The sequence below is a fragment of the Phalacrocorax aristotelis genome, chromosome 1 (assembly GCF_949628215.1).
Source record: "Phalacrocorax aristotelis chromosome 1, bGulAri2.1, whole genome shotgun sequence".
NCBI lineage: Eukaryota > Metazoa > Chordata > Aves > Suliformes > Phalacrocoracidae > Phalacrocorax > Phalacrocorax aristotelis.
In genome coordinates this window covers 12,103,273-12,223,952 of record NC_134276.1, presented here as the reverse complement: position 1 = coordinate 12,223,952, position 120,680 = coordinate 12,103,273, and the positions used below count along the sequence as shown (strand labels likewise).

General features: G+C 41.7%; 5 protein-coding genes and 9 non-coding genes across 28 annotated transcripts; 10 read left to right on the top strand and 4 right to left on the bottom strand.

The window, feature by feature from the left end:
• Nucleotides 1-17,032: 17,032 nt before the first annotated feature.
• On the top strand, nucleotides 17,033-25,138 carry VSTM5 (V-set and transmembrane domain containing 5). Of its 2 annotated transcripts, XM_075081342.1 has the most exons (5): nucleotides 17,816-17,903; nucleotides 19,365-19,533; nucleotides 20,515-20,844; nucleotides 20,944-21,084; nucleotides 22,653-25,138. In XM_075081342.1, the coding sequence occupies exons 2-5, from the start codon at nucleotides 19,521-19,523 to the stop codon at nucleotides 22,694-22,696; spliced, it is 528 nt and encodes a 175-aa protein (XP_074937443.1). In that variant the 5' UTR covers nucleotides 17,816-17,903; nucleotides 19,365-19,520; the 3' UTR covers nucleotides 22,697-25,138. The 2 variants fall into 2 exon arrangements, with proteins under 2 accessions (XP_074937451.1, XP_074937443.1); XM_075081350.1 differs by lacking the exons at nucleotides 17,816-17,903; nucleotides 19,365-19,533 and adding an exon at nucleotides 17,033-17,399.
• A 1,402-nt stretch (nucleotides 25,139-26,540) lies between these two features.
• MED17 (mediator complex subunit 17) lies at nucleotides 26,541-40,449 on the bottom strand. Of its 2 annotated transcripts, none has more exons than XM_075081318.1 (12): nucleotides 40,159-40,448; nucleotides 39,649-39,815; nucleotides 39,089-39,308; nucleotides 37,151-37,287; nucleotides 36,968-37,052; nucleotides 35,068-35,220; nucleotides 34,144-34,274; nucleotides 32,901-33,085; nucleotides 32,219-32,356; nucleotides 31,121-31,238; nucleotides 29,668-29,827; nucleotides 26,541-27,775 (listed from the first exon to the last, which is right to left on the bottom strand). In XM_075081318.1, the coding sequence occupies exons 1-12, from the start codon at nucleotides 40,388-40,390 to the stop codon at nucleotides 27,570-27,572; spliced, it is 1,932 nt and encodes a 643-aa protein (XP_074937419.1). In that variant the 5' UTR covers nucleotides 40,391-40,448; the 3' UTR covers nucleotides 26,541-27,569. The 2 variants fall into 2 exon arrangements, with proteins under 2 accessions (XP_074937419.1, XP_074937428.1); XM_075081327.1 differs by having other exon boundaries at nucleotides 27,040-27,205; nucleotides 40,159-40,449.
• A 1,579-nt stretch (nucleotides 40,450-42,028) lies between these two features.
• C1H11orf54 (chromosome 1 C11orf54 homolog) lies at nucleotides 42,029-54,524 on the bottom strand. Of its 5 annotated transcripts, none has more exons than XM_075081270.1 (10): nucleotides 54,351-54,524; nucleotides 53,305-53,389; nucleotides 51,528-51,651; nucleotides 48,979-49,077; nucleotides 48,105-48,178; nucleotides 47,219-47,320; nucleotides 46,087-46,263; nucleotides 45,202-45,351; nucleotides 44,490-44,606; nucleotides 42,029-42,418 (listed from the first exon to the last, which is right to left on the bottom strand). In XM_075081270.1, exons 3-10 carry the CDS (start codon nucleotides 51,583-51,585, stop codon nucleotides 42,245-42,247), a joined length of 951 nt encoding a protein of 316 aa, XP_074937371.1. In that variant the 5' UTR covers nucleotides 51,586-51,651; nucleotides 53,305-53,389; nucleotides 54,351-54,524; the 3' UTR covers nucleotides 42,029-42,244. The 5 variants fall into 5 exon arrangements, with proteins under 5 accessions (XP_074937371.1, XP_074937390.1, XP_074937381.1 ...); XM_075081289.1 differs by having other exon boundaries at nucleotides 54,355-54,487; XM_075081280.1 differs by having other exon boundaries at nucleotides 54,178-54,352.
• A 41-nt stretch (nucleotides 54,525-54,565) lies between these two features.
• TAF1D (TATA-box binding protein associated factor, RNA polymerase I subunit D) lies at nucleotides 54,566-72,843 on the top strand. Of its 6 annotated transcripts, none has more exons than XM_075081213.1 (16): nucleotides 54,566-54,657; nucleotides 55,068-55,140; nucleotides 58,338-58,582; nucleotides 58,691-59,126; nucleotides 59,406-59,581; nucleotides 61,132-61,189; nucleotides 61,505-61,792; nucleotides 63,460-63,511; nucleotides 64,787-64,922; nucleotides 65,266-65,311; nucleotides 66,182-66,219; nucleotides 68,236-68,309; nucleotides 69,036-69,090; nucleotides 70,094-70,168; nucleotides 70,977-71,050; nucleotides 72,431-72,843. In XM_075081213.1, the coding sequence occupies exons 3-7, from the start codon at nucleotides 58,350-58,352 to the stop codon at nucleotides 61,658-61,660; spliced, it is 1,059 nt and encodes a 352-aa protein (XP_074937314.1). In that variant the 5' UTR covers nucleotides 54,566-54,657; nucleotides 55,068-55,140; nucleotides 58,338-58,349; the 3' UTR covers nucleotides 61,661-61,792; nucleotides 63,460-63,511; nucleotides 64,787-64,922; nucleotides 65,266-65,311; nucleotides 66,182-66,219; nucleotides 68,236-68,309; nucleotides 69,036-69,090; nucleotides 70,094-70,168; nucleotides 70,977-71,050; nucleotides 72,431-72,843. The 6 variants fall into 6 exon arrangements, with proteins under 6 accessions (XP_074937314.1, XP_074937334.1, XP_074937349.1 ...); XM_075081233.1 differs by having other exon boundaries at nucleotides 69,036-69,304; XM_075081248.1 differs by lacking the exon at nucleotides 69,036-69,090.
• On the top strand, nucleotides 63,252-63,323 carry LOC142052208 (small nucleolar RNA SNORD5). Its single transcript, XR_012658777.1, has one exon. It is a non-coding gene; the product is annotated as a small nucleolar RNA SNORD5 (small nucleolar RNA).
• On the top strand, nucleotides 64,540-64,667 carry LOC142052203 (small nucleolar RNA SNORA40). The gene has a single exon (XR_012658772.1). It is a non-coding gene; the product is annotated as a small nucleolar RNA SNORA40 (small nucleolar RNA).
• On the top strand, nucleotides 65,013-65,151 carry LOC142052193 (small nucleolar RNA SNORA8). The gene has a single exon (XR_012658763.1). It is a non-coding gene; the product is annotated as a small nucleolar RNA SNORA8 (small nucleolar RNA).
• LOC142052196 (small nucleolar RNA SNORA1) lies at nucleotides 65,545-65,676 on the top strand. Its single transcript, XR_012658766.1, has one exon. It is a non-coding gene; the product is annotated as a small nucleolar RNA SNORA1 (small nucleolar RNA).
• Nucleotides 66,390-66,458, top strand: LOC142052192 (small nucleolar RNA Z40). Its single transcript, XR_012658762.1, has one exon. It is a non-coding gene; the product is annotated as a small nucleolar RNA Z40 (small nucleolar RNA).
• Nucleotides 68,850-68,981, top strand: LOC142052198 (small nucleolar RNA SNORA18). The gene has a single exon (XR_012658768.1). It is a non-coding gene; the product is annotated as a small nucleolar RNA SNORA18 (small nucleolar RNA).
• On the top strand, nucleotides 69,843-69,981 carry LOC142052194 (small nucleolar RNA SNORA8). The gene has a single exon (XR_012658764.1). It is a non-coding gene; the product is annotated as a small nucleolar RNA SNORA8 (small nucleolar RNA).
• Nucleotides 71,094-71,223, top strand: LOC142052195 (small nucleolar RNA SNORA25). Its single transcript, XR_012658765.1, has one exon. It is a non-coding gene; the product is annotated as a small nucleolar RNA SNORA25 (small nucleolar RNA).
• A 690-nt stretch (nucleotides 72,844-73,533) lies between the features above and the next one.
• On the bottom strand, nucleotides 73,534-119,135 carry CEP295 (centrosomal protein 295). 4 transcript variants are annotated; one of them, XM_075081192.1, is made up of 29 exons: nucleotides 118,963-119,135; nucleotides 117,178-117,308; nucleotides 115,631-115,831; nucleotides 114,337-114,461; nucleotides 113,380-113,473; nucleotides 107,273-107,386; nucleotides 105,721-105,861; nucleotides 104,434-104,614; nucleotides 102,498-102,665; nucleotides 101,363-101,587; nucleotides 99,976-100,082; nucleotides 98,243-98,455; nucleotides 97,277-97,374; nucleotides 96,073-97,150; nucleotides 94,598-94,769; nucleotides 94,332-94,484; nucleotides 92,725-92,946; nucleotides 86,670-86,776; nucleotides 85,018-85,156; nucleotides 83,979-84,212; nucleotides 82,461-82,615; nucleotides 82,043-82,205; nucleotides 79,106-79,743; nucleotides 78,156-78,329; nucleotides 76,954-77,071; nucleotides 75,970-76,173; nucleotides 75,309-75,417; nucleotides 74,683-74,782; nucleotides 73,534-73,940 (listed from the first exon to the last, which is right to left on the bottom strand). In XM_075081192.1, the coding sequence occupies exons 2-29, from the start codon at nucleotides 117,283-117,285 to the stop codon at nucleotides 73,893-73,895; spliced, it is 5,589 nt and encodes a 1,862-aa protein (XP_074937293.1). In that variant the 5' UTR covers nucleotides 117,286-117,308; nucleotides 118,963-119,135; the 3' UTR covers nucleotides 73,534-73,892. The 4 variants fall into 4 exon arrangements, with proteins under 4 accessions (XP_074937293.1, XP_074937274.1, XP_074937303.1 ...); XM_075081173.1 differs by having other exon boundaries at nucleotides 117,178-117,311; nucleotides 118,963-119,091; XM_075081202.1 differs by having other exon boundaries at nucleotides 84,078-84,212; nucleotides 117,178-117,311; nucleotides 118,963-119,091.
• On the bottom strand, nucleotides 85,423-85,506 carry LOC142052202 (small nucleolar RNA U2-19). Its single transcript, XR_012658771.1, has one exon. It is a non-coding gene; the product is annotated as a small nucleolar RNA U2-19 (small nucleolar RNA).
• Nucleotides 119,136-120,680: the final 1,545 nt, after the last annotated feature.

Here is a 120,680-nt window from a genome sequence, read left to right as displayed (position 1 = left end):
GATTGTTAAGATGGGTGCTGAAATAAAGATTCAGAAAGATCCTGCAGTGATGGCTTACAGATAGGTGTCATTTTATACTTCCCTCAGCAGCTGTGCAGTGGCTCACCAGGGGTCAGTTGTAATCCATCCACAACCGCCAGCAGGACCCACGCTCTGGGCAGCCCCTCACCACAAAACCTTTACAAAGTGGCTGTGCAAGCTGCTGTGCATGGAAACACCTGGCACTGTTGGAAGGAAGATATTTACTGACGTATCCAAAATACCCCACAGCAGAGAAACCCTGACAGCCAGCTGAGCTGCTGAGGGTAAAAACAATACGAATTGCTTCCAGCGTGTGCTGAACACCCTGCTGTGCATGCACAAGGTGAGAAACTGCTGGTGCCACAATGCACAGCTGCAGCAAGCTCAGCGAGGAGCCATGTGTCACTCTGAACTGTACCAAGGCAAATGCAGTGGCTTGGGAGAAGAACTGGCAGCCCTAAGCTCTAGATACAGCTTTGATGACTCTACTCCCCAAAGGGAGCATCCACCTCCTTTAAAATATCCATCCTCAGCAAGGTGAAGATTCTGCTCCTCATCAGAACAATATCACACAACTTTACGCTTTGCCCTTGTGTTAGCAAACACCTGGACACACAACTTCTTGTGCACAGCAGTTCTGTTGATCTGCTTTGTAAACCAAGACCAGAAATTCCTTCTTGTATCTCTAGAGACTGTCCTGAAATATTAGTTATAACGTGTCTAGAAAAGGGAAAAAAAATTGTTTAGAAAATTAAAAGCGTTACCATTAGCTATAGCCCTAGGCAGTCACCCACTGAAGTCTTTCACACCCCAGTGACTTAAGTGGGAGCATGTGAGGTTGTGCTTAGCTAAGGGAGACACCAAAGCTATCATTACCATAGCTCCAGAAGAACTGGACTGTTGTTAAATCTCAGTTACTGTATGCTGATCCAAGCATACTCCCCTGGAAGATTTAGGGATGACCTAGTTTGGGGACCTATATGGCCCTCTGTGTGGAGCAGACCAAAGCTGGCTTAGTGCACTTGCAGAAGGGCACAGACATGCTGCATGGCCTGGATAAGAGTGAAACTCCAGTGTCACCGTGTCAGGGTCAGCATCCCACTCACCAGCCATCCCACCTAGTGGCTCTGAAAGGCAAATGACTACATCTAGAGATAGGTTTTCTCCACACCGCTGTGCCCATTTTCTCCTGCCGTTCCCCTGCAGAGTCATGAATTTTGATATTAAAGCCTTTCTGTGCTCACGCACTTGGCCTGGCAGGCACTAGATCCACCGCGTCAAAGGACAGCACTCTGGGGTAGGACGTTGCTGAAGAGCATCACCACCACCATCACACCACCATCCAGAGTCACCACAGAATGACTTCAAATAGGAAAGCTTTAGCACTGTAAGGGGTATCTGGCATACTCAGCAGGGACACTTTGCCCTTACAAAGCTTCTCTGAATTTTATACCACTAAAACACTCTCTGCTTTGCGTGGAGAGATGAAAACGGCAAAGACACAATTACTGTAACTCTCCTGAATGTTTACCATTTTCCATCCTTATATGACTCCCTCCTCAGAACATCCCCCAGCAAGCTTAAAAAGAAAACATTCATCAAGGTCAGGCAAAGTTTTGAAAGCAATTAGCTGCAAGTAAAATAAATATAAAAGCAATTCTGGCCTATACTTAATGACAAAATTCCTAGTTGTTCCAGTCCAGCACACCCAAAGTCCTTGAGGTGTTGCCAGCATGGGGGATAATGACCCAGCTCCCATGAAATCATTCCTCTCACAGGTTACTGCCTCCAGTCCAGTATTCATTTTTTTTTCCTTGCCCCTCTTTATAAAAAATTTGCTTCTGCACTGGAGGGTCTCAGTGTACCCTTCCACTTGTGGATTTACCTCATTTGCCTCCTCAATGTGTCCATGCCAATGACTGTGTACAGTTCCAGTTCTCATTAACTTTTCCCAGCCCAGACAGCTGCTACCTGTTTCTGGCATTTTTGAGGTTAATAATACCCTATCTGTCGTGTCTAGTTAAAGAAAAAAAAAAAGACCTGCAATTTGGGAAGCATTTGGTTTGCAGTGAGTTCTGAGCATCTCATAGGATCCACAGCAGGCATCTTTGGATGTCTCGTTTACGCAGATGAGAAAAATAGGAACATAACATTTCTGAAGGGAAATCTGCATCTCTTCCCCCTCTCACTTATGCTTATTTTTAGGATTTCCTAAATGTCTCCTCACTGGAATAACAGCTGGCATCCAGCAAGAAAGCAAAGAAACACGCTCAGGTTTGCCAGACGTTTCTAGCACTGTCAGGGAGATAGTTCTATGTGAGCAATGAGCTGCATGGGGCCAGGGTGATGCTCTCATCATTTCCACACACATGCCATGCTCGCTGACTTTATCCCACATGCCACACATCGATCTTCCCTCACAGTTCTCAGACTTTACTACAACCTCTGCTGGCAAATACATCAGCTCAGCTAGCAGAGCTTTTCAGTTTTCTAATAACTTTTCCTGCTCTAGATCACCACTGACTTCTGCGCTCCTACAACTAGGGACGAATTCAAAGGCATTCATCTCCCACAACAGGACATTTGTATATCCAGAAAAAAACCAAGCTTGCTTTGCTGATCTTTAAAACTTTGAGGCAATCCATCATCCCCAGGGATGGCAATGCTGCTGATGCAAAGCATGGGTTTCTCTCCGCCCCCCCGCCCAGTAGGGGCCAGGATCATTTTTGTGACTGGGATTTGGGCTGTCCAGAATAATCAAAAAAGGGAAAAATGTGAACTGAAGTAATTCCATTATCAGACTCAAAAGTATTAACATCCCAAACAATGTATAGCTAAAGTTTTTGTTAAGTCTGCTGGGAAATGTCTTTCTTCAGCAGTAAGCCACCTCAGAGGCAGACAGTATTCTGTTTATCTTTGCTTTAGCAAGGCTTTTGACACTGTCTCTAACGAAATCCTCACAAGCAAACTGATGAAGTATAGGTTAGACAAGTGGACAGCGAAGTGGACTGAAAAGTGGCTGAACTGCAAGGCTCAGAGGTCAGTGATCCACAGCACAGGGTCCAGCTGGATGCCAGTCACAAGTGGTATACCCCCCAGGGTTTGATGCTGGGACCATTACTGTTTAACATCTTCATTAATGGCCTTAGTGTTGGGGCACAGTGCACACTCAGACAGTTTGCAAATACAAGACCAGGAGGAGTGGCTGATATAGCAGATGGATGCACTGCCATCCAGAGGGACCTGGACAGGCTGGAGAAATGGGCTGACAGGAACCTCGTGAAGCTCAGAAAAGGGAAATGCAAAGTCCTGCACCTGGGGAGGGATAACCCCAGGCAGCAGGACAGGCTGGGAATCAAAAAGCTTCAGAGCAGCTTTGCAGAAAATGACCTGTGGGTCCTGGTTGCCAGCAAGCTGACCATGAGCCAGCAATGCGCCCTTGTGAAGAAAAATGCCAACAGCCTCCTGGGCTGCATTAAGCAGAGCATTGCCAGTAGGTCGAGGGACATGACCCTTCCCCTCCATGCAGCCCTGGTGAGGCACATCTGGAGTGCTGTGTGCAGTGCTGGGCTGCCCAGTAAAAGTAACAAGAGATAGGACAAGAGGAACTGACCTCAAGTTGTGCCAGGGGAGGTTTAGGTTGGATATTAGGAAAAGTTTCTTCACCAAAAAGGTTGTGAAGCATTGGAACAGGCTGCCCAGGGAAGTATTGAAAAGACATGTAGATGTGGTGCTTAGGGAAATGCTTTAGTGGTGGACTTGGCAGTGATAGGTTATTGGTTGGACTTGATGATCTTAAGGGTCTTTTCCGACCTAAACAATTCTGTGATTCTAAGAGAGACATGGACTTACTGGAAACAGTCCCCTGAAGGACTATGAAGACGATCAAGGGTTTGGAACATCTTTCATATGACAAGAGGCTGAGAAAGCTGGGACTGTTCAGCCTGAAGGAAAAAAGCCTCAGGGATCTTATCAATGCATATAAATACCTGAAGTGGGGGGAAAAAAAGAAGACAGAGCCAAACTCTTCTCAGTGGTGCCCAGTGAGAGGACAAGAGGCAATGGGCACAAACTGAAACACAGGATAATCCATAAGAAAAGTCTTTTTCATTCTGAGTGTGATCAGGCACTGGAACAGGTCACCCATTCCATCCTTGGAGATACCAAAGCCAACTGGAAACAGGTCTGAGCAACCTGCTCTTGCTAACCCTGCTCAGAGCAGGAGGCTGGACTAAACAATTTCCAGAGGTGCCTTCCCACCTCAGCTGCTCTGTGATTTTGTGACCCTGGAAGAGCACAATGCCAGTCTCACAGCAGGATCAAAGGTTCTTCAGCAGCAGAATCCCTTTGGTGGGCTGGACTGGGCTCTTTTCAGATATGTTCTCACTTTAGTCACAGGTAATATCAAAAGCTAAATCCTATCAAGGGGTCATTTGACATTATCATAAAACTATGTGTCGTGGTTTAACCCCAGCTGGCAACTAAGCCCCACACAGCTTCTCGCTCACTCCCTGTTGTGGGATGGGGGAGAGAATTAGAAGAGTAAAAGTGAGAAAATACAGGGGTTGAGATAAAGACAGTTTAATAGGTAAAGCAAAAGCTGCACATGCAAGCAAAGCAAAACAAGGAATTCATTCACTACTTCCCATGGGCAGGCAGGTGTTCAGCCGTCTCCAGGAAAGCAGGGCTCCATCACACGTAACGGTTACTTGGGAAGACAAACACCATCACTCCAAACATCCCCCCCCTTCTTTCTTCTTCTTCCGCCAGCTTTATACACTGAGCATGATGTCATATGGTGTGGAATATCCCTATGGTCAGCTGGGGTCAGCTGTCCTGGCTGTGTCCCCTCCCAACTTCTTGTGCACCCCCAGTCCACTCACTGGTGGGGTGGGGTGAGAGGCAGAAAAGGCCTTGACTCTGTGTAGGCCCTGCTCAGCAGTAACTAAAACATCCCTGTGTTATCAACACTGTTTTCACACAAATCCAAAACACAACCCCATACTAGCTACTCTAAAAACAATTAACTCTACCCAAGTCAAAACCTGCACACTATGCTTTTTTATTGTTGTACTGTGATCTAGACTAAAAATTCTCCAAGATAACCAAGGTCCAGCTTAGCTGGCTGGATGAAAGTGTTTACAAAAACTAACAAAAGCTGGGACAAAAAGGGCAGAACAGCATGGATCATTTAAGTGAATATGGGTTTGATAAAGAGTCTTCAAGGCTCCTGGTACCATTTTGGTTTTTGCATGACAATGAGCAGAACGATTCTTGGAATGGGAAAAAGAGCTTCTAGATGAAAAGAGTGGCTGGACTGGGTTTTAGTCAGATAACTCAGAGGAGACGAAGAGCCTCTTGGACATTGCTTGTGGTGGGTCACTCCGCGGGGCAGGGAGAGGACCCAGTGGACTCAAAGGTACGTCTAGATGACTAAATGCTTCTGCATGCTGGAGCAGTCCTGGGTCCCTAGGCCAAGTTGTAGAACGAATGCAACCAGACTGTGGGGTGCAAAGACTTCCGGAATAGAAGTGGAAGGCTGCAGAAGTTGGAGGAGTCAAATCTAGTTCAATCTCAGACCTTTGGAGTGATCTGGAATGAACCTTCTCCAGAATAGCACCTGAGGTTTGGTTTCAAAGAAACCAGTTGGTTCATTCCAAAAGAGACCCAGGGAATGCACGCAAAGTGGACAGTCAGAGGCCTGGGACCTGGGACTGAGCTGAGAGGATAAAATATTTGCAGTAGACAGACTTAAAGCAGCAAACACCAGCATCTGGGCAGCACTCTACTGTCACCTGGGCTGGCAGGATCCACTGAGATACCCTGAGGCTTCCATTGTCTTGGTTTTCCTTGATGTTTTTAGACTTCATCTCCTGTGGAGCATCTGAGAGGGTATCAGACAGAAGTTTGATTAAAAAACAAGAATACAAAATCAATGCCATGTACATTAGGTGGATTAATAAGTGGCTGACAGGTCTAGAACTGTAATTACAAGTAGAAAATTATCATCAGTATCTGAATCTCTAGTGAGGTTGATTCCTGGCATTATGCTATTGAGCTGCACTTATCAGTGACTGGGTAGGCATTGAGGAGCAGTCCACATCATGTGCACAGCTGGGCGAACAAACAAGATGCCCTTCAGTATGGACTAATGGACAATCTAACACAGATGTCTATAGACAGCTCAAGTTAATCACAGTCTAAAACTGACTATTGCTTATGTTGTCCTACAAGGAAGCTCTGAGTGATGCTATGCACTGTCATGTCAAAATTTAGATGAGATGAATCATCCACTACTTTGATAACGCGTCTTCTCTCACAGGCAGGGCTTATGACAAGATCCAATGTCTGGAAGTCAAAACTAGACAAATTCAGACTGCAAATACAAGGCTCAGCTTTTAAGGACCTTTTAAGGTCTTTTAAATATTAAAACAATTTGCCAAGGATTGAGGAGAATTCTTCATTACTAAAAATGCTACAGTGAAATTGGAAGCTTTTCTGAAAGTTATCCTCTCTTTTAAGGAGGATTTCATTCAGGGAGCCCTCGGGTATGTGACATCCAGCCCACAGTTCAGACTGGCAAACCCCAGTGATGTCTCCTGTTCCGCACTTCTTCCAGCCCTGATCTCAGAGCTGGAGATGGGCAACCAAGTACCATCCAGGTGAACACTACAGCTTTTAGCTTAATGCTGACAAATGCTCAGAGCCTTGCTGTTACCCTTGAGCTCCAAACATGGAGAACAAGACAAGACCACAGTGCAACCTGGGAACTCTTTCTACCAACTGCAAGCTGTGACACTTGCATTGCATTGCAGAAAGGGCACAACAGGATTTTCTTTAATATAAACATCGTATTTATTTTCTCCCAGAGTTCACCTATGTTCGCAATTCAATAATAACAGACCTTGACTCCATTACAGAATTGGAGAGAAATTTTACACTATGGGACTAAAGCAAGCTGAAAAATTTCCACCTTTCCCACATTTTTTACAATTTTGCTGAACTGTGCAATGTTGTGTTGTACATCGTGTAATGCAGCTCTGGACAGGGCTCAGATCACAGTGTGATGAGCACAGTCTGAGGACTGATCTGCAGCAGAACTGAACAGGGCAGTTTGAAATGATCCTTTGCAGAGATTCATTCCTCTGCACATCTCTTAATCATGCTAAGTTTTCAAGCCTAACTATGATAATTAATTGCAAAGACTAACTATCTAATTCATGATTGTCATATTAGAAGGAATTAGGAAGGAACAGGTAGGGAGCCCTGCCAGTTTGAAAGAGTTCATTGGTACAGGCAAGGAAACAAGAGGGAAGAGGAGAAGAGCCACAGACAGGAAAGAGAGAAACACACAGGAAACAAGAATGAGGAGCACAGCACAGGATAGTCATAGATATGGTGCTCAAAGTGAGAATATTCTCTCCTATGGGGAAATATTCCCTCCTGGAGGATGCTTAGAGTGATGATACTATACCAAAAAATGGCCAGAAGCTTAGCAAGTAGTAACATCCACCTTACCCAAACCTGACTTTGACATCAGAAAAAAGTCTATGTTGGATAAATTTACTCCTTTTCCTGTATCATCATTAATTAAAGGAGAACTGGGATGTAGGAGTGGAAATTTTATGGGTGTTAAAAGGGAACTTTCAGTTCTACTTTCCCAAGTAGCAGTATTCTTGGTTAGATACCATATATACCGGACCTTCAATATTAGTTAATATGCAGTTGTCATCATTTCATTGGGTAGTGAAACAGAGATAGGGCTTTTTAAATTTTTTTTGTTTCTTGGCCTCACTACCCAGTTACTAATTGTAAATGCAAGAAGCACTTTATGGATTGGGAGTTATACACTGGACATAAAACAGAGACATATGGTTTCCAGAAATGAGTTATTTTACACATCACTAGTGTGTAGCTTCTTCTTGGATGGATGTGGCTGGTTAGAGACAGGCTTTCATACCACCCCTCTGGACCCAAGCAGAAAGGATATGGGAAGCAATCATCAGGTCTGTAGAGGGAACATAGGCAGGTTGTATTAACTGTGTCCTTTCCGAGGTTCTCAGGCACTGAGAATAACACACTACTCTGAAAGTGAAGTCTTTAATGTCTATGAGCACTGGTGGCTGCCTGAACAGCAAGGCATAAATTAAAAGACAGCCTTTAGCACCACTGCAGTCACCAAAGGCCATGCAGAGGTTGTGTCCTGACATCTCTGAAAGAAATTCATGCCACCTTAGCATGAATTTATGCTAACTTGCATGCACTCTATGAAAGATTACTGCTCAGTCCCATCAGGGTAGGTCTAGACCAACCTCACTGAAGCTGCTTTGGCTATATAATCCCCTCATCAGGAGAAAAGTCACCTTTGCACATATCAGTCTGGGAATAAGACTGAAAAAAGTGGAAATGAGGCTGAAGTCAAACATGCAATTTCTGCCTTAAGGCTCCTTCAGTTCATCCAATTAAAACACAGTTCCTCCACAGGATTACAGTAGGTTTTCCCAAAAGCAGGAATCAAGCTTCAAACATTTAATGAGGACCAGAGATTAATAAAAAGTGAATATAAAACTTTTTTCCCCAGTTGCTGTATTGATGTTTCTACATCAATTCATTAAGAGACCAATTTTCCAAAGCCCTTCCAGGTTCAGAGAACTGTTTAGACATGTGAATAGAAATCTGGGATACAGAAATATACAGGTAAAATTAAATTTGCAGAAAAGACTAGATTCACGGAACTAAAAGGCCTCTTAGAAAAGTAAAAACTACAGAAAAAAATTAAATACTGTTTGAAGTAGACAAAGGCTGGGCAAACCCTTCAAGAGCACTAGATGAACTGCCCCTGCTTGCTGTCCTTAGGACCAAGCACTTCTTCTAATTCAATGTGTAACTTGATTTACGGGAGTACTCCCATTCAATTCATCATGGTGATTCAAATCTGGGAAACACTACACAAACTGAGGTCGTGGTCTTGCATTGGTCTCTCTGCATGTGAGAGTCAGTGTGCACACATGAAGCTTTAGGAAGTCCTGGGGCTTTGGGCAAGGCTCCGTGCTGATCAGCTGCATGTGCTGTTGTGTAGCTCCTTCTTGGAAACGCAAAATGAACCCCACAGGATGGCAAGACCACAGCTGGGGAAGGGTGTAGAAAAGACAGGGGCTACAGCTTGCTATATGGATCATAGGTTTGGCTACATTAGACCTTGCTTTTAACTTTGCAATGGAGATAATATCTGTCAGATGGGCACACTATCATTAAAACCAACAGCAAAACTTAAAACTGGCTAGTTGGATATAAAATTTCTAGCTGTACTTCCACTATGGAGTCCAACATCATCCTACACTGGCCCTGTTGCTATGAAGGACTAAATTCTAGGTCCTACATGTTTTTCATAAAGCAAGCACCATGTCTGAGAGCACTCATCCAAACGCTGTGTACGCCAGGGCTATAAAACACTAAGATGGAAAGGATGCTTACCTTCAAGAGGTGAATATGATACTGGAACTCATGCAGGCTCCAAATTCGTGCAGGCAGATTCAATATGGGAGAAGCCTCACCATGCTCCACTGAAGGTAAACACCACCCTACCCAGCTCTCCTCCCCCTCACAACTTGCAGGGCAATGCAAGTGCCTGGTGCCAATCCTGGTGTGCATGGCAAGAAAGGAGAATGGGGTTTTGTGGGAAGTTGGAAGAAATAGGACCAGCAGGAGAGGTAGGATACAGGCTGTACTCACCGCTTCCCAGTTGTGCTCTTATGAGCAAGAATGAATAAATCATGTTTTGGTCTCAGAATTTTTATTTGGACTGTATCACTCTAGATATCCCTCTGGTGTAAATTTCAGGCAAGGATTTTGTCAGTGGATAAAACTGGAGTGTCTCCTGTTCTTCAAATCAAGTTTTGAGAACATACTAAAAAGGTAAGACAATTTAAGTTTCCTTTTCCTTAAACATAGCAGCCCTGGCATGTCCTGTGAGATGCGACTTATTGGGCAGTGTTGAGTCCACCTGGTCACCATTCTTCACAAAATGTTTTAGGGATAGATATTGCTGAGCTCCCCATCCAGACACCCAAATTGCAGAGACGTTTTAATAATTTACTCTCTAGCACCACCTAAACACAGTCTCAAGTAACACAAACCAGCGCTTCCCTTTCAGAGCATGCCTTTCCCTGAACCCTGAATGTGCATCTCACAGTATCACCAGAAGTGTCCTCACCAGGAGATGCAACCTGCCACTGAGCACCATTGTCTGCCACTTGCCAATCCGATATGCACCTCCCCAAGTGGCTGGTGGCCTTTGGGCCTTGGCGAGGCACCTGCAGCCCATCCTGGGTCACCATGAACCAGGTGCCTCTGTTAAAGTTGTTGGCAGATCTTCTGCTGTCCGTGACGGTGCTGCATGACCTCCTCCATCAGCTACCCACCCACATCGCACTCCTGCAAATCAGAAGCAAAAAATAAAGGAAGATTCCATCTCTGATATGTTTGGAGCATTTCCTAAGTCCTCCCTACACACAGTCTGAGGTGGGGACCTGGGGCCAAGGCTATAATTAATGCTGTGTCATCCATGGTGCGCCAGGAGGAAACCACCCATGAGGCATGTGCAAGGGTCTCGGCTGTGACTGCCCTGAGTTACCTGCACTTTCTTCTGTGGGAGACACCTTAATTACACCACCATTGCACAATCATGGTCTTTATTTGAAAGGCAACATGCCTAAAATGCTCCAGCAGTCTTTCTGCAGGGCCGGATGGGCTTGACTTGATTTGCTTCGGTGCTGCATATTCCCAGCTGCCCGCAGGCACCATGTCCGAACATGGGAGCCAACATGGGCAGTGAGGCTGCCCACAGCAGAGTATCAAGCCTGGCTCTCCAGAGAGACCCGGTGGGCAGCCCCTGCTTGGCCATTCTGCAAACCCAGAAAGCACCTAAATCAGTGGTAGAAAAAGAGGGTTCTGGTTTCAGCAGCTCAGTTAGACCTCATGAGGTCATGGCTGTGCTGAAAGGGCAGGTCAAAGTAAATTCTTTGCACCAAATATACACCAAATGAAATGGCGAGATGCTCAGGTGATCCACATAAAAAGAGCTGTTGAGGTTTAAATGTAGATATTTAAATGGTCCATTTCAACTAAACCAGCTTAATCATGCTTAATTATTACCTTGTTTAATTATTACTCATGCTTAATTCTATTGAAGTTCTCACCTAATCTGTACATATCGCTACTTCTGCATCTTAGAACAGTGACCAAATTGGAGATGGGAGAAAAGCTTGAGTGCCTGGGCATCCCAAGATTTGGCATGACCTAACCTTGTGCTATTCTGGTAACAGTGAGGAGAAAATCAAAACTGACAGGGGAAAAAAGGGAAGACAGAAGAGTTCCTTTGCATATTTTCCCCTTTTTGAGATTGTTTTCATTCTGCACACAGATGTGCCATTTGCTTTGCTGAATTCTGCAGTTGAAATTATTCACACTGCTAATAATCAATAGTGAAAAGTACCATGGATCAGGAAATTAGAACTAGAGTATCTTGGAAAATGATCAGATGTTACATGTGATAAAAGCTCCTTTTATATTTTATTTGTATGGTGTAACACTAACCAGCCCTTTTCTAGACAACAGACAATAACTTCAGACATTGATGCAAGGTGAAGGATTATATGAATGACTGACCTTCTGATGTCTGGGTCAAATTGGAACACAAATATTTTTATTTAATCAGAAACATGTCATTGTTTTACTAGTATTACTTTGTCTTTTTTTTCCTGAAATTAAAGCCTACCTTGTTCTGTGGAGTTAACATTTCAAAGTAAAAGAAATGGGCATCCACTTATTCTCCTCTATCCCGCGTCCCCAACATGTCCACATTTGACCTGGGTCTCCCATTTCTTGGGTGTGAGCTTCTACCGTTCATCTGTTGAATAAAAGGCAAGAAGAGAAAGACAGTAAACCCTGCTTATAGGCTTTTGGATTCTTGCCTGGGAAAAGAACCCTGAAAATATTCATCAAACAGGATTCAAATTCTTTAGCAGCTTTAGATGAAGCAAAACAAGTTTTTGATAATAGATTTACCTACTGGGCAATGCCTTGGATTCTTTAAGCCTCTTTGATTTATAGAGCTGGACTATAAAATCTAAGAAACAAGCCCTTAAGTGACACATATGCAGCTTTCTGGGAAAGCCAGCCTGCCTGTTTCACTAGAGACAGTGTGTACAAAGTCCCTGGACACACGCACCAACTGCGCCAGGCTGGAAATCCCAACCTAGTAGTTGTAGTAAAAGTGAGCGTGGAGGCAACCATTACCTGCCTTCAGTCTCTGGGAAGATCTTGATGGCCAAGCCATACCAGAAAGCATTTGTAGCCAACTCCTACAAGATTTACTTCTAATTTTGCAGGATCTGAGGAAGTTCTCATGGCTGTCACACCTGCCCTGATTGGTGCCATAGCTGCTTCTCTGGGTCAAGCAGTTTTTCTTGGCATGGCTTGTGGCACAAGAATTGCAGCTAGTGTTGATAATCAATGCCCCAGCGTCTTAGGCATCACCTGCAGGCAGGTGCGTTGAGCATGACGAAATGGACAAAGGAGGAGGAGGGAAGACAGAGAAAAACACTAAAGAAGAGCTCAATGAATTGCAGTGGTCATACCGAAGTGCGAGCCTGCAGCCACTGTCCCTGTGCTGACTGTGTCCTGTGCTCTTGCCACACCTTCTGGAAGGGATAAAGGCCACCTCAGAGACCCAAGGAAGCGAGAATCTTTTTTCTCTCTTTTGCCATAAAATTCCTTAAAGAAAAGCAACTTCATGCTTTGGTTTCCTCTTGAAAGAAAATGGGGTTATTGCACTCTCTGGATATTCAGGAGGAGGATGTAACATCTTGGAAGAGTTTTAATGCCACGTAGCGAAACCCTGTTTCATTTCTGACTCTGAACAGTGCCTTGTGGGCAAATGCAACCCCCGGCTATCCCCACTCAAAGGTGCAGTTTGAGTACCTCCCATTTGATACAAGTTGTTTCCAAATGTCTCACTTCTACTAAACATTTGTGCATCATCGGATACACATTTCTGCATCTTTCAAGGTTGAGTTTCACTTAATTTCATTTTTTCCCTCTATTTTCCTAACCCCCAACACCGCAGACCAAAACCACAAGGAGACTCAGGCAGTCTAGAGAGCTTAAAAAGTGGAGGAATGCTGACAGACCAGGGCTGCTCATGGTCTCTCCTCTTCCAGTTATTGATTGGTTTGGGTTAAGAGAAGGCTTTTTGAACTGTGCCTCTGCCAAAAAAAATAAAAGGCAAAAAGAAACGACTGACAAATCAAGCACAGATTTGGCCAGGTTCTACTTCAGATGCTGAAAAATACTTTGTTTCATTTTATATGGATAGAAGGACTGTTTTTACACACTGAGACCTCCCAGTGAATGTCCTTTTCACTTCCAGAAGACCAGAATAAAGTAAGCCTGGGCCACCAACTTCATGTGAAAGAGGAGGGTCCAGCAGGATGTTACCTGGTTTTCTTCTATTCCTGTGCCTGGTGTACATTTCTGTTGCAGGTTCAGAAGCCTGCAGCTCTTTCCTGTTCTCTGCCAGCTGTTTGCCAGCTCATTGCATCCACCAAAAGCATCTCAAGGCAGTGGTGAGCAGCCTCCACAGCCCTCTGACCCTGCAGCTGCAAAGGCCTGCAGTCTCTCTTAACATTTCTTTGCTGAATTCTGAATTCCATGGTTCTTGCAGGATGAAATTACCTCTAAAGTGCTATTGCACATCTGGAACGTCTGTGAATTTTTAACTCTGATGTTTTTTCCTTTTCTTCAGCAAAAGACAAGGTCAAGCATTTTGTTGAGTCCAAAAAGACATCAAACGAAAGGGTGGGAAGGGTGGGGGGGAAGAAAACTCTCTGTATAAAGCATTTCAGAGTACTCCTGCAGCATATTAGAGAGCAAAAGGAGCTTTCTGGCTCCTATCTGGCTGTTGTTGCAATTGTTAATGTGGTTTTGTTCCATTATTAATGACACGAGAAAGAGAAATCAGGCCTTCCAGACAAACTTTAGAGACTCTCAGATGGCATAGAGAATGAAGGGGGAAACCTCCCCCCCCCTCAAAATAATGGAAATTAGCAAAGGGAAGGGGAGGGGAAACTTAATATACTGAGCATGTAGCAATAAAAACCTGCAGGTGTCTATAGCGCTGTAGGGATGGTGAACAAAATCTTTTATAAAGCTTGTAAATCATTCCCAGAGCCTGCTAGTTTAAGGGCACTTTGTAATTAAACCAGGAAAAACTAATTCCTTATGGCCTGTACTATATTGCTTGATACAGTTGTGTTTCCTAGAACTGCTGATTGACAAGCAGAGAAAAACAAAACCAGAAAAGCAACATTAATGGACGAAATGTCTGCAACCCAGAGCAGCGTATCATTTGCCTCATCTGAATGTGGTCAGACAGGATTTTGATAAAAAACTTCGTTAGGAAAATACACCATGAATATGCCAAGGTAAGTAATCTCAGGACCAACACTCCAGTCTGGCTTTCCTGTAAAGTTACTCTGAGTTAGCTACCAAACCAGCATCCCTGCAGAAGAGCCGGGCAGGGCACACCCCTTTGTTCCCACACGGCAGAAACAGCTCCACGGCTGAAGCCTTGCACTGATGCCCAAGCACTGACACCCAGGACCCACCACTGGCTCGTCCACAGCATCCTCTTCAAACCCCATCCCAATAGCAGGAGAGATCTGCTGAAGGCCAACCCCCATTGCATTCACCGTGCTGGGAGGCAGGCAGATGCTGGGAGGACTCAGAGGGGCCAAGGTTAAATTTGGTTAGACTGGCTGTTAATCAATAATACAGCTGACATCGGTACTCCTTGAAGTCAGGTGAATGGTCTGCAGTCACTTGTTGATGGGGCTGCACCTGGTGGTGCCCAACACCAGCCCCTACATTGCTGCTCGCCATGGCCATGCTCCTCTGCAGGCTGCTAGTGGGAAGCCTGCCTCAGAAACACCCCCCACCCGCCACTGCTCCACTGCCCTGCCAGGGGGCTCCCACCCTGCCCGAAGCGCTCACCCATTGCTGCTCTTTCACACCCTGACACATTTCTGCTGAAGAGAAACCTCCTCCTTTGCAGAGGGGATATTTGCAGCACAGCGGGAGAAAGTGTTGCTTGCAATGGGCTCTCAGCGAGAGAGGAACCAACTGGCTTTCAGATAAACAGGGTTTATAAAAATCTGATCAAATGCTTTCTTAATACTGGGTATTTTGTCACGTGTCACTGTATTTCTTGAGGTGCAGTTTATATTAAAAAAACCCAACCTCTAGACATTTAAAAATTTTCCCTTTAAAAAGAAGGAATCTGAAAGCTCTTTGCTGTTAATTATTGATGTTGAAAACAAACACTCATTTCTTTTCCCAGGACTGAACATTTGATCTATGCTGCAAAGCCAAAACTGCCAAGACCTGGATTTCAATTTCATGACTAACACCTGTCTTTCCAATAGAGTGGATTAAATCGATGCAACCAGTGTGATACATTTTAAATTACTCAAAGCTCATTTTATATGAGCATATGCCCCATATGTTGTGCTGCCAAAATAGGTCACTGGGCCAAGAGCTCAAAAATAATTTAAATAAAAGTTTAAAGAAATTAAAAAGGAAAATGTCATAAATTTACATTGCCATGACACCTTTTTTAATGCTTTGAGGCATAAAACTGCCATGAAGCAATGGGGTCAGGAAGAAATTTTGCCACTGGGGATGTCATTTTCAGCAGGGACGCCCAGACGCGATGTTGGCCTGACACAGCAAATGGAATTTGGCAAAGCACAGCAGCAGCTCAGACAGGTGGGGTGGCGGGGAAGCGCTTTGTAGGCTGCCTTCACAGATGAAGTGCAACCGTGCTTTCAGACACCCCCAGAACCACAGCAGGCTGCAAAACCTAAATGACATCAAATATTCAGGCAGTATATCTTCATTGATCTCTCCTCCCCGTCCCTTCATCTGACTCCCATCGCTGAAGCTTCAAGAGATGCACCAGAAGTCAGGGAAGCTGGAGCTTTTATTGCACCCTGAATAGAAGAAGGACCCTGGAGTCCATGAAGCTTGTGCCCTCTCTTGCCAAGACCTGACCAAAGTACTGTGAAGTCCCCCCTGAAGTGTGCAAGTAGGAAACCCTAATGACACATCAAGGCTTTCACCTGGCTGCATGACAGCATCACATTTGTTGGAGAACGCCTGCGGGACCCCCCTGCCCAGGGCTGTGCTTCGGCCATGCTGACCCCCACCGGGCTCACTTGCCATTCTCACAGACAAGCGGTACGTAGGGAAACCCGCACTAGGCCATACAGTGCAGTGGGAGGCATGGCTGGCCGGCGCAGAGGGCTCTGTCAGACCCCGGCTGTCTCCCCTTGTGTGGGGAGCTGCCCTTCCCTCCCACCCAACCTGAAAAGCCTGTGCTGATGAGCGGACTGAGGTGTCTCTCTTCTGTCCACACCCTACTAAAGAAAACTTGAGGAGGGGGAAACATGAGGAAGAGGGGTGCGGAAGACCTGCGAAAGGGCCACCCCGGCATGTAACCATGTAACCCTTTCGCCAGTCAGAGGGACAGCTCTCTGTTTTCTAATCATGTTTCTTTCTAACTCTCACTGTCCCATGCATTCTGAAAGAAGGAAAAGCATTTCCGGGGACCTCCTCTGGAAGACGGTGGAAGGGATAGAGGAGGACCCAGTGCTTGTGCTGGGTACGGTAGGATGGAAACCACTTTCCAGCGCGGCCACCTGAGATGGCCCCAGGGACACGGAGGTGATGTCGTCCAGCCCCGCCACCCCACCTGCACCATCGCCAGGCTCCTGGGGGCAATAAAATTTTTAACACCCCGAAGGGAAATTTCCCTTGCGGGTACGTGTTCCCTTAGCGATCGCACACACACAAAAAATACAAAAGCCTCCACGGCCGCGTCCCCCGACGCCTGGGCTCGGTCCCTCCGCCCCGGCCGGGCCGCGCGGCCCCCCCCGCGGCCCATTAGCGCTCATTTCCTGGCCGGGGCGATGGCAGGCGGCCGGGCAGCGCTTTCCCTTCCTCAGCCAATTGCATCTTCAATCTGTATCGGAGGATCGCGGGGGGTGAGGCGTGGGAGAGCCCGCGGGCCGGTGCGGCGGGCGCCGGCGGGGAGCTGCGGGCAGCCCCGGCGCCGCGGGAGGACGAGGAGGGAGAGGAGCGAGGAAGAGGCCTGGGGCGAGCAGCCCGCGGGGTCCGGCCGCGCTGGCCGGCCCAGCCGCTTAAATGCAACCCCTGGGGCATCGGCTGCTCTCTGATGAGACCGCTCCAGGGCTGCCGGGGACGGGGCGCCGTCGTGGGGACCGTCACCCTCTGCCTGGCCGCCGGGTGGGCTCTGCAGAGTAAGTGTCCCTTTCTCCCCTCCGCCTCCTCCTCGCCGCGCTACCCCCGGCTCAGCCCCAGCGCCCGGTACCGGTGCGGAGAGCGCGGCCGCGCCCCCCCCCGGCCCGGGCCTCGGGCCCGGCCCCCGCCGCGCTGCCGGCGAGCGGCGAGAGCTCCTCCTAACCCGGCCTCCACCGGGAGTGCCCGGAGAGCTGCCGGGGCGGACGGGGACGGGCCTGACGGGGGCTCAGGCAGACGTCGCTGCTCTCTGCAGGCTGGAAGTGTCCCGGGGAGGCTCATCCCCGCCCCTGCCGCTCCCCGGAGGAAGCGGGGGAGCTGAATGCTGCCAGCCCGGGGCGCGGAGCCGCGGCTCGGGGGGGACGAGCCCCACGGCCCGGACAGCAGCCGCCGCTCCCCCCGGCCTTCCCAGCCACGGAGGGGACAAGGCGAGGAGGAGGAAGCAAACCCCCGTTAACCCGCCCGAAGGGCTTCGGGCCGCGCCGGGAAGCGCGGTGGTGAAGAGGGTAGGCGGGTTTCAACCCGGCACCCCACGGGGGGCGAGTGGGGAGTGGGCAGCAGGCGGGGTCGGCCGGGCCTCTCCAGGCGGGGGCTGGAGGAGGCTGCAGCCATCCCCCGTGCCGGAGAGTTGGCGTGGGCAGTGCCGCCGGGGTTTGGTTTGGACACGTCACGCTGCCTCCTTCGTCATCGAGGTGACGCAAAAGCAGGACACGGAACTGTGTCCAGAGTTGCAGAGCTCCGTTTTAGAGCTGCTCCCCCCTCCCCATTTTAGCTCCTGCGTGGAGGCTCCTCGCTGCCAGACCCTTTCCACCTGCTCCCCAGCACGCTGCAGGCCCGGCTGCGTTGCTACAGCCAGGTCTGGCTCATGGAGCCACGCTTCCAGCTTTGACTCTTGGCCAGGCAAATACTTCAGTGGGCAGCAGCAGCATGCGAGGGACAGCAAACTTACCGCATTTCGAGTGGCAGCGGTACCCTGCTCTCCTCGGTGCGTGTTTTTACTGGGTGCGAAGGGTCTGGTTTTGTAACCAGCAGAGTACAGTGGCCTTGCGTAGGGTGCTGCAAGTGGGTGTGATGTTTGCTTTCAAGGCTGATGCAGCTCTCTTTGGATTAGACCGGTTCAGGTGATCTAGGCAGACTGCATATTAAAAATATTTTTGAATGGTTAGATATTACATTGCCTTTTTTGGCCTTGTGTGCTGGATAGGGACAGAAAATGTTTAAAGTAATTTAATGGAAGGATTTTTTTTTTCTAACATTTACCTTGCAATCACATATTCAAAACAAAGCCATGCCCTTATCAAAACATAGAAGAGTCACTGTGGTGAGACGCTGAGCTCCTGTCTGGTCTGGTCAGAGACAGTGCAAAAGGCCTTTAAATAAACACATGGAGCAGAAAACAATTAGAACAATTTGCAGTGATTACCAGAGTTTCCCGTCTGTTCTGTTTCTCTAGCTGGCACAAACCCCCTTTTCACAGCTCTGGTTAGTCTCTCCTGCACGCAGGCTCAACAACAGAGCACAGCTTAGCTGAGGACGTGCTGGGCTACTGGAAAGCATGGTGTCCCTACAAGGGGACAGGGGCGTCACGAGCATGACAAGATGCACACGAAGAGGGAATCCCAAGAGTGTTATATTGGAAAAAGCCTAAATCCTATCTTGTTTAAAAAATATAGAATGGCTGGGCCTTGCTCCTGTGCTGGTCCCCTAGGTGAGGACCTGGAATCACTCGCTCCTTGAGCTTCCCTGACTTGCCTTAACCAGCAGAGTTTCTGAATTCTGCTAGGGATCCCAAACAGAGCAAAGTCAGCTTGTAATGCATTTACCCATCTCTCCCGATTCGTGGTTGCTCTGGGGTTTTGTCCATGGGGGGGGTGGTGCTTACTTTTTTGATAAGATTTTAAAGAAATAATGTCTTCCCCTTGGAGATTTTTTTTCTTTGCCCTTTTTAACCATTCTTTTCCCTGAAGACTCTGCAGAACCTCCAGGAGCATCCCCAGGGGTCTTGCTTTGTGCTCCTTCAGCATAGCTGAGGATCTCGTCCTCCGTCCTTCCTGAGTTACAGACGTTTGCAGCTCAGCATTATTTGTTCAGTTCTGCTCTTGCAGTCGGGCTGTTCCCACGATATGAAGAGAGCAGGTGAGCTGCTCCAAGCCAAACCAGGAAAAGGCATTCAGCTGTGAGGCTTATTCTGTGCTTTATCTGCCTTTTGTCTGGTTTGATTTTTGTGGGTAGATAACAGGATTTCAGTCTCTAGTCTCATACATGCCACTAATTATTAAAAAAATGTATGCCAATTGGAACTGAGATGTTTGCTGTTCATCCAAATCTGCATGCAGAAATACCCACACGCAGGCAGAAATTGTTGCAGTTACACATTAAACTAAATGGTCAGTTCTGTTTCACGGTGTTATGAACATCTCCGTAACCACACCAGTAGGAACCAGGTGAGAATTAAATATTCTTTCATGCACATTTTTGCCTGGAAATCATCAGGAACATGAAGCCCCTGACTTTGCATGAAACAGTGTACCGTTATTACATGTGATTTATCTGCACTGGTGTATAACTAAGCTGCCTTTAAGAAGTTGTTGTCTCAAATGTTGATTATGCGTCCTGAAAACATGATGAAGTCCTTGCTATGTCTTTACATACTTAGGCCTGCTACAGTTCTTGCTTTTGGTGGATGGTAATTAATTAATGTGTTACCTTGGCTGTGGTGATTAAACTTTCCAATCAAATGCAGGATTTTAAAGGAAAGCTAGTTACTGATGAATACAAAAGCATTGCTCAGTTTTCAGAAAATGTTATGCTCCCTTACCCAGAAAGACTCTTCCAATCTCTCCTCTTGGTTATCAAAACACTGGAACACATGCAACTACTTCTGTGTGGTGGAAAAGTTCCTCCTTGCTACCACCAATTCAGAATGTGTATTTAGTCTTTAATTTAAGTATGTGCGTTCCTCTTACAGTCAGCAGAAAGAAAGAGATACTGTAAAGCATCCTTTCTTAAAACAGACCACTGAGATAGGCAGGATGACTCACGCCCCAGAGGTCCCATCCTGCCCTGGGCAGTTGCTGCAGCATCACCTCCACACTCTCACCCTCCTTTGTCTTTCAGCTCCCGGAGGAGTATCATTAGTTGTTCCACAACCCAACATCAACGCAACGGTGGCACAAAACATCTTGCTCTCAGTTGAATACTCTTGCAGAGGCATCGCCACCATTGAATGGAAGCATGTGTCGAGCTGGGGCACCACCAAAATTGTTGAGTGGAAAAGTGGGAATTATGTCAACATATCCACAGTCTACAAGGACAGAGTGACTACTTTTGAAAATGGCTCTATACAGCTTCTCAATGTGGGTATGAGAGATGCTGGCTACTATTTTATCACTGTAACGGAGGAGTATGGAACCAACACCTACGGCACCATCATAGTCAACGTTTACGGTACACACTACATGGGAGTTCTTGGCTTTACCCTGTGTTTAAACATTAATCTGCTTGTAATCAATTTCATAATATTAATTTTTTCTGTCGTTCCTGCAGAGATTATCTATGAAGATTTACATTTTGTAGCAGTTCTCTTTGCATTTCTCGCTGCAGTATCAGCTATTTTGATCTGCTTCATGTGGCTGTGTAATAAATCTCTGCATCTATTTCAGAAGACGACGACACACAAACTAACAGGTACCTCTCTAAGAATGCAGTCAAGGTATAGAGTTTTGAAGTCTGAATTTTGATCCTAAATTTCACTTGCGATTTGAGCCATAAAGGTGCTAAGCAGGGACACTGAGAAACAAGACTGGAAGGGCTCAGTTCAGTTATCCTGTTCACCTCTCTACTAGCTGAGACAACTGAATAATACGTATTTAGTTGCAGAATGATCCACAGGACATCTACATTACACATTTTACATCAGAAACCACAAAACACTTCCTAACATTGCTAACTGCAAAACTTAGGGAGAAAAGGCTAGAGCTGCAGTAACCCCCCCATCAGAGGGCAGGAGACAAAGTCGAGAGTATCAGCAGTGCTCTCAAGGTCTGCACCAGAAGGGTACCTCTGGAGGGAAAACATTCAAAGGGCCCTTGGGAGGGTCTCCCACTTCATGGAGAAGTGCCCCTCTTTTTCTCCTCTCAAACCCCCCTTTCATCTGTCCTCATGTTTGATCCAGTTGCAGACTTCAATGAACACTGACTAATATCAAAAGCAGACTCCCTAACGTGCGCCAAAGACACCAGTCACGAACAGCAGATCAAGGGCTGCACTGAAGGGAACATTCACATATTAGAGAAGAAACTCTGAAGCCTAGGCAGCAAGACAAGGTGCCGCGCTATGGGCCTGGGCTCAAGGTCTGCACACATCCTTGGAACAGGAGGTTTCTTTTACCACTTCAAAAACATTTCAAGCATTTACCTCCCTTTGTAAGTGCAGGTCTTCTAGTGGTTTCTTGCCCTGTAGGTAAAAGGTCTGTATTTCTTCTTTAATAAGCACTGCTTCAGCTGTTACATTACAACAAGCAACCTAAGTATCAGTATTTTACTAGAGCAACACACTCAAGAATCCTAAGCCTCATGGCCTCGACTTTGTGTCAACTCTGCAAAACCTGATACGAGAAGAGATTAATTTGGCTCAAGCTGTCTCTTCCTTTCTGCCACTCACCTACGTCTCTAAGGGCTGCTGCTGTTTCCATGCTGCACACAGTGCTGACAAGCTTCTGTAGCTACTGAAAATTTTCCTATCATGCCAGAATATACAGGCTTTTGTATAGATAAAGTCTTTCCGTCCTCCAGTTAAAGCCAATCTTCCTACAGATACAGTGGTTTACAAGGTCTAAATCAAATCCATTTGTTTGGCAGACTTCAGGAAAACCACAGTTCCGTAGACTTGCTCCATCATCTCCTAGCACATGATCCAAAGCAGGGACCTGACTTCTGCCCCAATTCCACCTTAGAAGAGCCTTCCTTTCAAAAGTCATGAAGAGAGGTATAAGGACCGGCCCTATGGACTTTAGTTTTCACAGTGCCTTTAGTCTTGTATTAGAAGAAACCAGCGTCACTTTAAAGACTGAGAGGGACTCTTTATGCAGTTAAATATTTTGAAAATATGTATTTAAAACCTAATTGTAGATGAGTAAGCTTGAGCTAATATTAAAAAGTTCAAAATGTCTCAGCTATTAACACAGCGTTGTTAATTTTGGAACGCTGGCCTTCCGATCTATTTGCCAATCAATAACAACATCCTTTTATTTGCAGCAAGTACAACTGAAGAGATCGAATTGGAAACCATTGAGTGTTAGCCAAGGACTGCCTCATAACAAAAATAACAATTCTACCTCAGGAGAAAGTATTGGCAAGGAATGTGAGAAGAAACCTAAAAGGTGAAATGTTTGTGACTACTGTAGAAACATCCTGACTTGCAAAGCTAATTAGACATGAAAGCAGCTGTGTCTGATGGAGCTGTTTTGACCTGTTAAGACTTTGGCTCTGCTAGCCAAGGTCAAAGTAAAAACGAGTATGCTTTCATGCTGAGCACCAACACGTTTTTGTGGCTAATTAATAAAATCTACAGCCTCTACCACTCTTAAAAACAACCAACCAAGCCTCTAAAATCAACCCATAAAGGAAATGATCATGGTCTTGAAGGGCACCCACATTTTGGCTACAGCAAATCTCCTATTACAGACAGAGGAGCCATTAGCATCCTTCAATGTAATAAATTTAATGTCTAATTACAGTATTACATTAAAAAATTAATTGCAAGGATTGAATCCTGTTTATTGCGCCTTTGCTGCCACTTTTGGGCATAAGGAATTTCCTGAAGCTCTGAAGACAAACTGTAATTCTTCATGAGACAAAGCAGACTGAAACAACACGGAGCTGGTCAAAGTTCCCCCATTTATGTTTCAAATTGTTTACACTGCCCTAGGATACTAACACACATTTTGTGACATTACCAGGAAACGTTGTTAATCAAGGAACTACACACAGGCACTGAAGAGGACGCTGTCCATAATGACTAGAGGGGTCAGTGAAAATACTGAATATGTTACACCAGTGGGGTGGCAAAATTCTGAACAGTTTCACTGTGAAAGATGTCGAGCCCTTTGCAAACTTACGCCACCAACAAACAGTCTATCTGGGAAGAAAAGTTAAAACTGCATTACTTTGAAATCTATTTACAAATACAGTTCTGAAATTGCACCTGTTGAGAAGCCACCTTTGCTTTCCTATGTTGTAAGAAAACATGAAGTGATCTAACTAGTATTTTCTTGAATCTGCATATCACACATTTTCCACCTGCAGATCTCTGGGTAGAGTAACATCTGCTTTTGTGAGCAAGAAAGCACCAAACTGACCGAGCTTCAAATTATTCTGTTTTGCTTTTGTAAAGAGAAGAATTTTGCAGTGTGAAATAAACTTTGAACATGTAAGAGACCATGGACTAGACTCTCTCTGCAGATTCCCATGCGGCTTTTTGAGCTGAACTGCTGCTACTTGAGTACTCTCTCACACTTCAGCTCGTATAAAAGCCTTATGCAAACACAAGACAGGCTGACAGAGCTTCCCCTCCGGTCAGGGACTGTGATGCTCAGGTGCAGAGGTAGGACAGGTTAGATCTGGAAAACCAAAGAATTTCTCACCAAGTGCGTAACAATACAAACAGGCTTTTCCCAAAGCACCCTGTAAACAATACTTTTTAAAAACCATCCCCGAATTGAACTGGCCATTTATAGTACAAAGGGACTCTCACTCACTTATAAATTTGGGTACCAGGTTCAGCTGGTTGCTCCTTCCTGCATCTAGGGTAAGAGGTCAAAAAAGGTGAGAAACTTAAAAAAAAAATAAATATATATATCCCAGCTACAGCACAGCTTAGCAAACTAAGTTCTAATTCTTCACTTTAAGTATCTATTACCAGTTTTCTGTCTTTGAGCAAATTAACCTTTGACGACACAGAAGTTACAAGTGCGTCTTTTTTAATCACCAAGCTTAAAGCATTTTGCAAAGTATCCATATAGCATATGGAAAACATTAAATTTTTCTTCTGTTTATCTGTTCCAGATTATTTTTTTTCAATCCCTAAATCTTAGAGCGTGAATGTGAAGTTATGCATTAGGCTGAGCTGAGTATATAGCAGGTGCACTGCCAGACTTATTCAGAAAGGACGAAAAGTGCAGTTTACACGAAACACCATTATTATCTGCTAACACTGACCTGAATACTGTAATTGTCAAAGGAAAAGTCAGGAAACGTGTAGAGACATGAATGACCATTTGAATGCATTGTTCTAATTGTAGAGATCACTTACATTTTTAAACTAGAATATCTGAAAGCTGCGATGAAAGTAGGAAATGACCACTTAAAATTCTTAAATTAAAGACGCACTGTATCAGCAGTAAGAAGTTTCCAACTAGCACAGTTGTTCTACCTCCCTCAGCTTGGCTAAAGATACAGCAACTTCAGGCACCCATCCTTGGCTATTGACGCTGGTGCCAACCTCACTTTTAGGTAGCAATAGCCTAGATGAACAACAGGGATTCAAATAATATTCAGTGAGGACTTAAGAGTACAGTTAGCCTAGGTATTGCTTTCCTTATAGACAATTTCTCACCCATGAATTTTACCCAGAATTAAACATGCTTGCTCTACATAGGTAGGGGTCACTTATAAAATACTCACATTTTCTTAAACTGATGTTTGCAATATGTATTATTAATGTCAATAAAATTTGATATACAGAACATGAGGTTAAGCTGACTCTGGCAGTTTCTTGCTACACTGGAGGTGCTTGAAGTATCTAAAATCTTATGGCAGGCTGTTAAAGTAGAAGTTTAGAAACTAATAGTTTTTCTTACTCCAGTTGTAAACTCCATGCAGAATAGCAGCAAATTTAATATTTGGAGCATTCCAAGCGATCAAAGGGATTAAGACATTTTGCATTTAAACTTTAATTAAAGAGATGTCCAGGTTCACAAGATTGTTTTGGCAATCAATTGTAAAGGTCTTAATCATCCACTAATTTCTTAATTTCATGTTCAAAGATGCACTACCAAGAATCTCAAGACTGTCACTCTGCTAGAAGCCTCATCAGTCTGTTATCCATTAAAATTAGGAATGCCTCTGTATTCTAGGTCATCATTTTTTTTTTATTGTAGCTAGGTCTGGAAGTTGTGACAAATGTCTTCACTGATAATGTGCAGTGCTTGCAATTCTGTAACACAAGAGAAGTTCTCTTGCACCCATTGTTTCTTTTCAGAAGGGGCCAAATCCTGCAACGACGAAATCCTAATAGCTCCACAGTGATCCCATTACTTGGTAATGAAGAGCTTATTTAACAAAAAGGCTATCGTTACATGCAGACCTGTCAATTTAGGTTAAGAACAGTGAAGTGTAAAGACATGTTGAAGTTTCGTAAGCTCATCTTCTAATTATTAGTGAGAGAAGATTTGTTGTGTTGCCAGGAGTCAAACAGCCTTATATAATCAGATGCACAAACAGATGCATCAGGCTGTTGGCTGAACTGTTCACCAAGGAACAAAATCCCTCTCTGCCTGTAATCATACAGCATTTGCTAGCCAAGGAATATGGGACCTGGCATCATAGGTGTTCCATAAGATTCACCCATCTTTCAAGATCAAGAAACTATTTTCAACTACTATTTTTTAATTTTGTAAGTTGTCTTGGGTAACTCATCAGAGCCTGAAAGGAAAATCCTTTCTCTTCCATAGTTCAGTTGCACAGAAGCAAGTAGTTCAAGGAACTGAAATAAAATAATGAAATAAAATGTTCTACACTGGCAAACACCAACGTAAGTACAATAGCTGCTTTGGATACACAGAGCAGCAGCTTACCACAAGCAGTTGCTTAACATGTATTTCCTACAACTACTCCTTATTGCTCAAGAATACAGCAACATAACAACTGTCACCATACAGGTATGATGTTCAATTCAAACATGTTCTATGTGCAAGAAGTTCTCATATATATACACACACCCCCCTCATAACATACTATACAGATGTACGCCTGAACCAGGTCACAGAGAGGTTTCAAAAACACCTTTCGCAATTAATCATTGAACAAAAGAAAAGCTTTGTGCAACACTTAGAAGCTTCAAGAAGGCTACAATTAACAACCAAAAAAGAGGAAAACATTACTTTTTTATTTTAAAAGAACTCAAAAGAGGTGATCTTCAGGAAGATATGATTGCTTCCCGGGATGATAATCAGTGACAGTGGGGGGGGGAAATCCCAGCACAAGTGTGGAGAGAGAGAGTCTACTGCATGAGTTACCTGCTTCTATCCAGACATGAATTTACACAAGTCACCCACAAACTCAAATTGTCAGCATTTTGCAAGCAGAGTAACACCTTTTCCTCCACATGCTCACAAAAAACAAGGACAGAAAACACAAAGAAACTGACACCACGCAGGCTCATTTATAGGCATCAGAGAGGACAGACATTTGCCACGAGCTGTGACTTAATGCTCTCAACTTAAACAAATCGCTAAGTAAATATCTCTCTTAAAAAGAAATGGGTCACCCGGAAGACACATCAATATGCAGTTAACACAAAACCAACTCAAGAATGTCACGCAGTGAAGACTGTTCCTTGAATCTTAAGGTTTGTTTAGCCGTAATTCTTGACGAGGGAGCTCTGCCTTTCCTCTGTTGTCTCACTTCTAATCAACATCCATTAGCTTCCACAACAATTGCCATTCCCTGTGGTGTAAGCCACTAAAAGGCTTATCGGTAGCACAATTAAATTCTAATAATTTTCATATTTAAGAAATACTTGCAAAGATCTGTTGAGAAAATACAGGGGCATGAAGGGAAAGGGAATGACTCTGAGCAGACACCTTTCATGCAGCAAAGGAGTACTGCATTCAATTTTATAAAAGAAAAATGAATCAATTGCTCAGCTATATTACTCTACGTAGAGAAATCTGCAACGATACACCTGCAAGGAACTTTTCCAAGAAGTTGTATTTTACATGGCATTGAAAAACATTTTATTACAAACAGGACAATGGATATATCTGTACAGGAAATAATTCAGTTTTGCTTTCTTATATTGCCTCATAGCTTCCATTTCCCTCTGCTGCACGGGCAGTCATAGTTCGCAGCACAGCGATGACTCAAAGGCCCCTCGGAGAGGCTGACAAATTATTAGCATGGAGTCAGGGCAGCCATGAGGAGTTCCATTTTATAGACAAAGTTACGCCCTTCCATTTTATTCCACTGCACTTCCTTGAACGGCCCCCGAAGGTGATTCCACTTGCTGTCTTGCAGTACATCGCCTTTGGGGAGATCCTTGCACTGACTCCGTGGAAACTGAACCATAACTTTGCTGCCACTTTCTGGACCATTACGTACTGTGATGAACAGAGATTTTTATGAGCATTTTTACACTGTAGGAATTCCTCTCATTAGATATCCTTCCTCATGTATACTACACATTACTCCTACTCAATTCCAAACATGCTGAAAGCAAATAAGGGAAGTTACCTTTTTTTTTTTAAGTTTTTGAATTTTCTCTCTCTCATCTCCCACTTCTCTATGATTTTGTTACTTTAGCACTGAATGTTCTTGGTTAGAGCAAATCAGAGAAACATTTGACAAAAAACCCCACACGTACACTTTAAAAATGCATTTCTTTTCCCCTAATGATGACAGGAAAGGCAAAGGGTTCTTTTTCCCCCTCGATTCTTACTTTAGTTATGTTCCCTATTGTTCTGTTGAAAAACATGATCAAAAAGATACTGTTTCTAGTGGATTTATCTCAGACAGGAATGAAGTCACTCATTGATAGCTGCTGCTTTTAATCACAAAAATCTGCAAGATTGGTGGAGGGGTGGTGGTGTTCTGTTGGCTTGGATGGGTTTTTGTGTTTTGATGTTGGGGGGTGGCAGTGGTTTGTTTGTTTGCTTTTTTTAAATAAGCAGACAGATAAGTTATAAATATGCAGAGATAAGTTATCTTTCCCCTCACCTACCAAGCTAGCCTTCTACAAAGAGATGATTATCAGGGCTGACTGAACATAATTTCTTCTTCATAAATCAAGGCTGATTATTCTCCATCACCTTCTCCTTAATGTTTGGAAACTGTTTCCGGGACTGGGTTTTTTTGCCTCATCTTCCCAGTAATTGCAATGAGGCTGACCAGACTGTAGTTCCCCAGATTCTCCTTCTTGAATACAGGATGTGCCATCTGCCTTCTCCCAGTCCTCAGGAACCCTTCCCGATCATCATGACCTTTCAAAGATGACCAAGGGTGGCCTTACAATGACATCAGCCAGCTCCCTCAGCACTCATGGATACATCACACCAGGTCCTGTGAACTTGTGTATGTCCAGTCTGTTCAAAGGTTCTCCTACTCGATCCTCCTCTACTGAGGGTAAGCCTTCTTTGCTCCAATATTTCCCATGGATCTCAGGGTCCTGGGATTCCCTAAGGCCAGTCTAAGCAAAGGCGGCATTGAGTACCTTGGCCTTCTACATGCCCTGTGCCACCAGGTCCTCCCCCCATTTACCAGCAGGCCCACATTTTCCCTATTTTTCCTTTTGCTGCTAACATACCTGTTGAAGCTCTTCTTGTTGCCCTGTACATCCCTCACCACATTCAACTCCAGATGGGCTTTACCTTTCCTATCTCCATCAATACATGCTTGGACAGTCTCTATCCTCCTCCCAGGTCAACTGATCCTGCTTATAATCTTTTGCAGCTTCATTTTTATGTCATGAGTTTAGTCATGAGCTCTGGGTTCATCCACACAGACCTTCTGTCATCTTTGCACAACTTCCTGCACACAGGAATGACCATTCTTGAGCTTGACAGAGGTGATCGTTGAAAAAAAAAATAACCAACCTCTTCTCTCCACCCCGTAGGATTCTTCCAAGAAGATCCCCAAAGAGACCAAACTCTGTTCTCATTAAGTCCAAAGCTGTGATCCTGTTGTTTGCCTTGTTCCCTTCTGCTCAGGATCTTGATGGTTTCTGTAATCTATTTTTTCTATGCTAATTCTAAAAAATATTTTCAGGCTTGTGTAAATTAAATCAGGTTTATATTAACTGGCTTACCAGGCAAAGTATTGATTCTATTTAGGTGTCAATTCCATATACAAAAGAGATAGTTTCTAGACTTTTATAGAATTACGTCAATTTATAGCAAAATATTCTAGAAACAATCTCAGAAAGAGACTTACAAAACCTGCAGTATTCACTTAAGAATGTTAAGATTTTCCACGTGTTTGCAATAGAAAACACTACCTGAAATGGCATAGTCTCCATTTGGTGATGCTACAGTTATTGCTGATGCGTTGCCAATACTCTCCACCGGGCCCAGACCAACATGATTACTGAAACTCAGCACATGCCATCCCATAACTTTTGCAAGCTGCTGAACTGCATGTACTTGGTGCTGTGACATCTGAAAGATAACAACAGGTTTGTCTTCTCTTCAATATTTGCACATCACAGAAAGAATTGCTTACTGGTTTTACCAAGCATTTTTTCTTCTGCTGTACAGTAGTTACTTACAGAAGTGATTTTGTCTTCTAAGTTCTCTAGTTCCAGAGGAACTTTTTTTTTAACATATATGCTGTAAGTGCTAGTAGAGCTTTGTGGTGTTCGAATTTAGACTAGTTCCTTTGCAGACAGAGAATACCATTGTATTAAGCATGCTATGCGGTTAGATGAATTCTTCATCGGTATACAGGCCTATGCACTTAAGTATTGCTTTCAATTTACAAAAACCTTAAATTAGTTCTTGAAATCTAAATAAAGTGAAACAAATTTTGAAATAATACTTTCTTTGAACGGAAATCAGACCTCTGCTGTAAAAATATATAAAATCTGTTAAGAGTATTATCATAGCAAACTCAGGAAAAAGAAAGTTGGCGTTCTCAGATACACGATTATCTCCATTAATACTCAAGTGTAAGCATTGAGCTTTAACAGCTTAGAAGTTTAAATGCTAATATTTTTCTGTATCAAGACTTAACACTTATAACAACAAAGTATCTAGCACTGTTCAGCAGTTCTTTGTGAACAAGTCTGAAAGCCTTGACCAAAGGATATGCTCAGCAGAATCTGTTTCAACTTGTTTTCTGTGTGGTGGAGTTTCATGTAACTGCAACAGGCCAACCACTGTTATTAAAGACCTGCATTTTGGCTATTTATAATGCATAGTAGAGAGACTGTCACTTCTCAATAAAACCAGCAGTTTGTTCTAAGCAATTAAGAAAACACAGTTCATTCAAGTATCAGCTGATTTAGTAATGGCTGATGCAAAGCGAACATTAGCAAGACAATGTTGAAACGGCAGTAATTGTGGGCTCATTAAGAGCTCTACTCTAGACACAACTTGGTTACAGTAAGTTTCATATACTGAATACCTTATTGTCTGCTATGGCTCTCACTGACTTGTTCTAAAGTAAGCAAAAATCTTAGTGCTCCCATAATGAGTAGCATAAAGAAATATATTTTAAATGGGAGGGAAAAAATTGTTACTACTACTGACCTTAGTAAAAACTGGCATTTATTTTAGTAGCAGTTGCTAGTCACCATATACACATACTGAAAAATTCAGACACCCACCTTCCTATTTTCACTAACTTTATTTGAAAGTTCTAACAATTTCTACATAGATTAAGGTGAGATTTTAAGTTCTTTTGTTTCCTAAACCCTACAAGAAAGGGAAGAATTATGTATATGAGTCTACCTGAGATAAAAGGAAATCCTGCAGTTCTTGCTCTTGATGGGACAACGTAATAACTCTTCCATCTCTATGCACAACTCTGATCTGTTCAACTCCGATGTTCAGCTGTAGTTGAATGGATCTTTGAAGACAAGATGCATATTATTCAAAATGCATTACAACACTTAAGAAAACAGGAAACTAAGAACACAGAATCCCTCCCATTCATTGACAAGAAGTCTAAGATGAGGATGGTGCAAAGCCTATGGAACACAACAGCAACTCCAAACAGTTCAGTTTCATCACTCACCACAACAGCTCCCTCTATACTGCAGGGGACACATTCTGTGGGGTGTTCCCAGACCTGGTCCACTGCTTGTTCAGGTCAAGGAACCTCCTGAGGTGCCTCACAGCTCCCAACCTGCCACTGTGCCCAAGTTTCCTTCCAGAGGTGCAGGGGAGAATGGTGTGTACCCAGGATCTGCTCTATCCTACAGCCAAGACTTGGGCAGCGTATGTACTCTGGAACTGAGGCTGCAAATTGCAGCAATGACTGCAGCCTGCTCTGCACTGTGGACACAGCCAGAGAGGACTGCTCAAAATGGTAAAAACAACTGGTTCATCCACAGTCAATGCATCAGTTAATTCACTGCTGGTCAGCATGCAGACATTTATTTCTGGAACATGAAATCTCTTATTTTTATGCCAACGTGCATAAATAATAGCATGAATTACATGAGTTCCCATTTCAGTACCTATGCAACCAAGCTAGGACTAAGCACTGACTAGGGCTCCATGACCAGACTGGAAGTTTAGGGTCCAGCACGTACAAAGATACTTGATATTCAGCTATCTCTATCCAAAGTAAATCCCCCCTTAAACAGCCATTTTCACCTTCAATTCCTTCTTTCAAATGAAACTGTGCTAGTTAATGACTTACTAAGTCTCTTCATTAAAGTGTAAAGTGGGTAAGGAGTTTTCTTAGGGTGGCTGGTCCCCATGTAACTCAAAAACAAACATTCCCACACAAATAATAGGCTCATACTTAAACACAACTTGAATACACTCTGCTATCGCTGCATGCTTCTACAACTAGAAAGATACATGCATTTTCATACTTACTTGCATATCTGTTCGTATCCTTGAGAAGTTATTAGAACTTTAACACTGGATTCATAAACATCATTTATATTGGACCAGTGGGCCTGAATCTGAGGGTCCTCAATACGACTAGCCAGACTGTCAATGGTTCGAGCAGTTCTAGAAGATAAAGATATATTCCACATGCAATAACCTAGACAGTTTATGCTGAAATCTTGTTTAAAGAAAATGAGTAGGTTATTAGTTTGTGGGCGTTCTTTTGTGGCACGCACACACACACACAAAAAAAGGCAAATTTTAACAAAAACATATGGATCAAAGTTCTATTTCAGCACCATTCGGGTGCTAATGAAGCACACTCGTTTACTCAGTAATTTCACAGCAGCATTAAAGCGGTACTGCTCAGCATCAGCTACTGTACAGAAAAGAACACTAAAAAATATTTATGCAGTTTAAGAAAAGCAGGAACAATTATCAGCAGCCCATGTCATAACTGTCACAGAGATCTCAAAGAAATATGATTTTTTTCTTAATAGCTGTGTGTTGTTTGTTCATATTTCTTCGTACGTTATCAGTTCTTAGTACTTAAAGACTATTTTAACAGCGAAGGAAGAAGTAGCTACTTTTAAGAACACTGAAAAAAGATCAATTTTATTCCACATAATGGTACATTTTATTGTAACAAGAATAGCTTGTGACCTACCTGCGTCTCAAAAAGATATGTTTTGCCTGCTTTATTATCTTTTCTAAAAGTCCTTCATTTGACTGTAAAGAACTGATATCGTTTTTATCAAAAGCCTGGGGTCCTGCAAGTCTCATTCTCTTATGGCCAAAAGGCGCACTAGCTGGATGTGGCATCACTGCTGAGCTCAGCGTTTGCTTGTGACACTGCAACAAACAACAGATGTTATAAAAGGAAGTGACCAAATAACATATCTGCAAGAAATAAGTGTCTATACTACAATACGCTCCTTCACATCAGGTTTTTAAAGTGTGTGTACTTTTAAAAAGGGCAACTTTTTTACTCTAAAACTTGACAGCACTTTAAAGCCAGCTTTATAGTCATATTTCGCCTCCCCTGTTTATGCAGGTCTTTCAAATGTTATGGAAAGTGATTTTTAAAAAAGGTACTAGCTAACAAAAATTTGGTAGTATGGCAGTAGCTCCTACTACTAAGTTTGCCCTGTATACATCTTTGGAGACCGACAGAATGGTCAAACAAAAATAAAGGAAGCATTTTAGAAATTTTAAAAAAATTGAGGTACAAGAAGATTTAGCAACCTATTTAAAGTCAAGAAAGGAAGTTCACAACAGAGCTGGGCACTGAGCCAAAGCTCCACGAAACCTAGTTCAGTGTTTAAAACACTGGACTATTCCACATGACTGTGTGACTTGCAGAGCCATGCTCTAAGGAGATGAGCACTCTCTGAAACGTGGTTTCACAACTGCTTAGACTTCTAAAATTGTGCTCCTTTCCTGAACAGACACAACCTCAAACTTCTACCCTAGGTACTTCTGCTAGATTTTATGAGAATATAACACACTGAAGCAGAGAAGTGGAGCTCAAAAGAAGTGAAATTATTATGGTAATTGATTTTCCTGTCTTCATCAGAGGATGGTCTGAACAGATGCTCACTTAAAGTACTTGTTCAAGCATTAATTAGACACAAAGAAAAAAGGGAGACTGATGAGCTGTACTGGAAAAACATTGCTTTCTGAAGTGAGCTGCCAGGCCCGAGGTTAAGTAAAGAACTACTAGCATTCTTTATTTAGTAAAGAACTCCCTAAATATACATATAGACTAAAATTGAACGGTAGATTGCCTTACTCGAATGGCTAGAAAGTGACTGACCTCTAGTGGCACTCTGTTGTTACAGCAGTCCTGCACACTAGAATTCTGAACAAAAGCCCAAAACCTTTTCAATACTTGACCATAAATGCATTACCTCTCTGATAAGTTGATGCAAATTATGTTCCAGAACATAGAGATGATCCTCTGGATTCTGTTTTTCAGAAGCAGACTTTTGTGATTTTTTGTCATTGGAGGAGTGACACAGAGAAATAGACAACTGCAAACCTACACAAAGCAGATTAAAAAATAAATGAGGACAGACAATTTTCAAGCAGGCTATTGAGAACTGCTTTTTTCTTCATGTTTTACGGTCAGTAGTTTTACAGAGAACAATCGAAGAATGATGTTGGACAGCACAACACCAAAGGCAAGTAAAATTTGCTACTCACTGAACTGTTGACAGTCCAACTAATAAATCACTAGGTGCATTTCACGCCAATTTCTATAACTCCATTCTATACAAAAGAAAGAGTTTCCAGAACCCTATTCCTTCCCAAAAGGAGTGATTTACCATCATATACACTTTAAAAAAATCCAGAAACATGTTCTTCATGTGATATAATCAATTGTGTATTCTTTGTAAGAGTCGAGGATTCATCAGCTGACTCAGCCATCTTCATGCCGTTTAATTATCCTAATTGAAAAATATTAGCCTCTGTTCTTCTGAAGACCCATTCACCCAAGTCTTAAGTTTCACCTCCATGCAATCCAGGAGCAATGACGTGCACAGCTCCGAACTGCAATATGCACATCACATTACAGTTGACAGGAGTTACTGACAAAAACCCACAATCACAAAGAAAAATAAATCAAAATCCACACAATAAAATAGGAGTAAATTAGAAACTAAAGTGCATTAGTTGGACTTTCCTAAAATTAGCAAGCAAAATTCAAATTCTGGGAAATTCTGTTTTTTAAAACCTTTGAAAAACAAGGCGATTACTTCCCCCTGCCCAAGAATTTCAGTTCATGTTTAAGCAAATAATCGTAGGTTAGGAAGTCTTAAAAAGTCTCCTACCTGGGAAAGGCTGGGAGATTATCTGATTTTTCACAACAATGTGAGGAATTTGTGATTTAATTTGAACAGCCTCTCGTGACAGCTGGGCAAAAATTTCTTTACACAAAAGAACATTCTGTGCAGTCTCCAACTTCGTCTGCCAGTGTGGAGAACCTGAAAAATATAAGTCAACACTTAGAAAAGGAAAGAGTAAAAAGAAGCTACAAAGGCAGCTTCAGACACCAGATACTGTGCAGTAGCTATGAGTAATTACTAAGATAGGTATTCTGTATCTTCTATCCAAACTGAGTACTTTCAGAATTTTATCTCAGTTAAGCAAGCAGTTTATGATAATACTAGTGCCTTTTACTTTGATTTTACATATACGTATATTGTGAACTGCACCTCCCTTCTGGAACTGCCTATTACATTCCCCGGCGTTTTGTGAACTCTGCTTATGAAGCCCTGCTTAAGTTGCAATTTACTTTCAATATTTCTAGCTTTAATAAATTCACTCTACAACGAACCACCCACTAACACTAAATTCATTTATGTGCTTTGTGCTGGTTTTGTCTGGGATAGAGTTAATTTTCTTCACTGTAGCTGGTATAGTGTGTTTTGGATTTGGTATAAGAATAGCTCTGATGGTACACTGATGTTTTAGTTATTCTTAAGTAGCGGCTAAGTGTCCCTAAGTAGTGCCTATACTAGTCGAGAGCTTCCCATGCTGTGCCAGGTACACAAGACTGGGTGCACAAGAAGCCCGGAGGGGAGAGGAGGTGACACAGCCGGGACAGCTGATCCCAACTGACCAAAGGGATATTCCATACCACATGATGTCATGCTCAGTATAAAAAGCTAGGAGGAGGAGGAAGGGGGGGACCTTTGGAGTGATGGCATTTGTCTTCCCAAGTAATCGCGATGCATGTTGGAGCCCTGCTTTCCTGGAGATGGCTGAACACCTGCCTGCCCATGGGAAGGAGTGAATTCCTTGTTTTGTTTTGGTTGTGCACACAGCTTTTGCTTTTCCTTTTCATTATATTATTATTACTATTACTGTTTTGCTTTACCTATTAAACTGTCTTTATCTCAACCCTCGAATTTTCTCACTTTTACCCTTCTGATTCTCTCCCCCATCCCACCTGGGGGGAGTGAGCGAGAGGCTGTGTGGTGCTTGGTTGCTGACTGGGGCTAAACCACAACAGCTTCACAGGGTTTATAGGCCCAAAATTCTTGGAAGATTCTGGTCTGAGTAAGTACACAAGCTCCATGCTGTACCCTAAATACCATATGAAACACCTACTTAATACAACATCCTGTCTATGTTCAAGACAGCACAAGCGCCTGTGTCACAGATCACTGTGAAATCAAATCCTGCCACTTCCTTTTAATCCTAGAGAGTTATGGATGATTTTTAAATCCCAAAGGTTTACCCCTTCAGATACTGTCACATCTAAAATCAATCAAGCTACTATATGCCAGGAAAGCTGTTGGTAACTAATGCGCATGCTGCCAGCACACTTTCAGATTCAGAGAAAACTTATGAGCAACAGACACAAATGATGCATTTTGGGCAAAGTTAAGAGTGAACGGACATTTAGTCCGGTTGAGCCAATTTCTTGGTTTGCTTTTGGTTTTGTGCTCAAACTCTTAATGACTAACAAAATGTGCTCCGGAATACCTAAAATACAATCCTAGCAGTTTTATTTCAGAAATTGAGTAAATACATATGAAAAACTGACGGAGTACACTTTGAAAGCATCATCTTTCCAAAGCCCGAGCAGCACCTACACAGAAAATTTCAGTTTAAATACGAATATTCTTGTTCGCTCTTCTTTCAGGCTAGAATTTTCAAACAAACATCAGATGCAGACCAATTTCTTGAGAATGTGCTCAGAAAACAACATACAGCTAGCTATACCTGGTTTTGATTTTGGCATGGGTCTTTTAAAAAGATTGACTGTCCCAAGGTCACCAATGTCTGGAGCTTGTTTCTGAATAGAAACCTAGGCAAAAGAGAACATTATTTGATGTTTGTTCTTTGTTGCAAGCATGCGAATAACAACAAAACCCATGCTATATTACCAAAGTTTCTCTGGCAAACCTTTATGTAGGCTGATCCTTCTAAATCACTTGGAATTTGAACATCCAAAGGACAGTAATCCTCAGGTATCTTTTTATCCAAGTCAATGTCAGTGTTCTTGATCACCTCAAATGTGCCATGATGAAGAAAAAGGGAGCCTAAGAAAGGAAAGGCAAAGACACGCATACTATAAAGCATCTTCTGCAAATAACGAAGCTTCCTTTTGGAAGAATACTTATTTCTAGGTTTCCAAACCTCCACAGTTGCACTTGACTCGAATTTCTTAATGAATTCTTAAAAAAAACAGGTAAATTAGAAAGCTCATTTCAGCACAACAGCATCTCAGTCCTTCAGTGTGTGATATGTAATATTTTACAGTAAGTTAGCAAGTAGCATTTCACAGTTATGGGAGAAAGCCAACAGTGTTTCAAAATGGTGTCAGCAGAAGTAGGCAAGGAGAAAAAAGGTATGTGGTTAAAACAAGACAAAAAAAATTATCTGCCCAAGTTTTACAAGCAAGTAGCTTAAGGTGCAACACCCCTACTGATTTACAGGAATGCTGCTGATGTTTGCCTTGCAGTCTTCAAACTATGACAGTGTTCAGTCTGTAAAGACCAGCCATGCAGCCAGTCATTTGGGTGGGACTGATAAAGGCAGATGTCCACATCTTTCCTGGTTGCATTCCTTTTACATCCAGTGCAAGGTTCATCTAGTTTAGGATAAATCATCTAAAAAGAGACATATCCTGGGCTATTGTGCTGGTTTTGGCTGGGATAGAGTTAATTTTCTTCACTGTAGCTGGTATGGGGCTCTGTTTCGGATTTGTGCTGGCAACAGTGGTGATAATGCGAAGATGTTTTAGTTGTTGCTAAGTAGCACTTACACTAGTCAAGGACTTTTCCAGCTCCCCATGCTCCACCAGGGGCACAAGAAACTGGGAGGGGACACAGCCAGGACAGCTGATCCCAACTGACCAAAGGGATATTCCACACCATATGACGTCATGCTCAGTGTATAAAGCTGGGGGAAGAAGGAAGGGGGGGGACGTTTGGAGTGATGGCGTTTGTCTTCCCAAGTAACCGTTACGCGTGATGGAGCCCTGCTTTCCTGGGGATGGCTGAACACCTGCCTGCCCATGGGAAGGAGTGAATTAATTCCTTGTTTTGCTTTGCTTGCGTGTGCAGCTTTTGCTTTACGTATTAAACTGTCTTTATCTCAACCCCTGTGTTTTCTCACTTTTACTCTTCTGATTCTCTCCCCCAGACCATCAGGGGGGAGCGAGCAAGCAGCTGTGTGGGGTTTAGTTGCCGGCTGGGGTTAAACCATGACAGTCACATCTACAAAATTAATAAACCTAAATTTTACAATATTGACAACTGGAGCCCAACATAACCAGTTCAGATGCCTGCTTTGTATCTACATCGTACGTTTGGTGAGATTCCATATTCACTCCTTCACTCCATAACTGGCACTAGAACTCTAGGCTGGTTACCTTGTCTCACTGTGATCCATGAAAAAAATAGATATTCTCAGTATCATTTCTCACAAGCATAGGAATAATAGGTATAATAAATCTGTCTTCACTCAGAGAAAAATACAAGATGATCCTCAATCTTTTAGAAATGCTTTACAGACCAAATGTAGATAAAACCCAAAGATTTACAAGGTCTACCTGACAACTGATCAACTACACTGTCAGTACAGAATTGCTTCTGTAGAGGAATATTTACTATAACCCTACACAGTCAACTTTTAAAACCACTTTTTAAGTTGAGGATGGCAGGATATTTTCCCTGATAATAAAACAAGTTTCCTCTTTTGATAATTGTCTCATAACTATAGTAATATTTTATCTGATATTGTTATTTAAAATATTCCATCTGCCTTTCCAGTTATAAAGAATTTTCTGTAAAATATAAATACCCATTCTTGAGAAGAACAGAAGACCCTACTGTTTACCTGCACTTCTGTAGCTCAGGTCACCAAGAATTTTGTCTCCCACTTTTCTCAGCTTCCAATGTTGTCTCAGTCTTAGCAGTTCAGAGTTGAAGTCTCTTTGTCGCTTATTCTCCTGGTTTTCTGCAACTGATTTGGATAATCTTTCTGCACCTTTCAACAGGATTTGAGCTGCTCCAGCTAATGACTTCTTTTTTGAAATCAGCTGTAGAAACTGAGGATTCTAGTAATAAATAAAGGAAAAAAAACCTTCTGTATCTTCTCAAAAAATTATTATTAGTGGAGCTAATTGATAGCGACTAATAACTTAGTTTTGCTGGATATTCAGTAACTTATTTAGAGTAACTTTCATGACAATATTATATAGCTGCAAGTAGCATTGTGACTTGCAGGTTCAGCACAGAGGCCTTCGAGATCAGCCTTCCCCTGACCCACAAAGCACCGTACCAGCACATCACATGGAATGATTTACTAAATCTTGTATGTATCATACATTAAAAATTCCTGTGAAATAAAATCATTAGTATCAAGCCATAAAACCCACACAACTAGGTACAAGATACCTGTTTTGGAGGAAGGGGATCCTGCACAACTGGATCTAGAGTCATGAACTTCTTATCCTTGACAATACTAAGAACATCATACAACACACACATCTCAGTCAAAGCACTTCTTAAGTTGTTCCTCACTGAATCCCAAGGCCAGAGGGACGGCTGAAACTTCACCAGCCCTAAAATGAAACAAAAGAAGGACAAACAAAGGCTTGTAAACAGGTACGGTGCAAGGCTTATTCTTAAACCACAGACAGGCCACAACGGCACGAAATACAGCATAACGGCGCGACGTCTGTATCTGTCTTTTCCCACTCTAGGGCTGTAACTTGCCAAGATTCGACCACGCACGTCCTGTCCCGACCCGCGGCAACCCCCGGGGAAGCACCCACGCGGGGAGGCACCGGGCACCGCCCCAGTTCGGCAGCCCTCCTCCGCCCGCCGCAGCCCGGCCACAAAGCTCGGGCCCCGGGCCCAGCCGCGGGCAGGCCGGCAGGGAACCGCGGGCCCGCCGCCCCTCACCTTCCTCATCCTCCGCCTCGCCGGGCTCGGCCCAGGCGCGGCCCGCCGAGCCCGGCTCGTCCTCCTCGGAGCCGGAGCCCTGGCTGAAGTCGATGCGCTGCGCCAGGCGCGCCAGGTTCTGGGACATGGAGAGCGGCTGGAGGTAGGTCTCGCTGCCATCCAGCCCCACCTCCTGCACTTGCTTCTCGCACGCCGACTCGATGCTGATGCGCACCACCGGCACGCCCGCCATCTTGCCGCGGCCCCCGGCCGCGCGCACCACCCCCGCGCCGACTACGGGAGCCGAGAAGGGCGGGGCCGGCGCTGGGCGGGGCCGGCTGCCTCGGGAGGGGTGGGGCCACCTCGTCCCGCGAGCGCGGCAGCCGCGAGACGGCGGTCGTGCCTGTGGGGACGGCGGGAAGGGCGGGAAATCGGTGGTGGCTGCGGCCGCTCTCCTTCTCCCTCCCTCATCTCGAGTACTGTGTGCAGTTGTAGACACCACAGTACATTAAGGATATAAAGCTACTAGAAAGCGTCCAGAGAAAGGCCACGAAGTTGTTGAAGGGTTTAGAGGGGAAAAACCGTATGAGGAACGGCTAAAAGTTACGTGGTTTGTTCAGCCTAGAGGAGACTGAGGGGAGACCTCATCGAGGTCTACAGCTTCCTCACAAGGGGAGGAGGAGGGGCAGACACGGATCTCTTCTCTCTGGTGACCAACGACAGGACCCAAGGGAATGGCAGGGAGATGTGCCAGGTGATGTTTAGGTTGGGCATTAGGAAAAGGTTCTTCCCCCAGGGGGTGGTGGAGCACTGGAACAGGGTCCCCAGGGAGGTAGTCATGGCACCAAGCCTAATGCTATTCAAGAAGCACTTGGACATTGCCCTCAGAGACATGGTGTGAATTTGGGGTTGTCCTGTGCAGGGACAGGAACTGAACTTTAAGATGCTTGTGGGTCTCTTCCAACTCAGGACATTCTATGATTCCCATGTCGCAGGCAGGCCCCGGCCTGGTTTGCTCCTCAGAGTTGCCAACGTAGCGCTGAGCTGTTAGTTTTCTTTTACAGCATTATTTTTGACCAGAATCACAGGAAGTTAGAAGTTGAAAGGGACCCCTGGAAATTACCTTGTCCAACCCCCCTGGCTTGAGCAGGCACACCCAGAGCAGGGGGCACAGGAACATGTCCAGGTGGGTTTTGAATGTCTCCAGGGAAGGAGACTCCACAGCCTCCCTGTGCCAGTGCTCTGTCACTCTCCAGGTAAAGAATTTTTTCCTTATATTCAGGTTGAACTTCCTCTGCTCCAACTTGTGCCCGTTGTCCCTTGTCCTGTCATTGGGCACCACTGAAAAAAGTCCAGCCCCAGCCTCTTGACACCCACCCTTTAGATATTTATAAGCATTGATAAGGTCCCCCCTCAGTCTTCTCTTCTCCAGGCTAAACAAACCCAGGTCTCTCAGCCGTTCCTCATAAGAGAGGTGCTCCAGTCCCCTGATCATCTTGGTAGCTGTCCCCTGGACTCTCTCCGGTAGTTTCCTGTCTTTCTTGAACTGGGGGGCCCAGAACTGGACACAGCACTCCAAATGTGGTCTCACTAGGGCAGAGTAGAGGGGGAAGATAACCTCCCTCAACCTGCTGGCCACACTCCTTTTAATGCACCCCAGGATATTGTTGGCTTTCTTAGCCACAAGGGCACAGTGTTGGCTCAGGGTCAACTTGCTGTCCTCCAGCACTCCCAGATCCTTCTCAGCAGAGCTGCTTTCCTCTTTCCTTCCAACTTCCTTTTAGAAGTCGGTCTAATTCCCCATTCTAAACATAAATTCACTTCTGTTTCCCCATCACCTGCTACAGCCACACAGGAAGCTCAACCAAATAGCAAAAAAGCACACAATTAGTAATACTGCAATGAAATTATCATTGGAATTCAGTCATAACAATTTCAATGACATACTCTGAATTTCTTACTGTAACAAAATTAAGAAGTCGGTAGTTTACTGCTCTTGTATATATTCTTGACTCTGGTACATGTGCATAATTAAAAGTGTTACAAAAATCAGCATTTGCATGTTAGAAAGATGTAGTTGCTGCGCCTTGACCAGAGCCTCCCCACCTCAGTCCCTCCCGATGAGGTGGGTCTCCTGGGGCCTGTCGATGCGGAAGAGCAGCTCAGCGGGCAGGAGGTACCCCAGGTACTGCACGCTGTCAGGGCTGGTGTCCTGATGGTAGTGCCCTCCTTCCCCGTGATGGCTGAAACAGTGAGTGTGCTCCACACGCAGATCAAAGCCCTGCCACCAAAGAAAGGCCCGTGAACACGCGTTCATGTCAACTGTGGTTAAAAGTCCTGGGATAGTCTCCTTTACACTGTGTATTTCCATGCATCTCAGAGCCCACTCCAAGCATTAAGCAGTAAAAACTTGCAAGATGCTTGTGTAGTAAGACGAAACAAGAGGAGCTGTGCAAGGGTTTCCCATCAAAGAGAAAAGAATTTGGAAACCCTGACAGCCCCCAACTTTTGGTGCCAATCTCCCAGAGATTTCCTTAGTTCTGGTGGTTTTTTTTTGTTGTGTTTTTTTTTCTTTCCTTCCATTGCGATTAAATAAAGCAGTCACACCAAGGCACCCCTACTGGAAATCAGAATCCCTTTGCACTGAATGCCACAGACTCATACGATAAAGGGACAATCTCTACTCCAAATCTGAGCCAGCTTAGATGAAAATGAGAAGAACAGTGAATAAAATAACAACTGGCATACTAAACCGTGAGATCACCCCCTGCCAGTTTTATATATCACAGACAGTCATAGAATCATGGAACAGTTCAGGTTGGAAGGGACCTTTGAAGGCCATCTAGTTCAACCCCCTTGCCATGGGCAGGGGCATCTCCAACCAGATCAGGCTGCTCAGAGCCCCATCCAGCCTGGCCTTTGCACTTCCAATGATGGGGCATCCGCATCTGCTCTGGGCAACGTCTTCCAGTGTTTCACCACCTTCACTGTAAAAAATTTCTTCCTTATGTCCAATCTAAATCTACTCTCTTTCAGTTTAAAACCATTGCCTCTTGTCCTGTCACTTACAGGCTCTGGTAAAAAGTCTCTCCGTCTTTCTTACAAGCCCCCTTGGAGTATTGAAAGGCCAAAATAAGGTCTCCCTGGAACCTTCTCTTCCCCACGGTGAACAACCTCTTCACAAGAGAGGTGCTCCAGCCCTCTGGCCATTTTCATGGCCCTCCTCTGGACCCGCACCAACAGGTCCATGTCTTTCTTGGAGCCCCAGAGCTGGATGCAGCATTCCAGGTGGAGTCTGACGAGGGGGAGAATCACCTCCCTCGACCTGCTGGCCACACTTCTTTTGATGCAGCCCAGGATACTGCTCGTTTTCTGGGCTGCAAGAGGGTACTGATGAGTAATGCTATGGCATTTGAATGTCATCTTCTACTGCTGTCTCTGTAGTGACACTCAAATATTTCCAGCACCACAGGCGTAGCCGAGTGCTGTTGAGCTTGCAGTGGATAGAGATGGGAGTATCCCATCTGCCTCCCCTACACAAGTTGCATTGGTTCTGAATGGAGCAGCTGTTGATGGCTGTTTACGAAGTACTCATCAGTTGATTCTGGGAAGATGAACGCAATTTAGCTGTAGGCCAAAGGCTGCCACACAATGACACAATAAAGTCACACCCCTGAACATATCCAAGCCTTCAGCATGTCACATTTAACTCTGCAAAAACTCTTTTTTTATATTACTTATGAATGGCGTTGTTATAAAATAGTCATTTTCATCTACCTTTTCCTGGTTACTTTAAAATAAATAGTCTTCTTAATGGTGAACATCGTAATGGCTTTTGAAACCAGGTTGTTTTTTATCCTGAATTGTTTGCTGTTGAATTTAGTGCTTGTGAAAGATGCCAGATAACTATCTACACAAGGTTTTGCAGACTTTAGTTTGCATTGGCAGTTATGAGACACATGCTTCACATATTTCAACACAGCATTAGGAGAGACAGTTCTTACGAAAGCGAACTACATGAACACACAGCTGAACAAGCTTCCACACTCTTGGTGTTTCTCCTGGTGTGGCCAGCAGTGAATGCAAACTATGGGATGCAAACATTGTGCACTTGCAATTGGAACTTAACCATTAAGTTCAATCCACTACGAACAGCCACTAGGTTTCAGAATAGATTGACCTAGCCTCAATTCAAACCAGTGACAGAAATGAGTAGCTGCTATCACATTACACCACCTCTGGAAGAGTTTAACACAATATATACAAACTCCTGTTCTTAAAAGGAAAATCACATCTAAGACAAAATTCATTGCAAGTCTTATTTTACGCTTAGAAATGAGAAGGAGACTCACTGGATCTCTGGAAACTATTACTGGCTGACAAATCAGCGGAGCCTTCATTTCAAAGAATTTGAGCCAGTTATTCACATCCTCATCTGTATTCAGAGGACAGGCAGAAAATTCTGGAGGCTACAGCAAAACAAAAAGCGTTATAAGTGAAAGGAAGACACTTATATCAAGATAATTTTTCTCTAGCAGCTTTCCTTCACTTTTCCCTTCCCTACTACTCTGTTCACATCCCTTCTTGCCTAGAAGAAGCCCACCAGTGCGCACCACTGTGTTTCTGCCAGAAACAGAAGTGACCAGAATATTGCTTCTTCCATTGCACAGGCAGTGAGAGAATGACTGAAGTGAGGATTCTCCTCCTGGTCCATTTTAGAAGCTCAGTTATTTAAAAAAAAAAAAGTCTATTGCTTCTTATAAGCATCATCTCAGTTCATTTATTTCATTTCAATTCATTTTACAATAGTTCTACGGTTCTTCAGCTGCCCACAGATTTCAAAAGAAAAGGTGACAGTATTAAGGCCAAGTAACACAGCATCACTAGTTTTGCAACCTCAGTTTTGTAATGTCAGCTCCTTACTTCAATACACTGCTTATCCTAACAGTTTATGAATACATTTAAAAATACAAAACAAAGCCAAGGCAATAAGATGTTACATCCTGATTTATACTTCTGTTTCCAGAAGGACTAAGAAAGCTATATGAACTGAGAACAACTTACCATAACGTGAATCTTTGCTTTCCCCTTCTGAATGATAAATGTACCACCCATCCCAACTGGCTTTTCTCCATAGTGTTTCTCCAAAATTTGTCTCAGACAAGACACAAAGTTAAGTTCCCCAGTTCTTCCATTGGCTTTCACTTCAATGACCTAGAGAATAGAGATTTGTCACTGCTGTCTCCTGCTGCTGCAGTCTGCAAAGGTCTGCGGAAGCCAGTCTGAAATTCTCCCAAGCTAATAACCCATAATTACTTTTTGAAAATGTGAGTTTCCCTGCAAGTGCTGCTTCACTTGCATCCTTCCAGCACCTGACCAACTCTTTCCTGACCTTCTGTTCAACCCTAGCTTTGCCTGTGAAGGGTGCTGGGCAGCAAGTCATTTCCTCATACATGAGACAATCATGTAAGCAACCCCTTTCTGTCCACCAGCTGGCCTCCACTTTGTTATAAAGAACTCTTGGAAACAGAGAAGACTGCTCAGTTTCCATGCAGCAGTCAGGTTTTTGACTGCTCTGCCAACGCCTCTTTGCACTAGCTGCACTGGTGGAAGCACTTCTACAAACAACTAGACAAGTGTCCAGACCTGATTTACACAAGTCCATTGTACAATGTTTACCTTAAATCACTGCTACTTTGGACTGGGGTTGGATGGATGATTTATGGTGGAACAGTTTTAGTAAACTAATACTTATCCCTCAAAAATTCAAATGCCTCTCTGTCTCCACCAATTTGTCCTCTCGTTCACCGGCATCAGTTCCTTGTGTTTCTTTCATGGAACTACTACTTCACTATTATCACAGAAAACTGACAGGATAACATGGAAGCATGAGTTTCCCTTCAGCCACAAAGCTCTACAAGCAAGGTCACCTTTGATCAAAGTACATACCTTACCAGGTTGGCCCTCACTGGCATAAAGGTTGGCCAACAGCCCAAACTCACAGTCAGTATATTTACTGCTGTACTTCTCAAGCAGGCACCCTTTGTCTGCAGGATTTATCTGAGCAATGTAGCTCCCATTTACAGCAGGCGCTTTTTCACTCTTAGTTTGAATAATAGGGATAAGCTGAGAAAAAGAACATATCAGAGTAAGTCAAGTAGGTCAGTAAGAACATGTAAGAGTCAGTCAAATGAACAGAACTCACATAAGTGCAATTCAAGCTTTGGACCACGATCCCAAGAAATAATGCCCTTTGTCACACAGCTCTGTCTCTCAGGGTGAGGTCTGTACTGGTAAGAAGAATGCACTAATATTGTATGTAATTGAAAACTCCAGAAAACAGTTTTACTTTTTCTGGACAGTTAAATTTAATATTATGTGAAGATGAATGCCACTGTTAAAAAAAAAAAAAGAAAAAAAAGTCTAACTGTTGAGGGCTGAGGCCTGCATGCAAGTATTGGAATTCTAGGTAATACTTTGTCAGCGTAGTTACAGCTACCGTTATAGTGGCCCAAATTTAATGCTGAGATGGACTAGCTCATCTGCCAATAAATACATCAAAAGGTGGCAAGACCAGAGGTTTACGCTTGAGAAGTCTCTGACTAACCAAAGCCTTTACAGGCAGCAGTTTTTGCCTCCCACCTCTCCAGCAGGTGATCACTGTGTATGTAGCATCTTTAAAATTTACGATGGTAAAACAAAGCCATCCAAGAGGGCAAAAGACAGGGAGTATTTCAAAGGCATTTACCAGTAACTTTGACAAACATTTCTAAATCTTGTCATTAAACCCTCTGGTCTGGTCTTTGTCAATCAGTTTCAAAAAAACATGTTTCTTGCACTCTTCAAAGCAATCATATGCTTCCTGGAGAATTACAAGTTAAAAATTAATTTATTATGTCAATGGTATGCACCTCAAGGGAGGGCCCTCATCTCAATTCTTTCCGATATGTTTTACATGCTTTTGGCATGGATGGTGTTTATTTAATGTTTTGCTGTAAATGAGAAATACCCAGCATGATACTGCTCTACTGTTATGAATCTTCCATGAATTCACTGAGAACCATCACACTTATTTACTGACCTCAGCATTTATTCCAAGAATCTTAGATGAAGCAGCTCCAGCTCCAAGAATGAAAGCTCCAGGCAGCTCTATGTCTTTTGCAACTTTATTAAGATCGTAAACCTGCAAAAGAGAAAAAGTCTTTGATTTTGGTGGGGTGCTCTAGTTTGGAATTATCATTCTGTTCACTGTCACCTCTGGATGCATTTAATTCACAAGATCCTTGTTAGTATTTTGGATACTTAGGTTGAACAGTTTCTGAACAACACATTTGGTAGTAACAAGTTGTGTTCATGTGCGTTTGTTACCTGAAAGGTAGAGTTGCCTGTATGTTTCTCTGCCATTTTACCCCCAAACCGAATTATTGTTCTTATTAAAATTTATATTTGTGTAAAATACAAAATAGAAGGGAGTATTATATAGAGACAGATGGGGTGAGGTATCAGAAAGGAGGCATGATATTCCTGGAAAAGCAGAGTAATGTGAATGTAGCGTTTGCCTGAAAATGCAAATACAGCCATTTTTTACAAAGAAGGGTGGCTGCGACTTGAAATCACAGGCATGCAGCAAGCCATACATAAACGTGCAGACAACTCCTTTGTTCAGTGGTTCCTTCCATGGCTCCTGTCACAGATGGTATGTTTCCAAAACTATCTTATATTTGAGGGCAGGAGAAGATGGGCCATCAACTGCAATATCCTATTTTTGCTACGATGTGTAAGATTTCCTGATGTAGTCTATGTTTAACACACGTCAGAACCAATCTCATAAAACACTAAAAAGCAAGTCTCTTTCACAAGTGGAATCTTATCATACCTGTTAGTCCTTAGTTTTGTTTATATTTCAACAAGATATTGCCTTTCTTTGGACAAACATATTAAACCCCACAGCTACAGGAAGAACTCACTTTTTCTTTCTGTACAACAGGTATGAGGTAAGGAACACCTCCCACATCTGCTATTCTAGGCTTTCCGCAGATTCCTGGAAGAAAACAGCCAGGTAGCTTGGTAAAATATTTTTTCCTAGTAATGTTAAATGAGCATGCAGTCCAACCCACTAAAGAACTGGTTCCTCAAACTTCTAAAACCCTTTGAGAACACTGTTTTCCTAGCATGTTTATCTGAAGTGCTGCACTATTACGAAGTTAAAGGACAGTAAGCCCTAAAATGATTCACAACAGTATTTAATGCTAGGCAGCCTGTTGTAAAATTAACATTCTCTAAATGCAAAAAATATTACAGTGGGGAACAACTGCCATTTGCCAGTTCTGCAGTAAGATGCCCTCACCACACAGTGCATACCCCCACAGGGACTCCACTTGAAAAATTTCAGCAACGCTGGATGCCCGAGTCTCAGGACAGTTCATCCCACTTATTGGGACATGTATTATAAGAAGGGATGAATCACCTTCTGGAAGTGTTTCTTTCACCACACTGACAACAGAGGGAACTCATCTGAGTAGCACAGTTGCTTCTCCATCTGGAAGTTAGCAACTGAATTTTAAAACCTTTTCAGTACACTAAGTAAAGCTTATTAAATAATTGAGTATTGCAATCATAAGTTAAGAAAATAATTATGACAAGTACTTGGTAATGACTTGTCCTCATTCATACATCAACTAGGAAGCAAATCCAGGAATAAAATGTAACTTTCCTCTCATGCATATTCTTTACCTGAAAACCAATTTAATCTCTCCCAACATCTTTGGAAGATCAAAACCAGGTAGAATCAGGTAGAAAGAACTGGAGAAGTCTAAGTGGAAGGCAGGAATGCAAAGTTACCTTTAGCAGGAAAGTTGAAGGGTTCCTGAGTCAGATCAGGACAGTCTACAACAGAGACTTGAGCATCAGCAAAGTTTTCTTTAAGCCCTTTCTGCAAAACTATAATAAAGAATAATGGCAAAGTTATTGACAATGAAAAACTACCAAGAGTTTGACAAGTTACTGACGAAAATAAACATATCTGTCTAGGTTTTATTTCAGGAAGATACATTAAAGGACTTATGCTTACCCTATGTAACTCCATTGATTTAAATGTTATGGTCTGTAGGCACTTGTCTCCTGAGTCAATGCTTTGGAGAAGAGCAAAAGCTCATTCAGATAATAGTTAGCTACCACATCAATTAATTTTAAGAATTTTAAAAACCTTTTAATTGAAATACAGTAACTGACTGCTCCTAGTAGCACTAGGAGCAGCACAATGTGAAATAACATGGGTAAACTTAAACCACAGTTGGCAGCGGTTTTGCTTCACAAGAGCAGAAAATTATGATCACAGTCAAATATCATGCCAGAGCAAAGGAGGAAGTTTTAGCTGAAGTGACAATCAGTTCTCTAAATACTTTAACCAGACTGTTTGCTATAGTTTGATTTTAATCTCAAATTGTCTCTGCTGTCTGGAAACTTCTGCTGTCACTGGATATTGCCTGTCACATTTACATTCATGTGGAGATTTTCTGGCAAGTGCCACTGTCAGTACAAGACAGATAGCGAACGGTGCTGATGATAATGAACAGCCCCAAATCTAAACTTTTGGTTTCTCTTTGTATCAATATTTTTAGGCTCAGAACCTGCAAAGTCAAAGAACAGGAAGGATTCTGACTTAGACAAGTGCACTGTTTGGAAACAACTTCAAACCTTAATTGAGTGTGGGATTGCCTTCATGTACACCTCTTCAAATACAGTGTTAAACAGTCCAAGGTCTTTCATGCCTGCGAGTCTGCTTTGACAGATGTCTCAAGCTAAGGAACAGAAAATACAGCCTGTGATCTCAGATCAGGCAGTTCCTTATTTACTCAGGAGACTTTCCCATGCCTTTGTTTCCTCCAGTCAGGATTTCAGCCGTACCTTACTTCTCGGGAGCAGATTTAGCAAGCTGTTGACCACAAGGGTCAGTAGAAGGTACCTGGCAGGTTTCTAAATACATCTCAGGACCTTCCGCTAAGTGGAAAAGGACAGTAAAAGGGCACTCCTCAAATTATACTCAGGAGCTGAACAGCAACAAAATTCACAGCTTTCAGGAGATCCTCAGGACAGACAGGGGGAAAAAGATGAACATTCTGCTTCATGACTCAGTTTTTCTGCTACTGTTTTAAGCTGTTCTACTGCAAGTACATGATGTTCTCTGCAGAGCCCACAGGTCTATAGCAACCCCAGCCTCTTACCCCAGCCTGGCAGCTACTGGGTGAGAAAAGCACTGAGAACCACCCGGTGTACTGCTGGGACCACTTTCTCATGGCATGGAAATATCAGATTGACACAGATCTGGGAGAGCGGCAGACTGAACTGGAGGACCTCTCTGAAAGAAAAACAACCTTTAATATGTCTGCTGCAGGAGACAGACTGCCAGAAGGATAGGACCCCTTGTGACAGGACATGGGGGTAATGGTTTTAAACTAAAAAAGGGTAGATTTAGACTAGCTCTAAGGAAGAAATTTTTTACAACGATGGTGGTGAAACACTGGAACAGGTTGCATGGAGAGGTGGTAGATGCTCCAGCCCTGGAAATATTCAATGTCAAGTTGGACAGGGCTCTGAGCGGCATGATCTAGTTGAAGATGTCCCTACCCATGGCAGAGGGTTTGGACTAGATGACCTTTAAAGGTCCCTTCCAACCCAAACTATTCTATGGTTCTGTGATTCTAAGGAATAATGCCTTTCTACTAGAGCAAGGAAAGAAGTTTATGAGCAGGTGGGTTGGACCAAATGACCTCCAGAGGTCCCTTCCAACCTGAACTATTCTGTTATTCTGAGGACTTTTTGTGAAGGCTTTGGAAAGAAACAAACTAAATAAAATGTTTCCTGCAGGCTGGTTCTAAAGGCAATCACTGAAAGAGGAGCCAAGTAGGTTCAAGCAAGAGGACCTGCCATGCTAAACTGCATCTTGTCAGCTGTGTTTTGAGTAGTCCTGAAAAAGAAAGAAATACTGGAGGGTAGAGAAGAGATGATCCCATATCTGTAAATACAGGATTTTACGTGGGATACTACAGACCAAACGGTCTGTAATTATCAAACTGTGACAACCCATCAACAAATCTCCAAACACGGCAGCCAGTTTTAATGGGTTTGAGAGCCTGTTTGTGTTCTTAAATATCATTAAGGTTTGGGGGAGGCGTCATTGTTTGCTTTAAGGATATAATCGCATGTAGAAAAATAGTGCTTTTCTTTACAGCTCAGTGTGCTAAAAGCAGGAACATTCTGCATGTACTAGCAGTAGAAAGGTTTTGATAAGACCTTTAAGATAAGTTTGAAGGCTTATAGTTTGATAAGATAAGAAGATAACTTTGAAGTGCATTACAAGTTAGTAAAAAGTTACATGCTGCATGACTTACCCCCAGCAAGCTCCTCCAGACTTGGAACATGGAAAGCAAACCTTTCGACTTTGGCCATTTCCTAATTGGTGCTGATTTCTTCAGGTAAGAAGTTACAATATACCCCACTGTAGGCGCGACTGATCTGTCACAAAGGATGACAGTTTAACGATTAAAACAGGCTGTTTTCAATACATTACTTACTTTTCAGTTTCACTCAAGAATACATAGACAATAGTAGAACTGTAGTTCTGCTATAGGAAAGACTAGCAGCTTCAACATTAATGTTAATTTTCTTATGCACTTTGGAAGAAGATGCATTTGTCAGCTCTATAGCTGGCTCAGAGCATTACTTATGCTAGTCCTCAAGCTTAGAACTGGCTGTAGGCAAAACATCCTACGCTGAATCCAGTTCAAGGAACAGGGCAGGAGATTTATCTGTCCTTTGTAAGCCTGGAATCATAATTTGTTTTTGAAAGAAAACTGGGTTTTTCTGAGCATATTAGCTGCCTCCTCAGCTCTTCCCTACCTTACTGTTTACTTTTCCAGCATTGGCTATGGTGGACTTTCAACCTCAGCTGTGACATGATCTCAAATTGATCCTGGGCATATGTTTCCCCTTCCAGAGGGGAACAAGCTAGCAGCAAGACAGAAAACAACAGCAGCAAGTTCTGTAGTATCAGGCAGGCTCTGTATGGATACAGAGCCTGGAACAAAAAGTTTTGTTTGAACATAAGTTTAAGAACCCCTTTACAAATCAACTATATTTCAGTCAGCCTTGCAACAGCAAAGTCAGTTACTAGGGCAAACCACTAGGCTCAGGGCAGAAACAGCTGATTATCCACTAACTATAAATCCACCACAGCAATCATTAACTCCTTGGGCACAAGCTCGCTGCACACAGCAGAAAAAGAAAATGGGTCCAACTTATCCAGACCTCAGGCTTTGGAAGAAAAAGCCAAAAACCTAATTACAACTGCAGACATGACAGAGCTTTTGTTAGGAAGGACTATAAGAGAACTAGCTGTTTATGTATAGTTTTAGCTTATCTTTTTAAAAAAATCCTAGCTTTTATGATTGTCAAAAATCCAAACTGGCCTCATACCATCAGCCTCTCATATCTGCATAAAGGAAAAAAACCTAGCAGAAAAAGGAAATAAAAGAGTTGGGAGATCACAGCAGTCATCTAACTGAAGTCTTTGAGATCAAAGTTCAGCCACCCCAAATTACTGCTCTAGCAAGCAGCAGAGAAAGACAGAAAGACAGCTACCTGTGTACAGTAATTCTCATCTTAGTTGGTCCTACCCATCTCCACAGATGACTGATTCCCTCCCTCCTCTGGCTGTGGAGGAGGAAGTAACAGCCTGATTTAGTGCCTCTGGTAGAAGCCTACTGTCAGATGGAGTGAATCATACCCCAAGACTAAGTATGCACTGAACACAAGAAGGGGAGTAATTAGTCAGAGAAAAAAAGTGAGAAGATGGCTTTGGCAACATTGTTTTAGATGATCCTCATCCTCTCGAGAGTCCAGAAGGAGGCTGTGCCAGCGCTCAAGACACCAGTTGTAAAAGTCCTGAAACAGACTCAGAAGATAGGCTAGAACTGCTGTTGTGCAAAAGGCAGAGGCAAGACTTAGACACAGTTCAAATAAGTAGGCTCAAGTATAACACCTAGTCCATCACCTGCTGTTTAAAGAACAGTAGTCAGCTCCCCACAATCAAGAAAGGAAGGAAAGACTGTGGGAAAAGCTCAATATACCACAGTAAACCTGATCAGATCGCTAGACAGTAGTCCTTACCAGAAAGGACGCAAAAGAGAAGTAGATCTGTGAGCCACCGCAAGGAGAGCATTCACAGGGGAGGTTGGTGTGGGAGAGGAAGAACCTGAAAGGAGACAACAGACAATTAAGGTCCATCATGGAGTGGTAGAGTGACATTGAATTACTACAAGACTTTCAAAGAAAGAACACAAATGCTAAAGGAATGGAAAGATTAGATCTGGGATGGTACACCAAAAAATGAGAAAAGAAGCATCTAAAAAGACTTTAGAAGTGTATCTTTTTGAAGTGGGAAGAAAACATCAGAGTTGACAAGGTCCAGGAGAACACAGATAAAATGGGAACCATGATATTAATGGGGGGGTGATGGGGCTGTCTAGTATCAAAACTTAAATTAAAATTAGTTTGGAGGATAGAAGCCAGAAAGGAGAGCTTATAGGCAGGCTAGAAATGAGTCAAGGTAGGGGGGGTGGTGGGGAAGGAAGTATCAGGGAAAAATTGAAGATGGCAGTCAGCGACAGAAATTTAGTGAAGTTTAGAGGAGCAAAACAACTACTGATGCATCCACAGAAGCTGTATTCCTCAGCTGGGGCGATGCAGGGGGATCGCGCAGGTGGCAGAGGAAGGCTGCAGCACAGCACCGGCATCTGCCTGAGCGGCTGGGGTTTCGGGAAGGGATGGGTCCTGGCAGGGCAAGGGCCGGCGGGCCAGGGGGCCACCGGGAGAGGGTCCGGGCAGTCAAAGGCAAAGCGCTGGAGCGGAGAAACACTGAAGCTGGCACTGCATTTGGCACGGCTGCGAGAGGAAAAGGGATTGTTCAGGCTGGAGCCGCCAGCTCTGGGGAGGCTGGGCGGCAGGGGGAACGAGGCAGGACAGCAGCAACGAGAGGCCGACCGGTGCGAGGAGCAGCTCCTGGGAGTCCCGCACCGGGCGGGGAGCGCGGGAACCGAGGGGAGCCGGGACCCTGCGGGCGCGGCGGACAGCCGGGAGCTGCCCTGCATGCGAAGGTGCCGGCGGCCGATCCCCGGCCCCGCATCCGGCCGCCACCAGCGCCGACCCGCACGTACCTACCCCGCCGTCCGGGCTGCGCGGCAGCACCGCCCGCCCCCGCCAGGGGCCGGCCTCGGGGCCGGGCGGGCGGGCGGACGGACGGACGGACGGACTACCCGCCCTGCCGCCTCTCCCAACATGGCAGCTCAGCACCAACCGCCAGCCTCTCCCTCCCTCCCATCAACCCTCGCGCCTCTCGCGAGCGCCCGGCGCTATTTAAGCTCGCGGCGGCCATTTAACGCCCTTTGCGGCGGCGGCGTGTGGGGGTGGTGGGTGTCGTCAGCATCTGCCGCCATCCGCCGTACTGGGCCGGCGGGAGCGAGGGTGAGGGCCCGGGCGAGTGGGGAAGAGCGGCGGCGGCGGCATCGGGTCGTGCCCGTTCGCCGAGCTCCTCCACCAGGGAGCCGGTCTGCGGGGAAGGGCCGGGGCAGGCTGGCGGCCCGGACTGCCGCGGCGGGTGCTGTCCCCGGGAGTGGGCTGTGTGGCGGCCCTTGGCGGGAGCCTCCTCGGGAGCGGGGCTGGTGGGGCGTCCTTGCTGTGTGGTGGCTTGGTGGGTGCCCACGTACAAAATGACTGCCGTGGCGCTGAGCTCGGCGATGGGGGGGGTGAGCGGTGTGTGCAGCGCCTTCAACGTGAGGTAAATGTTGGCAAAGTAATCGATGGCTCTTCCGGGAGGAGAGGAGTTAGTGTGAAATAATCGGTCGGTCGCATGTTGGCTGTTTTTATTCCCTAAGGGAGCTGTGTGCCGTGCCAGCAGCTAAGAATTGAGCTGTGGTGGAGGCGGTGAATGATGCTGAGCTACTAACTGTAAGTACAGGCCACAACCTGTGTAGTTGGAGCGCTATCGTTGCGACTGTTCCTGGTTTGCTGTTAGGCTGTTCTGTGTCTGGGTGTTGTGTTTGTCAGGCTTTGGGTGAACCGGTGTTCGTCTAGGGCGTAGGTGCAGGTTCCTGTCAAAAATCACCCTTCCTCACAATGAAGGGTGGATTAGGCACCTCTGCTGCTTCTTTAAGTGCCTTGGGGTGCGTTTAAGGTTTAGTGTATTTCTAAGCCTGCGTTTAGTGCAGTTTTGGAATGAAGTATTTTCATTTTGAAAAATGCAGTGGGTTAGGTTCTGCGTTGAACAGTTAGATAATGCAAAAATTCATTTAAATGTAGACTGCTTAAAAATCAATCACTGGTCTATAGCTGCAGCAGATTTGTGTTACATTTATCCTTTGCTGTGAGAATAGTTTCGAGGTCACTATTGCTCTATGGGTTAGAGAAGAAGTGGAACTTAATATTGTGAACTGTCATCACTGTTTATGTTCTATAGCCATTTGTTTTGGCCTCCTATTCTTCTTATTTACTGATAGTCTATGTGTATCTACCATATTTTCAGACTTCTCATTTGGCTGTGCATACCTTTGTCTTCCCATGCTTTTGGGAAGCCACCTTCCTGAATCTGTGCAGTAATCAGTACTCAGAAACCTGAAACTTACCTAGACAATGGCAGGTTATCTGAGGATTCTAGATTAGTTCTGCTATAGTGTCTTCAGATGCTAAATTTTGTGTAGCTACATTTAAAATGTCGATGGGTATGATGATGGGTTTGTGAAACTGTAAAGAGCACAGTAAAATCATAAAGATGCTGATCTACAGGGCTAGTAAATGACTAACAAGCAGGTAAAACAACTCGAGGCTGTTACATAGGAAGGACAGTTTCCTCTGCTGTGTGTTTCAATTCCTTTTACATAGACTCGGACAGCTGAAGTGGTGGATTGGGTTGTCTTGCAGATTCATCTGAAAAACATTTTGTTTGTGGATCTAGTCTCTGTGTTGATTGATAACCAGTGAACAAAGGGTTGCTAGATTGTTAGGGGAGGAGGCTTTGGATATCATATTGAAGCAAGGGCCTGGAGTCCTGATGTCAGCTTTTCACGGCATCATTTTGGTGATCCAGATGGGACATGCTCTGCTCAGCTGCAGGACCCTCTGAGAAGAGGACTCTGTAGGGTACCTCCGGGATTTCCTGGAGGGACTGCTTACCTCACTTAGATCACTGTGGGAGCAGACAAGGACCATCTAAAGGAATAAAGGTGGTATTTAAATCTTTGTGGCTTTCTGTTCTGGAATCTGGGACTGGTCATTTTGAGGGTTCTCGTAAGTCGTAGGAGATGTCCTATGCGGAGCACGATATCCCAGGCTACTAGTGCCTGAGGGATACATCTGGTATTACAGCGCTTACATAATTTATATAAAGTTTTGTACTTCTGGTTTTGTGCACATTTGCTGTGGTGTGCTCTGGTGTTTAGTATGTTGGTACAGGCATGGGTTAAACCTTGTACTTCTGCAATAATGTGCTTTCTGGTAGTGGTACACTTACGTAGCCCACATAAGTTTTGTACTTCTGGTGTTAAGGATTTGCCGATATTGAACTCGGACATTAGCTTATGGGTATTGAATTTGGATATACCTGTCATGCAGTGTAAAACTGGGGAGCTTTCAGTAAACAGCTCCTTACAGGTACTGAGATATGCTCATGGAGGTTTGATTGCTGGAAATTGCCTTGGATTGGTAACTAAGTATGATTGAGGTGATTTAACACTGGTGTGATTGGTGAGTGAGTGACTGGGACGCAGCATGACTGCAAAGTGAGTGTGGGAAACCTGGAAAACTGTATTTCACCATGGAAATGAATGTGAACCACTTTCTATTGTGAATTGTTTTATTTGTAACCAAAATTTACGGATAGTATTTGGATGGGATATTCAATGTGAAAAATTGTGAAATGGGGTCAGAGTAGGAAAAAGAAGGAAGTACAAAATCAATGAGGGGACATCAAAGTGGTGGTATTGTAAAGAAAAGCCCCCTAGGATGTATCCTAGCACATTGAAAAGATATAGGGGGACCACCAGGTGGGAATGTGAACAAGAAAACACTAACTAAATATTGTAACCAGTGGTGGCCCTTGTACAAACTGGAGGATGGTGAAAACTGGCTGGTTAATGGATCATTGAATTATAACACTGTATTGCAGCTGTTCTTTTTAAGGAAAGAAGGAAAGTGGGATGAGGTTATGTATGCAGATACGGTTTTTTTACTCTGAAATAATCTGGACTGGCAGAAGGAGTGCGGTATTAATGTAACACTACAAGACCCTCTAGTTTTATCCCTAGAGAGAGAACAAAGAAATGAGAGAAGGGGACAGGAGGGAAGGAAGAGATGTTGCTCAGCATGTAGTATTGGACAAAGATGTTGCGGGGGTGGGTGGTAACCTATCATAAGTTCCTGGAAAAATAATGAATATGTAAATAATTTCTTGGAAACTTAATGAATATGTGTATATATCTTGTATATAAGCTATGTAACTAACCTTGTTTGGCACGCACATTAGGAGGAGTGATCCCCTGTGCGTCCAGCGCTGCAGTAAAGAATACCTGCTTAATAGTTGTTCAGACTATCGAGTCCTGATTTTGGCTTTTCACGGCATCAATATAGTTAGCAAAAGAACAGAGGGAAGATGGTGTTGCTCCTGATGGTGACGGTGTCCTAGATTAATTTTAAAAAGTTGTAAACCACAGTGAAGTGCATATTTGTGTATGACTTAACACTGCAGTATCTTTAAAGGTATAAAGCGCTGTTGGCTACACGTGTATGTGCCTATTTAAGCGAAAACTTATCCCTAGTAGGGAGAGATGTAAAACATTCAGAACTCATCTCTAAGTTTCTGAACAATCTGATGTAACTGAGGTTATACTTGCTTTGAGCAGAAGTTGGACCAAAAGGGTTGTAGAAATCCCTTCTGACTGAAATTATGCTATGAATATCTTGAGACAAGCAGTTGCAACTTAACTGTTACTCTGAAGGTTAATACATGTGCTCATGGTTCATAGGAAAAAATAGTAAAAGTTTTCTCACAAATTGTTCTTGTAAGTTTATCCTGTTAGGTGGAGTGGTGGAAGGCTTGTTACCTGATTAGCACAGAATTTTCTTTAATTTCTTGGATTCTCATTGATTTTTAGGCGAACTGAAACATGACTGATACAGATGAATCCCAGGCTTCTGGCTCTGATTACCCTGATGCCCAAGCACTGGTGTGCAGTCGGCAGAAAGAACCATATAAGGTACACGCATGTGAAACAAATACACAAATAGAGTGTTCACGTTCAAGGCCAAAGAATGCTGCTCCTGAGGAGTCTTCAGATGAGCATATCAGTATATGTAAATCATCAGCTGAGGTTTTCCTGGACAGAAGTGATTCAGAAACGTGAGTTTTAATTTCTAGTTCATGTACAGAACCTGTGATACATCATACAATGATACATTCTTTTGAAAGTAAATATTGTTTCTTCTTTTGCAATCTCTCTGCTGCTAGTGGCAATGAATACCATCCTGAGCGCTCCACTGTACCTTCAAAGCAAAAAGAGAGTTCTCGGCCTTCAAGGCAACAAGCAGGATCTGTTGCAGGAGCGCCTGACGATGAAAGTTCAGATTCTTCTCTGTCTCCTCGAAGTCCAGTGAAATCATCGGACACTGAAAAGCAGAAGTCAAAATTCAATTTGAAAGCCATTTTCGCCTATCACTTCAGGGGAAAGAAGTTTAAGGCTGCTGCACACCGAAAATACAGGGGTGGCTCAGGGAAGAAAAAGAAAAAGTACGAGAGCACACAGATGCCTACGGGGAGGCCACCACTAACAGCCTCGCTACAGGAGCAGAAGAGGCGGCTTCTAGATAGAGGTTTTCAGTTCCCTTTTGTGGAAAAATATTATGGAAAGAAACACATTCCCTTAAAGATGGTTCTTGGCTATGAGGTGAGTCCTCTGTTTTGTGGAATAAATGTCTTATTTTTGTGTTGGCCTAAAAATACTAAATTTAAACTGGGTATGTTGTGCTTCTACCTGATATGCTACAATGTAACAGATCTGGTTTTATTTTTGTTAGAATGCTTGGTATTGTCTGTTCAATGCCTTTAAGACAGAGATAAAATACATGTGTCAATTTGAAATTACAATTCAGTTGATAATAGAAATGCTTTATTTCTTTGCCTTACAATGATACTTTAAGATCTCACCTGATGCATTTTTCTTTAGCAAGCAGCTGCAAAGGGATATTTCCAGTACATTGAAGTGCTTAAATATGAAGAACATCTCAAAAAGGCTTTACAAGCCCTTCAAGCTAGTGAAGACTTAGAAAGAGAATGTCTGGCAGTACGGAAACACAAATATTTAGATGATGAAGGCCCCATTTCCCCTATCCCGGAGACTAAGTAAGTTCATCTTTATATTTTCAGGTGGTATAAAACTTGCTTTTTTGTTCCTGACTGAACCATGAGCTTGTGTGTATACAGCGAGATGCATGACACCCCACGCCAGCCCCCCAGCTCTTGGTTACCCCCGGCCTGTTCACTGGAGTGGGGAGGCCATCAACACTCCTTTAGTCGCAAATCCAAACCAGCACCATACAGGCTGCTATGAACAAAGCTATCTCCATCCCAGCCAGACCAGTACAAGCTGCTGCTGTTAGAGTTGAATTCAGGAGTTGCTTGTGGTTTTGTGACAGTTGTAGGTATATCATGTTCCGTTCCTATGCTGTCCTTTTAGCCTATATGAAAGTTCTATAATCTTAATGTGAATATCTGCTTATGAAAGCATTCTTTGGGAACAAGACACTCAGCCATATGGGATTCTGTGACTGTAAATGTGACTTGGAACTTCTCATAGAGTGAGAAATATTTAAAGACTGATTACTGATTCAAGTGGTTATTTGTACTGTCATGGTAGAAATGCATAAAAAAACCCAGGGAGATTCCTGTAATTAGTTCCTATGTAGTTATCCCGAAAAAAGTGGGGTGTTCTATGGCAAATACTAAAGGATATTTTTTAACTTCCTTTTTACTTTACGTATTGAAGTATCATCTTAGGTCTTTTTTTATGGTCAAACAGTTAACTTGCAATAAAACGATCAGTAAATCAGCAAGACTACTTTGTGTTGTAAATATACTCAGCACCTTAAAACTAGAAAGACTAAAAGACAGTATAAAGGTACAAAGCTATCTTTCAGCTGCTGTTCACTTCAGTAATAACTTAAACTGCTAATTTATGTGAGTTGAAGTATTGGGGTGAGCCTGTAAAAAGTAGCAATAATCAGTTTCCTCTCTTACAAATGAGCAGGAGAAACAAAGTTCTGTAGAATAAATGCAAGCCCACCTCATTCAGACACAGTTCTTTATATAAAATGAGTACTAGAAGATTTTTCTAGGCTTTGGAACCAGTCCTCCCAGTGCCACTTGTTGAAACCGTAGCACTACAATGACTTCATCTCTGTCTGAGGAGATCTTTCTATCTTGAAAGAAAAACAGGTAGATGATAGTGGAATTGAATTTCATACTTGTGTTTCATGGCAGTATGGAGATAATTTCACTTGTAGTATCAGGAAGACAGGTGTGTTTTCTTGTTAGCTGAGGCCTATCCTCTTATTTTCTTGGTTGTGTTCTGTTTGTTTTCTAACCCGCTGACTTTCTAGCCTGTTTGCCAGCATGATCCTAAATATCTCAATGCTGCTATTGATGTCTACTGCTAAATCTTTGGTCTGCTGTTAAGCATTGCTTCTGTCCTGCCAGTGTTGCTAGTTAAGATGTAATGCTGTCAGCATCTATCGTTTGAGAACAACCTCATATAGAAGTAGTGTTATTTTATACCTACAAGCTGTAGCACTTCCATACGCATTAAGTGAAACCAGAGTTGTGGTAGGAAAAGAGCTTACATGTTTTAGGCTACTGTAAAAATACAGAGCTTGATTTGAATTTTTGTATTTCAGTGATGATGATGACAGCTTGAATTCTGATAATCAAGAAGACTTTGATGCCAGAGTAGTGGTGAGTAAGTAGTCCCTAACTTTAGAAACTCTTTAACCTTGTTTCTCTCCTGAGGTTAAAGAATTCGTAGATAATGTTTTAAGTACTTAATTCTTGACCTTTGAGTGATTTGAGTGATACCTTTGAATCCTGATATGTAATGCAGAAGGAAGTTGGTTTTAGTCTACACTGTCCTCTGGAAATAATGCTGGAATGCATAGGAATTCTGGAATTCTCTGAAGAATTCTTAAATTTTGCAAAGTTACTACCAAAATCTTACCTTTTAGGTATCCTAAAACTAGGCTTGTGAATATTTCTGTCTTCCATTTTTCTTAGGAGAACAGCTCTTTCATTATAAGCAGCAAAATTCCCAGTAAGAAAAAATCAAAGCCAGAAATGAAACGTGCTAAACCAATTGAAGTGATCGAGGTAGAGGAGGAAGAAGACTGTGCTGCTGAGAACTCTGGGCTTCTGCAAGGTTCACCTCAGTGAAAAGAAAACTAACAAATGAGGTGGCAGTGGTCACTCTTGAGATGCCTTTTTTGTGGCCTACTCAGTTTAAAACACTGGTCTGAAGTCAACATTGAGCTATCAGCCAAGCGACCTAGTCACCTTTGGTTTAAGGTGAGTGTTCTGGGCTTGTGTCCGAGGTGGTTACAAAACAAGTATAACCTGTCTAGTTAGTAAGCTTTTAAGTGTCTTCTGTGCTGTCCTGTATCGAGTGTTATAATATTGTTGATTCCATGGCTGATAACCTTGCTGAAATGCTGGCTTCTGTGACTTGACTTCTGTTAGACAATTGATTTTAGAATGTATGTAATTAAAAATAGGACAAGTTCCAAATATCGTAACCTAGCGTCAGCACAGTATAGAAAAGTGTATGCATTTGCCTACGTGCCTATATGTGCTCACGTTACAAAGGGCGATTTGGACCCTTTTTGCTTTCATAGTTTACTTTTTTGTGGGTGATACAAAAAAGTAATCCCTTAAGTATCTTAAGGAAGTGCAGGTTGTGCTTTGAAATACTTTGAGAGCTGAGTAAGGATTGCAGACAGAATTAAAGCTTAACGCAAATCTTTGTGCCAACAGTAAAACTGAAAGTGGTTAGTCAACTTGGACAAAAGTCTGTTGTAAAATATGGTTAATGCATCTGAATGATGATAAAAATCGATGTGCATAATTAAGGCTGTCTATTCCATACGGAATAACTTTTCAGAAGACTAATTCTCTGCTCCTGAATATAATACAATAATCTGAAGTTACAAGTTATCTTAAGAGTAACTGTAGCAGCATAGTGAATCTTAGGTTAAAAGATTCTTTTTCCGCTCTTGCCCTCCTGTGTCTAGAATGGGGCCTGATGTGAACGTGGCTAGCAGATGAAGCTCTTTATAATGACAGTACTTAACAAGCATTGTACCAATTGCAAGAACCTTTCTCAAAGGTGTTTTAGACAGTTGGAAACATGACTAGTGAATGTTTAGAAGTGGTTTGAATGTGGCTAACTCCTAGAGACAAGGCTGTCTTGGTAGCAGTAGAATTAAAAAAATGTTTGAAAAGTTTACCTGTGAATCAACAAGATGTAAATAACCAAAGGGTGATCTGCCTCGCTTGCATGCTCTAATAACCAGATCTCTGTCAGCAACAAGCTAACAGGTGTTCAGCAGGTAGAAGTAGTCTGTGCTGAACAGGGATGTTGCCAGAAAAAGACTTAAGATCTACTGGTTTAATTTCCTTCAAAATGTAACTGACAATCTGAGACGTACAACAGGTGCTATGTATAGTGAGAGCAGGTCAAGTTGCATTCCTTGCATGCTTGAAATAAGGTCCCAAATCTTTGTAAAGGAAGTTTGGGGTTTCCCAAGTGCAACGTGGTAGCTCTAAGGGAGTAAGACTATAAAAATTACTCTTCCATAGTTGAAGATCACATTTAATCTTGGTCCAAAATTAATGGCTGAATGTAACTCTCTTGGGCATCTACCTGAGAAATACTGTATGGCTTGAGACACTCATCCTGGATCTAGGAGTGGGGTTCTGGCTTGGTAAGGTGTAGCGAGGTGGTATGTGGAGTCTCGCTCATTCTGCAGTTCGTGTGATGAATTTTTCTGTTCAACTGCTGAGTGACTCAGAAATGAACTAAATTTCAATTCTGATTAGAACTGAATAAATACACCTTAAAATCAAGCTTATTACAATTGCTAAATTGATTGCTGAAACCTAGCTTTTGTCTTTAGGAATTTTCAGTTATTTGACTGTATCTGATATTTCTAATCACTTCACTTTTTTTCTTCTAGTTTATGTTGCTTTTGGAAGACGAAATACTGCTCAGTTTTCCTGACATGCAAGGTAAGCTGTTGCTTGGTTTGCAGTTCCTGTCTTCAGGTAGTTTTTTTGCTTTGCTTCACAAAATGTTTTGGAAAAACAGTACTCCATAGTTTGTATATCAATATATTATAGTGTTTCACAGCTGTGCAACTTCTGTGTTGAAGCTTCCAAGGTATTGAGTCTGTGCAACATCTTTTATCAGTTTGACCAAAATTAGAGCCTGTAGCCTTTGCCTGAACTAAAACTTTCGAGTTCTTGAATACGTGTGTATTAAAGGCAGTTTTTATTAGAAGCTATATATAGAAATAGTTTGTTTTTACCTGGTATTGAATGCTGCAGGGCAACTTAATCTGTCTGATTTTGTTTGGACACTACCTGGGATTTTCTCTGCTGAAGATGTCAGAGAACTACTGTACACTTAGTCTCCTGGTGGTGCCCCACCCACTTTCCATATTGGGGTGTATGATACAGCTGCAGCTTCTGATTGCTTCCCTATGGTAAAACTTCATCTTAATGCATGTCCCATGCAAGAACAGGAGGCACAGCAGAAAGAAGCTGGTAGTCTTGCATGTATGTATTGCTAAAGCTCTGAAACTTCTTGCTGTAGGGTGTTACCAAGTTTGTGTGGCTTCAGGAGAGTCTAGGAAGTAGCATGGAAGAAAATGCTGTGTAAGATTACTGACAGGAAAACATCTTTAACATGGAAGCCCTGAGTTAAAGCTGGGCAAGTAATGAAATCTTACAAGAATGTACTTAAGTGAGAGGATAGGAACAGGGCATCTTACTTGGCCATCGCTGTAGTAAGGGCACTGGGCTAGCTAACATACTTGTTAGACACAGCACAAGTTGTTCTTGGGACAGCATACCTGATACTGACCTTCTCGGCACAGTTTACCTTAGTCCAAGCTACGCCTGTCTCTAAAAATAGAAAAACGCAGTAGCGGAAGGTGACAGGTATTAATGGTAAGTATATAGTAAACTGAGAATTGGCTTCAAATGCTGTTTCAAAAATAGTGGAAAAGTGAAAGCTGATGCATTTGATCTGTTCCAGCACGTGTTCAGTTTTTGTCTGTTGCTGTAGACAAAAACCTGGAACCTAGTGCTTAGAAAAAACCCCTTCTTTTGCAACCCACAGCTGATGAACGTATTAGTTGTGTTACTTATATGAAGGGACAACATTTGCATGTATTCCAACGGGAATCAATTCAGATACTGGTGAATTCAGGATGTGAGCTTCATGTTCCAGGTCTTCAGAAGTGCAGTTCAGTTATATCGATCTCTCTGTGGACTTTGCAGGTGAACACACCAGCTCTGCAGCAGTAAGCAGTTATAACTTTCTTGGAGCGCTTGAATTCTTACATCTGTTTGCTGGCCTCCTGATGTACTAATCTGTTACCTCGGTGGACTTCCGTGGAATGCGTTAGTGAAAGAGGTAAACTTTGTTTCTGCTGCACTTGAGCATAAGAGTATTAGATTTCTTCAGGCAAGTACTATTTCCACAGCAAGTAATCAGACTGATTTGTGCACTGTATGGTATCTGCACCCAGCAGTATCTTCCTGATGGGATGTTCAAAAAGCAGTGCTACAGTATTTCAGCATCTGGCATCGTTGGTTTTCCTGCAGATGTGCTGGTTAAACTTGGTATTTCTGTTGAAACAAGTAGATTGAAGGTTTCTTCTTGGGAAGCTTGTCAAACACAATTTCAAAGAACTGTTGAACTGTTACATGATAAGTGTAATTAAATCAATGACCTTTTTCCAAAATGTTTCTTCAAGGTACATTCCTGTGATGTCTGGAACACTGGAAAGCCTCTACTTAAGGGTAGGTGTTGAGGAAATAGTTGCTTTTTCCTAGGTGGAGGTAGTTGGATGAGGATTGTAAGAGCTCAAGTCTTAGTTTTTTGGTTGCCTTTTTACAAAGAAGCAGTATTTTGTTTTAAAACACAGATCCAAGTGCCAGAAGGCAGCTAGTGATATGGGGTTTTACTTACAGTGAACTGGCTAGGCTTCAAAACAAGAAGCTGTTGTACAGGCCTTGTGAAGAGATAATTGTTATGCCTCGTTGTTCAGCAAATAGACACGACTCACTGTGTGTCTGAATTGAAAAACGTGGCTAGAAGAGTAACAGGTTGTGCTTTCCTCACTGTAAAGTTAATTGCAGTGGTGACAATGAGACCTGTAACAGGTTTACTTGGTGGGACAATTATGCAAACGTGGTTCAAAATGCAGCTACTGTAAAATCCCAAGGATTGTTTTGACGTTTTTGCATTCTGCATCCTGCCTACTGAAGGAAGCAGAATTAGCAGGGAGAGGAAAATAAATGCAGTGCTGCATTCTTGTAGGTGGTTTATTAGAGCATATTTGTAAGCTGTCTTAAAGTGGTATCTCATATGTGTTTTCTTTTGATCACAGTATGAGCTGGTAGGTGACTCCCTTAGTTTTGTCTTCTGTGCCATAGTCCTCCAATTTCTTAAACCGCAGGTAGATTTTGTTGATAGTTGTGTTACAGACTGGGCCATGACTCTGACTTCTAAAGGAATGCCTTGTTCTGGTGTTAGCATTCAGACCGCATAACAGACTACAGTCTGCCTGCTTCGTATTCAGTATAAAAGTGCTTAAGTCTGCATAAATTACAACAATCCTGAAGAAACTTGGAAATATTGCTTATATGCCACAATTTACTTCTCTTTAGGAAGTCCACGTGGTAGTCCAGCCTGAACTAATGTCTTGGTAAGTTAGTGTGGTTGTTTTTTAACCCTTGCCTGTTGTGGGTTAGCTGACTTTCTTCAACTTGTTGAGCTGGTTATATTGCTGTGTTTTTCTTACTGAGAAGATGCAGTGTTGCTTTAGAAAACATAAGAGCTTATCTTCCCCTGAACTTGAGAATGCTGTGAGAAAACTGTTGTGATGATTGGCAAATGTTCAACTGCTCTGAAGAGAGTGAGTGAGAACAGCCTTTCTGAACTCAATGATTCTTCAAGCCTCTCAATGTTTTTTTTTTTTTCAATGCTCTTGGGAATCTGGAGAGGTCACAGTTGACTGGAAGGTGGCAAACATTGTCCCAGTCTTCAAGAAGGGCAACAGGGATGACCCTGGTAACCACAGGCCTATCAATCTCACTTCTGTGCCCAGTAAAATTATAGAGAAGATTATTCTGGGAGTTATTGAAAAACACCTGAAAGTCAATGCAGTCATTGGTCCCAGACAGCCCAGGTTCACGAGGGGAAAGTCCTGCCTAACAAACTTTATTTCCTTCTATGACAAGGTCACCCACCCAGTTGACCAAGGGAAGCCAGTCAATGTGATCTTGTTAGATTTCAGTAAAGCTTTTGACACTGTCTCTGACAGTATCCTCCTGGACAAAATGCCCAGCACACAGCTGGATAAACACGTAATGCAGTGGGTGAGCAATTGGCTGATGGGTTGGGCTCAAAGGGCTATAGTAAATGGGGTTACATTGGGCTGGTGGCCCGTCACTAGTAGGGATCCATCTTGGGGCAGGTACTCTTTAATCTCTTTGTAAATTACTTGGATATAGGACTTGAAAGAATACTAATTAATTTTGCTGATGACCCAAAATTGGGAGTTGCTGTTGACCCTCTCAAGGGCAGAGAGGCCCTGCAGAGGGGTCTGGACAGACTGGAGAGCTGGGCAACCACCAACCATATTAATTTGAACAGGAGCAAGTGCTGGATTTTGCACCTGGGGCACAGCAACCCCGGCTGTACAGCCAGAGTGGGGAATGAGAGGCTGGAGAGCCACTCTGCAGAGAGGGACCTGGGGGTTTTGGTCGGCAGCAGGTTGAACATGAGCCAACAGTGTGCCCTGGCAGCCAAGAGGGCCAACCGTGCCCTGGGGTGCATCAAGCCCTGCATTGCAGCCGGGCAAGGGAGGGGATTGTCCTGCTCTGCTCTGTGCTGGTGCAGCCTCACTTCAAGTGCTGTGTTGGGCGCCGCCCTACATTGAGGATATAAAGCTACTAGAGAGTGTCCAAAGGCCACAAAGCTGGTGAATGGTTTAGAGGGGAAACTGTATGAGGAATGGCTAAAGTCATTTGGTTTGTTCAGCCTGGAGAAGAGGAGACTGAGGGGAGACCTCATCGAGGTCTACAGCTTCCTCACAAGGGGAGGAGGAGGGGCAGGCACTGATCTCTTCTCTCTGGTGACCAACGACAGGACCCAAGGGAATGGCAGGGAGATGTGCCAGGGGATATATTTAGGTTGGGCATTGGGAAAAGGTTCTTCCCCCAGAGGGTGGTGGAGCACTGGAACAGGCTCCCCAGGGAGGCATCTTGGCACCGAGCCTGACGCTATTCAAGAAGCACTTGGACAACACCCTCAGAGATATGGTGTGAATTTGGGGTGTCCTGTGCAGGGACAGGAGTTGGACTCGATGATCCTTGTGGGTCCCTTCCAACTCAGGGCATTCTATGATCCGAACAAATCTATTACGTGAGTGTCCTTTTCATGTCACTTTATTCTGGGCATCTGAGTATTCAACACAGTGTTCTGTGTCTGTGAGCAAAGATCATGACTGTGACTTTCCTTTAAAAATAAGCTGGAAATTAAGAAGAGCTGTCAAATAGGATAATATTCAGATGTTTTAATACTTTAAGTGTGATTCCAAATAGAGGCTATTGGGAATGCCTGTGGTGGTTAGAACTGCTTAAGCACCAAGTATTGCTGTAGATTCTCCTGGTTTGTATGCTCATACATGTCAGTTTATAACCTTATCTTGCCTTTCTAGGTGGTATTTAATTAGAGAAAATGAGAGAAGAAATGCAGGATGCCATTTCACATAAATCTGAAGCCCCATCTAGGGTTAGTATGACACCTGAGGTTCTGCAATTTCCTTAATGATTGAAGGGCTCTGGTTTTCAGTGGCTGGAGGTCTATCTCAGATCAACCTTACTGACTTTTGGAGGGTTTCAGGGACTTGTTTCAACACTGTGTTACTGTATTTTAATGTAACATTCACTCTAAGTGAATAATTTATTTTGACTTTGATTTGTCCAAAGAACACTCATAGAAATTTCTCAGTCAAAAAGGAGATGATCAGTGTAACTGCTCAAGCTAATCGTTTTACTTCTACAAGTTAACACTGAGCAGGGAAGCTACAGGGAGGATTCTGTTTGAGTACAGCTTTGTAGTTAATTCCCGTTTGCTTTTCAGGTGCCATTTACTTTTAATTTTAAAACTGTTGCTAATAAGGAGTTATCTTCCCCAAATGTTAGTGTTTCATTTACACTCTTCCTTCCCCCAAATGTCTTGAAACAACTGAAAAAGACAGTAGGATCTGTATGAGAGACCCTTCCAGTCTACTTGATTTTTATCTATTGTGTTGACTTATAGTACCAAAACGTTGAGGTCTATCCCGATAGGATCTTCTCTGTAGGTTCATGTCGTTGGAAACGCCTCACAAAATAAACTTGTGGTTTTGCTTTACCCATTGAGCTACCTGTTAGTTCTGTGGGATAAAACTGCAAGACAAATCTCTGCAGATATAGCATCCAAGGACCGGTAAGAATGCATTGTGTTCTCCTTTAGGTACTGACTTATTCTTCTGAACAAATGAAAAAAATTATTGAAGTGGAAAAGCTTGGTAAGAGTCAAAGGGGATGGTGTGTTCTGGGACTCAGGTGTAACTAACATGTTGGATTGCATGGGCTGAACTTGTTTTCAGCCAGGTTTTTGTTTAGGTACTTGATTTCTAACACTATTTCTTGTGGTTTGAGTTTTCTGGATGGCTTGAAGCAATCTAGCCCCTTTCTGATCACAAAGGAGTCATTCTTCATTTCTTGTTTTGGTGGCTACAGGTAAGAAGAGACAGCCCTGGTGTCTGTCTGAACTTGAAGTGACTTCATAAACAGGCTGCATTGTTACTCTGTGTCAAGTAGATGCTTGATAGTTTCACACTGAGCAGCAATATTGGGTTTTATGTCTGTAAATTTCTGAGTGTAAAGAGTTATTCTGGGCAGCTTAGCCAGTTTACTACTACTATATACCACTAAAATTCCTGGCTTCTGTTCTATAGAATATAAAGTAAAACAAGCAAAATATTCTAGAGGAAGTATAGATCCTTCACAGTAGGAATATATAAAAACTTACATATAAAATATATATAACATTTATTTGTAATAGAATTTTTTTATATTATATATTTTTATATAAGAATTCTGAAGCTGCTGTTCCTGTTAGGGGAAATTCAGAGTCTGTTTTCCCTCTTAGTTGCATGGCAGCTTTTGTGAAATGAAGAGCATGTCAGCTTAGCTTATCGCTAGACACTAACTGGTGCATACAGAAAAACTTGAATGTTAAAAGGAGCAGTTGTGGGTGAGGACCTGCTGCAGTGCTGGCACTGTATGGTATCTGCACCCAACAGCATTCTCCTGCTGGGATGTTCAAGAAACAGTGCTACAGGATTTCAGCATTTGGCATCGTTGGTTTTCATCCTGCTGTGTCTGTTAAACCTGGTATTTTTGCTGATACAGTCTTTTTCCTCTTCAGGGATTTGAGTGTGCTTGCTTTCTGTGTTCATGTTCCAGTGATGCTGGCCTCTGGAACCTGGCAAGTGCATTCGGGGCTTTTTGTTTTGTTTTAAACAGGTGCTTTAGGCTACAGAACAACATGACTTTTGCTGTGTCAAAAGGACTGGCTGTGGAAGATAACCTGTTTGGCAGGTAAGCACTGAGTTACTTGTCGGGTCAGATGGTTTCATGCTGCTTTACAGTTTGTGTGTTAACTTGGTGTGACTGTAGAACACTGAAACCTCAGTAAACTGTTGCAGAAGAGTGTAGACATGGCTGTCTAGTAGCAGAGTGCTGGGCAGTGATCACCCCAGATTTTGGCAGGTTGCTTATCTGCAAGTTATTCTTCTACATGTGTATATACTTCAAATGGCTGTCAGAGTTGTGTAGCAGTTTGCAGTCCTGGTTTCTGCAGCAAGGACTGATACTGGTTGTGAGGGATTCCTCTGTACTTAGAGCTTTTAACAGATTTTAGGCTTGTTGGTACACAACTTGGCTTACATATTGGCATGACTGACTAGTCCTTAACAAGAAAGTATGGGCAACTTGAATATTCATTTAAATCCCAGATTGAAGGTGGTTGTAACAGCAGTGAGAGGAGGTTACCTGGTCATGACCAAGGCCACTAGGATGTTGCTGTTTCTGGTGAGTTGTGGACATGACCATAAAGCAAGTCCATCAGACTCCTGAATTGCCACATGATGTGACATGAAGTCTGCTGGGCACAAAGCTTTAGCGTAGGTCAGAGACACAGTGCTTCTGTATTTTTGGGCTCCTCTAATGTTTTAAGCCACAGAGGAAGAAAAGTTCTAGTTAGAACCTTTGTAACTTGGACTCTAGAAGCTGTGATGTTGTGCTCACAGAAGCAAAAACGGGAGACAAAAGGCTGCCCCATATAATTTACATCCAACTTGTTGTAACTCTCATTTACACTAACCAGATCTGACTCTTAACTCTGTAGTGTCTGCTGCCAAGTCACTGCATGTCAGAGGGGTAAGAAGCAGCATGTGAGTGGCCACCACAGTGAGTCTGAAGGTAAGAATTCTCAGCAAAAATGCTGGTACTAAAAAGAAATTCAAGGTCACTTCAAAGAGGGTTTGCATGGCTGAAAAACCAGCAGCTCTTAACGCGGTGACCACATAATGAAATCCTCTGCAGGATGCCGTGGACACTTAGTGTGTGCTATGGTCTATTTATGAGGAGATACACCTGCTGTTGTGAGGCATCTTGGAGTGAAAAATGATGTTTACCTGCTGCCTTCAGGTTTTCTGAGATGCTGATGTAGGGAAAAGGCTTCTGTTTCATTCTGAAACCAGCTGACTTTTGCAGCATATGAAGCTGCAGAAGGGCAGGTTGTTACAGTTGTGGCACGAGCAGTCTTGTAACCTCAGTAATGCTTCCTTTTCCTGTGGAAATATGATATATTCCTAGAGCTGCATGGAAGTCTTAGAGTGGATAAGCCTGGAACAATGAGGTGAGGGAGGAAGGAAGTGCAGGGTGGGCATGCTCTGGGCACAGTGAGTAGTTACAGGAAACATAAAACTATGGTGCGTGGGGAGCTGGCATTAGAAGTGATGCTTGTGCCCCGTAACAGTTTAGTACAGGGTGTGTGCTTGTGTTCTGTGCATTACTGCTTTTATGCCAGCACCATGTCCTGACATGAGATTGCTTCAGACTAGAGAGAAACAAGAGGAAAAGGATCTGGGGGTGTTGGTTGACAGCCGGCTGAACATAGGCCAGCAGTGTGCTCAAGAAGGCCAACACCATCCTGGCTTGTATCAGGAATAGTGTGGCCAGCAGGAGCGGGGCAGTGATTGTGCCCCTGTACTCGGCACTGGTGAGGCCACACCTCGAGTACTGTGTGCATTTTGGGCCCCTCACTACAAGGAGGACATGGAGGTGCTGGAGCATGTCCAGAGAAGAGCAACAAAGTTGATGAAGGGTCTAGAGCATGTGTTTTATGAGGAGCAGCTGAGGGAACTGGGGTTGTTTAGTCTGGAGAAAAGGTCTCCCCTCAGCCTCCCCATCACTCTCTACAACTACCTGAAAGGAGGTTGTAGTGAGGTGGGTGCTGGTCTCTTTTCCCAGGTCACCAGTGATAGGACGAGAGGAAATGGCCTCAAGCTGCACCAGGGGAAGTTTAGGTTGGATATTAGGAAAAACTTCTTCACTGAAAGGGTTGTCAAGTATTGGAACAGGCTGCCCAGGGAGTGTCTATCCTGGGAGATGTAGGGTAGATGTGGTGCTTGAGGATATGGTTTAGTGGTGGACTGGGCAGTGCAGTGATAGGTTAGCAGTTGGACTTGATCTTAAGGGTCTCTTCCAACCTTAGTGATTCTATGAAGAGAATTCTAATGGCTTTTCTTGACTTGATTTCTAGTCAAAGTGCTCAAATGGATGCTTTTCCTCTCTTAGGTCCTGGTGATGTTGCTGTAATGCTGCTGCGAAGAACTACATACCTCTTCCAACTAGAGAACCTTAGCTGGCATGTTCATTGCAGTAATTTAGAATTAAACATTCATTCTAACTTCCCTTACTGCTTTGTAACTTGAAATAGTGCATTCTCTTTGGAAACCAGGTCAGGATAGGGGGGAGGCTTTGCCTTATAACTGAAAGGGTAGATTCGTTCACTTTTCCCTCCTGGGAGACATAGTTCATCTGATGCTACCAAGCTGAGTGTGTCAAGTGGTAATTTGACTGGCAAAGGCTTTATCAGCTGTTCTCCCTCCCTTCCCTGTCACTGTACTCCACTCTACTCAACCTCTAGGGAGGTATTTATTCTGTGCAGAATGTCACAGCATTTAAATAAAACTGATCTCAAAGCTGCAGCCTGGGATTGTTTCCTGTTGCTATGCTGTAAGTGAACACAGGAGTAAGTGATGGTGGCCGGTCACCTGTGCCTTGTGAGTAGCAAAGTGTGGTCCTGGTTGCTTTTCTGACCATGTTGCAAGAAAGGAAAAAGACTCTTCCTGTAGCCCTTGCAGAACCTCTAGGGTGAAGGCGAGAGGTTACACATACTACACCTCAGCATCGCAAAAAGCTTCTACCTCACTTAAAAGTAGCCTGTCATTCTGTGGAGTTGTCTTATGCTCTTCACTTGAGGAGGCAACAGATGGCTTTAGCTACTGCAGTACATGCAACTGTACTGCAGATGGAAAAGCCCAGTGAAAACTGTAGTTAATGCTGATTTTTAATGACCAATTAAGACTTTCCTGCATTTTGAACAGGACCAGATTTAATGAGATGGCCCTGCTATTCCACCTGCTGATACCCAAATTCAACTTTGATAGCACAAGTTGAGCTTTCACTTTGTCCTGATGGTGTAATGACTTAGCTCTGAACTGGGGCTCAGGAAACTTGGGAGAGAAGAACTACATTTGGAAATAGTAATAGTACAAGGCTTTTACTCTCTTCCTTGCTTCAGGTGCTTTAAGATGTCCCTTGTGACTGCAGGAACCCACACTTCCTCAAGTTGAAGTGCAAATAACAGATGAAATTTTCAACTTTACAGTAAGAACTGATGTCTTGCATCCTGAGGATTCAAGTCTTAAAATTTTATTTGCAAACGTTTTATACATGTATATTACAAAAGTTAGTATGATCTCCCTTTGCAACACTAGTGTGCATGAAAGGCTTTTCACAATGACAGTCTATCCAGTCTGAGCCAAACCACATTCAAGGCAGTGAAATCTGCTTCTCGTGACCTCAGTAAAACAGGAGGGTACTACACTGATCTTGTTTACTTAGTTTTCCTACAGCTTCAAGCTGAAGATTCCTAATGGCTCCACAATTAACTTAGTGAAGTCTGGATTACTCAGTGCTCTCTTGGATTGTACCACCACAGTAATGTTCCTTGGTGCTTCAAGTCTTCTGCCAGTCACTGTGCTTTCCAAGCCTTCTTGGCTCGTAGTTTTTCCAGCATTTTCTACAGATAAAACAAACCATGAGACTACAGTAGCACAGCTTAAGTGACTACCCTGAAAACAGCCTGGTTAGGTTGGCACAGCTGAGGTACTGCTGCCAAACATCAGCAGCAGTAATGGATAGGATTAGTGGTTGGACTCACTCTTAAGGGTCTTTTCCAACCTTAACAAATCTATGATTCTATGTCTGGACACAGGGTTCAGTTACTGCTTCTGCTCCAAAAAGCCCACAGATTTCAGGAGATGTACTTATTTCTCTTACAGAAATAAGTAAAACAATAAAAAGAGCAGCAATTTATTCCACCACAACTGCCAAGGGGAGAGGGACAATTCTACATGTTCAGCCCCCTATTCTAGAGCAGCTGCAGGCAAACCCAGACAGGATTCCTGCAACCTTCAGCTCAGGTGTGCTCAGCTAGCCAGAACCTTCAGTTAACCAGGAGTAGCCAAAGCAGCCAGAGTGACTGCCTTAGAATGGAAATGCAGCCAAGGTTGGACTAACAAACACCCTGACATTCTTTTTCCAAATAGCAGCTGGAGTCCCTGACAGCCTTCATGCTTAACCTAAAGTCACTCAAGGTGGAGTCCTTTAGAGAAAACTTCAGCCCTAGGAGTTACTTCATATTAGCAGAGATACAGCATTGACAAGGAAATTCTGAGGTGGGGTGTGCCAACAGCAGCACTTAAAGTCCAGGCTGTTTTGAGGGCCTCTGTTTCAATTAGTGGAATTGTGAGAACTATTACCTTTTGAAACTCTTTAGCCTTTTCTCTGTTTTTAGCATAAGTTTCTTGCCTTGTTTTTTCTTCCTTTCTTATTTTTACTTCTGCAAGTTGATTATAAAGTCTGTCAAAACAGTAGAGAAAAAAATGGTATCTTGTCAGGAAGGGAAGTGGCAAAGCAGAAATAAATTAACAGGCTTAAAGGTTTATATTGTCTCAATTGCTAGAAATTAAAAAAGGAAATTGACTCAGCTGTCTAGTAACCTAGAATCACTTCAAATTCCTCTTTGGCTGCCTTTATCTGCCAACCACCCCATTCAGGGGTTGTACTTGCATGTTACCGTTAATAAGCACCCAAGCACAGTTTTGGACTGTTTCAGGTTCAATCTAATTTCACATACTAGCTGCCACAGCTGCCGTCACCCCGTGAACGGAGCAGACAGCCAGGCATGTTTCTTACTACCAGCCCTGCAGGGCCTTTCCCAGCAGGTCCCAGTATCCAACACACCATCCTCTCCCGCAGAGGTTCAGCATTAAGCAGCCCACCCAGGGCCCAACAGGAAGATGACAAACTGCTCTGACCAGGAGCTTACACAGGAGAACTACTACTGGTTTCTCAATCCAAACTTCTGCTTATGTTCATGCAGTACCTTGAAGTACGCTGGTGCATTTCAGTTTCTCCGGACTTCCTGTCCTCTGGAGAAGACACTTTCACTTCTCCTACTTTCTTCAACTGATTGGCAACTGCACCTTTTTTTTCTTAAACAAACAAACAAAAACCACCATACCATAAATCTCTAGTCCAGCTAACTCAAATGCGTAAGAGTTTTCCAAGATTTTTAAATGATGCTACAAAAAAACCAAACAGGCTAGCAGAAGGGACACAATGGTGATTGATGATGTCTTGTGTTGAGCACAAATCTTCACGGTCTCACTTGTGAGGCTGCTGCCTGTGCTTTAAGCCAGCCACACCTCTCAACAGCCAACTGCTAGCTCCCCGTTAGCAGACATCAGAGGTGCATCAGTTCGCTTAATGTGGCTCCGCTTTGATAAACAACTATTACTTGCAAAGAGCCAGCCTATGACTGTAAACAAGCGGGCAGCTTGTGAAAGAACAAAGAGGCCCCATAAGGGCCTTCACTGCACTGAGGAGGCAGCCAGCCAGCAGCTCCCTGCGTCCCTGAGACAACAAATTAAAGAACATCCCAGTCTGCAACAGCAAAGATGCAACAGGTGTGAAATCTATTCTTTAATATAAAACAGCAGCTAAAAGGATACCTAATGCTACGTCTTGCACTCAGATAAACCTACTGGAAATAAGAAAGGATTCCTTTTGCCTGCTTAACTTCTCAGACTTTCCTCTTTGAAACTGTTTGGCTTCTGGCTTTTCATTTTTTCTCTCTTTATTTTTTATTTCTTCTACTCTCTTCAGAGATTTCTGGATGAAGTTCTTTTTGCTTTTTAAAAAAGATTCTTGCAAATTTCCTGGTGTGGAAGCAAACTCCAGCAGCATCACTGTGAAAGAGAATGAAAAGTCTGAACATTTCTCACTTACAGTAAGTGCTGTTGCTCATTGCCAAGTCATGCATTTCAACGTATTTCTCCTAAAGAGCTTGACTACTTTTGTAAGTTGTACTAGGAGAATGGCGTGAATGATGAGTAATCTTGCAAAGCAAGCAGCAATTCAGACCTATGGAATCGATAACTGAGCAGGTCTGCCATGACAAAAGCTGTGATAAATACTGCATCGAAAGCGTCTTGATGCCTGAAAACATATCAAAGACCTGAGAAGCCCCTAATACAGTTCAGTTCTGTCAATTCCTGTCTTTCATGTTATTGCTCTTTGTCTTGGAAAAAAACATTTCAATGTTACTGATGATCCACAACACTATCATCAGAACGGGAAAAAAGACACTCTTTGGCTACAGATCTTGGGGACTAACAGGAAATAAACAAGTGCAGCTGCATAACTATGTGACAACAAACCACAACACACCACAGAATTTTTCAGAATTAAATAGTTGCAACACAATAAACACAGTGCATTGTAGATATAATGAACTTCCATGAAAGACAGCCTGGCATAGGGAGAGACAAGCCAACACTTCCTTGTCAATACGACATAATAAACCTGGGTCATGTGTACTACAGACCAAGCCCAAACAGCAAGATGCTCTTACCTAAGTAAAAGCAGCTCTATGTTTTCCAAAGGAGAGATGTATTTTATTGATGATTTTAATACTATAAAGACTTTCTCTATCTCAATGTCAGCATATTGAAGCTACACATAATTACCTGCAGTCTGATGTGATGAAAAGTGACTGTTGTTGGGACTCTGGTCTTTGGAAGAATCGTTGGGCCTTGCAAACAATGAATAATCCGCATCTGGAGCTAGTGGTAAAAATTCCTTCTCCTGTTACAGAAGGAATCAGTGATTGGAAACACTTAAAATATGCCACAAAGTTGAGTGAAGTGGTAGTAGTGTACCACTGGCATAGGCCCGATGCAAATAAAAAGACCTACTCTTTTGCCTTTAGAGCAGATGCAAGAAAAACAGGAAATTGATCCTCATCGTATTAAAAAGCTGCTTTCTAAAAACATTTTAGAACTTCAAAAAAATCCATTAAGGACCCTTTGCCCACCAGATTTCAATATCTTGTTCTTAATTCAGGGCTGCATAACTTCATCTCAACTGATCTGTTTTTCTTTCCTCCTGTTCTCTCTAGTCCTCCCCCGTGGCTCTCCTACTGCTGCGTCCCCTTCCTCTGCTCTCAGCTGGACGGGAAGTACAGCCTCCAGCTGCCAGCCTCGCCTCACCCACATTTCAATTACTTTATACAGAGCCATCCTTAGGCACTTCTAGGAACTTTTCTAGATACCTCCCAGAACTGAAAAAGGGTTTAATCTAATCTATTAATCTAAGACATACATTACTTGGTTCTACTTTATTGCTTCAGCACCCAAACTATTCTCTCACTACAAACCAGTCCCTCTATAATTTATGGCCTTGGCTTTACACAGGCAAACAGCAAAAAGCATACTGAAGTTAAGTATGGCAGATGACAAGCTGATCCTATTTTCCCCATAAACTAAGAACTGTGGTGTGGGTCCGGTGTAGCTCCATCCACTAAGTATAGGATCCCCCCCGATTTATGCCGTAGCTTTTGTCCCACCCTCTCCCCTCATTCAAATCTTCAATTTAATGGGATACAATTTGGTCTTGCAGACACTGGCAAGATGGTTCTGTTTCTCAGCAGCAGAAGTCTTCCCAAACTACCTACACTGATATGGCAAAGTAGTGATGTTAAGGAATAGCCCAAATTTGAGTTCTATTAAATCTGTCCAGAATACATCAAAACAAGACAATCCAAGCACTTGCCAAGCTCAGAGAACCCTGTTATCTCTTTCTGCAACAGTGGATTAACTGCTGCAGTGGGGCCTCTCCTTGTTACGATTAAAAGTTAAAATCAGAATTACACTAGATAATAAAGACTCACCTCAGTAAAAACATTAAATTCAGACTGATCCACACATGCTGGGTTATTGATTTTATCCTCCTTAATTTTCTCTTGGTTAGTATATTCACTGTCTGATTCTGCAATACTGATGTCATTTGAGCTTATCAGAGTGAGCTCAGGTTCTTCCATAATACCATGCCCTGACTCGGTCTCCTAGAAAATAAATGATACGAGATACCAGTGTAAAAAATTAAAAAAAAAAAAAAATAAAAAAGGAAATTCGCTATATCCTACAATAGTAACAGCTGTTATCTTGTCAGAAAGAGGAGGCTCACTCAACATGTGTAAGAAAGAAAAATCCACTCCTAAGCAGTAAATGAAATACAGAAAGAGCACTTTGCCTGAGGTTTTGATGAATGCCAACCCTGGACCCCAAGTCCAACGCGAAGTATTTTAACTACCAGTGTTAAAAAAACCCAAACAAGTAACCCAAAAGAACCAAACAGCAACAAAAACTCCACCTCTCCTCAAGTTTAAATTACTTAGTTCTAGGGCAAACTTTTTTTTTTAAGATACATCAAAGCTATTTCCTTAAGTTTGCTTATGTTTTGGTTAATTTATTTAGCTCCTTCAGGCTTCTGAATGGGGATAGGGGCTGTTCAGGTCAGTAACCGTGCCATGCAGTACAGGTGCTTATGCTGTACCACCCGATGCTAAGAGAGGGAGATGCAAGAGAGACGCTATAGCATCTCCAACAATCATTTCAGCTACTGCTAATTATTTCAATTGCTGTGATTTGAAAGAAGTAGTAGGGCAGAAGTCCAGGAAACATGCAAGTCAAACTAGAATTGTAAAATCAACATTTGCCAAGCTATCGGATATTACAGGTCTACAGTGTGTGATTCTGTGAAAATAACTTGGTACAACAACAAAAAACCCAGCAAAAAAGCCTGCACAAATTACTGCTTTTGGAAATCTGTTTTACTCACCCAGAGTGGAATACGACAGCTTCTGGGCACAGAATTAGAATGTTTTTCATGTCTTTCCAGGAAAGAACCATTCTGTTGTACGACAATCTGTAAATGGCTGTTCGAGTCTTCCAAGTCGGTTTCTCTAGGAACCCTCGAAGATTTTTGTACTTCTGGAACGCCTTGATCTGGCTCCTTTATGTTTATATTGCACGGAGAATCCAGTTCCACAGCTTTATTTGCTTCATGTACATGAAGCGATTTTTCAGGAAGCTCCACATACTTCTTACCAAATGCCTCCACAGGCAATTTTTCAGAAGACACAGTCTCTTTTAAGGAGTGTTGAGGGGAAGTTTCATCCCCTGTAACTGGTGTGGTATTTAGCTGATAAAATGATTTTTGCTCTTTCAGTGGATTCAAACTTTCCTTTTGCAGATCTTCCATTGAACACTGAAGATTAATACTTTCCATATTCCTTGCCAGTTCTTCGTATTCTCTAGCAGATGAAACACAGTTCTCATTGCCCCATTTTTTAATTCCAGAGGCTTGTTCAGAAGATCTCTGTAACACAGCATTATGGTCCTCTGGCTGATCAGCATTCTGACAGTGATCGCTCAGAGTAGATTCTAATTGCAGTGGGTGAAAAGATTCTTCAGATCCTATTTAAAGAATTATTAAGAGTCAAAATTCTAGCTAACAACAGAATTGCAACTTTTAAAAGTCCCTCCATAATGAGACTTTTCAGTGATGTATAATAAGAAGTCTAGTAAATAGGAAGAATTATTTTGTTTAAAAAAATCTGCTTAAGTTTCTTCAAACATAATACCATTAACATTACATAAAATGATTCCTTCACTGCTCACAAGACAACTTCAAGAAACCACACTTTTTGTTGCTCCTTAAAATATGTTTAGAGACAGACTTTGTGATGGTGCTGACAGAACTGCACTGAAAGTCCATGGATTTTACAATTTATACCCTATAAATATAAGGCGTTTGATCCCTTTTGGGCCTTCAACAAAGGCTCTAAAACAGGAAGAAAACAATCCAAAACACCACTACTTGGGCAGAAAATTTTCCAAGTAGAATAAAGCATCCAAATTGGAACAGTGGTTGCTCTTTCTACAAGTTACAACACTGCACCCTGAATTAGCTTTCCCTCAGGATCTACACATACCAAGACTTTTTTTTATTTTTCCCCAGAGGAGGCTGGGAAAAGGGAAAGTTCAGGTATCAACATTTTAATTCCCAGGGAGGCATTTTGGCAGTGCCACATATGCCAAACAAACAAGAGGGTTGTTTACAAAAAACCTTTTTTTAAAAAAAAAAAAGCCTCCGATTTTATCTAACTTAGGTCAGCTACATAAAATCCAGCATCATTCTATCAGTAGCTTTTCATACACACAGAAATATATCACATAAACCTTTAAAGATTTCCTTCAAAGATTTTTTTGCATTCTTGGACACATACAAAATACCTAGTTTTACATGCATAAAAATAGTGTCCTGATAAATAGCTGTTAACAGGGAGGGAGGAATTATACTGCAACATCAGCCATTACTAGAAAATTCTCCAGATGAGGGACTTGGACATCACTCTACTTTGAACTGACAACCCAAAATAGTTTTTACTTGCTTAGCTGTTGCTTATATTTTTCCCTGCTTTTAAAGCACAAGAATAATTGGCTTGGGATTATAAAAACCACAAGAGAGGGGGAGATATTGCAGTTACATTCAAAGCATGGGGATTGTTTCTCTAAGCAATTTAGAAGTAGAATGTTTTGAACTTAGAAGGGAGTTTCCTAAATCCTATTTGCTATGACCACAGGTAGGCTCAGAGTGTAAGCCTCTTCTGGCAGTTTTTGTTACCTTTTTTTTTTTTGTACCAGCATCTGCCAGCTAAAGGGAAAGAAAAGTACGATAGACACAGAATAGTTGCTTGCTGCTTTAAAGATAAATAGCGAGTGCTTCCAAAAACTACATGTCTATATCTGCAAATAACAAACATAATTGACCAGGAACATTTAGATTATAAATACATCTATGACTTAAAATATTGTGCTGTTTCCTGTTACTGTTCAGCTTTCTGCTGGAGCACCTTAAAATGCTGAAACACCTGGTTCTTGGTCAATAAGAGCTTCGGAAATATTTAGATTACTTCTAGCTGCATTTGGAATTTCAGATTGGTCCTTTCCTTTAGAATACATGAAATATCAAGTTAAATACTTCTCCTGCTATGAGCTACAGTTAACTGAATACTGCTGTAGAACCTTAAACTTTTAATCTACTAAATTAATGACTGCATTGTAATCTAAAAATTTATTCCTTCCTCTCTCTTCCCCCCCTTTATTTTGTAGATAGATAAAGCAATGCTATAATCAGACCAAATATCACAGTGTGCAGTACATAATGACTACTGGTGTGACGTGACAGTGGAAAAGGGAAATCCAGTGGTTTCTTGAAGGACCAGTTTCTTGAACCAACCAGTAAGAGCAGAGATTTCTAACACATATACCTCAAAAATTTTTAAATCAATTTATGGAACTTCCTTAATTTCCTCAAACTTACAAAATGATGGATATGCATGAACAAGTATTTGGAGAAGTATTTAAACCGACAGTTCCAGCCAGAGTTGATATTTCTTCTCTAACATCATAATTACTGCACAAGCAATAAGTAACATAATATCCAAGGCAGTGATGTGAATAGGCAGGTCTGCTTTTGTATTAAAGTTGTAACTGCTCAGGCAATAAAGAACTTCACAAAATTTAGGATTTCTACACATTAAAGGTGGTGGAGAAGACAGTGCGGGGGAGAGCAGCAGCAGAGTTAAGACATTTCAAAGATGGGCTGGTAAAGCAGTGTAGAGTTCCTTCCCAGTTTCAACACAGCAAATCCACCTTCAGGGTGGGCAGTAGGTTGATTTTGAAAGCATTGATCTGACTATACTGTACATACCTAGAGTAACATTTTCTTTAACAGGCTCTTCTTCTGATGTAAAGTTGTTTGGCCCGTTTGTTTCAAGACTAGAAGGCAGGCTGCTTCTTTGTATATTCAAACTGGAGCTTCCGCCTTCTAGAAACACAGGCATGTCTTGACTTTTTGCTGAAAATTTTGAAGTCTAGTGGCAGGGGAATAAAAATAATCTCTGTTTAAGATTCATTTTCTCAGCAATATGAAAGATAAAAAGTTAAAGGTAATATTTGATTTTTGGATCACATTTCTGCTACAACCAGCAAAACCACTTCCAGTTCTAAGTATATATAAGATTATTACTGTGTTTCTTCTAAACAGAAGACAGTATAGGGATTATACATTTACACCTTACAGAAATCTTAAGCCAAAGTATTCCTCCATCAGAGTGTTTCTGTAGTACCTTGCTAAATTCTCTACTATCTTGTGAAATTCTGTACTGAGAACAGGACGATGAAGTATCAGAGTCAAGACTTGGTTCCAAAGGCTGAAAGAGCTGGTGATGGAAGTTTGGAAGATGTCTTTCCATTTCAGGAAAATCAAGTTCAGCTTCTAGAGCTATAAGAAAAGAGGTTATTTTAAAAGCAAACAAACAAAAATGCCAAAAACAGCCTCCCCTCAAAAAAAAAAAAACCCACAATGGACATATCACACCTTGCTTCTATATGCAGTAAATAAAGCATATAGACTTCTGCAGGTATAGAAATACTATCTTGTTAAAAGCAAACAAAAAACCCCTTTACAACATCCAGTTCTTTCACTCTGATACAATGCAGGTACAAAAAGCAGCAAGAAAGTACTCCACTGAAGCTGTTGGGTTTTTTAAATGAAAAGCTGAAGTCCTTAACATAAGCTCTCTTCAGCGCTGTGAGACAGCATCAGAAGCAGCGTGAGACTCCCAGCACAAAACACACACACAGTGGAGCAAGTCCAGTGAAGAGCCAGGGATGATTAAAGGAAGGATGAAGCACATGATGTTCAAAGAGAAGCTAAAAACCTGAGTTTGTTTAATCTTAAGAAAAGGCTTGGGGATGTGAGGGAAAGGAGCACAACATCTCTGCTGTCTACTGTACCCTAAGAGACAGTATAGAGAAGGTACAGTCAGCCTCCTTGGACATGCTCAGTAAAAGAAAAAGAGGTAATGGACACAAGACGGAACACAGGAAATTCTGGTTGGATATAGTTTTTTAAAAAAGAGAGAGAGAAGAAAAGAAAGTTGTTAAAAAGTTGCCCACAGGGGTGTGGGATCTCTGTCCTTGGAGATACTCCTATAACTTGCCTGGACAAGGCCTTAAGCAACCTGGTCTAAGAGGGCTCTGCTGTGAGCAGGAAGGAGAATTTGGATTACATAACTAGAAGTCCTTCCTGGTCTGATCTATGACTTTAGGTTTTCAAACATTCCAGGAGGAAGTGGTTTAAAATAAAATACCACATTATCTTAATGATAGCTAATAAAGATGTTCTTATTTTCATGAATCATTACGTTCTTCTAGAGAGCACAGAACTCCACCCAGTCTGTTAATCAGTGTTTCATCAACTACGTGACCCTACACGAATAATAAAGTGTTATATGTTATTGTCTCTACCTTCCTGAAGAGAAAGCTGTGCATGAACAAGCGATAAATTTGCACACATAAACAGTCTAGCCATGGCAGTAGGAAGCTGTGCAGAACTACACTATGATCAGATATATCAGATCAGACTATCTTCTTTTTCTTTTTTGCACTACACTGTGCTTTGTGGACACGTACATAAAGCAAAGCATGAAGAACAAAGCATCAAAGTCCTCGCATGTAGAATCCGTACTGACTTTAAAATGCAACCTGAATATTAATAATACAGACTAACACATCACATTGAGTAAACTCCTCATTCTGTACAATGAGAGCGCAGCACAAAAATGTTTTAAAATGGCAAATACCTTGGAAACATGTATTGTCCTCCAAGTAAGCATTCAAGTCTCCAGTACATTTCCCCAAGATCTGCTTTATCTGACTTCCTTTATAAAGGTAGATCTCACCTTCAGGCAACTGAGTTTCAGACGCTACAGACAAATTCTCTTGCCTCTGCTGCAAGGTTAAGGGCAGCAAGGAGTTCCAAGGGCGGCTTGCTGTTTTTCTCAAAATTCGATCTTCTGCACTATCAGAAGACAAACCTGAAATAGTAAGCTATATGTTCACAGTTTTGCATATAAACCACTTTTGTAAGTCATCTGAAAAGACACTGCTTAACATTCTGAAATATTTGCCAAGAGCTCTGGGGTTTTGTTTCTTTAATTGTCTCCAGTCAATGCTCCCACAAACCTTACCACAAATTTCCACAAATTCAAGTTGATAATACCTAATTAGGTAGTAGTCAGTACAGCTTAGCACTTTTTAGAGTATGTAGGCTTAGGAAATACTGAAATAACAAAATCAGAAAAGAATTAATACTGTTACTTTATGCTAGCTAGCATATTTTTACTTCCAATTGCCCATGTGTCAATGCTTTAATACGATCTTGAGTATCTTTATGACATCAACAATAGTTTTATTTATGCTTAAATAGAAATTGCCTTATACCAACACCAGAAATTTGACGGAATCAAGGAGACCAAAATAGTGTTCCTAAGTTAGCACACCAACCCCTCTGTCTATACACTTACAGAAGAATTGCACAAAGCTATCAGAAAAGGTCATTATAAGACACAGCTAGACTTACAGTTGCTTAATATCCTTTGCCAAAGATGCTGTCGTACAAGGTTAAATTATTATAAAAGTAAAAAACATCATGAGCACGTAACAAAATATTCTAGTTACACACAACTTTGTAAGACGTATTAATTATTCTTAAGTGATGTTTCCCATTACCCTATTGCAGAAGAATTTATGCCCAGTAAGTTAGACCTATTCTGTCATAAAATAAAAAAAGAATATACAATTTTCCTTTTACAAGAACAATAACAAAACCCAAACACTTACCAGTGTCGACAGGGCTTACATCCAATGTTTCACTAGTCAAAAAGCTTCCAGTGGAAATCGTTGAAGATAAGTCACAGGGTATTCCTTGCATGAAAGCCTCTGAACTGAAGTTTGTTGGTATTACTTTAGAAAGTACTTCCTAGAATGAAATAACACACCTTTTACCATGTATTGGGATGCCCATAATTAAAGCTTTAAAACCACACATCTTATTCTGAGCTCAGTTCAAGTGTAGAAGCCTTCATGTTTTGCACAGTCAGGCAAATACAGATTCATCATCGCTCAGTACAAAACATTCACCCCCAACATCCCAGACACAGCACTCCCCAACAGCCCCCTCCCGCAACACATGCGCACATGCACACGCACGCACACACACACACACACACACACTAATATAAAGCCTCTCAGAACACCATACAAATCATGACACCTGGAAGATTATTTTATCTTCTGGTCATCAGATTTGGCTATTTCTCATCACAGATCCACTTCAGTAGAATTGTAGATCTCAGAGGAACATATATGCAGTACATGAAAAACTCAGGAGTTTTACACGTACTTGCAAGACTAAGCCTTTTGCATACAGGAGACTGACTTAAAAATTTAATTCTATAATTAAATGAAAAATACACAACGTATCCTAAAACACTATCTTCCTTAATTCTGAAGTAAGCTCTACCAAGTCACAAAACAGGGAATGAAGGTTGTTGTACTTCTAATTTTTGAAGAATTAGATGTGAACATTTCTTTCCAAACTCTGAATTAAAATGTGCGCTAAAAGACAAAAATCTAAGAAACCCTTTCTCTACATTTTTCATTATATACATTATACAAACACATTTAGCATACACGTATTTAAAACTAATGTAATACCCACACATACACACATTATACCTAGCATTTTTAAAATACTGTTTTCATCTCCTGACAGAACTATGGGATCTTTGGGTGCGGGAAAAGCAGTGGCTGTCATTGGGGTTGATTTTGGCAAGGCTTTTGACACTGCCTCTCAACATTCTTGTACCCCAGTTTGGATGTCACAAACTGGATAGATGGATGACGAGATGGATAAAAAAAACGGCTGGATAATGAGCCTCAGAGGACAGTGCTTAAAGGTTTACACTCCACCTGGAGCGGGGGGAACAAGCGGAGTATGACAGAGCTCTGTCCTTGGACCTGTCCTCTTTAACACCTTTGGCAATGACCCAGAGGAGATGAAACCATACTTTTGTCACGTTTTCAGATAACACAAAGTTGGGAGGACGATCCGATACACTAAATGGCAGGGCTGACATCCAGAAGGACCTCATGAGGCTGGCCCTACAGGAACGTTATGCAACTCAAAGTCCAGTGCCTGGGAAGGAAGAACCCCAAACATCAGTCCAAGCTGGAGCCTGCCTGGGGAGCAGCCCTGTGAAAAAGGAGCCAGGAGTCTTAGCAGACAGCAAGCTGAGTGCAAGCCCACAGCGTGCCCTGGCAGTGAAGAGGGGCAACAGCATCCTGTGTGATTACCTCTCTTTATTTGGTGCTTGTTATACTGCTGCGTCTAGAATACCGCACCCAGTCTCAGCCTCCCAATATGAGATAGAAGGATTTCATCACAAAATAAAGAGTAAGTTATGTTATATGGTTATTTTGATAGGACTAACCGTATTATCAAGTCTGAATGATCGTCCAGAATGCGTTGTAACTCCCTCTCCAATTTCAGCAGCAAGAACTGGCAAATCTTCAGCCACTTGGGAATCCTGGGACTGGGCTGAACACAAATGTAATAGAAGCAATAAGGAAAAGAAAGCAACTTTGAGCTCATAGTTTGCTTTTTTTGTTGTTGGATTTTTTTCAGGTTTTTTTGGTTTTTTTTTAAACACCAGATGGCAGTAATGCTCTGCTGCTGCCGCCCACACTATCAGGGCACTGATTTTACCCATTCCTTACCACTTTCTTCTCACCTACAACATACTTTCTGCTCCACTGTACGCCCAATTTAATTGGCGGGCAGTGGTTCTCCTTGACCAGCCTTCTTAAGATGTCTAACTAGCATACCTGTTCTCTGAAGAGCATGCAGGAGGAGCTAGAAATCCGTGCTTTGGCTTTACAGACTGAAACATGGCTTTGCTAGTGTTACTGCAATCATTAAATTGGGGTGCGGGGAATCTCTTGCCCTCTACGGTTACAATGACTACAAAGAAAAGCAGACCTTTTAAACAGAGCAGAGAAAACAGAAACACCGAATTACTTATCTGTACCATTACTTCTACCACAGAACTGAATCACCTTTGCCATAATGCTCTTACACATAAAGATCAGTATCTGTGCAAACGAAGTACTACAGCAGCACCAGAAAAATGCAATTCCCATATTCAGCGCTGACAAGCACCTTCAAAATTTGACAACTCGTAGGATTGCAAATTAATTGCCACAAATAACTAGAAAATTATTACTGGAAATAAGAATACTTCAAGAAAGATGTGCTGAATATCAAACTGAAATTAAACAGTACAACTGAAGTAGGTGTGTTTTCTCCCAACTTGACAAGGGCTGCTAGACACATTTCAAATCCCAAGTATTTGCAAGGCTCTGTACTTTGGCAGATCTTTTAACAGTTTGTACCTTGTATAAACTGAAACCCAGTTTGTTCCTGGAACGTTGAGTACAGTTGTTCCATTTTTCCTACTATACAAAAACAGGGGGGAGAGGTTTCCTCTGTGAGGCAACAACAGTGTATTATCTACATGATGGCATATTTGTGTATCTCAATCAATATGAAGCCTTTTGAAACCCATTTCAGGGAGAAGGGGGGGAAAAATAAATCTAAGGTTTCCTATAGCCTCTATCATCCAGTACTCCAAGGAGGAAGTACAAGACATGAAATGAAATTCACCTAAAATGTAATTATTTGTATTAAAAGATAAGTTAATATAGTAAATGAATTAAGAATAGGTTATTACATTAGATGCTAACTGAGTGATCTCAAAATAAAGGGTAAATAAATTCTCAAATAGCTTCTTTTCCTCTGACACTCACAAATTCTCCAGAAACTTCTACCAGGCTTGATCCTGATCATTTATGACATTTTGATCAGTAACGAAACAGAGCTGTTGGCAGTAGAGCTTGCAAACATGAAGAGTGGAAGAATGGTAAAGACATGTAGTAGCATGGTAAAAATTACCTCAACCTCCTGCAAAGCTGGGTCTGTTAAACAACACTGTTCTGACATAGATAAAATTAATAAATCTAAAAGCACAGAACACTGACTTCTGATCCCTTTTCTACAAATACGTGACAAAGTTCTTCAGATTCACAGGAAAGATAACTTTCAAGGTTTGAGTAGAACAAGGTGCCAACAAGCTCCTTGGTTGGATGTGGCAGTTGTGTGACTGAGTCTAGATACACTGCAGAATTCTGCACTTCTTTGGAGCAGAACACAGGAGACAGAGGATCCTGAAAATGAACAAGGCCTTGAAAAAGATTCCTTTAATCAGCGTGAAAACTGCAATCATCTCATCTCTCAGTATTTAAATATCTCCACAGGAGAAACAACGCTCAGTACAAAAGATTTCTAAACTCAAAGAAAGTAATAACAAGAAGCAGTGGCTACAAAGGGCTGTCAGACATTCAGAAACTGGAAAGAGACCATTTATTTTATAATTTGATCAAAAAATGCTAGAACAACTACCAAAGAATTCCCTATTACCTGACACCTTTACATCAAGATTAGATATTTTTCTGAAAGAAATTATTTTATTTTCTACAGGATGTCAGCATGACAAATAGTAATTTAGGATACATGAGATGAGATTCAAGCAGTTAATACTCTCTTGTATTTAAATTGTATGGAAAGCTGTGTTACAAGTGTTTCATTACTATACTGTAATAACCTGCATTGTTCTTGTGATATTAATGTAGGAGCAGAACAGTAGCAATTTCATGCTATAAACCAAATTATTTAATTAAAAATACAACATGCTCATATCTCATGATAGTATATTAATATCCTTAAAATAAAAAAACCCCAACCTTTATTTGGTGACTCAAAGGAGAGCTTTTTATTCTCTCCTCCCTGCAAAATAATAGTGCCGGGTTCTTGTTCCTCACAGCTGCCTGACATCAACATGGGACTTTCATGTTTTAACCTCCTAGCCACCACACTGTGACAAACTCTGTATATAAAAATTGAAGCTGTAATATCCAGAACGCATTCCCCCCCCCCCAACAGAAATTGCAGTAAAATAGCAGCAATTATTTTAGGGTGAAATTTGAAAACAAAAGACTGAACGACAAACTACTCAGTGAAGGCAATATAAAAACAAGGATTAGTCCAATCCAACTATGTAGACAAACAAAAAAAAAAGTTGTACTCCATGCTAGTTTGGCTAAGTTGGTGATGGACAGGACAATCTGTCACGATAGTGAATTATGGACAATATTTGGTATTACTAAAAATAAACTGAAATCTTAGATTAGCTTGGATCACACAAAAATAATCATACTTGGAATAACATCTCTGTATAAGGTAGAAATACATGAAGATAATCACTCCTGGAACACTGCTCAAGGGCACCATTAAAGATGAAGATGAATGAAGAGAGACAAGTCTGTATATATAATGAAGGAAAACTGTGGAAGAGATGTATGTATCAAGTCTAGTCACTACTTTCAGACCGACTTCCTAGGGAAATTAAGTTTATGCCAAACTGCCTGTCTCATCTGTAGGGTTACTCTGCAATTCCATATTAACAATTTACATTCTATTTTAACCAAATTGGTTAAAATTGGTTAAAAGTCCATTTTAACCAAATTGGTCTGGGAAGAAGAAATATTGAGCGTCCAAAGTTCCTAACTCACCTTGCCATACATCAGTGGGATGGTAAGAGAGAGAGCAATCTGAATCTTAGACTCACTGGTGGCACCTACTGCAACATCACTTTAACAGTTACCTGTCCTCTCTGCCTGCCAACCAGCTGACCAATTTGTGTAGCACTTGTAACCACCCGGTACTGAGCACAGAGGTTCATCCTCCCTTAACCAGAAGCAGACCTTAAGACCCGTTTTATATTCAGACATGTCTGCTTCCAAATTTAGAGTGGGTCAGTTATTTTTCTTCTTGTAATAATTGGAAGTGAAACACAGCTAATTATAGGAATAAAAAAAAAATATTGCCTGTTACCCAAGTACTAGTCCCATATCAAAGGAAACTCACCTTTGCTGATAAAGCGTCCAAGTAGATGTACTAAGTTTATCTTTTTAAGAACCTTTTACCTTTTTATCTTTAATGCTGTATTTTGAAAAAGCATGTGAGCAGTAATTCGTGCACATCTAGTGGTTCTGCAATCACGAAAGGAGTACAACTCACACACTGTAAAGCTTTACATTATTTGATCAAAGGTACAAACCACCAAGAACATAACTTCAAAAAATAAGGTTAAAGATCACACATAAAAAGCACTCATTTGCTCTCACCTTTAGAGACACAATTACATCCTGAAAACATGGGAAAAATGCAAACATGTTCTGGTTAGAATCGAGTAGCAACCCCCTCCCCCCCAAATTAAGAAAAATTATTTTTAAAAAATATCAAAGCTACTATCATAGGTAACAAAATGCACCATAAATTTCCCCTTCAGAAACTATATTTAACACAGATTGGAGATTTTCTTGCTGAAGATACCGCACTAGTTCCTGAAAGTACCACAGAGAGCTTCACAGCCCTCAAATTACAAAGATACCATTGACAGTTTTGGTTGTTTAACTGCTCAAGAGGACAATCCTCTTAAACACATAATCACAGGAAGTTTTGTTTTGGTTTTTAATAAATATAGATATTCACATGAAGTTTCCTAATCCTCTTACATAAGCCATTGCACTGTTCATATATAATATTCACTAATGTAAAAAAGACATTACACTAAGATATTTCTTATTAATTTGGTAATGGCTTATCTAGAAATGCTTCTACGACTCAGACAAATACAAGCCTTTTCTTCAAATATTTTCTTTAAATATTGTTAAAAAAAGACAAAACTCTTCAGTGATAATTTAAGTTTAAATATACCTATATTTCAAAAAGAGTACTCTGAGAACTAAAAGAAGCAGTTGAAAGAAAATGAGCTTATACATATTTATTCAAAACAACTTTGATTCCTTGCAAATTCTGGTTGAACTGAAAAGGATGTCTCAACACAAACTAAATGATAAGTTATCTTAAGATTTGGGGCAGTGATGAAATTCCTAGCCATGTAGTATTCACCTCCTGGTTTTGCTATATTGTTTGTAAAGATCTACAGATATGGTAGCAAAGTTGCTGAAAACTCTTTTGCAGCTCTAATATATTTATTTTAGATGGGTACTGAAAGCCGTACTGGACCATGAGATGCTGCCATCTTGTACTAGGCTTCAAACTGCTTTAGTCAATGTTTTGCAAACTTTGTGTAACAGTGCCGGCAAGTCAGACATAGCATTTCTCAATTATAGCAATTATAAACTGCATGTCAAGCTGCAGGAAATTTGGAGAGAAGCAAGTGCATTGCAAATGAAAGTCTTTGAGTTAACATTATTCCAAGACTAGAGAAACAAACTAAATTCCTACAGGCAGGGAAAAAACAGTAGGAATTAAAAAACCTTCACGTCAACTTGTTAGTCCAGTCTCTTGAAAAACCTCTTAGTAACATACTTTATTTACCTAAGACTAGTCACTTTTGTCCTTTTATAAAGCCAGTCAAGCTACCCATAACAGGCTTAGTAGGTTTCAACAACCCTGTAACAAAATTATTCTGAACATTCACGAACCGCTTTATAACAAATCACTTTTCTTTTTGATAACCAAAATAACTTGGTTTAATTTATAGGCTCAGACAAACTTTGTCACGTATGGACACAGTCTGTGCTTAAAGGCATGATATCACATAAAAGCTTTTCACAGATGAACAGAAAACATCAGAATTAAAGTAATCCTTACATTATTGCACTATTTTTATTTCTGTCACAACCAACAGCTGATTTTTTCAAAGTTGTTTTTTTGAGCTAAGGGTAACACTCAGCCTCCTATTTTTTGTCTCAACTGTATTTTTAAGCAATTTCTTATATACACTGATCTTTCAGTGGACATCTACATTAGCATGTTAACACTCCAGGGTTCTCTTTAAGTATGAATCTCCTTGGTGTCAATATAAGGAATCGCTGGGTACTGAACAAGGCATACCACCCGTCTGCTCAAAACACGTTCCCCCTGTGAAGCTGCAAACCTGAACACCCCGCCGTCTGGGCAGAAGATACCTCCCTCAGGAGGAAGACAGACTGCAGCTTCCTATAGCAGCAGTTTGCTCCCTGTGCATGCATGGGATTCTGCTGGTAAGGGCAGGGCAATCAGGTAATGCAAAAGAAGTTTCTTTACAGACAGTTCTACAAGGTACAGATAGAAAGCGCATGCCTTGGATGAGAAACTGTTGATTCGCAATGAAGTTTACTGCAGTGTGGACTTCTGTTACTAGAATGATAATGGACCACCAAAAAAAAACCCATAAAAACTCAGTCATTCTGAGACACATGCTTATTGAAACACCCTTTTTTACACTTAAAATTAACATTATTTAAATAGCACTGCATCTTCATTAACACGTCAGGTCATAGACTACAAATAAATAGCAGTAAAATTAGCAGTGCTAAACAGTATTCATGTAATTCCTTGAAGGAAGAGGATTTCCCCACCTGAATCATATGAATTTTCAGCAGTAGTCATCAGCACCTCCTGTAATAACCTGCTTGACCGTTTACTTTGCCTCGGACTTCCATTAGAAGTCTGTTCCTCGTAGGTCGTTATGCTTGAAGGAAACCTGCCTTCTTCATGAAGAGCATGACTGTAACGTTTCACAAATGCAAACTCCCCAGTGGTCAAAATGGGAGATTCTCCACCAACAGAATCTGTTTTATCTGAATTTAAAACATTTGTAATCGGCTTAGGTATAGAAATAGTGTTTTGCACTTCATGAAAAACATTTAAACGCCCATTCTATTCTACAGAAATAACCTGCTGAATTCATACAGTGCTCCATTTTAACAAAGTTAGCTACCTCAGGTCAGTAAAAAACTTTGTATTACACAGTGTATGGATTTTAGAGGTTGAAAGACTGTACAGGTCATAGTTCTCAAAAAATAGTTCCTAACTCAACTGAAATATTTCTTCCAAAATAATCCAAACAATTTTTTCCACATAGCAAATTCACCAGAACCTTCAGTAATTTTTCCAAATCCAGAGGCAATTTAACGTCTCTGCTCTGGCTTAAAGGTTTCTTTTCTCCCCAGCCCGCTCCACACAACAGCCCTTTTTGGCCACCCAATCCAATAAAAGAATCAAGTCCAACTTTTTACTACCTACCATGACCAATGGTTAGATAATATAGGAATAAATCACCTGTGGATCATAATGGGATTACAGAGCAAATGAGCATTCCTTATTCTAGAATTCCACTGGATAATAATAAGACTTTTTTTGGTATGTATTTTGGGTTTTAATTTATTTTTTTTTTTTTAAATTAAGATGTGTAACACTAGATCAAGTACTTTTGAGGATATATTCTTCTACCAAAACCTTCACCAACAAAATTTGTTGTCTAAGCAAGATACCAAATTGGTCCAACAAGAATTATTCTGCATAAACTGATGCTGGCTAGCATTAATTACTTAAAAAATGAACCATATCAGCTGTTTCATTATTTCATTATGTTGCCCAAGATAAATGCCAAGATGAATCAAGATGAACCTCTGAAAATTCTACAAAGTTTTTTACAACTGAAAAAAACTAAAAAGATGGTCTAAAAATTTCTGTTGATACTAACTCCTCACTTAAAAGATTTCACACTCACTTTCTTCGTACACTCAAAAGCTAAACCGTTAAACGCCTTCCATCAACTCTGATGGTTCTTTTTACAATCATTGTACAGTTGTCTATTAACACAGACTCTGCCCAACAAAAAAATCAAGAGGGAACTTAAGTCATGGAATTACAGTGAATTTTCTTGTCTTCATGAATTTTTGTTTTGATTATGTTTTTCTAGACAGACCTTGACAGGATAAGCTCTTCTTAACTATAACTCACTTTGCTAGCATTGGTTTTTCCTGGTTTTTCCTCTTTTACCTTAAAAACAGGCAACAGTATCAGCCATTATTTAATATGAAATAATCTCAAAGGCTCTTCAGAAATTATTAATTTCATCCAATCTGTATTTCTCAGGAACAGCCACACTTATTATATACACATATAAAATATTATGGTTTATGTGCATATATATATACACACACACACATATCTATTTTACCTGCAAAAGAAATGCTGCAACTCTTCGGTGTATCTACCTCTGGTATAACACTAAGTTCATGTTGTTCCAAATCAAGCCCTAACTTTACTTTTGCCACAGGTGGTTTAGAAGATCTCCATTTCTGTTCTCTACATAGAGCTCTCTCAGACTGTTCTGTAAAACAAAGTTTTGCATGTTAATATCTCAGATTAACTTCTGGAGATGGAAGAGAACTCCATCTCAGCAGCAAAATGAGAAAAATAATGAAAAATACTATCCAGCCTTACCAGTTTGCTCAGCTGGACCAATGCACTGTGAAATCGTTTTACTTCCATGAAATTTACTCCTGACACACTTCTCTTGCTGGTGGTTTTCTGAGACTTGGAAAAAGTCAGTCCTATTAATCCAGTCAGGCTTCTGTGCCTCTGTCATTTCTTCATTTGTGCAGATATCTCTCACCTTGGGGGAGGGGTGGTGGTCAAATTAACTGTGTGTATGATTATATTTATATTCATTTATCAAACCAGCATTTTCTTGTGTGTGTATTCCACGCAGGACAATACTGAGCGCTTTGAGAAAGTAGTTCAAGTATGCAAGTGTCCTGGTTTCAGCTGGAATAGCGTTAATTTTCTTCCTAGTATCTGGTAAAGTGCTGTGTTTTGGATTTAGGGTGAGAATAGTGTTGATAACACACAGATGTTTTAGTTGTTGATAGGTAGTGCTCACTCTAGTCGAGGGCTTTTCAGCTTCCCATGCTCTGCCAGGTGCACAAGAAGCCAGGAGGGGAAGGGGCAGCCCAGACAGCTGATCCAAACTGGCCAAAGGGATGTTCCATACCATATGACATCATGCTCAGTATATAAACTGGGGGAGTTGGCTGGGGGGCAGCAACCACTGCGCAGGGACTGGCGTCTTGTGGGCCACCTGCACACACTTGCTTAGCTTACAGAAATATTTGGACATACAGGCATTTTATTTAGTTCTACAAACCTAATGGCTAAAACATAATTATTTACATTTTCAAGGCCTTTGTTAGATGAGATTAGAATACTCAGCAGTTTTAAAAGGAACAATTCCTGAAAAGTCTGGGTTTAGTTTTTCAGCTCCTGAATTCAGGCATTTTAGCTGTTTGGAGACTGCAAAAGCAAGAGATGAGGACTCTAGGCAACAGTTATTTTTCTAAGATGGCTTCCGTTTAAAAAAAAAAAAAAACCCACATGAAAAAATCCAAACATGGGGGGGGAAGGAGCTTCTTTAGAAACTAAAAAATAAACTTGGATTTTCTTCTGTAACCCAGAAACAAGCAAAGTTACAAGACAAGAGTGCAGCTGACAAACCAATTTCTTAACTTGAACACACAAAAAGACAAACTTTAAGAAACAACCTATTCAAAAGTGCTTATTACATCGTTCGAGGTACTGCTTAAGTATTTTTAATAAAGAACTGTTCTACACATACAGCTGCATTTCTAGAGCTGAAGAAAGCTATACCTGCAGATGTTTCAGCTATTTCAATAGGCATTATGTTCAGAGACCATGCACAGAAGTTCATACTATTTCTGCTAGACTGAACAAAACGGAGCTCTCGGGGCTTAGAGGAAAGAACTACTGATTACAAATCACAAGTCCCAATTAAAATTTTCATTATGGTAAATCACCTAAAACTACCAACACTCCATGGGATACTTTGCTAATTGGTAGCATTCACTCAAGTTTGATCACCTACTAGTTGACTCACCATGCGAAGCATACATAAAGCTTACCTGCTTGTTCAGAAATCCTTTCAAAGCCTCTTGCTGTCTCTGCATCTGTTCCTTCAATTTATCTTGCTTCTGTAAAAGTAATTGTTCTTGTATTTTCTGTCTAGAAAGAAGAGCTGCTCTTTGTGCATCTATCTGCTCTTGCAATTCTTTCAAATACTTTTGCTGAGCTTGGATGCTTTCTGATGAGGCCAACACTCTGTCCCTTAAATTCAGTATACTAGAATAATGTAACGAAGATGCATCTCCTGTTTCTGATATCAAGAATTCCTCAACGCTCTGGGCTTTAGATTCTTCATGAGATAAAGTCGTGTGTTCAGAAAGATTGAGTGGTTGACAAAGGCTTGTTTGGATGATGCTCTCTGGAGATCCCTGCAGATACACCGAAGAATCAGGTGAGGCTGCTTGAACTATATGAGATGCCTTTGTTGCTGGCACAAGGGGCATCTTAAGTGGAGGCTCTTCAGCTTCTGTCTCTGTTTGATGGCTAGACATCTTCTGAGAGGACTCTTTGAAGTGTACTGTTTCTGAAGGCTCAGAGGAAACTTCTGCAGGCAAAACAAATCTAACATGTTGTACACGTGCTTCCGGTTGCATTCTTACTGGAGTGACATCTTTCATGACTAACCCTGATGGCAACTGGAACTGAGATGGTTCTCTGAGATTATTGGAGGTTTCCAGCATTCCCACTTGTTCCTGAGAGGCACAGCCACATGGCAAGCAAAACCCTCCATGCTTCAATTCCGATGCTTCTAAGAACTGCACATGTCTGCCAGGACACACGTTGTGTATTTGCTCTTCATGTTTCTGTGAAGATGGCTTTTCCAACATACGCAATGTGCCTGAAAACACAGGTAGCGACCACACAAACTCTTGTGCATGAACTTGTTCAGATGATGGGTATTGTGTTGGTTGCACTCCTTGCCTCTGTAGAGGTGGTTTTGAGACAGGCTTTAAATTAATTGATTTTGTCTCCGCAGAGCTCAGAGGTATTATAGAAGTAGACAAGTGTCTTTGCTTCAATTTATTCTGATACTCCTGCAGACACTTTCCAGCTTCTTCAATGGTCTGTTTGTGCAGCCTGAGCAGAATGAAAACATGAATCTTTCCAGAGTGGTGCAAAGATAAACATAAATTTCAATAATCAAAGCAATTCAAATTATTTTGAAACAGGCAACTCAAACCTCCATTTCGTAAAGGAATTCACCTATTTTGCTGTAGAAGATGTTGTTGATAATTACGAATCATCTGTAAATGGCTGTCTTCTCTAGGACTTCTGGATTCTGATACTGTAGTATTTCCAGTCTAAACAAAATAGAACCATTTTAGGTGCACATATACGAATAACTCACAGAAAACTATTAAAGCAACAACCTTAAGCGGTACGTTCTTTCTCCTAAGTTTACAGAACCCACTCTATACCACTGTTCAAAGTCTGTGAGATTTCAGCCTCAGGCAATGAAGCTAAAGCAGCTTCTGGAACAGATGGCCTACAGCTACAGTCTCTCTTGGCAAGCTGAGCATACACTGTCAAAGTCAATGGTGCTTACAGCAGCTTAGCTCAAAGAGGTAAATGCACCCAGTAGCAAACTCGGGGAGCAATGATCCACCAGAGCTGCACTTTCAAGGCAATCCGATTCTCAGAAGAGTACAGGTTGTGCAAATGAGTCAAGATAAAAAAAAAGAGATTACTTTCCTTCAACATCCTCAATAAATTCCTCTCCTTTAAGTCACTGTTTAAGATTTAGACAGACAAAAACGTAGAGCTGGGTGTTTTTGTCTTTTTTTTCCTCCCAAGATTTTTTCTTCTTGAAAAAGGTTACATGTACATGCATAGTCATTAGATGACTAATCAGATTCTACTAACAGGTATATTAGTTATTTTATGTTATATTAAACAAGTATTTTGTCTTTGCATAGTCATTGGACGTGCCATCCCTGGGACTATGCAAAGACAAACCAATATTCAAAGTCCAGTGATATCATGTGAAACACAAGCTTCTACATTAGACAAAAAGAAGCTTTTAGGTGTACAAACTTCTGATTCATAGCCTAAGAAATAAGAATTGATTGATTGTCTTGATTGATATAATTTAAAATTGGCAAATGGTGCTCTTGATTTTTATAATAAGGATAATTTAAAAATTACACATAGTTTTCTACAATTCTTCACCTCATGTTCCACTTTATTCTCCTGATCTGTAGAAGGAACACTGTGGCTTTGTACCAGCTGACCTTGCTCTTCCTCCTTTTTTTTTTTCTTAGCCTCTTCCACACAGGTTTGCATTTGGATCTTCAGAAAATCAGCCTCCAAATGTGCTCTCTCTTCTTCAATTTGTTTAAGCAAGGCCAGCTGTTCCCGTTTCTGTTGCTCTATTTGCTCATTCTATTGAGAAGAAAAACAAGGGTGAACCTCCACAACTGAATGACAAAGAAATCAAAGACCCCTCACACATACCACCACACACAAAACTTTGTTGCAACTTACAGCAGAAATTTTATTGCTTGTGACGGGCATTTCTGAATTGCAAGTGGGCTTTTAAAACAGTCCCGAAGCTTAGAAGAATAATTTTATTTTACTGGCTAGATATTTCTAATAGTCCCTGAATACATTTACTATTGCATTATTATCTGTTCTCAAATTAATAGAATGGATAAAATCACAATCTAACCATTCAAGATACATTATAATTTTCCAGAGACTGCAAAAGAAGTCCTTTTCTTAAATTGAATTCAGAAATCTACTTTGCATTTTATAGAGCTTTTCATCAAGAGTTCAACACATTTAAATGTTAATTCAAGCCCTACAAAACTTCTGAAATAGCTAATGTATAACCGTTTTAAGAGCACTCCATAAATCTCTGAAGTGGCGTGTTTATCTTTATTCTCTTTCCATGTACCTATCAGCTACAAATCACTTAGATCCATGTGTACCAACAGCATATATACTTTTAGAATGGAGCAAAGAACAATCTCAAAATACTGGCAAAGATGAAGTGGACAGCAGCCTTTAATGAGACAGTCTGAACAGGGATGTCAGGAAGAGCAACCTGAGAACAGGTAATGTGGACATAGCAATATACACCTGGGCAGGTGCAAAGTGGGACAAAATGAGTGTTAAACTAACCACACCTTCAGAGTATCTGCTAGGGGTTTTTTTCCCTAAAAAAAAAAAAAAACAAAACCAAATTTATTTTGTCAAACTTTGTTTCCTGAATTCTGAACTTTAACTCTACAATTTAAGGCTGCACTAAAGCCCAAATGTCAACTTTTTTTTTTTTTTTATATAAACCATCACATAATAGCTGGTAGGTCTGTAAGGATACAACAAAAATTAAAACATAATTAAATGTATACACAATACATATAATGAAGTAATATACAAATGTATATTTTCTAATATAATAGATGTAGCATTCCCATAGACACAGAAGACTTTCTGCGTTTGTTTCCTAGTTAATTTAAGACACCACCCCCAAAACCCAAACAAGATACTCAAGGTTTGTAAACTGTTCCTGTCACTCTAAACACAATACCACAGACCTTGCTATGTTATTACACAGCATTAGTAAAGTTTTCAGAGTTGTGTATTGTTGACTACATTCCCCTAAAGCAAAGGTGTTAATCTACAATTGGGATTCTCATTTAATCATAGGGCAGCATCCCTTGCCTACAGCACTTTTTAGGTTTTAAGAAACTGTTTTTCTACTCTACTCTAATTCCAGCTAGAGCTTAGTAATTTTTAAAAAGTTAATACACAGAGGCTAACTATAGCAAATGTTACAGCAGAAGTGTTACAAGCATGTTAAAAGGATCTATAGCTGCTGTACAACCTGAAGCATTTTAAAGCCCTCTGTAAATCATTTATACACCAGAACTGAGATAGGCATAAGTACACACACTTACCCACTTTTGTCTCTCCTCTTCCATTCTAATTTTAGCTGCTTGTTCTTGAGGATGGATTAGAACTGAATTTTCAGCTGCAGCTGTGTTTTCCAACACTTCCACAGAGTCTAAAATATACATGTTATTTAACTGTAATCACAGTCAGAAAGGGCCTTGGATCTTCTTTCTATCTTGCTTTACAGTTTTGCAATCTCTCTAAACAAAACCCCTAAGCTGCTCTTGAAAAGATTACCATCTCCGTCCCACTACTCTGCCTGTCTCCATAAAAATGGAAAATCAGTTTTTTGTATTATTTAAACCTTTAACAACCCTTTATCATGTGTCTTTCTTGAATATACAGTAATGGCTCAGCTCCAACAGGATTGAAAATTGCTTCTACCCAGATTACTTGGTAGCCTAATAGCAAGATCGTCCTAAGGAATAAAATGTCACATATTAACCTCTCAGAATAAAAAGTATATAAAACTTGCACTCTGTGGGCCAATGATGTAACATTTGGCTACTGCACAAAAAGCAAGTCTTCATCAGGTACTATCAGCTTCAAATAGCAGCACGTTTTCCCCAGAGGCACGTCTTCACTCATGATGCACTCTCCAATCCCTAGGAATTACACTGGTGTAATCATGTACATGACTGAACTATAGCACTTAATCTCATTTGCAAAAAACAAGCACCCTATGAAAGCAAAAAAAAAAAACAAACCCCGAAAACCAACTCCAAACCCACCACAACTTAACCACTTTAACAGAGTTCAGAAATCCCACTTAAGATACAAGTTTACCAACTTCAGCACTAGCATAACCAAAAGAGCGCAAAGGATAGAAAGAGAAAGTAACACCAAAATAATTTGGCTACCAAACAAAAAGGAACGTCTAATTGCTATAAATTCCAGTTTTACAAAGAGACTTTTCAGAATGGTGCCTAGAAGCAGAAAAGAAAAAAAATACATGATTTCAGACACATCAGCTCATGCTTGTGTTATGCATTTCTAGCTGTGAATCTCTAAAGCAATCTGGCTTTTCCCGTTCAACGGGTACAGAACATCAATGTGCAATTTTGCACTGTGAATTCTACTCCTGGAGGCAAACACCTATTAAAGCACAGCAACACCAAGTGCGACAACAATTTGGGTGAGATTTAAAAGATATAAAGGTATTTTGGACAACTTCCCTCCACAAGATCTTAACGGGCAAGTTGGACATAGGAGCAAAAACCTCTCCTGTTTGTGGTTTCAAGAAATCCACAATGCAAGGCAGGCAAAGACAGGAGAACGGTACAGACAAACCACCACCCACTGAAAATTCATTGAACAGTTCTGTTACAGTTCACCCTTACAAGTCTTTTTGCTCCTACACAACAAATGTTGATGTAAGTATGTATTACATACCTTTGGCTTCACATAAGGTATTTTTCTGTTGCTCATAGTTAAGTTCTAAATCACATAATGGTCTCTCTTCGCTAGTAATTGTGCCTGATTCAATAGTCTCAATTTCACTTTGACTCTCTTTCTCAGTTTTTGATGTCCACTCCTGTTTTTGGCTTCTAATTTTGTTCAGCAATTTTTTTAAGGCAAGTTTTGACTGAGGTTGGTGAGGTTTTGCTTCTTCACAATCTATAAAGATTACATTCTGTTATTAAATGCATTTCTTCACATCATAAAACCAGAAAAAACTCTCTTTGGTTTTTTTTTATTGCTTACAAAGTTGGAAAAATAGCTCAGGTATGTTATCAAGTTTTAAAAGCTTAACAATAATAAGCAGTAATCTGTCTCTGCATGCCATAAAAGCAGGGCTAAGCTAGTTGTAGTGTTTCACAGTCCGACTACTCCTAGACTGTACTGTTGCAAAAATAAGCAGTCCTATGCCCCCACCTGCCTGCTTCATATTAGCATTGGCAACACAACGCATCACAGACAAAAACCAGATTGTGTCAGCAAAGGGATGTGGCAGAAATGCTTGGCCAAGCAGCAGAGTTCGCTAACACACTCCTGGGTTCACATCACGTTATCCATTACATGCCACAAGCGAAGAGTATGCACACACCCAACTGTTGCAGCCTACTCACAATATGGAGCAACTCAATCACAAACCTGAACATAAAGGGCATCCAATAAATAGACTTTCATACAATGTCAAGCTTTAACTTCGAAATATTTCAAAACACAAAATGAAAAATATTTAAGTTCACATACCAGCATCATCCCATAATTTACGCTAATTATACAGGAATTATGGCTACTAACAACAGAGCTCTTACAACAAACAAAAATTATTCTCAGTATACTAATGAACTGAAGTATATTAGAAAAAGAAGTCATATTTTCTTTTTAAATTCATAATCATTACAGTATTATCATCCATGATAACCCTTATAAACCACTTGATACTGAAATACTTCACAGGCATTAAGGAATTCTGGTACTTAAGACATCTTAGTACTAAAGTTAATTTATTTGGTATATTAAACTAAATCTCTTCTACAATAAAAAAGTTTAACTTAAATGTAAAGTTTAAAAGCTTTACTTTCTGATTCATTGGGGACCTCCTCTTCTATCATCTGTCCCGACTCTTGTTGAATATCACAAGGAGATTCTTGCTCCAAAGAGATATCAAGATCATTATCCTGACATGTATCAGAAGGGGCTGGCAAAGGTTGCGGCTCAAACTGCAAAATCAGGTCTCCTTTAATTTCTAATTAAAAGAACACAACCACATAAAACAACAATTGGAATAAAAAGCAAACAAGATTGCAAGACTACACTCATCAACTAAGAAGTTCAAGTATCAATAGCTTGGTTTGCAATGGATTTAATGCAGCTGGTTTTTTTCCAAAATAAAAGACTCAAATTCTACAGCATTTTCCACTAGAATATGCCATGCCTTTCAAAATAAAAGTTGATGTGATACGAGGCTGATCTTTACACAAAAAGCAGCACTCAGGAACAATTATACACAGGAGGATCCTAGTAACCTCATCAGGGAAAAGGCACATGCTGACCTGGCTGCTCTAGGGGCTGTCACAAGAGAGTGATTTACCACATGGTCCAGGTGTGAAATCCCAGAAGACAAGTCAACAGTTCTCCCAGGATCACCTTACGGACGGAGGGGCTTACTGCCTACAAGGGGTGTGCGACACATGGGAAGGTCATCTTGGGATTATACACTTATTTCAGATATTTAGGGGAGGAACTAAAAGGCAGGGAAAGGAAAGGCCCAAGTTAGTCTGGGGAAAAGTGTAAGAATAAGGGGATAAAAGGGGCCAGTCAGCACACTTGTCTGGTGATACGCTGTGCTGAGTCTGTCCTGTCTTCTAAATTCCGTTTCTAGCTGTTTTCCTGGGTGAGGAACCCTCTGTTTTATATGCACATGGGTGCACGGAGATATATGAGGGCCAGAAATTGGAGTGGAGATTAGAAGTCACAGGGGCACTCATGTCTCGAGTGCTGCCACCAACTGTAGAGACCAGAATGAGGGCATGTTATGTGGGTATTAGCATCAGCATGAAGTGGCTAGCAAATTGCAAGCCAGACTAGCCAGCAAGAACAGGAAGAGGCTTAAGACCTAGGTATCAGTCAGCTCTAAGACTGGGCTGGATACAGGAGAGGCCAGGGGTCTGCAAGTTGGCTACTAGAGAGATCGGGAGATCTATGCCAGCTACAGGGGAGACCACAGGGCCTCAGGATCAACTAAGAAATCTGCCAGCACACGTGTGTGCATCTCAGAAACCACTGGGAGACAAGAGGATCCAGGGTCAGGTACTGGGTGTACTGAGTATTTAAGGTCAGTTACTGCAGGGATCCATAGCACGCACACATCTGTGTACATTCACGTACCCAACTGGGCCTGTGTGGCAACCACCAGGATGGAGCTGCAGGCCTTGGGGGTTCACATGCCCAGGAGCCAACAAACTGGGAGATGAGGGATCGAGAGCCAGCTGCTAGGTAGTCAGTGTCTAAAGCCACTTACTGAGTGATCCATAGCACATGTTTGAGCTACCAGTGCATATGTGGACATGCAAAGTAACTGGAAGGCTACAGGGTCCAGGATGAACTACTGGATAGACTGGGTGTCTGGACCTGTTACTGGGGGACCCACAGTGTGATGGGTGGAGACCTGGGATGCCTGGGGCAGCTACTGGGTAGACTTCAGTGTCTAAAACCAACCTGGAGGGATCCATACTGTATATACAGACATATATCCCACTAACAGGCCTTCATCCTGATCAGCCAGAGCACTGAACAGGATGAGGCCATTTGTGCTGTTTGTGTTTAACTGAGTGATGTGTTTTCTGTGTTGGCCTGTGTGGCCAGCTGTGTCTATGCGGACGGAAAGCCTGTTTGTGTCCATGCCTACCGTGAATACACACATAGCCTTGCCACTAGCTGGACCTGGGAACAGGCAGCTCCAGCAGCCTCTCTACTGGGCTACCAGATTTGGCAACCTCCAGCAAATTACTTACTGCCTTCACTGTACATATCTTCAAATGCAAACTCCAGTTCTCTCTGCCATTCTTCTTTTATTTCCATGCGTTTGTATGCAGGCACAAAAATCTGAGGTGGCATCTGTGCTACAATCTGTCTTCTGCGCATCCGATCCATATACTGCATTTGCTCAAGTTCTTTCAGTAGCCTCTCCCTATCCTTCAAGAATAAAAAAGGGATAACAAACATTTAGTGTTCACATTCAGACAGCCACATATCAGGACAGACAAAATACTTCCATTTGGTTACCATGAAGTTTGTTTCATCATTAATGTTTAAATTTAATTTTAGCCTAGGGAGAAGGTACTTCCTCAGGAAAAGGCTCTATCTGACCTTTAAACACAAGAGTCATCAACACTACCTAGAAGATCTAATGTTAAATAAAGGATCAGACTGTCACAAGTAGGCCAACTTCCCTCAACAGAATTAAATCTTCCATTTCATAAGGTAAATGAGTACTTCCTTTGGGAAGTCACTTTTGTCAGCATGTACTTCAGCAATCGCTACTTTTTAAGACGTGAACTAAATACACTTGGCACATTACAACTATATATGAAAGCTACTTTTAAAAAGCTTTATTTGAAGTTTGGTTGGGGTCTTTTCCTGTTTACTTAATGATCATCAGTAATATTTCCACAGTTCCCCATTTTATTTAGGTTACTTATTCAGGGCCAATCATGTCAAATGAAAAACAGGAAGCTTTTACTATTTCTAGTCTCCAAAAATACTGGTGAAGGTAACAGACAATAAAACACATTTCAGAGCATACCTCCAGTACAAAGACCTTTCTCAATAGTTCAGTTTTTACTTCTTAAAGGAAACAATTGCAGTATTTCCAGAATTATACAGTAACAGAACCTCAGTCTGTTAAGTAAAAACTTTGAAGTTTTCCAAAAATAAAAAGAGATTGTTGCCTCCTTTAAATTTTTTTCCCTTGAAGCACAGAATAAGCAACTCCAACTAACATCACTGATTCAAGATAAACTGTTTTGTTATTATCAATTGGTTAATAGCTGGTCAAACATGAAGATAACAAAAATTACAGGATGTTCTTCTAAAGGTTGGTCTTAATCTCTGTGCTTTCATTCTACCTCCTTCCAGATAGCCAAAATAAAAGTTTGATGGTTTTCAAGCGCGTTCTGAAAACTCCGTTTACTCCACCAATTTTCCTCCTGTAACTATAATTCCTTTACTAATCAGCTGTGTACAACTTACTCAACACTGGTCATTTTGACATTAAAAACAGGCAGAACTACTTTACCTACCTGAGCCAAATGGACCTTCCTCAAGGCGTGACTTCCTCTGAGATGTGCCTTTTCAAGCTGCTCTCTTCTCTCCCTCTCTGCCTCTCTGTGTAGTTCCTCCAAACGCTTCCCTTCTTCTTCAGCAGCTAACCGAGCATCTGGCTGGCAGTCAATCAATAGTTTAGTCGATGAAGTTCTTTGTGGTAGTTTAAAGCATATGTAACAATAAATAAATGAATAATTCTGTAGCAAAAGCACTTAAAAAGAAAACATACACTGCCATATGAATACCCTTGAAGGTTCATAATTTTTGGTTGCAAGCAGGACCAAACTAGTTTTTTACCTTTGGGGAAAAAAAAAGACAACCCCCACATATTTACATATTCCGTAAGTGTAGGTGTCAAAGTGTTTAGTTTCAAACTCTACCAGGAACAAACATTTGTATGATTTATTTGTTATAACAGAGTGGTTATTTTTCCTTACAATACAAGGTAAAATGAATAATACAGCTGATATTTCAGATTGACTACTTCTACCCTCATGGCTTTGTTTTGAACAAGGAGTGGGGTATGTGTAATAAATCCAGAAGGTTTTCATTCTCATTTGCAAAACCAGAAACAATCTGCAATTTTTAAATAAGAAAAATCTTACTGACACATGAAAATTTAAAAAAAAATAATCATTGTACAGAAGTAAGGCTACAAAGATTAACATTCTGGAATTTTCCATTACAAAGCTGAGCAAGCTACAGCATACCTCTTATTGCTTAGGCCTAGTCCTTCAAATGTTAAGAAAACCTAAAACTTCATGAATGAAAACTTCATGAATGCACTGAAGAAAACATTCACAAAAACAAATTTTTTGAGAGTGCTTTTCTAGTCTAAAAGAGGCTGATTCAGAACAAGAGCTTAGACTGGGGTCTCACATGACTAATAAACCAAACTGCTGTTTAGTTAACTTTTCAATAGCATTACCTTAATTCAAAGACCAGCTCTAAAAGCTAAGCTCTTGCTCCATCTCTCACTTTTCCAAGTCCTCCTCTCTTCAGATCTGACTGTGACCTTTGTCTGAGTGTATGGTAAACTTCTCCATTTGGCAAAAATCTATTCACTGTTATTTTTCCCAAAATTAGAGTTTTGCCATTTTGGCAAGCTGAAACCATTGACTGCACAAGCAGATGAACACAAATATGAGGTAATGACTGGGAAAACATAGCTAAAAGAGGGGAAGAGAAAGAAGTAGGGCAACTGCAACTACTTATTTAACATAAGGCACAAAGCAGAAGATTTGGGTGTCCTAATGTTATGCCAGTCTTGTGAACTCACCTCCTTACAGAGGTCTGTTCATGTGGGAAAGACTGTCAGGTGTGATCCCACAAGTGACTGAGCACATAACGGGCCTTGTAAGTTTCCCCGTCTAAGATTCTGATTAGTAAGTTCTGTGATGGCTGCTTTATACAAGTTCATATTTTTAAACATGTCCTAGAAAACTGAACTGGTGATATCCAGATGCTGTACGCAATTCAAAGATAGATATATGGAAGCATGTATCACAAATACTTGGAGTTTATCACCTGCTCTCCATCCACTTCTCTGTCCACGTAAGGTTCAAAAATATGGTAACGTGTAACAGAAAAGTTGTCAGCTCCGTAGGGCTTCACTGCAGGAGTCTTCTTCACTTCAAAATTCTAGGAAGAAAAGCACAAGTACAGCTGTATCGGAGAACAGGAACTTTAGTGAAGCAACTAAACAGCATATAAGTGATCTGTACACTTAAATTAGTATTAAAAGAAAACCACCCCCTAAATTCTCTCCTGAAAATACTGCTGTTTAAAACTTTATATACATTTAGTAATTAATAAATCACATCAGCACAAGGCAGATCTAGAGGCCTTAACAACTGAGAGCATCTAACAGCCTAAGGCAGACTCCTCCATACAAATTGACATTCATCAGAGAGCTCTACCTTCATGTTTCAAAAGCATTACCTTAATTTAAAAGCACTTGAGTTTAATGTACTAATACAAATCCCACTTACAACAGCTGTCACATTCACCTCAAAGCAGGGCAACCACAGATCCACAGTATAATCATACCTAACAGCACAATAACACTTCTCAAGTACACTTCCTTTACAAAACTCAGAACCCATTATGTCCAATTTATTAGCTGACCAGAGAAAAGACCGCTTTCCATAACTTCACTGAAAAGTGTCTATTCATATAACAAAGAGGATTTTTTTGACAAGTTTTGGGTACACTACCACATTTCAACCCTTGCCTGAAAGAGTTTGAACACCAAGCAACCAGCCCCTCCCTCTTCTTTGCCTCAGCCTGATGTTCTCGGTAGTGAGGCAGACAGGTCAGGTAACGCAGCATTCAGAAGTAAAAAGGCAGGTACTACAAACATCTGCTCCATTCATTTTCCCTCAGCTTCCTCTTCCCTAGACTTTCCTTAAAAAAGGATTTTTATCCACATTAACTAAACCAGCAAGTTTCATAGTCCGAGTGGTTTAAAACTAACATGACCGTAAACAAATGCACATTCACAAAGAGCAGTATTAAGTCTTGGGAATATCTTAAATTTATCTCAACGTAAGATGAGGCATACAAAATTTCTGTATTTATTATCTCTTGCTATTTTATAAAGACTGTAGAAAGTCTTTAAATTAAAATCATGATTTGCAACTAGTTTTAGCCTTACCAACAGAATTTCAGTAGCCCATTTTATAGTTCTTAAGCAAATGCATGTTATTGTAGTAGGAAGAAGGAAAAAGAGATGTACAAATAAAAGCCTGCCATCAAGATTTTCACTTTTATTTGTACATGATAATGCTGTTTTAAAATTACCAACTTTCTTAATCAATAAATCATAGTAATTGTAACAGCATTAACCAAAATGCTTGTAAATACTGACTATAGCTCTGAAAACAGAGAAGTCCCACGCCTAAATCTCGTTAGCCAGATCACTGACTGCTTGACCTATACTGTGTTACTTTCAGAATCTATAAATAAACCTCAGTCTTCTGAATTACTTAGGAAAATGTAATAATAACAGATCAGCAATTAACAATTACATTTAATCAATCAAATCTCCAGAGTTTTATTCAAAAGCTGGGAAGATGTGAGAATTATGCAATTTTCCAATTAATGTCAAAAGCAATTTAGGTTGGAAAAAAGTAATACTTGTAACATTAAACCACTGCAGTTAAGAATCAATCCATACTTCCATCAAAAGGTTTACAATTCCTCCCTCCCCCCACTTCTGTTTTTTTCTTAAAAAAAAAAAAAGTAAATAATTCTACACTCAAATCTGGCAAAACTGGAGCAGCAATGTATCATGAAATTAAAATAAACCCAAAAAACCCAAAATAACCAAACAAAAACCCCCAAACAACTCTACAAATGTTATGAATACTCAAGCAAGTCTAGTAACATTTTTAGGTTGTATTTTCGTTACATAAAATCTTACAGATCATATAAAAAAAATAAGTTCACAAGAACTCTGTGACACTTGTCAATAGAATGGTGTTTACAGTTTAACTTCAATTAAGTAACTTAACAGTTGGTCTAACTAAATAAGGCATCAATTCCTAAAAGCCATCCTTCTGAGAATTAAACTTGATTATGACAATACATCTAGAGTAAAAACAATTCTTTTGCAACTAAGTAACAATAGGATCATCTTCAGAAAACGTTTCTTATATTCTAAGCAATCCTGCGGTGAACACTGCCCTAGCTCCATTTTATGAAATTTTATTCAACTGTTATTGCAACAGAGCATCAGATTATGATTATAGTTATGCTTAATAAGCTCGTTATGTAAATTGTTCAAGAAAATAAGCATGCTTATGCAGATGACCTTGTAATTTGCTGTAATTCACAGGATTTAAAGTCAAGCAATTCAAATCCAGTGCCTTTTGAGTAATGCATTTGCAAGACAAAGCCCCAGATTTCACCCGCCCTGAAACTGACAGTTAACATCTTTTGTCTTCTCCCTCTATACAGAACTAGGAATAAACCACAGCTCTAATCATCTCTGATCTTTCAATTACTTAGCATTTACCCCATGCAGTACACAGCACCCAGTCATTCTCCAAGAAAATAACTTAATTTTTCACCCTGTGCCATCCCAGCAACGTCAGCCTATGACTAAAGGATTAAAATCCATACAGATATGAAAACTAGGAAAAAGGCTCAAAGTCAGCTAGACTTCACATGTATCAAACTGACACACTGTGCTATAGTTAAACAATGCAATGCAATCTCTTTCCTCGACAAAAATCCAATACGTCTACTGAACTGTTGATTCAATTTGCCATTACAAGAGCATGGACTTCTTTAAAGAAACAAAACCCACATATTGTAGAAAATCCAGATGTTTGCAAACTCTACTAAAAACAGCTACAATCATGTTTGCTGAAAAGGTGAGTAAAGGACATTTGTTCATGGGTGGAAATGCATTAAATTGTAGAGTTTCAGGAAAAGAAGTTATAATTCTGCAATACTTAAACAGGGTACTGACCCAGACCTGTCATCCAAAACAACTGTAAATGCAATTGCACCAGAAATTGTACCTGGGGGAGCCTGAACAAAGTCTTCTTACCTGTCCTGGTGAAAAGACTAAAAACTAAGAAGGAAAATCTGCATTTGTAAAATGGAAAGAGGGATGCATTACTGAGGCTGTTTAGATGAAAAGTGTTACACAGTACTGCATCTTCTTAGCTGTTATACCATCTACAAATACGCACGTTAACTGTGGCTGACTTTCGGTCACCAGTTACAAACTTTTTTTTTTTAATAGAAAGCAACATAATGCTGCAGCATCTCATGCTTTTCCAGCAATGTCAAACTGACCAACACAAGCATCTGAAAACCAGGAAATTAAGAGTCAAAAGTTTTAACTGATACAGCCTTCATCTGCTCCACAGCAGATACACCAGGAACATGTCACATTGAACAACGTAGAGCAGAACAGCAGTGTTTGAATTTACCTGAACTGTACCACACAGTACCTTCTTTCATCTGTTTTAAATTCCAGTATTGCATATACTTCACCAGAAATAACCCCAAACTTTACTACTCCCTTACAACGCTTGCTTTAATCCTCACTCATATCCAACTACCACAATAAGAAAACCAAAGAGAACCAAACACCGACCCACCATCGGCGAAGGAAGAGTTAGTACATGAATTACTACAGGAGCTTGGCACCCACAAATCGATGGGCCCTGACACCATCCACCCAAGGGTGTTGAGAGAGCTGGCTGACATCATTGCAAGGCCACTCTCCATAATCTTTGAGAAGTCACAGAGAACGGCGGATGTCCCAGAGGACTGGAGGAAGGCAAATGTTACCCCTATCTACAAGAAGGCCCCGAGGGAAGATCCAGGTAACTATAGGCCCATCAGCCTTACTTCAGTCCCTGGGAAAGTTATGGAACGAATCCTCCTGGGGGCCATCACAAGTCAAATGAAGCATGTGACTGGGAAAAGCCAACATGGCTTCACTAAGGGCAGATCGTGCTTGACAAACCTGGTGGCCTTCTATGACAAAGTGACTTACCTGGTTGACATGGGGCAGGCGGTGGACATTGTCTACGTGGACTTCTCCAAGGCCTTTGATACGGTCCCCCATAGTCTCCTCCTGGAGAAATTGATGTATTGTGGCCTAGACAAGTGGTCTGTGCAGTCGGTGGGGAACTGGCTGACAGGCCGCACCCAAAGGGTGGTGGTAAATAGCTCTTTCTCAAACTGGCAACCTGTCACAAGTGGAGTCCCCCAGGGATCGATATTGGGCCCAATGTTATTCAATATCTTTATAAGTGATCTGGATAACGGCATCAAGTGTAGCCTGATGAAGGTTGCTGGTGACACCAAGTTGAGTGGGGAAGTAGACACTCCAGAAGGGAGAGCTGCTCTGCAGGAAGATCTGGATAGGCTGGAAGACTGGGCCAGCAAGACCCTTATGAAGTTCAACAAGGACAAGTGTAAGGTCATGCACCTGGGAAAACATAATCCAGGAGTGCAGCACAGACTGGGATGCACCCGGCTGGAGAGCAGCTCTGTGGAAAGGGACCTGGGGGTGCTGGTGGACAGGAAGCTCAACATGAGCGAACAGTGTGCTGCTGCGGCCAAGAAGGCCGACACGATGCTGGGTTGCATCAAAAAGGGCATCGCCAGCAGAGAGAAAGAAGTCATTACCCTGCTCTACTCAGCGCTTGTCAGGCCACACCTGGAGTACTGTGTACAGCTCTGGTCCCCTCTATAGAAAAAGGATGTGGACAGGCTGGAAGGGGTCCAGAGAAGGGCCACCAAGATGATCAAAGGATTGGGAAGCTGCCATATGAGGGATAGGCTGGGAGAACTGGGTTTGTTCAGCCTTGAGAAAAGGAGGCTCAGAGGGGATCTCATCACCATGTACCAGTACTTGAGGGGTAGCTACAAAGAAGATGGAAACTCCCTTTTTACACGGAGTCCCATGGAGAGGACAAGGGGGAATGGACACAAGTTGCTCTTGGGGAGATTCTGATTGGATGCGAGAGGGAAGTTTTTCAGTGAGGACAGTCACCCATTGGAATAATCTCCCCAGGGAAGTGGTTGACTCGGCCACGTTGGACACCTTCAAGAGTTGTCTGGACAGGGTGCCGGGCCATCTTGTTTAGACTCTGCTCTTCCCAGAAAGGTTGGACTAGATGATCCCTGAGGTCCCTTCCAACCTGTGATTCTGCGAACTACCACAATAAGAGAACCCTTGGGCAGCCAGCGAAGATACCTACAGAGAAGTAGGTACTAAGGGATATAAATGAAAGTATATAGGCACTCCTAATCTTTCTGAACTGGGAAGGTCAAACCTTACCCAGTTTCTTCAGATTCATCAGTACCAAACCCGTATCCTCCAACACACTAACCTACACATAATATGCTGGATGTAGCTGGGAAAAGCTCCGATAACTTCACTAGCTCCGAGGACTAGTATACTTTAATCCTTTCTTTTCTTGTCAGTGGTCTGAATATCCCCGAACCTGATGGTCTGAAAGGGCACAACAACACACAAGGCAACTTAAACTCTGCATTATGAAGTTCTGTTGAATTTACTAAAAGTTAACTCCAAAGAAAAAAAATGCATGTTCTTCCTGCAGTTCAGATCTGCAATTCTACAGTAACTTCTATGCCTGTGCACAATCTCTCTGAAATCCAAGAAACATGAAGGAGGTACAAAGTTGCCCCCTAAAAGGAATACAGCATAGAATTAAAAATATGGTTTTTAAAGGTAGAACTATCTTTATTACAGAACTAAACAAAACGCTACTAGTGGATCGTTATTACAGAAGGCTGAGGTAGTGTGCACCTGCTGAGAAAGATCATTGTAGGGTTTAATACCACTGTGGCTATTAAATGAAAATGAGATCATGACAAAGATTAAAAAACACATGAACCACAAAAATAAGATCTCAGATGACAAGAAAATAAATCCACACATAACAGAGATCACAAATAAACAAATACCAAAGCTTAGTACTAAGAGTCTGCTAATACATAATTTTAATTTTGCTGAAAAACTCTCCTTGTATGTAAACAGCAATTCAGCTATCCTGTTGTGAGAAGTCAGACCTATAAGTAAATCATTACATTATAAGGTACCCTGAAGCTGTGATCACTATCGCATCATGGATATATACCTCAAGAGGACGTGGTGGAGGAGGTGGCAGGCTTGCAACTTTGGCTGCTCTTTGTCTTTCCACTTCCAGAGCATGTTTACGTGCGTTTGTTCGTCTTGGGGAAAAGAAAAAAAAAACCAATACACAACAAAACAAAACAGGAAAAAACAAACACAAAAGAGAAGGAAAATTATTCAAACAACAATTACAGCACTGTACAAAATAAAAGGCAAACCTAAAATTAAACATATTCAGATGTACCTGAATTGAACGGGTAGGAGATAGGGATGGGCAAGCACACTGAAAGTCAACAGAACTTACACTGGAAGGCAACACTGGAAAATTAATTTCTTGAAGTAATGTAAAAATATGAATATACACATTTTTCTAAAGAACAAAGCAAAATACCTGCTTTTCACTGAAGTTTTCAGAAAACACTGCATCACTTCAACATATTCTAATTGCTCAAGTGTGGAAAAAAATAAGTATTTAACCAATAGGTCTCAGCTCTACTCAGGCACAACTACTCCCCAAGAGTACACAGCTCACTTTTCATGCCAGCTCAAGCTTAATCCAATCTGCTTTAAAAAAACCCACTGAGAAGGAAGACCACAACAAATGCAATAGGTCCTTTTTTCAAGTGGGTGACTCTCCATCAGGAACTGGCCTGAGAACATTTCATTTCATACGTCACTGAAGAGCTGTAAACCAGCAATCCAAACTGAAAACAGCAATATAGACATGAAAGGCCCCCCCACTCCCTGAGAGCCTACAAGGCCAGCTCGTACACTTTACATTTTTGTCTTGGTTTTAAAACTACAATTCTTATCAAAGTCCACAAGCTTTGTCCACAAGCATTAATTCTCTAACCCATAAAATTTCAAGATTTAAAAACTCCACGCAAGAAGCATCAATATTTTTACCTTTCACCTTGTAACACTGTAAAATGCATTTTATGCTTAATGAAACTAGGCATACCGAGCTTGCTCATGAAGTAATTTTTCTTTTTGGTACTTCTGCTCCTTCAGGGCTCTTCTATGTCTCTTCTCTGCTCTTTGTTTCCTTTCCTCTGCTTGCTTTGCCAGAGCTTCTAAGTCAGGCTCCTTAACAATAAAATATTGCAAGCATTTAATACAGGATTTTATTTACTTCTCATACTATCAGTGTGATATTTCAAATTAACTTTTCCTTCTCTGCTATCTTCTTTATTCTCTTTTTCTCTACCACCAGCAGCAGCAAATTTGCCACACTCTTCAGCCAATGTAACCAAATATTGATGTGGAAACCTTAGCTTCTCTCTGCATCTTTGATAAAGAGGGTAATATAAATATACTTACACATTTCAGCAAATGCTGACTAAACTGTACAGAGAAAGCATGTTACTGCGTTTCAGTCATTAATTACAACAGTCATGTATCAAGACCAACATTTCTTTATGATTAGTTCTCTGTTCCTATGGCATCAGTACCACAGTTTTCCACAAACTCATCCACCCTAGCACCGGAAAGGACTTTACAAAGAAGTTGATTTAGTGACACTGAGATATGGAAAAGTATAATGCTGTCTGACGTGGGTTAAAAAGCCTGACCAATTCAGGTCAGCTAGTCTGCAAAATTCATGCAAGAAATTTGTGGCACTGTTGATTTCTATAAACCTGGTTCAGAGTCATATCTCTGGAAAATTTCTACCCAACAACCTCAATGATCTCTCAGAAGAGAGCCTACACAAGTTATAGGATTTTTAAGAAAGTGAAAATAGTTTATAGGTGCAGAAGTAAGAAGTGACACCAGTTTGCAGTCTAGGCGATGGCCTTTGAAGCCCTTACCAAAACTTTCTATGTCACTTGAGCACTGAAGAAAAAAAAGTTAAGTGTATTTTCTTAACCACAGAACAGATACTGTTACACAATAGAGAAAAAAAGTTACTATATTACTGGCACACTGGAGACAAATGATTCACCATGTGCAATTTAGTTAAGTACAATCATACAATATCATGTATGTGTACAATCTAACATAAACAAAATAACTTTAAGAGTTTGCACAGCAAAAGCCTTGGCAGATGGGCCTGCTAGACCATTTAATCTTGATCTTGTGGAAAGATATCTGCAAAAAAGTACATAAACATTCTTAAGAAGTTTCCATTCTTAAAAAACTGTCAGTTTAGGTATTAGGACTGCAAGGTCAAGAACGTGAAAAAACCAAATCGCAGTCTTGGTACTTCTAGAACATCAGGAATTTCCCTGACAACAATGTTAAGCTGTTCTACTTACGTTCTCCTTGGCTTGTCGGTGACCCTCACCAATTGCTCTTAAGCTTGATAAATACAGTTTTTCTAAGGCTTTCATCTTTTGGTCCTGTGCTTCCTGCCATTCAGCTCTCAGTGCCTCCTCTAACTGATGTAGTCGTTCTTCTCTCCTCTGCTTTACTTTCTGTCTTATCTGCAAGGCGATATACTTCTGTTGCTCTCTAACCTGTAGAAATAGCATTTATGTTTTGTCAGCAACTTAAAAAAAGCACAATATTTTTTCAAAATGTCTTTCCACAACATACTCTACCCTCATTTCAGCTTTCTATTTCATCTACTATTCCATTAGCATTCTGTTCAGAAAACACTTCAAAGTTACTGTTACATTTTTCCAAAAATAATTATTTAAACAATAAATTTAATCTTAGTTAAATGTTTCAGTTGAAGTCCAAAGACCAACACACAACAGATAAACAAAATGGAAATACTGCTTGGAATATCCTTCCCTCCAAAAATACAACAGAATAATTTATTAAAGACCCCTATTACAATGCAACATGGTTTAAAGAAAATCAGCAACTACACTGATAAATTAAAGTCTGTTTACTAAGCTTTTGTTTTCCACTTTGTCAGTAAAGCTCTCTTTGTTAAAGAGAAAAACATATCAAGAAAAAAGCCCAAGAGGCACGAAAGATTAGTATATCTTCAAGTTGTGTATTGTTTGAAGATGTGAAAGACCTGAACAGCTAATGTAGGACAAAGCAGAGGAAGGCTAAGAACAGAGTAAGAGGAGAAATGGAGAAATAGTCCTGCATTCTAACGTAAGAACAGAAATGGAAGAAAGATGAGATGATCAACAGATGTTCTGAAGAACACAAAGGTACTCAGACATTCTGAAAGGAGCAGTATGTAAAGCATTTAGAGCTATGGAGGTGGTGAGGCCCTGGAACAGCTTGCCCCAGAGAAGTTGTGGATGCCCCATCCCTGCAAGTGTTCAAGGCTAGGCTGGATGGGGCTTTGAGCAACCTGGTCTAGTGGACGGTGTCCCTGCTCATGGCAGGGGTGTTGGAACTAGATGATCTTTAATGCCCCTTCCAACCCAAACCATTCTATGATTCTATGACATATTGTAGCAATTCAGTTCATCTAGTGGAAGGCCGTGAAGTTCTGTATTAGCAGTAGTTGTCTTATTTCTTCTGCCTGATCACTGTGAAAATACCTGGAACACTGTAAGAGGTTTGAATCCTTACACAAGTGACACATCAGCAGAAGAGAGACAACAGCATGCTCACAGCTAAATAAAAATGGTGGATACCACGAAGCTGGCAGGGAAGCAGAGGTTCTGGAACAGAGGCCAAAGTGAATCTAACAACAGAGGAGGTATCACAAGCAAAATATGTACTTAGTAGTAGACAAAAAGGAAAATCATTCACAAACTACATACAAACCTAATACACAATATTATTATGACCCTGAAATTTAGTTTACATGAAATAAGTATTTCAGTTAATTTTCCTAAATTATGTTTACATCATTAAATGAAATACACAACGTGCAAAAATACAGACATACTTGCTGTAGCCTCAGTTTTCTTCTTCTTTCATATTCTTCTTTCAGAAGCATGGTTTCTTCATTAGGACTAAGCCTCAGTTTCCCAACTTTTGCAACTTCCCTTTTCATCTTTGGAAATGCCGAATAATCAACTTCTATGTGAACAACATGAAAAACAGAAATTGTGCACAAACTATATAGGTAAACAAGCTATAAAAACAGGTATTGCCATAATCTTACAAATCTATCATGGTATCTAGGAGCCTGAGCTACAACTGTTCACGTCTGTTCCAATTGTACTCAAGGACACTGGCACTGCCTTTATCACAGTCACAAAATGTACTGAACTACTATGTTACGTAGCAAACTCTGCAACAGTATTACATTAACATTCTACTCTGTGGACCAGAGAAGTGCATCTGCAAAGTGAACAGTGAACACCATTCGGGTCCTGGGAAGACAGATAAAAAAAAACCACTGGAAACCCCATCACACATTAAAGCAGGCTGGTCACTTAAGTGATTTGCATTGAAATATTCTCATAACAATTATAAGATAGTGAGTTTGTTAATTTTTTGATTGCTGTCCAGTCTTCTGCCTTGAAGACCGTGAAACTCTGACACCAGTCTGCATGCCAAGCATTTCACGAGAACACTGAAATTGCTCACTGACAATTTTTTGTTCGAGTTCTCTTAACCAGCAATTTCAAACGGTGTTCCCCTGTAGATTTTACCGTGGAACCAGGATCTGCTGGTTCTGCAGATTGATAATTGTGAGGAAAATGGGGAACAATTTCATCTGCACAGCCATAAATGACTTTTTCAGCCTGATATGCAGCCTAGTCCAAAACTGCCTCCCAAATCTTTATTTGGGCTTTAAACAGGTGTACCCCTGAAAATACTCTCTCAAACCAAAGACCTTCAAAAGTCACTTGTTTGGTTCTAAAAATTAAAAGCTTATTACTAGTGAACAACCCATAATGCAGTAACAGTTTAATGAACGTGTTACATCTGGAAAAATTTCAGTATCATAAATAAAAAAAAAATTAGAGAACTCTAAAGAAATCAGATGAGATGTAAAAATGAAATAATTAGGCATAAGTTACTTCTGATACAGGGTTATTAAGCTAATGGATCCCAAGTTCATTGCAGGATAAATAGGGACAGAATCTCGTGGTTCCCGCTAGCCTTCCCTTATCCAGCTCATCAATACACATAATTAAGTACACTCCCCCCCCGCAAGAAAGGAAAATTTAGAGGATGAACAATGCAAAGTCTAGATCTAACACTTAAGGGACAAGAGCAAAAGCAGATGAGACAAATGCCGCCGTAAAGTAGCCGACGCGGGCACAGCCTCCGCCGCAGGACAAAGCAATTAGCAAATACACGACAGTTAAACCCCAGCCAGCCTTCCCCGGGAACGCTGCGCTACCGGGCTTCCCGCAGGCAGTGCCAACCCTCCCGCCCCCGCCCAGGGCAGCCAGCAACGGGCGCCCCTCGGAGCCGGCGAGAGAGGCAGCGGGCTTGGAAGTAACGACAAGGGCGCGCGGCCCGAGCTGAGGAGGGAGGAGAAAGAGAAACGGGCCCCATCCGGCCCCGGGAGAGAGCCACGCCGCCGCGGCCCCGCGCAGGACGGGGAAGAGGAAGGGGACGGGGAAGAGGAAGGGGACGGGGAAAAGGAAGGGGACGGGGAAAAGGAAGGGGACGGGGAAAAGGAAGGGGACGGGGAAAAGGAAGGGGACGGGGAAAAGGAAGGGGACGGGGAAAAGGAAGGGAGCGACCCCCGGGCGAGGCCGCCCACACGCACCCGCCGCTCCCCGGCCGCGGCCGCCGCCAACGGCTGCCTCCACCGCCGCGTCACCTTCGACGCTCACCCCGAACGGCCAATGGCTGAAGGCGCGGCGGGAAACGGAGCGCCACAGCGCGAAACCGAGCACCCTCTGCGCATGCGAAGCGCTCCGCCCACCGCTCACCGCCACACACCCCGGCACTCCGTGCTGAAGGCAACACGCATGCGCCACCGGCTGGCCTTCCCCGCCTCCCGGTGTGCCTGAGCCCCGCCCCCGCCATCTGGTGACCAATGGGAGCTGGGGAAAGCGGTGACTGGCCGGTGAGGCCGAACGCGGCGAGTATAAAAGCGTCGCAGGGGTGCAGAGATATGCGGGTGGTTTCTCGCCTTGTGGTGGGGCTCTCGCTTCTCAGTCAGGCCGTTCACCGAGGAATGGCTTAGACGGGGTTAATGTTTCCCCCGCTTACTCAGGCGATCTCAGCATGTATTTGAAGGGGTTTGTGACTGTGATTTTTCTCATGGCATTACATCAACAGGCCTTGGTCAGGGTTTCCAAGTGCTAAACCTCATGTGAGTGGCATATCAGCACTAGAAATGGTGATACCTAGATTCTAGTGAAACTAGAAGTGGTGAGAGAGCAGAAGGAAGCTCGGCATTGCTAGTTCCATCTCTCTAGTTTTACCTCGGTGTAACTTTAATGTTCAACACTTGTGTAGTAGAGTCACCATCCCTGCAGGTGTTCAAAAAATGTGTAGATGTGGCACTTTGGGATGTGGTTTAGGAGGCATGGTGGTGTTGGGTTGCTGGTTGGACTTAATGATCCTAGAGGTCTTTTCTCAACCTTAATGATTCTATGATTCTTTCTGGATGCACTGTGTGAGTAGGGGTAACTAGCCTGTGACAGTGCCCTCGGACTGGCAGTGCTGCTCTACCTGTCTCCTAGGCTTGCATATGGCTGGCTGGGTTGCTTCTGCGATGTGCAGATGTGTGCTGCCACCTCAGCTCCATAACTAGCGCTCATCTTTCTTTTATAAACCTCTTTTTTAACTAATGTCTGCTCTGATGGGATACTTGATGCTTCTTTGCCTTCATCCTCATGTTTTAGTTTTCTTTCTAAAAGGCACCCTTTATTGTATGTGTGAGACTTACAGCAGTTGGGATTTGAAAAGGACATCATCTGATGTCCTTTATGAGGAATATAAAACTGAGCTTGTTATTATTCACGTTGGAACAATTCTGCTGCACGTATGGTTGAAGCAAGAGAGACTGTTCTATACCATTTCCTTGCATTGAGTGTAGTCCCAGGGTCTGAACTGCTGCTGCAAAAATGGAAGAAATACTTGTGACTTTTAACAGATCAGGCACAAAGGAGATAATTGGTTGTCACATGCTGAAACATGACTGCAAAATATAGCTACTTTCTATGGCAGTTTTTTCTATAAAAAGGAAAAAACAATTTTGTACTAGGACCTAACTGTCATAGTAACCACCATATAGTGCCCTACAGGAGTGAAACTAGGAGGGCTGAGATTACTTGGTAAAACTTAGCAGTTTGGTGCATGCAGGTGCATGCTGCACGGGAAATACACTAAGAAAACTCAGGATGGCAAAACAAAAGGCATGAGCATAAGAAAAAGAGGTAACACAATGCTGAATGCGCTTTCTTCCCTGTCTCCTGTATTTTACTACTAAACTGCTTCCTTATTCAGACTTCTGTGCTATGGGATCAGTTAGGG

Bases quoted from the DNA above. Each gene is read 5' to 3' on its own strand.
- VSTM5 (XM_075081350.1), top strand. From the start codon at position 17,315: ATGAGACCGCTCCAGGGCTGCCGGGGACGGGGCGCCGTCGTGGGGACC. The intron at 17,400-20,514 runs GTAAGTGTCCCT...TTTGTCTTTCAG, and splicing joins CGCCGGGTGGGCTCTGCAGA to CTCCCGGAGGAGTATCATTA. The intron at 20,845-20,943 runs GTACACACTACA...TCGTTCCTGCAG, and splicing joins CATCATAGTCAACGTTTACG to AGATTATCTATGAAGATTTA.
- MED17 (XM_075081318.1), bottom strand. From the start codon at position 40,390: ATGGCGGGCGTGCCGGTGGTGCGCATCAGCATCGAGTCGGCGTGCGAG. The intron at 39,816-40,158 runs GTGAGGGGCGGC...GTTTCATTTTAG, and splicing joins CGAGGCGGAGGATGAGGAAG to GGCTGGTGAAGTTTCAGCCG. The intron at 34,275-35,067 runs GTAGGAGACTTT...TGCTTTGTGTAG, and splicing joins AATCTCCCAGCCTTTCCCAG to GTTTGCAGTTGTCTATTTCT.
- C1H11orf54 (XM_075081270.1), bottom strand. From the start codon at position 51,585: ATGGCCAAAGTCGAAAGGTTTGCTTTCCATGTTCCAAGTCTGGAGGAG. The intron at 49,078-51,527 runs GTAAGTCATGCA...TCTTTATTATAG, and splicing joins TCTGGAGGAGCTTGCTGGGG to TTTTGCAGAAAGGGCTTAAA. The intron at 48,179-48,978 runs GTAACTTTGCAT...GTTTTCTTCCAG, and splicing joins CTTCAACTTTCCTGCTAAAG to GAATCTGCGGAAAGCCTAGA.
- TAF1D (XM_075081248.1), top strand. From the start codon at position 58,350: ATGACTGATACAGATGAATCCCAGGCTTCTGGCTCTGATTACCCTGAT. The intron at 58,583-58,690 runs GTGAGTTTTAAT...CTCTGCTGCTAG, and splicing joins GACAGAAGTGATTCAGAAAC to TGGCAATGAATACCATCCTG. The intron at 61,190-61,504 runs GTGAGTAAGTAG...CATTTTTCTTAG, and splicing joins ACTTTGATGCCAGAGTAGTG to GAGAACAGCTCTTTCATTAT.
- CEP295 (XM_075081192.1), bottom strand. From the start codon at position 117,285: ATGAAAAGGGAAGTTGCAAAAGTTGGGAAACTGAGGCTTAGTCCTAAT. The intron at 100,083-101,362 runs GTATGTAATACA...TGTATATTTTAG, and splicing joins TACCTTATGTGAAGCCAAAG to ACTCTGTGGAAGTGTTGGAA. The intron at 92,947-94,331 runs GTAAAATAGATA...TTTTAAATTCAG, and splicing joins TTGCAGCATTTCTTTTGCAG to ATAAAACAGATTCTGTTGGT.